The sequence below is a fragment of the Haliotis asinina genome, chromosome 11 (genome assembly GCF_037392515.1).
Source record: "Haliotis asinina isolate JCU_RB_2024 chromosome 11, JCU_Hal_asi_v2, whole genome shotgun sequence".
Taxonomy (NCBI): Eukaryota; Metazoa; Mollusca; class Gastropoda; order Lepetellida; family Haliotidae; genus Haliotis; species Haliotis asinina.
The window spans coordinates 28,384,143-28,528,321 of NC_090290.1; the positions used below are offsets into that span (position 1 = coordinate 28,384,143).

Below are 144,179 nucleotides of genomic sequence, written 5' to 3' on the forward strand. Positions count from 1 at the left end.
ATCTTCGGTTTGTGGAAACGTTACATTGAAAAATTAAGAGATAGAAATGGAGTTATGTCATTCTTGACATCCTGCACACATGTAGTATTCGACCTGTCAGATGGGGAGACAATTCAATGTGAAGCACCTGACAGTTTGTGTTTTTCAGACTAAAAGCGTTTCCTTTGAAATAAAAATGAAAGAGTGGTAAGAAACGAACCCTTGTTCAAATCCTCAAACGCGTCTACAATTTAATTCCTTTGCCGTAAATGTGTGCTAAATATAACTCTGAGGTATATGTATCACATGGTATTTCAGCTGACTAAGGTGTCTTTGAAACCTTACTTCGCCTTTATTAATTCCACCTCTGGTCCAACATTCAATTTCAAACTTTTAGATGATGACATTGTATTATCTTCGGTTTGTGGAAACGTTACATTGAAAAATTAAGAGATAGAAATGGAGTTATGTCATTCTTGACATCCTGCACACATGTAGTATTCGACCTGTCAGAAGGGGAGACAAATCAATGTGAAGAGTCTGACAGTTTGTGTTTTTCAGACTGAAAGCGTTTCCTTTGAAATAAAAATGAAAGAGTGGTAAGAAACGAACCCTTGTTCAAATCCTCAAACGCGTCTACATTGGAATTCCTTTGCCGTAAATGTGTGCCAAATATAACTCTGAGGTATATGTATCACATGGTATTTCAGCTGACTAAGGTGTCTTCCAAACCTTATTTCGCCTTTATTAATTCAACCTCTGGTCCAACATTCAATTTCAAACTTTTAGATGATGACATTGTATTATCTTCGGTTTGTGGAAACGTTACATTGAAAAATTAAGAGATAGAAATGGAGTTATGTCATTCTTGACATCCTGCACACATGTAGTATTCGACCTGTCAGAAGGGGAGACAATTCAATGTGAAGCACCTGATAGTTTGTGTTTTTGAGACTGAAAGCGTTTCCTTTGAAATAAAAATGAAAGAGTGGTAAGAAACGAACCCTTGTTCAAATCCTCAAACGCGTCTACAATTTAATTCCTTTGCCGTAAATGTGTGCTAAATATAACTCTGAGGTATATGTATCACATGGTATTTCAGCTGACTAAGGTGTCTTTGAAACCTTTCTTCGCCTTTATTAATTCAACCTCTGGTCCAACATTCAATTTCAAACTTTTAGATGATGACATTGTATTATCTTCGGTTTGTGGAAACGTTACATTGAAAAATTAAGAGATAGAAATGGAGTTATGTCATTCTTGACATCGTGCACATGTAGTATTCGACCTGTCAGAAGGGGAGACAATTCAATGTGAAGAGTCTGACAGTTTGTGTTTTTCAGACTGAAAGCGTTTCCTTTGAAATAAAAATGAAAGAGTGGTAAGAAACGAACCCTTGTTCAAATCCTCAAACGCATCAACATTGGAATTCCTTTGCCGTAAATGTGTGCTAAATATAACTCTGAGGTATATGTATCACATGGTATTTCAGCTGACTAAGGTGTCTTTGAAACCTTTCTTCGCCTTTATTAATTCAACCTCTGGTCCAACATTCAATTTCAAACTTTTAGATGATGACATTGTATTATCTTCGGTTTGTGGAAACGTTACATTGAAAAATTAAGAGATAGAAATGGAGTTATGTCATTCTTGACATCGTGCACATGTAGTATTCGACCTGTCAGAAGGGGAGACAATTCAATGTGAAGCACCTGACAGTTTGTGTTTTTCAGACTGAAAGCGTTTCCTTTGAAATAAAAATGAAAGAGTGGTAAGAAACGAACCCTTGTTCAAATCCTCAAACGCGTCTATATATAAATATAACTCTGAGGTATATGTATCACATGGTATTTCAGCTGACTTTGGTGTCTTCCAAACCTTACTTCGCCTTTATTAATTCAACCTCTGGTCCAACATTCAATTTCAAACTTTTAGATGATGACATTGTATTATCTTCGGTTTGTGGAGTCGTTACATTGAAAAATTAAGAGATAGAAATGGAGTTATGTCATTCTTGACATCCTGCACACATGTAGTATTCGACCTGTCAGAAGGGGAGACAAATCAATGTGAAGAGTCTGACAGTTTGTGTTTTTCAGACTGAAAGCGTTTCCTTTGAAATAAAAATGAAAGAGTGGTAAGAAACGAACCCTTGTTCAAATCCTCAAACGCGTCTACATTGGAATTCCTTTGCCGTAAATGTGTGCCAAATATAACTCTGAGGTATATGTATCACATGGTATTTCAGCTGACTTTGGTGTCTTCCAAACCTTACTTCGCCTTTATTAATTCAACCTCTGGTCCAACATTCAATTTCAAACTTTTAGATGATGACATTGTATTATCTTCGGTTTGTGGAGTCGTTACATTGAAAAATTAAGAGATAGAAATGGAGTTATGTCATTCTTGACATCCTGCACACATGTAGTATTCGACCTGTCAGAAGGGGAGACAATTCAATGTGAAGCACCTGACAGTTTGTGTTTTTCAGACTGAAAGCGTTTCCTTTGAAATAAAAATGAAAGAGTGGTAAGAAACGAACCCTTGTTCAAATCCTCAAACGCGTCTATATATAAATATAACTCTGAGGTATATGTATCACATGGTATTTCAGCTGACTAAGGTGTCTTTCAAACCTTACTTCGCCTTTATTAATTCAACCTCTGGTCCAACATTCAATTTCAAACTTTTAGATGATGACATTGTATTATCTTCGGTTTGTGGAATCGTTACATTGAAAAATTAAGAGATAGAAATGGAGTTATGTCATTCTTGACATCCTGCACACATGTAGTATTCGACCTGTCAGAAGGGGAGACAATTCAATGTGAAGAGTCTGACAGTTTGTGTTTTTGAGACTAAAAGCGTTTCCTTTGAAATAAAAATGAAAGAGTGGTAAGAAACGAACCCTTGTTCAAATCCTCAAACGCGTCACAATTTAATTCCTTTGCCGTAAATGTGTGCTAAATATAACTCTGAGGTATATGTATCACATGGTATTTCAGCTGACTAAGGTGTCTTCCAAACCTTACTTCGCCTTTATTAATTCAACCTCTGGTCCAACATTCAATTTCAAACTTTTAGATGATGACATTGTATTATCTTCGGTTTGTGGAAACGTTACATTGAAAAATTAAGAGATAGAAATGGAGTTATGTCATTCTTGACATCCTGCACACATGTAGTATTCGACCTGTCAGAAGGGGAGACAATTCAATGTGAAGCACCTGACAGTTTGTGTTTTTGAGACTGAAAGCGTTTCCTTTGAAATAAAAATGAAAGAGTGGTAAGAAACGAACCCTTGTTCAAATCCTCAAACGCGTCTACAATTTAATTCCTTTGCCGTAAATGTGTGCTAAATATAACTCTGAGGTATATGTATCACATGGTATTTCAGCTGACTAAGGTGTCTTTGAAACCTTACTTCGCCTTTATTAATTCAACCTCTGGTCCAACATTCAATTTCAAACTTTTAGATGATGACATTGTATTATCTTCGGTTTGTGGAAACGTTACATTGAAAAATTAAGAGATAGAAATGGAGTTATGTCATTCTTGACATCCTGCACACATGTAGTATTCGACCTGTCAGATGGGGAGACAATTCAATGTGAAGCACCTGACAGTTTGTGTTTTTCAGACTAAAAGCGTTTCCTTTGAAATAAAAATGAAAGAGTGGTAAGAAACGAACCCTTGTTCAAATCCTCAAACGCGTCTACAATTTAATTCCTTTGCCGTAAATGTGTGCTAAATATAACTCTGAGGTATATGTATCACATGGTATTTCAGCTGACTAAGGTGTCTTTGAAACCTTACTTCGCCTTTATTAATTCCACCTCTGGTCCAACATTCAATTTCAAACTTTTAGATGATGACATTGTATTATCTTCGGTTTGTGGAAACGTTACATTGAAAAATTAAGAGATAGAAATGGAGTTATGTCATTCTTGACATCCTGCACACATGTAGTATTCGACCTGTCAGAAGGGGAGACAAATCAATGTGAAGAGTCTGACAGTTTGTGTTTTTCAGACTGAAAGCGTTTCCTTTGAAATAAAAATGAAAGAGTGGTAAGAAACGAACCCTTGTTCAAATCCTCAAACGCGTCTACATTGGAATTCCTTTGCCGTAAATGTGTGCCAAATATAACTCTGAGGTATATGTATCACATGGTATTTCAGCTGACTAAGGTGTCTTTGAAACCTTACTTCGCCTTTATTAATTCAACCTCTGGTCCAACATTCAATTTCAAACTTTTAGATGATGACATTGTATTATCTTCGGTTTGTGGAAACGTTACATTGAAAAATTAAGAGATAGAAATGGAGTTATGTCATTCTTGACATCCTGCACACATGTAGTATTCGACCTGTCAGAAGGGGAGACAAATCAATGTGAAGAGTCTGACAGTTTGTGTTTTTCAGACTGAAAGCGTTTCCTTTGAAATAAAAATGAAAGAGTGGTAAGAAACGAACCCTTGTTCAAATCCTCAAACGCGTCTACATTGGAATTCCTTTGCCGTAAATGTGTGCCAAATATAACTCTGAGGTATATGTATCACATGGTATTTCAGCTGACTAAGGTGTCTTTGAAACCTTACTTCGCCTTTATTAATTCAACCTCTGGTCCAACATTCAATTTCAAACTTTTAGATGATGACATTGTATTATCTTCGGTTTGTGGAAACGTTACATTGAAAAATTAAGAGATAGAAATGGAGTTATGTCATTCTTGACATCCTGCACACATGTAGTATTCGACCTGTCAGAAGGGGAGACAATTCAATGTGAAGAGTCTGACAGTTTGTGTTTTTGAGACTGAAAGCGTTTCCTTTGAAATAAAAATGAAAGAGTGGTAAGAAACGAACCCTTGTTCAAATCCTCAAACGCGTCTACTTTGGAATTCCTTTGCCGTAAATGTGTGCCAAATATAACTCTGAGGTATATGTATCACATGGTATTTCAGATGACTAAGGTGTCTTCCAAATCTTACTTCGCCTTTATTAATTCAACCTCTGGTCCAACATTCAATTTCAAACTTTTACATGATGACATTGTATTATCTTCGGTTTGTGGAAACATTACATTCAAAAACTAAGAGATACAAATGGAGCTATGTCATTCTTGACATCCTACACACATGCAGTATTCGACCTGTCAGAAGGGGAGACAATTCAATGTGAAGCACCTGACAGTTTGTGTTTTTCAGACTGAAAGCGTTTCCTTTGAAATAAAAATGAAAGAGTGGTAAGAAACGAACCCTTGTTCAAATCCTCAAACGCGTCTACAATTTAATTCCTTTGCCGTAAATGTGTGCTAAATATAACTCTGAGGTATATGTATCACATGGTATTTCAGCTGACTAAGGTGTCTTTGAAACCTTACTTCGCCTTTATTAATTCAACCTCTGGTCCAACATTCAATTTCAAACTTTTAGATGATGACATTGTATTATCTTCGGTTTGTGGAAACGTTACATTGAAAAATTAAGAGATAGAAATGGAGTTATGTCATTCTTGACATCCTGCACACATGTAGTATTCGACCTGTCAGAAGGGGAGACAATTCAATGTGAAGAGTCTGACAGTTTGTGTTTTTCAGACTAAAAGCGTTTCCTTTGAAATAAAAATGAAAGAGTGGTAAGAAACGAACCCTTGTTCAAATCCTCAAACGCGTCTACAATTTAATTCCTTTGCCGTAAATGTGTGCTAAATATAACTCTGAGGTATATGTATCACATGGTATTTCAGCTGACTAAGGTGTCTTTGAAACCTTACTTCGCCTTTATTAATTCAACCTCTGGTCCAACATTCAATTTCAAACTTTTAGATGATGACATTGTATTATCTTCGGTTTGTGGAAACGTTACATTGAAAAATTAAGAGATAGAAATGGAGCTATGTCATTCTTGACATCCTGCACACATGTAGTATTCGACCTGTCAGAAGGGGAGACAATTCAATGTGAAGCACCTGACAGTTTATGTTTTTCAGACTGAAAGCGTTTCCTTTGAAATAAAAATGAAAGAGTGGTAAGAAACGAACCCTTGTTCAAATCCTCAAACGCGTCTATATATAAATATAACTCTGAGGTATATGTATCACATGGTATTTCAGCTGACTAAGGTGTCTTTGAAACCTTACTTCGCCTTTATTAATTCAACCTCTGGTCCAACATTCAATTTCAAACTTTTAGATGATGACATTGTATTATCTTCGGTTTGTGGAATCGTTACATTGAAAAATTAAGAGATAGAAATGGAGTTATGTCATTCTTGACATCCTGCACACATGTAGTATTCGACCTGTCAGAAGGGGAGACAATTCAATGTGAAGAGTCTGACAGTTTGTGTTTTTCAGACTAAAAGCGTTTCCTTTGAAATAAAAATGAAAGAGTGGTAAGAAACGAACCCTTGTTCAAATCCTCAAACGCGTCACAATTTAATTCCTTTGCCGTAAATGTGTGCTAAATATAACTCTGAGGTATATGTATCACATGGTATTTCAGCTGACTAAGGTGTCTTTGAAACCTTACTTCGCCTTTATTAATTCAACCTCTGGTCCAACATTCAATTTCAAACTTTTAGATGATGACATTGTATTATCTTCGGTTTGTGGAAACGTTACATTGAAAAATTAAGAGATAGAAATGGAGTTATGTCATTCTTGACATCCTGCACACATGTAGTATTCGACCTGTCAGAAGGGGAGACAATTCAATGTGAAGCACCTGACAGTTTGTGTTTTTGAGACTGAAAGCGTTTCCTTTGAAATAAAAATGAAAGAGTGGTAAGAAACGAACCCTTGTTCAAATCCTCAAACGCGTCTACATTGGAATTCCTTTGCCGTAAATGTGTGCTAAATATAACTCTGAGGTATATGTATCACATGGTATTTCAGCTGACTAAGGTGTCTTTGAAACCTTACTTCGCCTTTATTAATTCAACCTCTGGTCCAACATTCAATTTCAAACTTTTAGATGATGACATTGTATTATCTTCGGTTTGTGGAAACGTTACATTGAAAAATTAAGAGATAGAAATGGAGCTATGTCATTCTTGACATCCTGCACACATGTAGTATTCGACCTGTCAGAAGGGGAGACAATTAAATGTGAAGCACCTGACAGTTTATGTTTTTCAGACTGAAAGCGTTTCCTTTGAAATAAAAATGAAAGAGTGGTAAGAAACGAACCCTTGTTCAAATCCTCAAACGCGTCTATATATAAATATAACTCTGAGGTATATGTATCACATGGTATTTCAGCTGACTAAGGTGTCTTTGAAACCTTACTTCGCCTTTATTAATTCAACCTCTGGTCCAACATTCAATTTCAAACTTTTAGATGATGACATTGTATTATCTTCGGTTTGTGGAATCGTTACATTGAAAAATTAAGAGATAGAAATGGAGTTATGTCATTCTTGACATCCTGCACACATGTAGTATTCGACCTGTCAGAAGGGGAGACAATTCAATGTGAAGAGTCTGACAGTTTGTGTTTTTCAGACTAAAAGCGTTTCCTTTGAAATAAAAATGAAAGAGTGGTAAGAAACGAACCCTTGTTCAAATCCTCAAACGCGTCACAATTTAATTCCTTTGCCGTAAATGTGTGCTAAATATAACTCTGAGGTATATGTATCACATGGTATTTCAGCTGACTAAGGTGTCTTTGAAACCTTACTTCGCCTTTATTAATTCAACCTCTGGTCCAACATTCAATTTCAAACTTTTAGATGATGACATTGTATTATCTTCGGTTTGTGGAAACGTTACATTGAAAAATTAAGAGATAGAAATGGAGTTATGTCATTCTTGACATCCTGCACACATGTAGTATTCGACCTGTCAGAAGGGGAGACAATTCAATGTGAAGCACCTGACAGTTTGTGTTTTTGAGACTGAAAGCGTTTCCTTTGAAATAAAAATGAAAGAGTGGTAAGAAACGAACCCTTGTTCAAATCCTCAAACGCGTCTACATTGGAATTCCTTTGCCGTAAATGTGTGCTAAATATAACTCTGAGGTATATGTATCACATGGTATTTCAGCTGACTAAGGTGTCTTTGAAACCTTACTTCGCCTTTATTAATTCAACCTCTGGTCCAACATTCAATTTCAAACTTTTAGATGATGACATTGTATTATCTTCGGTTTGTGGAAACGTTACATTGAAAAATTAAGAGATAGAAATGGAGTTATGTCATTCTTGACATCCTGCACACATGTAGTATTCGACCTGTCAGAAGGGGAGACAATTCAATGTGAAGCACCTGACAGTTTGTGTTTTTGAGACTAAAAGCGTTTCCTTTGAAATAAAAATGAAAGAGTGGTAAGAAACGAACCCTTGTTCAAATCCTCAAACGCGTCTATATATCAATATAACTCTGAGGTATATGTATCACATGGTATTTCAGCTGACTAAGGTGTCTTCCAAACCTTACTTCGCCTTTATTAATTCAACCTCTGGTCCAACATTCAATTTCAAACTTTTAGATGATGACATTGTATTATCTTCGGTTTGTGGAAACGTTACATTGAAAAATTAAGAGATAGAAATGGAGTTATGTCATTCTTGACATCCTGCACACATGTAGTATTCGACCTGTCAGAAGGGGAGACAATTCAATGTGAAGAGTCTGACAGTTTGTGTTTTTGAGACTGAAAGCGTTTCCTTTGAAATAAAAATGAAAGAGTGGTAAGAAACGAACCCTTGTTCAAATCCTCAAACGCGTCTACAATTTAATTCCTTTGCCGTAAATGTGTGCTAAATATAACTCTGAGGTATATGTATCACATGGTATTTCAGCTGACTAAGGTGTCTTCCAAACCTTATTTCGCCTTTATTAATTCAACCTCTGGTCCAACATTCAATTTCAAACTTTTAGATGATGACATTGTATTATCTTCGGTTTGTGGAAACGTTACATTGAAAAATTAAGAGATAGAAATGGAGTTATGTCATTCTTGACATCCTGCACACATGTAGTATTCGACCTGTCAGAAGGGGAGACAATTCAATGTGAAGAGTCTGACAGTTTGTGTTTTTGAGACTAAAAGCGTTTCCTTTGAAATAAAAATGAAAGAGTGGTAAGAAACGAACCCTTGTTCAAATCCTCAAACGCGTCTACAATTTAATTCCTTTGCCGTAAATGTGTGCTAAATATAACTCTGAGGTATATGTATCACATGGTATTTCAGCTGACTAAGGTGTCTTTGAAACCTTACTTCGCCTTTATTAATTCAACCTCTGGTCCAACATTCAATTTCAAACTTTTAGATGATGACATTGTATTATCTTCGGTTTGTGGAAACGTTACATTGAAAAATTAAGAGACAGAAATGGAGTTATGTCATTCTTGACATCCTGCACACATGTAGTATTCGACCTGTCAGAAGGGGAGACAATTCAATGTGAAGCACCTGACAGTTTATGTTTTTCAGACTGAAAGCGTTTCCTTTGAAATAAAAATGAAAGAGTGGTAAGAAACGAACCCTTGTTCAAATCCTCAAACGCGTCTACAATTTAATTCCTTTGCCGTAAATGTGTGCTAAATATAACTCTGAGGTATATGTATCACATGGTATTTCAGCTGACTAAGGTGTCTTTGAAACCTTACTTCGCCTTTATTAATTCAACCTCTGGTCCAACATTCAATTTCAAACTTTTAGATGATGACATTGTATTATCTTCGGTTTGTGGAAACGTTACATTGAAAAATTAAGAGATAGAAATGGAGTTATGTCATTCTTGACATCCTGCACACATGTAGTATTCGACCTGTCAGAAGGGGAGACAATTCAATGTGAAGAGTCTGACAGTTTGTGTTTTTCAGACTGAAAGCGTTTCCTTTGAAATAAAAATGAAAGAGTGGTAAGAAACGAACCCTTGTTCAAATCCTCAAACGCGTCTACAATTTAATTCCTTTGCCGTAAATGTGTGCTAAATATAACTCTGAGGTATATGTATCACATGGTATTTCAGCTGACTAAGGTGTCTTTGAAACCTTACTTCGCCTTTATTAATTCAACCTCTGGTCCAACATTCAATTTCAAACTTTTAGATGATGACATTGTATTATCTTCGGTTTGTGGAAACGTTACATTGAAAAATTAAGAGATAGAAATGGAGTTATGTCATTCTTGACATCCTGCACACATGTAGTATTCGACCTGTCAGAAGGGGAGACAAATCAATGTGAAGAGTCTGACAGTTTGTGTTTTTGAGACTGAAAGCGTTTCCTTTGAAATAAAAATGAAAGAGTGGTAAGAAACGAACCCTTGTTCAAATCCTCAAACGCGTCTACAATTTAATTCCTTTGCCGTAAATGTGTGCTAAATATAACTCTGAGGTATATGTATCACATGGTATTTCAGCTGACTAAGGTGTCTTCCAAACCTTATTTCGCCTTTATTAATTCAACCTCTGGTCCAACATTCAATTTCAAACTTTTAGATGATGACATTGTATTATCTTCGGTTTGTGGAAACGTTACATTGAAAAATTAAGAGATAGAAATGGAGTTATGTCATTCTTGACATCCTGCACACATGTAGTATTCGACCTGTCAGAAGGGGAGACAATTCAATGTGAAGAGTCTGACAGTTTGTGTTTTTGAGACTAAAAGCGTTTCCTTTGAAATAAAAATGAAAGAGTGGTAAGAAACGAACCCTTGTTCAAATCCTCAAACGCGTCTACAATTTAATTCCTTTGCCGTAAATGTGTGCTAAATATAACTCTGAGGTATATGTATCACATGGTATTTCAGCTGACTAAGGTGTCTTTGAAACCTTACTTCGCCTTTATTAATTCAACCTCTGGTCCAACATTCAATTTCAAACTTTTAGATGATGACATTGTATTATCTTCGGTTTGTGGAAACGTTACATTGAAAAATTAAGAGACAGAAATGGAGTTATGTCATTCTTGACATCCTGCACACATGTAGTATTCGACCTGTCAGAAGGGGAGACAATTCAATGTGAAGCACCTGACAGTTTATGTTTTTCAGACTGAAAGCGTTTCCTTTGAAATAAAAATGAAAGAGTGGTAAGAAACGAACCCTTGTTCAAATCCTCAAACGCGTCTACAATTTAATTCCTTTGCCGTAAATGTGTGCTAAATATAACTCTGAGGTATATGTATCACATGGTATTTCAGCTGACTAAGGTGTCTTTGAAACCTTACTTCGCCTTTATTAATTCAACCTCTGGTCCAACATTCAATTTCAAACTTTTAGATGATGACATTGTATTATCTTCGGTTTGTGGAAACGTTACATTGAAAAATTAAGAGATAGAAATGGAGTTATGTCATTCTTGACATCCTGCACACATGTAGTATTCGACCTGTCAGAAGGGGAGACAATTCAATGTGAAGAGTCTGACAGTTTGTGTTTTTCAGACTGAAAGCGTTTCCTTTGAAATAAAAATGAAAGAGTGGTAAGAAACGAACCCTTGTTCAAATCCTCAAACGCGTCTACAATTTAATTCCTTTGCCGTAAATGTGTGCTAAATATAACTCTGAGGTATATGTATCACATGGTATTTCAGCTGACTAAGGTGTCTTTGAAACCTTACTTCGCCTTTATTAATTCAACCTCTGGTCCAACATTCAATTTCAAACTTTTAGATGATGACATTGTATTATCTTCGGTTTGTGGAAACGTTACATTGAAAAATTAAGAGATAGAAATGGAGTTATGTCATTCTTGACATCCTGCACACATGTAGTATTCGACCTGTCAGAAGGGGAGACAAATCAATGTGAAGAGTCTGACAGTTTGTGTTTTTGAGACTGAAAGCGTTTCCTTTGAAATAAAAATGAAAGAGTGGTAAGAAACGAACCCTTGTTCAAATCCTCAAACGCGTCTATATATAAATATAACTCTGAGGTATATGTATCACATGGTATTTCAGCTGACTAAGGTGTCTTTGAAACCTTACTTCGCCTTTATTAATTCAACCTCTGGTCCAACATTCAATTTCAAACTTTTAGATGATGACATTGTATTATCTTCGGTTTGTGGAATCGTTACATTGAAAAATTAAGAGATAGAAATGGAGTTATGTCATTCTTGACATCCTGCACACATGTAGTATTCGACCTGTCAGAAGGGGAGACAATTCAATGTGAAGAGTCTGACAGTTTGTGTTTTTCAGACTAAAAGCGTTTCCTTTGAAATAAAAATGAAAGAGTGGTAAGAAACGAACCCTTGTTCAAATCCTCAAACGCGTCACAATTTAATTCCTTTGCCGTAAATGTGTGCTAAATATAACTCTGAGGTATATGTATCACATGGTATTTCAGCTGACTAAGGTGTCTTTGAAACCTTACTTCGCCTTTATTAATTCAACCTCTGGTCCAACATTCAATTTCAAACTTTTAGATGATGACATTGTATTATCTTCGGTTTGTGGAAACGTTACATTGAAAAATTAAGAGATAGAAATGGAGTTATGTCATTCTTGACATCCTGCACACATGTAGTATTCGACCTGTCAGAAGGGGAGACAATTCAATGTGAAGCACCTGACAGTTTGTGTTTTTGAGACTGAAAGCGTTTCCTTTGAAATAAAAATGAAAGAGTGGTAAGAAACGAACCCTTGTTCAAATCCTCAAACGCGTCTACATTGGAATTCCTTTGCCGTAAATGTGTGCTAAATATAACTCTGAGGTATATGTATCACATGGTATTTCAGCTGACTAAGGTGTCTTTGAAACCTTACTTCGCCTTTATTAATTCAACCTCTGGTCCAACATTCAATTTCAAACTTTTAGATGATGACATTGTATTATCTTCGGTTTGTGGAAACGTTACATTGAAAAATTAAGAGATAGAAATGGAGTTATGTCATTCTTGACATCCTGCACACATGTAGTATTCGACCTGTCAGAAGGGGAGACAATTCAATGTGAAGCACCTGACAGTTTGTGTTTTTCAGACTAAAAGCGTTTCCTTTGAAATAAAAATGAAAGAGTGGTAAGAAACGAACCCTTGTTCAAATCCTCAAACGCGTCTATATATCAATATAACTCTGAGGTATATGTATCACATGGTATTTCAGCTGACTAAGGTGTCTTCCAAACCTTACTTCGCCTTTATTAATTCAACCTCTGGTCCAACATTCAATTTCAAACTTTTAGATGATGACATTGTATTATCTTCGGTTTGTGGAAACGTTACATTGAAAAATTAAGAGATAGAAATGGAGTTATGTCATTCTTGACATCCTGCACACATGTAGTATTCGACCTGTCAGAAGGGGAGACAATTCAATGTGAAGAGTCTGACAGTTTGTGTTTTTGAGACTGAAAGCGTTTCCTTTGAAATAAAAATGAAAGAGTGGTAAGAAACGAACCCTTGTTCAAATCCTCAAACGCGTCTACAATTTAATTCCTTTGCCGTAAATGTGTGCTAAATATAACTCTGAGGTATATGTATCACATGGTATTTCAGCTGACTAAGGTGTCTTCCAAACCTTATTTCGCCTTTATTAATTCAACCTCTGGTCCAACATTCAATTTCAAACTTTTAGATGATGACATTGTATTATCTTCGGTTTGTGGAAACGTTACATTGAAAAATTAAGAGATAGAAATGGAGTTATGTCATTCTTGACATCCTGCACACATGTAGTATTCGACCTGTCAGAAGGGGAGACAATTCAATGTGAAGAGTCTGACAGTTTGTGTTTTTGAGACTAAAAGCGTTTCCTTTGAAATAAAAATGAAAGAGTGGTAAGAAACGAACCCTTGTTCAAATCCTCAAACGCGTCTACAATTTAATTCCTTTGCCGTAAATGTGTGCTAAATATAACTCTGAGGTATATGTATCACATGGTATTTCAGCTGACTAAGGTGTCTTTGAAACCTTACTTCGCCTTTATTAATTCAACCTCTGGTCCAACATTCAATTTCAAACTTTTAGATGATGACATTGTATTATCTTCGGTTTGTGGAAACGTTACATTGAAAAATTAAGAGACAGAAATGGAGTTATGTCATTCTTGACATCCTGCACACATGTAGTATTCGACCTGTCAGAAGGGGAGACAATTCAATGTGAAGCACCTGACAGTTTATGTTTTTCAGACTGAAAGCGTTTCCTTTGAAATAAAAATGAAAGAGTGGTAAGAAACGAACCCTTGTTCAAATCCTCAAACGCGTCTACAATTTAATTCCTTTGCCGTAAATGTGTGCTAAATATAACTCTGAGGTATATGTATCACATGGTATTTCAGCTGACTAAGGTGTCTTTGAAACCTTACTTCGCCTTTATTAATTCAACCTCTGGTCCAACATTCAATTTCAAACTTTTAGATGATGACATTGTATTATCTTCGGTTTGTGGAAACGTTACATTGAAAAATTAAGAGATAGAAATGGAGTTATGTCATTCTTGACATCCTGCACACATGTAGTATTCGACCTGTCAGAAGGGGAGACAATTCAATGTGAAGAGTCTGACAGTTTGTGTTTTTCAGACTGAAAGCGTTTCCTTTGAAATAAAAATGAAAGAGTGGTAAGAAACGAACCCTTGTTCAAATCCTCAAACGCGTCTACAATTTAATTCCTTTGCCGTAAATGTGTGCTAAATATAACTCTGAGGTATATGTATCACATGGTATTTCAGCTGACTAAGGTGTCTTTGAAACCTTACTTCGCCTTTATTAATTCAACCTCTGGTCCAACATTCAATTTCAAACTTTTAGATGATGACATTGTATTATCTTCGGTTTGTGGAAACGTTACATTGAAAAATTAAGAGATAGAAATGGAGTTATGTCATTCTTGACATCCTGCACACATGTAGTATTCGACCTGTCAGAAGGGGAGACAAATCAATGTGAAGAGTCTGACAGTTTGTGTTTTTGAGACTGAAAGCGTTTCCTTTGAAATAAAAATGAAAGAGTGGTAAGAAACGAACCCTTGTTCAAATCCTCAAACGCGTCTACAATTTAATTCCTTTGCCGTAAATGTGTGCTAAATATAACTCTGAGGTATATGTATCACATGGTATTTCAGCTGACTAAGGTGTCTTCCAAACCTTATTTCGCCTTTATTAATTCAACCTCTGGTCCAACATTCAATTTCAAACTTTTAGATGATGACATTGTATTATCTTCGGTTTGTGGAAACGTTACATTGAAAAATTAAGAGATAGAAATGGAGTTATGTCATTCTTGACATCCTGCACACATGTAGTATTCGACCTGTCAGAAGGGGAGACAATTCAATGTGAAGAGTCTGACAGTTTGTGTTTTTGAGACTAAAAGCGTTTCCTTTGAAATAAAAATGAAAGAGTGGTAAGAAACGAACCCTTGTTCAAATCCTCAAACGCGTCTACAATTTAATTCCTTTGCCGTAAATGTGTGCTAAATATAACTCTGAGGTATATGTATCACATGGTATTTCAGCTGACTAAGGTGTCTTTGAAACCTTACTTCGCCTTTATTAATTCAACCTCTGGTCCAACATTCAATTTCAAACTTTTAGATGATGACATTGTATTATCTTCGGTTTGTGGAAACGTTACATTGAAAAATTAAGAGACAGAAATGGAGTTATGTCATTCTTGACATCCTGCACACATGTAGTATTCGACCTGTCAGAAGGGGAGACAATTCAATGTGAAGCACCTGACAGTTTATGTTTTTCAGACTGAAAGCGTTTCCTTTGAAATAAAAATGAAAGAGTGGTAAGAAACGAACCCTTGTTCAAATCCTCAAACGCGTCTACAATTTAATTCCTTTGCCGTAAATGTGTGCTAAATATAACTCTGAGGTATATGTATCACATGGTATTTCAGCTGACTAAGGTGTCTTTGAAACCTTACTTCGCCTTTATTAATTCAACCTCTGGTCCAACATTCAATTTCAAACTTTTAGATGATGACATTGTATTATCTTCGGTTTGTGGAAACGTTACATTGAAAAATTAAGAGATAGAAATGGAGTTATGTCATTCTTGACATCCTGCACACATGTAGTATTCGACCTGTCAGAAGGGGAGACAATTCAATGTGAAGAGTCTGACAGTTTGTGTTTTTCAGACTGAAAGCGTTTCCTTTGAAATAAAAATGAAAGAGTGGTAAGAAACGAACCCTTGTTCAAATCCTCAAACGCGTCTACAATTTAATTCCTTTGCCGTAAATGTGTGCTAAATATAACTCTGAGGTATATGTATCACATGGTATTTCAGCTGACTAAGGTGTCTTTGAAACCTTACTTCGCCTTTATTAATTCAACCTCTGGTCCAACATTCAATTTCAAACTTTTAGATGATGACATTGTATTATCTTCGGTTTGTGGAAACGTTACATTGAAAAATTAAGAGATAGAAATGGAGTTATGTCATTCTTGACATCCTGCACACATGTAGTATTCGACCTGTCAGAAGGGGAGACAAATCAATGTGAAGAGTCTGACAGTTTGTGTTTTTGAGACTGAAAGCGTTTCCTTTGAAATAAAAATGAAAGAGTGGTAAGAAACGAACCCTTGTTCAAATCCTCAAACGCGTCTACAATTTAATTCCTTTGCCGTAAATGTGTGCTAAATATAACTCTGAGGTATATGTATCACATGGTATTTCAGCTGACTAAGGTGTCTTCCAAACCTTATTTCGCCTTTATTAATTCAACCTCTGGTCCAACATTCAATTTCAAACTTTTAGATGATGACATTGTATTATCTTCGGTTTGTGGAAACGTTACATTGAAAAATTAAGAGATAGAAATGGAGTTATGTCATTCTTGACATCCTGCACACATGTAGTATTCGACCTGTCAGAAGGGGAGACAATTCAATGTGAAGAGTCTGACAGTTTGTGTTTTTGAGACTAAAAGCGTTTCCTTTGAAATAAAAATGAAAGAGTGGTAAGAAACGAACCCTTGTTCAAATCCTCAAACGCGTCTACAATTTAATTCCTTTGCCGTAAATGTGTGCTAAATATAACTCTGAGGTATATGTATCACATGGTATTTCAGCTGACTAAGGTGTCTTTGAAACCTTACTTCGCCTTTATTAATTCAACCTCTGGTCCAACATTCAATTTCAAACTTTTAGATGATGACATTGTATTATCTTCGGTTTGTGGAAACGTTACATTGAAAAATTAAGAGATAGAAATGGAGTTATGTCATTCTTGACATCCTGCACACATGTAGTATTCGACCTGTCAGAAGGGGAGACAAATCAATGTGAAGAGTCTGACAGTTTGTGTTTTTGAGACTGAAAGCGTTTCCTTTGAAATAAAAATGAAAGAGTGGTAAGAAACGAACCCTTGTTCAAATCCTCAAACGCGTCTACAATTTAATTCCTTTGCCGTAAATGTGTGCTAAATATAACTCTGAGGTATATGTATCACATGGTATTTCAGCTGACTAAGGTGTCTTCCAAACCTTATTTCGCCTTTATTAATTCAACCTCTGGTCCAACATTCAATTTCAAACTTTTAGATGATGACATTGTATTATCTTCGGTTTGTGGAAACGTTACATTGAAAAATTAAGAGATAGAAATGGAGTTATGTCATTCTTGACATCCTGCACACATGTAGTATTCGACCTGTCAGAAGGGGAGACAATTCAATGTGAAGAGTCTGACAGTTTGTGTTTTTGAGACTAAAAGCGTTTCCTTTGAAATAAAAATGAAAGAGTGGTAAGAAACGAACCCTTGTTCAAATCCTCAAACGCGTCTACAATTTAATTCCTTTGCCGTAAATGTGTGCTAAATATAACTCTGAGGTATATGTATCACATGGTATTTCAGCTGACTAAGGTGTCTTTGAAACCTTACTTCGCCTTTATTAATTCAACCTCTGGTCCAACATTCAATTTCAAACTTTTAGATGATGACATTGTATTATCTTCGGTTTGTGGAAACGTTACATTGAAAAATTAAGAGATAGAAATGGAGTTATGTCATTCTTGACATCCTGCACACATGTAGTATTCGACCTGTCAGAAGGGGAGACAAATCAATGTGAAGAGTCTGACAGTTTGTGTTTTTGAGACTGAAAGCGTTTCCTTTGAAATAAAAATGAAAGAGTGGTAAGAAACGAACCCTTGTTCAAATCCTCAAACGCGTCTACAATTTAATTCCTTTGCCGTAAATGTGTGCTAAATATAACTCTGAGGTATATGTATCACATGGTATTTCAGCTGACTAAGGTGTCTTCCAAACCTTATTTCGCCTTTATTAATTCAACCTCTGGTCCAACATTCAATTTCAAACTTTTAGATGATGACATTGTATTATCTTCGGTTTGTGGAAACGTTACATTGAAAAATTAAGAGATAGAAATGGAGTTATGTCATTCTTGACATCCTGCACACATGTAGTATTCGACCTGTCAGAAGGGGAGACAATTCAATGTGAAGAGTCTGACAGTTTGTGTTTTTGAGACTAAAAGCGTTTCCTTTGAAATAAAAATGAAAGAGTGGTAAGAAACGAACCCTTGTTCAAATCCTCAAACGCGTCTACAATTTAATTCCTTTGCCGTAAATGTGTGCTAAATATAACTCTGAGGTATATGTATCACATGGTATTTCAGCTGACTAAGGTGTCTTTGAAACCTTACTTCGCCTTTATTAATTCAACCTCTGGTCCAACATTCAATTTCAAACTTTTAGATGATGACATTGTATTATCTTCGGTTTGTGGAAACGTTACATTGAAAAATTAAGAGATAGAAATGGAGTTATGTCATTCTTGACATCCTGCACACATGTAGTATTCGACCTGTCAGAAGGGGAGACAATTCAATGTGAAGCACCTGACAGTTTGTGTTTTTCAGACTGAAAGCGTTTCCTTTGAAATAAAAATGAAAGAGTGGTAAGAAACGAACCCTTGTTCAAATCCTCAAACGCGTCTACAATTTAATTCCTTTGCCGTAAATGTGTGCTAAATATAACTCTGAGGTATATGTATCACATGGTATTTCAGCTGACTAAGGTGTCTTGGAAACCTTACTTCGCCTTTATTAATTCAACCTCTGGTCCAACATTCAATTTCAAACTTTTAGATGATGACATTGTATTATCTTCGGTTTGTGGAAACGTTACATTGAAAAATTAAGAGATAGAAATGGAGTTATGTCATTCTTGACATCCTGCACACATGTAGTATTCGACCTGTCAGAAGGGGAGACAATTCAATGTGAAGCACCTGACAGTTTGTGTTTTTCAGACTGAAAGCGTTTCCTTTGAAATAAAAATGAAAGAGTGGTAAGAAACGAACCCTTGTTCAAATCCTCAAACGCGTCTACAATTTAATTCCTTTGCCGTAAATGTGTGCTAAATATAACTCTGAGGTATATGTATCACATGGTATTTCAGCTGACTAAGGTGTCTTGGAAACCTTACTTCGCCTTTATTAATTCAACCTCTGGTCCAACATTCAATTTCAAACTTTTAGATGATGACATTGTATTATCTTCGGTTTGTGGAAACGTTACATTGAAAAATTAAGAGATAGAAATGGAGTTATGTCATTCTTGACATCCTGCACACATGTAGTATTCGACCTGTCAGAAGGGGAGACAATTCAATGTGAAGCACCTGACAGTTTGTGTTTTTCAGACTAAAAGCGTTTCCTTTGAAATAAAAATGAAAGAGTGGTAAGAAACGAACCCTTGTTCAAATCCTCAAACGCGTCTACAATTTAATTCCTTTGCCGTAAATGTGTGCTAAATATAACTCTGAGGTATATGTATCACATGGTATTTCAGCTGACTAAGGTGTCTTTGAAACCTTACTTCGCCTTTATTAATTCAACCTCTGGTCCAACATTCAATTTCAAACTTTTAGATGATGACATTGTATTATCTTCGGTTTGTGGAAACGTTACATTGAAAAATTAAGAGATAGAAATGGAGTTATGTCATTCTTGACATCCTGCACACATGTAGTATTCGACCTGTCAGAAGGGGAGACAATTCAATGTGAAGAGTCTGACAGTTTGTGTTTTTGAGACTGAAAGCGTTTCCTTTGAAATAAAAATGAAAGAGTGGTAAGAAACGAACCCTTGTTCAAATCCTCAAACGCGTCTACAATTTAATTCCTTTGCCGTAAATGTGTGCCAAATATAACTCTGAGGTATATGTATCACATGGTATTTCAGCTGACTAAGGTGTCTTTGAAACCTTACTTCGCCTTTATTAATTCAACCTCTGGTCCAACATTCAATTTCAAACTTTTAGATGATGACATTGTATTATCTTCGGTTTGTGGAAACGTTACATTGAAAAATTAAGAGATAGAAATGGAGTTATGTCATTCTTGACATCCTGCACACATGTAGTATTCGACCTGTCAGAAGGGGACACAAATCAATGTGAAGAGTCTGACAGTTTGTGTTTTTGAGACTGAAAGCGTTTCCTTTGAAATAAAAATGAAAGAGTGGTAAGAAACGAACCCTTGTTCAAATCCTCAAACGCGTCTACAATTTAATTCCTTTGCCGTAAATGTGTGCTAAATATAACTCTGAGGTATACGTATCACATGGTATTTCAGCTGACTAAGGTGTCTTCCAAACCTTATTTCGCCTTTATTAATTCAACCTCTGGTCCAACATTCAATTTCAAACTTTTAGATGATGACATTGTATTATCTTCAGTTTGTGGAAACGTTACATTGAAAAATTAAGAGATAGAAATGGAGTTATGTCATTCTTGACATCCTGCACACATGTAGTATTCGACCTGTCAGAAGGGGAGACAATTCAATGTGAAGAGTCTGACAGTTTGTGTTTTTGAGACTGAAAGCGTTTCCTTTGAAATAAAAATGAAAGAGTGGTAAGAAACGAACCCTTGTTCAAATCCTCAAACGCGTCTACAATTTAATTCCTTTGCCGTAAATGTGTGCTAAATATAACTCTGAGGTATATGTATCACATGGTATTTCAGCTGACTAAGGTGTCTTTGAAACCTTACTTCGCCTTTATTAATTCAACCTCTGGTCCAACATTCAATTTCAAACTTTTAGATGATGACATTGTATTATCTTCGGTTTGTGGAAACGTTACATTGAAAAATTAAGAGATAGAAATGGAGTTATGTCATTCTTGACATCCTGCACATATGTAGTATTCGACCTGTCAGAAGGGGAGACAATTCAATGTGAAGCACCTGACAGTTTATGTTTTTCAGACTGAAAGCGTTTCCTTTGAAATAAAAATGAAAGAGTGGTAAGAAACGAACCCTTGTTCAAATCCTCAAACGCGTCTACAATTTAATTCCTTTGCCGTAAATGTGTGCTAAATATAACTCTGAGGTATATGTATCACATGGTATTTCAGCTGACTAAGGTGTCTTTGAAACCTTACTTCGCCTTTATTAATTCAACCTCTGGTCCAACATTCAATTTCAAACTTTTAGATGATGACATTGTATTATCTTCGGTTTGTGGAAACGTTACATTGAAAAATTAAGAGATAGAAATGGAGTTATGTCATTCTTGACATCCTGCACACATGTAGTATTCGACCTGTCAGAAGGGGAGACAAATCAATGTGAAGAGTCTGACAGTTTGTGTTTTTCAGACTGAAAGCGTTTCCTTTGAAATAAAAATGAAAGAGTGGTAAGAAACGAACCCTTGTTCAAATCCTCAAACGCGTCTACATTGGAATTCCTTTGCCGTAAATGTGTGCCAAATATAACTCTGAGGTATATGTATCACATGGTATTTCAGATGACTAAGGTGTCTTTGAAACCTTACTTCGCCTTTATTAATTCAACCTCTGGTCCAACATTCAATTTCAAACTTTTAGATGATGACATTGTATTATCTTCGGTTTGTGGAAACGTTACATTGAAAAATTAAGAGATAGAAATGGAGTTATGTCATTCTTGACATCCTGCACACATGTAGTATTCGACCTGTCAGAAGGGGAGACAATTCAATGTGAAGCACCTGACAGTTTGTGTTTTTGAGACTAAAAGCGTTTCCTTTGAAATAAAAATGAAAGAGTGGTAAGAAACGAACCCTTGTTCAAATCCTCAAACGCGTCTACAATTTAATTCCTTTGCCGTAAATGTGTGCTAAATATAACTCTGAGGTATATGTATCACATGGTATTTCAGCTGACTAAGGTGTCTTGGAAACCTTACTTCGCCTTTATTAATTCAACCTCTGGTCCAACATTCAATTTCAAACTTTTAGATGATGACATTGTATTATCTTCGGTTTGTGGAAACGTTACATTGAAAAATTAAGAGATAGAAATGGAGTTATGTCATTCTTGACATCCTGCACACATGTAGTATTCGACCTGTCAGAAGGGGAGACAATTCAATGTGAAGCACCTGACAGTTTGTGTTTTTCAGACTAAAAGCGTTTCCTTTGAAATAAAAATGAAAGAGTGGTAAGAAACGAACCCTTGTTCAAATCCTCAAACGCGTCTACAATTTAATTCCTTTGCCGTAAATGTGTGCTAAATATAACTCTGAGGTATATGTATCACATGGTATTTCAGCTGACTAAGGTGTCTTTGAAACCTTACTTCGCCTTTATTAATTCAACCTCTGGTCCAACATTCAATTTCAAACTTTTAGATGATGACATTGTATTATCTTCGGTTTGTGGAAACGTTACATTGAAAAATTAAGAGATAGAAATGGAGTTATGTCATTCTTGACATCCTGCACACATGTAGTATTCGACCTGTCAGAAGGGGAGACAATTCAATGTGAAGAGTCTGACAGTTTGTGTTTTTGAGACTGAAAGCGTTTCCTTTGAAATAAAAATGAAAGAGTGGTAAGAAACGAACCCTTGTTCAAATCCTCAAACGCGTCTACAATTTAATTCCTTTGCCGTAAATGTGTGCTAAATATAACTCTGAGGTATATGTATCACATGGTATTTCAGCTGACTAAGGTGTCTTCCAAACCTTATTTCGCCTTTATTAATTCAACCTCTGGTCCAACATTCAATTTCAAACTTTTAGATGATGACATTGTATTATCTTCAGTTTGTGGAAACGTTACATTGAAAAATTAAGAGATAGAAATGGAGTTATGTCATTCTTGACATCCTGCACACATGTAGTATTCGACCTGTCAGAAGGGGAGACAATTCAATGTGAAGCACCTGACAGTTTGTGTTTTTGAGACTGAAAGCGTTTCCTTTGAAATAAAAATGAAAGAGTGGTAAGAAACGAACCCTTGTTCAAATCCTCAAACGCGTCTACAATTTAATTCCTTTGCCGTAAATGTGTGCTAAATATAACTCTGAGGTATATGTATCACATGGTATTTCAGCTGACTAAGGTGTCTTTGAAACCTTACTTCGCCTTTATTAATTCAACCTCTGGTCCAACATTCAATTTCAAACTTTTAGATGATGACATTGTATTATCTTCGGTTTGTGGAAACGTTACATTGAAAAATTAAGAGATAGAAATGGAGTTATGTCATTCTTGACATCCTGCACACATGTAGTATTCGACCTGTCAGAAGGGGAGACAATTCAATGTGAAGCACCTGACAGTTTATGTTTTTCAGACTGAAAGCGTTTCCTTTGAAATAAAAATGAAAGAGTGGTAAGAAACAAACCCTTGTTCAAATCCTCAAACGCGTCTACAATTTAATTCCTTTGCCGTAAATGTGTGCTAAATATAACTCTGAGGTATATGTATCACATGGTATTTCAGCTGACTAAGGTGTCTTTGAAACCTTACTTCGCCTTTATTAATTCAACCTCTGGTCCAACATTCAATTTCAAACTTTTAGATGATGACATTGTATTATCTTCGGTTTGTGGAAACGTTACATTGAAAAATTAAGAGATAGAAATGGAGTTATGTCATTCTTGACATCCTGCACACATGTAGTATTCGACCTGTCAGAAGGGGAGACAATTCAATGTGAAGAGTCTGACAGTTTGTGTTTTTCAGACTGAAAGCGTTTCCTTTGAAATAAAAATGAAAGAGTGGTAAGAAACGAACCCTTGTTCAAATCCTCAAACGCGTCTACAATTTAATTCCTTTGCCGTAAATGTGTGCCAAATATAACTCTGAGGTATATGTATCACATGGTATTTCAGCTGGCTAAGGTGTCTTGGAAACCTTACTTCGCCTTTATTAATTCAACCTCTGGTCCAACATTCAATTTCAAACTTTTAGATGATGACATTGTATTATCTTCGGTTTGTGGAAACGTTACATTGAAAAATTAAGAGATAGAAATGGAGTTATGTCATTCTTGACATCCTGCACACATGTAGTATTCGACCTGTCAGAAGGGGAGACAAATCAATGTGAAGCACCTGACAGTTTGTGTTTTTGAGACTGAAAGCGTTTCCTTTGAAATAAAAATGAAAGAGTGGTAAGAAACGAACCCTTGTTCAAATCCTCAAACGCGTCTACATTGGAATTCCTTTGCCGTAAATGTGTGCCAAATATAACTCTGAGGTATATGTATCACATGGTATTTCAGCTGACTAAGGTGTCTTTGAAACCTTACTTCGCCTTTATTAATTCAACCTCTGGTCCAACATTCAATTTCAAACTTTTAGATGATGACATTGTATTATCTTCGGTTTGTGGAAACGTTACATTGAAAAATTAAGAGATAGAAATGGAGTTATGTCATTCTTGACATCCTGCACACATGTAGTATTCGACCTGTCAGAAGGGGAGACAAATCAATGTGAAGAGTCTGACAGTTTGTGTTTTTGAGACTGAAAGCGTTTCCTTTGAAATAAAAATGAAAGAGTGGTAAGAAACGAACCCTTGTTCAAATCCTCAAACGCGTCTACATTGGAATTCCTTTGCCGTAAATGTGTGCCAAATATAACTCTGAGGTATATGTATCACATGGTATTTCAGATGACTAAGGTGTCTTTGAAACCTTACTTCGCCTTTATTAATTCAACCTCTGGTCCAACATTCAATTTCAAACTTTTAGATGATGACATTGTATTATCTTCGGTTTGTGGAAACGTTACATTGAAAAATTAAGAGATAGAAATGGAGTTATGTCATTCTTGACATCCTGCACACATGTAGTATTCGACCTGTCAGAAGGGGAGACAATTCAATGTGAAGCACCTGACAGTTTGTGTTTTTGAGACTAAAAGCGTTTCCTTGAAATAAAAATGAAAGAGTGGTAAGAAACGAACCCTTGTTCAAATCCTCAAACGCGTCTACAATTTAATTCCTTTGCCGTAAATGTGTGCCAAATATAACTCTGAGGTATATGTATCACATGGTATTTCAGCTGACTAAGGTGTCTTGGAAACCTTACTTCGCCTTTATTAATTCAACCTCTGGTCCAACATTCAATTTCAAACTTTTAGATGATGACATTGTATTATCTTCGGTTTGTGGAAACGTTACATTGAAAAATTAAGAGATAGAAATGGAGTTATGTCATTCTTGACATCCTGCACACATGTAGTATTCGACCTGTCAGAAGGGGAGACAATTCAATGTGAAGCACCTGACAGTTTGTGTTTTTGAGACTAAAAGCGTTTCCTTTGAAATAAAAATGTAAGAGTGGTAAGAAACGAACCCTTGTTCAAATCCTCAAACGCGTCTACAATTTAATTCCTTTGCCGTAAATGTGTGCTAAATATAACTCTGAGGTATATGTATCACATGGTATTTCAGCTGACTAAGGTGTCTTTGAAACCTTTCTTCGCCTTTATTAATTCAACCTCTGGTCCAACATTCAATTTCAAACTTTTAGATGATGACATTGTATTATCTTCGGTTTGTGGAAACGTTACATTGAAAAATTAAGAGATAGAAATGGAGTTATGTCATTCTTGACATCCTGCACACATGTAGTATTCGACCTGTCAGAAGGGGAGACAATTCAATGTGAAGAGTCTGACAGTTTGTGTTTTTCAGACTGAAAGCGTTTCCTTTGAAATAAAAATGAAAGAGTGGTAAGAAACGAACCCTTGTTCAAATCCTCAAACGCATCTACATTGGAATTCCTTTGCCGTAAATGTGTGCCAAATATAACTCTGAGGTATATGTATCACATGGTATTTCAGATGACTAAGGTGTCTTTGAAACCTTACTTCGCCTTTATTAATTCAACCTCTGGTCCAACATTCAATTTCAAACTTTTAGATGATGACATTGTATTATCTTCGGTTTGTGGAAACGTTACATTGAAAAATTAAGAGATAGAAATGGAGTTATGTCATTCTTGACATCCTGCACACATGTAGTATTCGACCTGTCAGAAGGGGAGACAATTCAATGTGAAGCACCTGACAGTTTGTGTTTTTGAGACTAAAAGCGTTTCCTTTGAAATAAAAATGAAAGAGTGGTAAGAAACGAACCCTTGTTCAAATCCTCAAACGCGTCTACAATTTAATTCCTTTGCCGTAAATGTGTGCTAAATATAACTCTGAGGTATATGTATCACATGGTATTTCAGCTGACTAAGGTGTCTTTGAAACCTTTCTTCGCCTTTATTAATTCAACCTCTGGTCCAACATTCAATTTCAAACTTTTAGATGATGACATTGTATTATCTTCGGTTTGTGGAAACGTTACATTGAAAAATTAAGAGATAGAAATGGAGTTATGTCATTCTTGACATCCTGCACACATGTAGTATTCCACCTGTCAGAAGGGGAGACAATTCAATGTGAAGCACCTGACAGTTTGTGTTTTTCAGACTGAAAGCGTTTCCTTTGAAATAAAAATGAAAGAGTGGTAAGAAACGAACCCTTGTTCAAATCCTCAAACGCGACTATATATAAATATAACTCTGAGGTATATGTATCACATGGTATTTCAGCTGACTTTGGTGTCTTCCAAACCTTACTTCGCCTTTATTAATTCAACCTCTGGTCCAACATTCAATTTCAAACTTTTAGATGATGACATTGTATTATCTTCGGTTTGTGGAAACGTTACATTGAAAAATTAAGAGATAGAAATGGAGTTATGTCATTCTTGACATCCTGCACACATGTAGTATTCGACCTGTCAGAAGGGGAGACAATTCAATGTGAAGAGTCTGACAGTTTGTGTTTTTCAGACTGAAAGCGTTTCCTTTGAAATAAAAATGAAAGAGTGGTAAGAAACGAACCCTTGTTCAAATCCTCAAACGCATCTACATTGGAATTCCTTTGCCGTAAATGTGTGCCAAATATAACTCTGAGGTATATGTATCACATGGTATTTCAGATGACTAAGGTGTCTTGGAAACCTTTCTTCGCCTTTATTAATTCAACCTCTGGTCCAACATTCAATTTCAAACTTTTAGATGATGACATTGTATTATCTTCGGTTTGTGGAAACGTTACATTGAAAAATTAAGAGATAGAAATGGAGTTATGTCATTCTTGACATCCTGCACACATGTAGTATTCGACCTGTCAGAAGGGGAGACAATTCAATGTGAAGCACCTGACAGTTTGTGTTTTTCAGACTAAAAGCGTTTCCTTTGAAATAAAAATGAAAGAGTGGTAAGAAACGAACCCTTGTTCAAATCCTCAAACGCGTCTACAATTTAATTCCTTTGCCGTAAATGTGTGCTAAATATAACTCTGAGGTATATGTATCACATGGTATTTCAGCTGACTAAGGTGTCTTTGAAACCTTTCTTCGCCTTTATTAATTCAACCTCTGGTCCAACATTCAATTTCAAACTTTTAGATGATGACATTGTATTATCTTCGGTTTGTGGAAACGTTACATTGAAAAATTAAGAGATAGAAATGGAGTTATGTCATTCTTGACATCCTGCACACATGTAGTATTCCACCTGTCAGAAGGGGAGACAATTCAATGTGAAGCACCTGACAGTTTGTGTTTTTCAGACTGAAAGCGTTTCCTTTGAAATAAAAATGAAAGAGTGGTAAGAAACGAACCCTTGTTCAAATCCTCAAACGCGTCTATATATAAATATAACTCTGAGGTATATGTATCACATGGTATTTCAGCTGACTTTGGTGTCTTCCAAACCTTACTTCGCCTTTATTAATTCAACCTCTGGTCCAACATTCAATTTCAAACTTTTAGATGATGACATTGTATTATCTTCGGTTTGTGGAGTCGTTACATTGAAAAATTAAGAGATAGAAATGGAGTTATGTCATTCTTGACATCCTGCACACATGTAGTATTCGACCTGTCAGAAGGGGAGACAATTCAATGTGAAGAGTCTGACAGTTTGTGTTTTTGAGACTAAAAGCGTTTCCTTTGAAATAAAAATGAAAGAGTGGTAAGAAACGAACCCTTGTTCAAATCCTCAAACGCGTCTACAATTTAATTCCTTTGCCGTAAATGTGTGCTAAATATAACTCTGAGGTATATGTATCACATGGTATTTCAGCTGACTAAGGTGTCTTTGAAACCTTACTTCGCCTTTATTAATTCAACCTCTGGTCCAACATTCAATTTCAAACTTTTAGATGATGACATTGTATTATCTTCGGTTTGTGGAAACGTTACATTGAAAAATTAAGAGATAGAAATGGAGTTATGTCATTCTTGACATCCTGCACACATGTAGTATTCGACCTGTCAGAAGGGGAGACAATTCAATGTGAAGCACCTGACAGTTTGTGTTTTTGAGACTAAAAGCGTTTCCTTTGAAATAAAAATGAAAGAGTGGTAAGAAACGAACCCTTGTTCAAATCCTCAAACGCGTCTACAATTTAATTCCTTTGCCGTAAATGTGTGCTAAATATAACTCTGAGGTATATGTATCACATGGTATTTCAGCTGACTAAGGTGTCTTTGAAACCTTTCTTCGCCTTTATTAATTCAACCTCTGGTCCAACATTCAATTTCAAACTTTTAGATGATGACATTGTATTATCTTCGGTTTGTGGAAACGTTACATTGAAAAATTAAGAGATAGAAATGGAGTTATGTCATTCTTGACATCCTGCACACATGTAGTATTCGACCTGTCAGAAGGGGAGACAATTCAATGTGAAGCACCTGACAGTTTGTGTTTTTGAGACTGAAAGCGTTTCCTTTGAAATAAAAATGAAAGAGTGGTAAGAAACGAACCCTTGTTCAAATCCTCAGACGCGTCTACAATTTAATTCCTTTGCCGTAAATGTGTGCTAAATATAACTCTGAGGTATATGTATCACATGGTATTTCAGCTGACTAAGGTGTCTTTGAAACCTTACTTCGCCTTTATTAATTCAACCTCTGGTCCAACATTCAATTTCAAACTTTTAGATGATGACATTGTATTATCTTCGGTTTGTGGAAACGTTACATTGAAAAATTAAGAGATAGAAATGGAGTTATGTCATTCTTGACATCCTGCACACATGTAGTATTCGACCTGTCAGAAGGGGAGACAAATCAATGTGAAGAGTCTGACAGTTTGTGTTTTTCAGACTGAAAGCGTTTCCTTTGAAATAAAAATGAAAGAGTGGTAAGAAACGAACCCTTGTTCAAATCCTCAAACGCGTCTACATTGGAATTCCTTTGCCGTAAATGTGTGCCAAATATAACTCTGAGGTATATGTATCACATGGTATTTCAGCTGACTAAGGTGTCTTTGAAACCTTACTTCGCCTTTATTAATTCAACCTCCGGTCCAACATTCAATTTCAAACTTTTAGATGATGACATTGTATTATCTTCGGTTTGTGGAAACGTTACATTGAAAAAGTAAGAGATAGAAATGGAGTTATGTCATTCTTGACATCCTGCACACATGTAGTATTCGACCTGTCAGAATGGGAGACAATTCAATGTGAAGCACCTGACAGTTTGTGTTTTTGAGACTAAAAGCGTTTCCTTTGAAATAAAAATGAAAGAGTGGTAAGAAACGAACCCTTGTTCAAATCCTCAAACGCGTCTACAATTTAATTCCTTTGCCGTAAATGTGTGCTAAATATAACTCTGAGGTATATGTATCACATGGTATTTCAGCTGACTAAGGTGTCTTTGAAACCTTACTTCGCCTTTATTAATTCAACCTCTGGTCCAACATTCAATTTCAAACTTTTAGATGATGACATTGTATTATCTTCGGTTTGTGGAAACGTTACATTGAAAAATTAAGAGATAGAAATGGAGTTATGTCATTCTTGACATCCTGCACACATGTAGTATTCGACCTGTCAGAAGGGGAGACAATTCAATGTGAAGCACCTGACAGTTTGTGTTTTTCAGACTAAAAGCGTTTCCTTTGAAATAAAAATGAAAGAGTGGTAAGAAACGAACCCTTGTTCAAATCCTCAAACGCGTCTACAATTTAATTCCTTTGCCGTAAATGTGTGCTAAATATAACTCTGAGGTATATGTATCACATGGTATTTCAGCTGACTAAGGTGTCTTTGAAACCTTTCTTCGCCTTTATTAATTCAACCTCTGGTCCAACATTCAATTTCAAACTTTTAGATGATGACATTGTATTATCTTCGGTTTGTGGAAACGTTACATTGAAAAATTAAGAGATAGAAATGGAGTTATGTCATTCTTGACATCCTGCACACATGTAGTATTCGACCTGTCAGAAGGGGAGACAATTCAATGTGAAGAGTCTGACAGTTTGTGTTTTTCAGACTGAAAGCGTTTCCTTTGAAATAAAAATGAAAGAGTGGTAAGAAACGAACCCTTGTTCAAATCCTCAAACGCATCTACATTGGAATTCCTTTGCCGTAAATGTGTGCCAAATATAACTCTGAGGTATATGTATCACATGGTATTTCAGATGACTAAGGTGTCTTTGAAACCTTACTTCGCCTTTATTAATTCAACCTCTGGTCCAACATTCAATTTCAAACTTTTAGATGATGACATTGTATTATCTTCGGTTTGTGGAAACGTTACATTGAAAAATTAAGAGATAGAAATGGAGTTATGTCATTCTTGACATCCTGCACACATGTAGTATTCGACCTGTCAGAAGGGGAGACAATTCAATGTGAAGCACCTGACAGTTTGTGTTTTTGAGACTAAAAGCGTTTCCTTTGAAATAAAAATGAAAGAGTGGTAAGAAACGAACCCTTGTTCAAATCCTCAAACGCGTCTACAATTTAATTCCTTTGCCGTAAATGTGTGCTAAATATAACTCTGAGGTATATGTATCACATGGTATTTCAGCTGACTAAGGTGTCTTTGAAACCTTTCTTCGCCTTTATTAATTCAACCTCTGGTCCAACATTCAATTTCAAACTTTTAGATGATGACATTGTATTATCTTCGGTTTGTGGAAACGTTACATTGAAAAATTAAGAGATAGAAATGGAGTTATGTCATTCTTGACATCCTGCACACATGTAGTATTCCACCTGTCAGAAGGGGAGACAATTCAATGTGAAGCACCTGACAGTTTGTGTTTTTCAGACTGAAAGCGTTTCCTTTGAAATAAAAATGAAAGAGTGGTAAGAAACGAACCCTTGTTCAAATCCTCAAACGCGTCTATATATAAATATAACTCTGAGGTATATGTATCACATGGTATTTCAGCTGACTTTGGTGTCTTCCAAACCTTACTTCGCCTTTATTAATTCAACCTCTGGTCCAACATTCAATTTCAAACTTTTAGATGATGACATTGTATTATCTTCGGTTTGTGGAAACGTTACATTGAAAAATTAAGAGATAGAAATGGAGTTATGTCATTCTTGACATCCTGCACACATGTAGTATTCGACCTGTCAGAAGGGGAGACAATTCAATGTGAAGAGTCTGACAGTTTGTGTTTTTGAGACTAAAAGCGTTTCCTTTGAAATAAAAATGAAAGAGTGGTAAGAAACGAACCCTTGTTCAAATCCTCAAACGCGTCTACAATTTAATTCCTTTGCCGTAAATGTGTGCTAAATATAACTCTGAGGTATATGTATCACATGGTATTTCAGCTGACTAAGGTGTCTTTGAAACCTTACTTCGCCTTTATTAATTCAACCTCTGGTCCAACATTCAATTTCAAACTTTTAGATGATGACATTGTATTATCTTCGGTTTGTGGAAACGTTACATTGAAAAATTAAGAGATAGAAATGGAGTTATGTCATTCTTGACATCCTGCACACATGTAGTATTCGACCTGTCAGAAGGGGAGACAATTCAATGTGAAGCACCTGACAGTTTGTGTTTTTGAGACTAAAAGCGTTTCCTTTGAAATAAAAATGAAAGAGTGGTAAGAAACGAACCCTTGTTCAAATCCTCAAACGCGTCTACAATTTAATTCCTTTGCCGTAAATGTGTGCTAAATATAACTCTGAGGTATATGTATCACATGGTATTTCAGCTGACTAAGGTGTCTTTGAAACCTTACTTCGCCTTTATTAATTCAACCTCTGGTCCAACATTCAATTTCAAACTTTTAGATGATGACATTGTATTATCTTCGGTTTGTGGAAACGTTACATTGAAAAATTAAGAGATAGAAATGGAGTTATGTCATTCTTGACATCCTGCACACATGTAGTATTCGACCTGTCAGAAGGGGAGACAATTCAATGTGAAGCACCTGACAGTTTGTGTTTTTGAGACTAAAAGCGTTTCCTTTGAAATAAAAATGAAAGAGTGGTAAGAAACGAACCCTTGTTCAAATCCTCAAACGCGTCTACAATTTAATTCCTTTGCCGTAAATGTGTGCTAAATATAACTCTGAGGTATATGTATCACATGGTATTTCAGCTGACTAAGGTGTCTTTGAAACCTTTCTTCGCCTTTATTAATTCAACCTCTGGTCCAACATTCAATTTCAAACTTTTAGATGATGACATTGTATTATCTTCGGTTTGTGGAAACGTTACATTGAAAAATTAAGAGATAGAAATGGAGTTATGTCATTCTTGACATCCTGCACACATGTAGTATTCGACCTGTCAGAAGGGGAGACAATTCAATGTGAAGCACCTGACAGTTTGTGTTTTTGAGACTGAAAGCGTTTCCTTTGAAATAAAAATGAAAGAGTGGTAAGAAACGAACCCTTGTTCAAATCCTCAGACGCGGCTACAATTTAATTCCTTTGCCGTAAATGTGTGCTAAATATAACTCTGAGGTATATGTATCACATGGTATTTCAGCTGACTAAGGTGTCTTTGAAACCTTACTTCGCCTTTATTAATTCAACCTCTGGTCCAACATTCAATTTCAAACTTTTAGATGATGACATTGTATTATCTTCGGTTTGTGGAAACGTTACATTGAAAAATTAAGAGATAGAAATGGAGTTATGTCATTCTTGACATCCTGCACACATGTAGTATTCGACCTGTCAGAAGGGGAGACAAATCAATGTGAAGAGTCTGACAGTTTGTGTTTTTCAGACTGAAAGCGTTTCCTTTGAAATAAAAATGAAAGAGTGGTAAGAAACGAACCCTTGTTCAAATCCTCAAACGCGTCTACATTGGAATTCCTTTGCCGTAAATGTGTGCCAAATATAACTCTGAGGTATATGTATCACATGGTATTTCAGCTGACTAAGGTGTCTTTGAAACCTTACTTCGCCTTTATTAATTCAACCTCTGGTCCAACATTCAATTTCAAACTTTTAGATGATGACATTGTATTATCTTCGGTTTGTGGAAACGTTACATTGAAAAATTAAGAGATAGAAATGGAGTTATGTCATTCTTGACATCCTGCACACATGTAGTATTCGACCTGTCAGAAGGGGAGACAATTCAATGTGAAGCACCTGACAGTTTGTGTTTTTGAGACTGAAAGCGTTTCCTTTGAAATAAAAATGAAAGAGTGGTAAGAAACGAACCCTTGTTCAAATCCTCAAACGCGTCTACAATTTAATTCCTTTGCCGTAAATGTGTGCCAAATATAACTCTGAGGTATATGTATCACATGGTATTTCAGCTGACTAAGGTGTCTTGGAAACCTTACTTCGCCTTTATTAATTCAACCTCTGGTCCAACATTCAATTTCAAACTTTTAGATGATGACATTGTATTATCTTCGGTTTGTGGAAACGTTACATTGAAAAATTAAGAGATAGAAATGGAGTTATGTCATTCTTGACATCCTGCACACATGTAGTATTCGACCTGTCAGAAGGGGAGACAATTCAATGTGAAGCACCTGACAGTTTGTGTTTTTCAGACTAAAAGCGTTTCCTTTGAAATAAAAATGAAAGAGTGGTAAGAAACGAACCCTTGTTCAAATCCTCAAACGCGTCTACAATTTAATTCCTTTGCCGTAAATGTGTGCTAAATATAACTCTGAGGTATATGTATCACATGGTATTTCAGCTGACTAAGGTGTCTTTGAAACCTTTCTTCGCCTTTATTAATTCAACCTCTGGTCCAACATTCAATTTCAAACTTTTAGATGATGACATTGTATTATCTTCGGTTTGTGGAAACGTTACATTGAAAAATTAAGAGATAGAAATGGAGTTATGTCATTCTTGACATCCTGCACACATGTAGTATTCGACCTGTCAGAAGGGGAGACAATTCAATGTGAAGAGTCTGACAGTTTGTGTTTTTCAGACTGAAAGCGTTTCCTTTGAAATAAAAATGAAAGAGTGGTAAGAAACGAACCCTTGTTCAAATCCTCAAACGCATCTACATTGGAATTCCTTTGCCGTAAATGTGTGCCAAATATAACTCTGAGGTATATGTATCACATGGTATTTCAGCTGACTAAGGTGTCTTTGAAACCTTACTTCGCCTTTATTAATTCAACCTCTGGTCCAACATTCAATTTCAAACTTTTAGATGATGACATTGTATTATCTTCGGTTTGTGGAAACGTTACATTGAAAAATTAAGAGATAGAAATGGAGTTATGTCATTCTTGACATCCTGCACACATGTAGTATTCGACCTGTCAGAAGGGGAGACAATTCAATGTGAAGCACCTGACAGTTTGTGTTTTTGAGACTAAAAGCGTTTCCTTTGAAATAAAAATGAAAGAGTGGTAAGAAACGAACCCTTGTTCAAATCCTCAAACGCGTCTACAATTTAATTCCTTTGCCGTAAATGTGTGCTAAATATAACTCTGAGGTATATGTATCACATGGTATTTCAGCTGACTAAGGTGTCTTTGAAACCTTTCTTCGCCTTTATTAATTCAACCTCTGGTCCAACATTCAATTTCAAACTTTTAGATGATGACATTGTATTATCTTCGGTTTGTGGAAACGTTACATTGAAAAATTAAGAGATAGAAATGGAGTTATGTCATTCTTGACATCCTGCACACATGTAGTATTCCACCTGTCAGAAGGGGAGACAATTCAATGTGAAGCACCTGACAGTTTGTGTTTTTCAGACTGAAAGCGTTTCCTTTGAAATAAAAATGAAAGAGTGGTAAGAAACGAACCCTTGTTCAAATCCTCAAACGCGTCTATATATAAATATAACTCTGAGGTATATGTATCACATGGCATTTCAGCTGACTTTGGTGTCTTCCAAACCTTACTTCGCCTTTATTAATTCAACCTCTGGTCCAACATTCAATTTCAAACTTTTAGATGATGACATTGTATTATCTTCGGTTTGTGGAAACGTTACATTGAAAAATTAAGAGATAGAAATGGAGTTATGTCATTCTTGACATCCTGCACACATGTAGTATTCGACCTGTCAGAAGGGGAGACAAATCAATGTGAAGAGTCTGACAGTTTGTGTTTTTCAGACTGAAAGCGTTTCCTTTGAAATAAAAATGAAAGAGTGGTAAGAAACGAACCCTTGTTCAAATCCTCAAACGCGTCTACATTGGAATTCCTTTGCCGTAAATGTGTGCCAAATATAACTCTGAGGTATATGTATCACATGGTATTTCAGCTGACTAAGGTGTCTTTGAAACCTTACTTCGCCTTTATTAATTCAACCTCCGGTCCAACATTCAATTTCAAACTTTTAGATGATGACATTGTATTATCTTCGGTTTGTGGAAACGTTACATTGAAAAAGTAAGAGATAGAAATGGAGTTATGTCATTCTTGACATCCTGCACACATGTAGTATTCGACCTGTCAGAATGGGAGACAATTCAATGTGAAGCACCTGACAGTTTGTGTTTTTGAGACTAAAAGCGTTTCCTTTGAAATAAAAATGAAAGAGTGGTAAGAAACGAACCCTTGTTCAAATCCTCAAACGCGTCTACAATTTAATTCCTTTGCCGTAAATGTGTGCTAAATATAACTCTGAGGTATATGTATCACATGGTATTTCAGCTGACTAAGGTGTCTTTGAAACCTTACTTCGCCTTTATTAATTCAACCTCTGGTCCAACATTCAATTTCAAACTTTTAGATGATGACATTGTATTATCTTCGGTTTGTGGAAACGTTACATTGAAAAATTAAGAGATAGAAATGGAGTTATGTCATTCTTGACATCCTGCACACATGTAGTATTCGACCTGTCAGAAGGGGAGACAATTCAATGTGAAGCACCTGACAGTTTGTGTTTTTCAGACTAAAAGCGTTTCCTTTGAAATAAAAATGAAAGAGTGGTAAGAAACGAACCCTTGTTCAAATCCTCAAACGCGTCTACAATTTAATTCCTTTGCCGTAAATGTGTGCTAAATATAACTCTGAGGTATATGTATCACATGGTATTTCAGCTGACTAAGGTGTCTTTGAAACCTTTCTTCGCCTTTATTAATTCAACCTCTGGTCCAACATTCAATTTCAAACTTTTAGATGATGACATTGTATTATCTTCGGTTTGTGGAAACGTTACATTGAAAAATTAAGAGATAGAAATGGAGTTATGTCATTCTTGACATCCTGCACACATGTAGTATTCGACCTGTCAGAAGGGGAGACAATTCAATGTGAAGAGTCTGACAGTTTGTGTTTTTCAGACTGAAAGCGTTTCCTTTGAAATAAAAATGAAAGAGTGGTAAGAAACGAACCCTTGTTCAAATCCTCAAACGCATCTACATTGGAATTCCTTTGCCGTAAATGTGTGCCAAATATAACTCTGAGGTATATGTATCACATGGTATTTCAGATGACTAAGGTGTCTTTGAAACCTTACTTCGCCTTTATTAATTCAACCTCTGGTCCAACATTCAATTTCAAACTTTTAGATGATGACATTGTATTATCTTCGGTTTGTGGAAACGTTACATTGAAAAATTAAGAGATAGAAATGGAGTTATGTCATTCTTGACATCCTGCACACATGTAGTATTCGACCTGTCAGAAGGGGAGACAATTCAATGTGAAGCACCTGACAGTTTGTGTTTTTGAGACTAAAAGCGTTTCCTTTGAAATAAAAATGAAAGAGTGGTAAGAAACGAACCCTTGTTCAAATCCTCAAACGCGTCTACAATTTAATTCCTTTGCCGTAAATGTGTGCTAAATATAACTCTGAGGTATATGTATCACATGGTATTTCAGCTGACTAAGGTGTCTTTGAAACCTTTCTTCGCCTTTATTAATTCAACCTCTGGTCCAACATTCAATTTCAAACTTTTAGATGATGACATTGTATTATCTTCGGTTTGTGGAAACGTTACATTGAAAAATTAAGAGATAGAAATGGAGTTATGTCATTCTTGACATCCTGCACACATGTAGTATTCCACCTGTCAGAAGGGGAGACAATTCAATGTGAAGCACCTGACAGTTTGTGTTTTTCAGACTGAAAGCGTTTCCTTTGAAATAAAAATGAAAGAGTGGTAAGAAACGAACCCTTGTTCAAATCCTCAAACGCGTCTATATATAAATATAACTCTGAGGTATATGTATCACATGGTATTTCAGCTGACTTTGGTGTCTTCCAAACCTTACTTCGCCTTTATTAATTCAACCTCTGGTCCAACATTCAATTTCAAACTTTTAGATGATGACATTGTATTATCTTCGGTTTGTGGAAACGTTACATTGAAAAATTAAGAGATAGAAATGGAGTTATGTCATTCTTGACATCCTGCACACATGTAGTATTCGACCTGTCAGAAGGGGAGACAATTCAATGTGAAGAGTCTGACAGTTTGTGTTTTTGAGACTAAAAGCGTTTCCTTTGAAATAAAAATGAAAGAGTGGTAAGAAACGAACCCTTGTTCAAATCCTCAAACGCGTCTACAATTTAATTCCTTTGCCGTAAATGTGTGCTAAATATAACTCTGAGGTATATGTATCACATGGTATTTCAGCTGACTAAGGTGTCTTTGAAACCTTACTTCGCCTTTATTAATTCAACCTCTGGTCCAACATTCAATTTCAAACTTTTAGATGATGACATTGTATTATCTTCGGTTTGTGGAAACGTTACATTGAAAAATTAAGAGATAGAAATGGAGTTATGTCATTCTTGACATCCTGCACACATGTAGTATTCGACCTGTCAGAAGGGGAGACAATTCAATGTGAAGCACCTGACAGTTTGTGTTTTTGAGACTAAAAGCGTTTCCTTTGAAATAAAAATGAAAGAGTGGTAAGAAACGAACCCTTGTTCAAATCCTCAAACGCGTCTACAATTTAATTCCTTTGCCGTAAATGTGTGCTAAATATAACTCTGAGGTATATGTATCACATGGTATTTCAGCTGACTAAGGTGTCTTTGAAACCTTACTTCGCCTTTATTAATTCAACCTCTGGTCCAACATTCAATTTCAAACTTTTAGATGATGACATTGTATTATCTTCGGTTTGTGGAAACGTTACATTGAAAAATTAAGAGATAGAAATGGAGTTATGTCATTCTTGACATCCTGCACACATGTAGTATTCGACCTGTCAGAAGGGGAGACAATTCAATGTGAAGCACCTGACAGTTTGTGTTTTTGAGACTAAAAGCGTTTCCTTTGAAATAAAAATGAAAGAGTGGTAAGAAACGAACCCTTGTTCAAATCCTCAAACGCGTCTACAATTTAATTCCTTTGCCGTAAATGTGTGCTAAATATAACTCTGAGGTATATGTATCACATGGTATTTCAGCTGACTAAGGTGTCTTTGAAACCTTTCTTCGCCTTTATTAATTCAACCTCTGGTCCAACATTCAATTTCAAACTTTTAGATGATGACATTGTATTATCTTCGGTTTGTGGAAACGTTACATTGAAAAATTAAGAGATAGAAATGGAGTTATGTCATTCTTGACATCCTGCACACATGTAGTATTCGACCTGTCAGAAGGGGAGACAATTCAATGTGAAGCACCTGACAGTTTGTGTTTTTGAGACTGAAAGCGTTTCCTTTGAAATAAAAATGAAAGAGTGGTAAGAAACGAACCCTTGTTCAAATCCTCAGACGCGGCTACAATTTAATTCCTTTGCCGTAAATGTGTGCTAAATATAACTCTGAGGTATATGTATCACATGGTATTTCAGCTGACTAAGGTGTCTTTGAAACCTTACTTCGCCTTTATTAATTCAACCTCTGGTCCAACATTCAATTTCAAACTTTTAGATGATGACATTGTATTATCTTCGGTTTGTGGAAACGTTACATTGAAAAATTAAGAGATAGAAATGGAGTTATGTCATTCTTGACATCCTGCACACATGTAGTATTCGACCTGTCAGAAGGGGAGACAAATCAATGTGAAGAGTCTGACAGTTTGTGTTTTTCAGACTGAAAGCGTTTCCTTTGAAATAAAAATGAAAGAGTGGTAAGAAACGAACCCTTGTTCAAATCCTCAAACGCGTCTACATTGGAATTCCTTTGCCGTAAATGTGTGCCAAATATAACTCTGAGGTATATGTATCACATGGTATTTCAGCTGACTAAGGTGTCTTTGAAACCTTACTTCGCCTTTATTAATTCAACCTCTGGTCCAACATTCAATTTCAAACTTTTAGATGATGACATTGTATTATCTTCGGTTTGTGGAAACGTTACATTGAAAAATTAAGAGATAGAAATGGAGTTATGTCATTCTTGACATCCTGCACACATGTAGTATTCGACCTGTCAGAAGGGGAGACAATTCAATGTGAAGCACCTGACAGTTTGTGTTTTTGAGACTGAAAGCGTTTCCTTTGAAATAAAAATGAAAGAGTGGTAAGAAACGAACCCTTGTTCAAATCCTCAAACGCGTCTACAATTTAATTCCTTTGCCGTAAATGTGTGCCAAATATAACTCTGAGGTATATGTATCACATGGTATTTCAGCTGACTAAGGTGTCTTGGAAACCTTACTTCGCCTTTATTAATTCAACCTCTGGTCCAACATTCAATTTCAAACTTTTAGATGATGACATTGTATTATCTTCGGTTTGTGGAAACGTTACATTGAAAAATTAAGAGATAGAAATGGAGTTATGTCATTCTTGACATCCTGCACACATGTAGTATTCGACCTGTCAGAAGGGGAGACAATTCAATGTGAAGCACCTGACAGTTTGTGTTTTTCAGACTAAAAGCGTTTCCTTTGAAATAAAAATGAAAGAGTGGTAAGAAACGAACCCTTGTTCAAATCCTCAAACGCGTCTACAATTTAATTCCTTTGCCGTAAATGTGTGCTAAATATAACTCTGAGGTATATGTATCACATGGTATTTCAGCTGACTAAGGTGTCTTTGAAACCTTTCTTCGCCTTTATTAATTCAACCTCTGGTCCAACATTCAATTTCAAACTTTTAGATGATGACATTGTATTATCTTCGGTTTGTGGAAACGTTACATTGAAAAATTAAGAGATAGAAATGGAGTTATGTCATTCTTGACATCCTGCACACATGTAGTATTCGACCTGTCAGAAGGGGAGACAATTCAATGTGAAGAGTCTGACAGTTTGTGTTTTTCAGACTGAAAGCGTTTCCTTTGAAATAAAAATGAAAGAGTGGTAAGAAACGAACCCTTGTTCAAATCCTCAAACGCATCTACATTGGAATTCCTTTGCCGTAAATGTGTGCCAAATATAACTCTGAGGTATATGTATCACATGGTATTTCAGCTGACTAAGGTGTCTTTGAAACCTTACTTCGCCTTTATTAATTCAACCTCTGGTCCAACATTCAATTTCAAACTTTTAGATGATGACATTGTATTATCTTCGGTTTGTGGAAACGTTACATTGAAAAATTAAGAGATAGAAATGGAGTTATGTCATTCTTGACATCCTGCACACATGTAGTATTCGACCTGTCAGAAGGGGAGACAATTCAATGTGAAGCACCTGACAGTTTGTGTTTTTGAGACTAAAAGCGTTTCCTTTGAAATAAAAATGAAAGAGTGGTAAGAAACGAACCCTTGTTCAAATCCTCAAACGCGTCTACAATTTAATTCCTTTGCCGTAAATGTGTGCTAAATATAACTCTGAGGTATATGTATCACATGGTATTTCAGCTGACTAAGGTGTCTTTGAAACCTTTCTTCGCCTTTATTAATTCAACCTCTGGTCCAACATTCAATTTCAAACTTTTAGATGATGACATTGTATTATCTTCGGTTTGTGGAAACGTTACATTGAAAAATTAAGAGATAGAAATGGAGTTATGTCATTCTTGACATCCTGCACACATGTAGTATTCCACCTGTCAGAAGGGGAGACAATTCAATGTGAAGCACCTGACAGTTTGTGTTTTTCAGACTGAAAGCGTTTCCTTTGAAATAAAAATGAAAGAGTGGTAAGAAACGAACCCTTGTTCAAATCCTCAAACGCGTCTATATATAAATATAACTCTGAGGTATATGTATCACATGGCATTTCAGCTGACTTTGGTGTCTTCCAAACCTTACTTCGCCTTTATTAATTCAACCTCTGGTCCAACATTCAATTTCAAACTTTTAGATGATGACATTGTATTATCTTCGGTTTGTGGAGTCGTTACATTGAAAAATTAAGAGATAGAAATGGAGTTATGTCATTCTTGACATCCTGCACACATGTAGTATTCGACCTGTCAGAAGGGGAGACAATTCAATGTGAAGAGTCTGACAGTTTGTGTTTTTGAGACTAAAAGCGTTTCCTTTGAAATAAAAATGAAAGAGTGGTAAGAAACGAACCCTTGTTCAAATCCTCAAACGCGTCTACATTGGAATTCCTTTGCCGTAAATGTGTGCTAAATATAACTCTGAGGTATATGTATCACATGGTATTTCAGCTGACTAAGGTGTCTTTGAAACCTTTCTTCGCCTTTATTAATTCAACCTCTGGTCCAACATTCAATTTCAAACTTTTAGATGATGACATTGTATTATCTTCGGTTTGTGGAAACGTTACATTGAAAAATTAAGAGATAGAAATGGAGTTATGTCATTCTTGACATCCTGCACACATGTAGTATTCGACCTGTCAGAAGGGGAGACAATTCAATGTGAAGAGTCTGACAGTTTGTGTTTTTCAGACTGAAAGCGTTTCCTTTGAAATAAAAATGAAAGAGTGGTAAGAAACGAACCCTTGTTCAAATCCTCAAACGCATCTACATTGGAATTCCTTTGCCGTAAATGTGTGCCAAATATAACTCTGAGGTATATGTATCACATGGTATTTCAGCTGACTAAGGTGTCTTTGAAACCTTACTTCGCCTTTATTAATTCAACCTCTGGTCCAACATTCAATTTCAAACTTTTAGATGATGACATTGTATTATCTTCGGTTTGTGGAAACGTTACATTGAAAAATTAAGAGATAGAAATGGAGTTATGTCATTCTTGACATCCTGCACACATGTAGTATTCGACCTGTCAGAAGGGGAGACAATTCAATGTGAAGCACCTGACAGTTTGTGTTTTTGAGACTAAAAGCGTTTCCTTTGAAATAAAAATGAAAGAGTGGTAAGAAACGAACCCTTGTTCAAATCCTCAAACGCGTCTACAATTTAATTCCTTTGCCGTAAATGTGTGCTAAATATAACTCTGAGGTATATGTATCACATGGTATTTCAGCTGACTAAGGTGTCTTTGAAACCTTTCTTCGCCTTTATTAATTCAACCTCTGGTCCAACATTCAATTTCAAACTTTTAGATGATGACATTGTATTATCTTCGGTTTGTGGAAACGTTACATTGAAAAATTAAGAGATAGAAATGGAGTTATGTCATTCTTGACATCCTGCACACATGTAGTATTCCACCTGTCAGAAGGGGAGACAATTCAATGTGAAGCACCTGACAGTTTGTGTTTTTCAGACTGAAAGCGTTTCCTTTGAAATAAAAATGAAAGAGTGGTAAGAAACGAACCCTTGTTCAAATCCTCAAACGCGTCTATATATAAATATAACTCTGAGGTATATGTATCACATGGTATTTCAGCTGACTTTGGTGTCTGCCAAACCTTACTTCGCCTTTATTAATTCAACCTCTGGTCCAACATTAATTTCAAACTTTTAGATGATGACATTGTATTATCTTCGGTTTGTGGAGTCGTTACATTGAAAAATTAAGAGATAGAAATGGAGTTATGTCATTCTTGACATCCTGCACACATGTAGTATTCGACCTGTCAGAAGGGGAGACAATTCAATGTGAAGAGTCTGACAGTTTGTGTTTTTGAGACTAAAAGCGTTTCCTTTGAAATAAAAATGAAAGAGTGGTAAGAAACGAACCCTTGTTCAAATCCTCAAACGCGTCTACATTGGAATTCCTTTGCCGTAAATGTGTGCTAAATATAACTCTGAGGTATATGTATCACATGGTATTTCAGCTGACTAAGGTGTCTTTGAAACCTTACTTCGCCTTTATTAATTCAACCTCTGGTCCAACATTCAATTTCAAACTTTTAGATGATGACATTGTATTATCTTCGGTTTGTGGAAACGTTACATTGAAAAATTAAGAGATAGAAATGGAGTTATGTCATTCTTGACATCCTGCACACATGTAGTATTCGACCTGTCAGAAGGGGAGACAATTCAATGTGAAGCACCTGACAGTTTGTGTTTTTCAGACTAAAAGCGTTTCCTTTGAAATAAAAATGAAAGAGTGGTAAGAAACGAACCCTTGTTCAAATCCTCAAACGCGTCTACAATTTAATTCCTTTGCCGTAAATGTGTGCTAAATATAACTCTGAGGTATATGTATCACATGGTATTTCAGCTGACTAAGGTGTCTTTGAAACCTTTCTTCGCCTTTATTAATTCAACCTCTGGTCCAACATTCAATTTCAAACTTTTAGATGATGACATTGTATTATCTTCGGTTTGTGGAAACGTTACATTGAAAAATTAAGAGATAGAAATGGAGTTATGTCATTCTTGACATCCTGCACACATGTAGTATTCGACCTGTCAGAAGGGGAGACAATTCAATGTGAAGGGTCTGACAGTTTGTGTTTTTGAGACTGAAAGCGTTTCCTTTGAAATAAAAATGAAAGAGTGGTAAGAAACGAACCCTTGTTCAAATCCTCAAACGCGTCTACAATTTAATTCCTTTGCCGTAAATGTGTGCTAAATATAACTCTGAGGTATATGTATCACATGGTATTTCAGCTGACTAAGGTGTCTTTGAAACCTTTCTTCGCCTTTATTAATTCAACCTCTGGTCCAACATTCAATTTCAAACTTTTAGATGATGACATTGTATTATCTTCGGTTTGTGGAAACGTTACATTGAAAAATTAAGAGATAGAAATGGAGTTATGTCATTCTTGACATCCTGCACACATGTAGTATTCGACCTGTCAGAAGGGGAGACAATTCAATGTGAAGAGTCTGACAGTTTGTGTTTTTCAGACTGAAAGCGTTTCCTTTGAAATAAAAATGAAAGAGTGGTAAGAAACGAACCCTTGTTCAAATCCTCAAACGCATCTACATTGGAATTCCTTTGCCGTAAATGTGTGCCAAATATAACTCTGAGGTATATGTATCACATGGTATTTCAGATGACTAAGGTGTCTTTGAAACCTTTCTTCGCCTTTATTAATTCAACCTCTGGTCCAACATTCAATTTCAAACTTTTAGATGATGACATTGTATTATCTTCGGTTTGTGGAAACGTTACATTGAAAAATTAAGAGATAGAAATGGAGTTATGTCATTCTTGACATCCTGCACACATGTAGTATTCGACCTGTCAGAAGGGGAGACAATTCAATGTGAAGCACCTGACAGTTTGTGTTTTTGAGACTAAAAGCGTTTCCTTTGAAATAAAAATGAAAGAGTGGTAAGAAACGAACCCTTGTTCAAATCCTCAAACGCGTCTACAATTTAATTCCTTTGCCGTAAATGTGTGCTAAATATAACTCTGAGGTATATGTATCACATGGTATTTCAGCTGACTAAGGTGTCTTTGAAACCTTTCTTCGCCTTTATTAATTCAACCTCTGGTCCAACATTCAATTTCAAACTTTTAGATGATGACATTGTATTATCTTCGGTTTGTGGAAACGTTACATTGAAAAATTAAGAGATAGAAATGGAGTTATGTCATTCTTGACATCCTGCACACATGTAGTATTCCACCTGTCAGAAGGGGAGACAATTCAATGTGAAGCACCTGACAGTTTGTGTTTTTCAGACTGAAAGCGTTTCCTTTGAAATAAAAATGAAAGAGTGGTAAGAAACGAACCCTTGTTCAAATCCTCAAACGCGTCTATATATAAATATAACTCTGAGGTATATGTATCACATGGTATTTCAGCTGACTAAGGTGTCTTCCAAACCTTACTTCGCCTTTATTAATTCAACCTCTGGTCCAACATTCAATTTCAAACTTTTAGATGATGACATTGTATTATCTTCGGTTTGTGGAGTCGTTACATTGAAAAATTAAGAGATAGAAATGGAGTTATGTCATTCTTGACATCCTGCACACATGTAGTATTCGACCTGTCAGAAGGGGAGACAATTCAATGTGAAGAGTCTGACAGTTTGTGTTTTTGAGACTAAAAGCGTTTCCTTTGAAATAAAAATGAAAGAGTGGTAAGAAACGAACCCTTGTTCAAATCCTCAAACGCGTCTACATTGGAATTCCTTTGCCGTAAATGTGTGCCAAATATAACTCTGAGGTATATGTATCACATGGTATTTCAGATGACTAAGGTGTCTTTGAAACCTTACTTCGCCTTTATTAATTCAACCTCTGGTCCAACATTCAATTTCAAACTTTTAGATGATGACATTGTATTATCTTCGGTTTGTGGAAACGTTACATTGAAAAATTAAGAGATAGAAATGGAGTTATGTCATTCTTGACATCCTGCACACATGTAGTATTCGACCTGTCAGAAGGGGAGACAATTCAATGTGAAGGGTCTGACAGTTTGTGTTTTTGAGACTGAAAGCGTTTCCTTTGAAATAAAAATGAAAGAGTGGTAAGAAACGAACCCTTGTTCAAATCCTCAAACGCGTCTACAATTTAATTCCTTTGCCGTAAATGTGTGCTAAATATAACTCTGAGGTATATGTATCACATGGTATTTCAGCTGACTAAGGTGTCTTTGAAACCTTTCTTCGCCTTTATTAATTCAACCTCTGGTCCAACATTCAATTTCAAACTTTTAGATGATGACATTGTATTATCTTCGGTTTGTGGAGTCGTTACATTGAAAAATTAAGAGATAGAAATGGAGTTATGTCATTCTTGACATCCTGCACACATGTAGTATTCGACCTGTCAGAAGGGGAGACAATTCAATGTGAAGAGTCTGACAGTTTGTGTTTTTGAGACTAAAAGCGTTTCCTTTGAAATAAAAATGAAAGAGTGGTAAGAAACGAACCCTTGTTCAAATCCTCAAACGCGTCTATATATAAATATAACTCTGAGGTATATGTATCACATGGTATTTCAGCTGACTAAGGTGTCTTCCAAACCTTACTTCGCCTTTATTAATTCAACCTCTGGTCCAACATTCAATTTCAAACTTTTAGATGATGACATTGTATTATCTTCGGTTTGTGGAGTCGTTACATTGAAAAATTAAGAGATAGAAATGGAGTTATGTCATTCTTGACATCCTGCACACATGTAGTATTCGACCTGTCAGAAGGGGAGACAATTCAATGTGAAGAGTCTGACAGTTTGTGTTTTTGAGACTAAAAGCGTTTCCTTTGAAATAAAAATGAAAGAGTGGTAAGAAACGAACCCTTGTTCAAATCCTCAAACGCGTCTACATTGGAATTCCTTTGCCGTAAATGTGTGCCAAATATAACTCTGAGGTATATGTATCACATGGTATTTCAGATGACTAAGGTGTCTTTGAAACCTTACTTCGCCTTTATTAATTCAACCTCTGGTCCAACATTCAATTTCAAACTTTTAGATGATGACATTGTATTATCTTCGGTTTGTGGAAACGTTACATTGAAAAATTAAGAGATAGAAATGGAGTTATGTCATTCTTGACATCCTGCACACATGTAGTATTCGACCTGTCAGAAGGGGAGACAATTCAATGTGAAGGGTCTGACAGTTTGTGTTTTTGAGACTGAAAGCGTTTCCTTTGAAATAAAAATGAAAGAGTGGTAAGAAACGAACCCTTGTTCAAATCCTCAAACGCGTCTACAATTTAATTCCTTTGCCGTAAATGTGTGCTAAATATAACTCTGAGGTATATGTATCACATGGTATTTCAGCTGACTAAGGTGTCTTTGAAACCTTTCTTCGCCTTTATTAATTCAACCTCTGGTCCAACATTCAATTTCAAACTTTTAGATGATGACATTGTATTATCTTCGGTTTGTGGAAACGTTACATTGAAAAATTAAGAGATAGAAATGGAGTTATGTCATTCTTGACATCCTGCACACATGTAGTATTCGACCTGTCAGAAGGGGAGACAATTCAATGTGAAGAGTCTGACAGTTTGTGTTTTTCAGACTGAAAGCGTTTCCTTTGAAATAAAAATGAAAGAGTGGTAAGAAACGAACCCTTGTTCAAATCCTCAAACGCATCTACATTGGAATTCCTTTGCCGTAAATGTGTGCCAAATATAACTCTGAGGTATATGTATCACATGGTATTTCAGATGACTAAGGTGTCTTTGAAACCTTACTTCGCCTTTATTAATTGAACCTCTGGTCCAACATTCAATTTCAAACTTTTAGATGATGACATTGTATTATCTTCGGTTTGTGGAAACGTTACATTGAAAAATTAAGAGATAGAAATGGAGTTATGTCATTCTTGACATCCTGCACACATGTAGTATTCGACCTGTCAGAAGGGGAGACAATTCAATATGAAGCACCTGACAGTTTGTGTTTTTGAGACTAAAAGCGTTTCCTTTGAAATAAAAATGAAAGAGTGGTAAGAAACGAACCCTTGTTCAAATCCTCAAACGCATCTACAATTTAATTCCTTTGCCGTAAATATGTGCTAAGTATAACTCTGAGGTATATGTATCACATGGTATTTCAGCTGACTAAGGTGTCTTTGAAACCTTTCTTCGCCTTTATTAATTCAACCTCTGGTCCAACATTCAATTTCAAACTTTTAGATGATGACATTGTATTATCTTCGGTTTGTGGAAACGTTACATTGAAAAATTAAGAGATAGAAATGGAGTTATGTCATTCTTGACATCCTGCACACATGTAGTATTCCACCTGTCAGAAGGGGAGACAATTCAATGTGAAGCACCTGACAGTTTGTGTTTTTCAGACTGAAAGCGTTTCCTTTGAAATAAAAATGAAAGAGTGGTAAGAAACGAACCCTTGTTCAAATCCTCAAACGCGTCTATATATAAATATAACTCTGAGGTATATGTATCACATGGTATTTCAGCTGACTTTGGTGTCTTCCAAACCTTACTTCGCCTTTATTAATTCAACCTCTGGTCCAACATTCAATTTCAAACTTTTAGATGATGACATTGTATTATCTTCGGTTTGTGGAGTCGTTACATTGAAAAAGTAAGAGATAGAAATGGAGTTATGTCATTCTTGACATCCTGCACACATGTAGTATTCGACCTGTCAGAAGGGGAGACAATTCAATGTGAAGAGTCTGACAGTTTGTGTTTTTGAGACTAAAAGCGTTTCCTTTGAAATAAAAATGAAAGAGTGGTAAGAAACGAACCCTTGTTCAAATCCTCAAACGCGTCTACAATTTAATTCCTTTGCCGTAAATGTGTGCTAAATATAACTCTGAGGTATATGTATCACATGGTATTTCAGATGACTAAGGTGTCTTTGAAACCTTACTTCGCCTTTATTAATTCAACCTCTGGTCCAACATTCAATTTCAAACTTTTAGATGATGACATTGTATTATCTTCGGTTTGTGGAAACGTTACATTGAAAAATTAAGAGATAGAAATGGAGTTATGTCATTCTTGACATCCTGCACACATGTAGTATTCGACCTGTCAGAAGGGGAGACAATTCAATGTGAAGGGTCTGACAGTTTGTGTTTTTGAGACTGAAAGCGTTTCCTTTGAAATAAAAATGAAAGAGTGGTAAGAAACGAACCCTTGTTCAAATCCTCAAACGCGTCTACATTGGAATTCCTTTGCCGTAAATGTGTGCTAAATATAACTCTGAGGTATATGTATCACATGGTATTTCAGCTGACTAAGGTGTCTTTGAAACCTTACTTCGCCTTTATTAATTCAACCTCTGGTCCAACATTCAATTTCAAACTTTTAGATGATGACATTGTATTATCTTCGGTTTGTGGAAACGTTACATTGAAAAATTAAGAGATAGAAATGGAGTTATGTCATTCTTGACATCCTGCACACATGTAGTATTCGACCTGTCAGAAGGGGAGACAAATCAATGTGAAGAGTCTGACAGTTTGTGTTTTTCAGACTGAAAGCGTTTCCTTTGAAATAAAAATGAAAGAGTGGTAAGAAACGAACCCTTGTTCAAATCCTCAAACGCGTCTACATTGGAATTCCTTTGCCGTAAATGTGTGCCAAATATAACTCTGAGGTATATGTATCACATGGTATTTCAGATGACTAAGGTGTCTTTGAAACCTTACTTCGCCTTTATTAATTCAACCTCTGGTCCAACATTCAATTTCAAACTTTTAGATGATGACATTGTATTATCTTCGGTTTGTGGAAACGTTACATTGAAAAATTAAGAGATAGAAATGGAGTTATGTCATTCTTGACATCCTGCACACATGTAGTATTCGACCTGTCAGAAGGGGAGACAATTCAATGTGAAGCACCTGACAGTTTGTGTTTTTCAGACTAAAAGCGTTTCCTTTGAAATAAAAATGAAAGAGTGGTAAGAAACGAACCCTTGTTCAAATCCTCAAACGCGTCTACAATTTAATTCCTTTGCCGTAAATGTGTGCTAAATATAACTCTGAGGTATATGTATCACATGGTATTTCAGCTGACTAAGGTGTCTTTGAAACCTTACTTCGCCTTTATTAATTCAACCTCTGGTCCAACATTCAATTTCAAACTTTTAGATGATGACATTGTATTATCTTCGGTTTGTGGAAACGTTACATTGAAAAATTAAGAGATAGAAATGGAGTTATGTCATTCTTGACATCCTGCACACATGTAGTATTCGACCTGTCAGAAGGGGAGACAATTCAATGTGAAGCACCTGACAGTTTGTGTTTTTGAGACTGAAAGCGTTTCCTTTGAAATAAAAATGAAAGAGTGGTAAGAAACGAACCCTTGTTCAAATCCTCAAACGCGTCTACATTGGAATTCCTTTGCCGTAAATGTGTGCTAAATATAACTCTGAGGTATATGTATCACATGGTATTTCAGCTGACTAAGGTGTCTTTGAAACCTTACTTCGCCTTTATTAATTCAACCTCTGGTCCAACATTCAATTTCAAACTTTTAGATGATGACATTGTATTATCTTCGGTTTGTGGAAACGTTACATTGAAAAATTAAGAGATAGAAATGGAGTTATGTCATTCTTGACATCCTGCACACATGTAGTATTCGACCTGTCAGAAGGGGAGACAATTCAATGTGAAGAGTCTGACAGTTTGTGTTTTTCAGACTGAAAGCGTTTCCTTTGAAATAAAAATGAAAGAGTGGTAAGAAACGAACCCTTGTTCAAATCCTCAAACGCGTCTACATTGGAATTCCTTTGCCGTATATGTGTGCCAAATATAACTCTGAGGTATATGTATCACATGGTATTTCAGATGACTAAGGTGTCTTTGAAACCTTACTTCGCCTTTATTAATTCAACCTCTGGTCCAACATTCAATTTCAAACTTTTAGATGATGACATTGTATTATCTTCGGTTTGTGGAAACGTTACATTGAAAAATTAAGAGATAGAAATGGAGTTATGTCATTCTTGACATCCTGCACACATGTAGTATTCGACCTGTCAGAAGGGGAGACAATTCAATGTGAAGCACCTGACAGTTTGTGTTTTTGAGACTAAAAGCGTTTCCTTTGAAATAAAAATGAAAGAGTGGTAAGAAACGAACCCTTGTTCAAATCCTCAAACGCGTCTACAATTTAATTCCTTTGCCGTAAATGTGTGCTAAATATAACTCTGAGGTATATGTATCACATGGTATTTCAGCTGACTAAGGTGTCTTTGAAACCTTACTTCGCCTTTATTAATTCAACCTCTGGTCCAACATTCAATTTCAAACTTTTAGATGATGACATTGTATTATCTTCGGTTTGTGGAAACGTTACATTGAAAAATTAAGAGATAGAAATGGAGTTATGTCATTCTTGACATCCTGCACACATGTAGTATTCGACCTGTCAGAAGGGGAGACAATTCAATGTGAAGCACCTGACAGTTTGTGTTTTTGAGATTGAAAGCGTTTCCTTTGAAATAAAAATGAAAGAGTGGTAAGAAACGAACCCTTGTTCAAATCCTCAAACGCGTCTACATTGGAATTCCTTTGCCGTAAATGTGTGCTAAATATAACTCTGAGGTATATGTATCACATGGTATTTCAGCTGACTAAGGTGTCTTTGAAACCTTACTTCGCCTTTATTAATTCAACCTCTGGTCCAACATTCAATTTCAAACTTTTAGATGATGACATTGTATTATCTTCGGTTTGTGGAAACGTTACATTGAAAAATTAAGAGATAGAAATGGAGTTATGTCATTCTTGACATCCTGCACACATGTAGTATTCGACCTGTCAGAAGGGGAGACAAATCAATGTGAAGAGTCTGACAGTTTGTGTTTTTCAGACTGAAAGCGTTTCCTTTGAAATAAAAATGAAAGAGTGGTAAGAAACGAACCCTTGTTCAAATCCTCAAACGCGTCTACATTGGAATTCCTTTGCCGTAAATGTGTGCCAAATATAACTCTGAGGTATATGTATCACATGGTATTTCAGATGACTAAGGTGTCTTTGAAACCTTACTTCGCCTTTATTAATTCAACCTCTGGTCCAACATTCAATTTCAAACTTTTAGATGATGACATTGTATTATCTTCGGTTTGTGGAAACGTTACATTGAAAAATTAAGAGATAGAAATGGAGTTATGTCATTCTTGACATCCTGCACACATGTAGTATTCGACCTGTCAGAAGGGGAGACAATTCAATGTGAAGCACCTGACAGTTTGTGTTTTTCAGACTAAAAGCGTTTCCTTTGAAATAAAAATGAAAGAGTGGTAAGAAACGAACCCTTGTTCAAATCCTCAAACGCGTCTACAATTTAATTCCTTTGCCGTAAATGTGTGCTAAATATAACTCTGAGGTATATGTATCACATGGTATTTCAGATGACTAAGGTGTCTTTGAAACCTTACTTCGCCTTTATTAATTCAACCTCTGGTCCAACATTCAATTTCAAACTTTTAGATGATGACATTGTATTATCTTCGGTTTGTGGAAACGTTACATTGAAAAATTAAGAGATAGAAATGGAGTTATGTCATTCTTGACATCCTGCACACATGTAGTATTCGACCTGTCAGAAGGGGAGACAATTCAATGTGAAGCACCTGACAGTTTGTGTTTTTGAGACTGAAAGCGTTTCCTTTGAAATAAAAATGAAAGAGTGGTAAGAAACGAACCCTTGTTCAAATCCTCAAACGCGTCTACATTGGAATTCCTTTGCCGTAAATGTGTGCTAAATATAACTCTGAGGTATATGTATCACATGGTATTTCAGCTGACTAAGGTGTCTTTGAAACCTTACTTCGCCTTTATTAATTCAACCTCTGGTCCAACATTCAATTTCAAACTTTTAGATGATGACATTGTATTATCTTCGGTTTGTGGAAACGTTACATTGAAAAATTAAGAGATAGAAATGGAGTTATGTCATTCTTGACATCCTGCACACATGTAGTATTCGACCTGTCAGAAGGGGAGACAAATCAATGTGAAGAGTCTGACAGTTTGTGTTTTTCAGACTGAAAGCGTTTCCTTTGAAATAAAAATGAAAGAGTGGTAAGAAACGAACCCTTGTTCAAATCCTCAAACGCGTCTACATTGGAATTCCTTTGCCGTAAATGTGTGCCAAATATAACTCTGAGGTATATGTATCACATGGTATTTCAGATGACTAAGGTGTCTTTGAAACCTTACTTCGCCTTTATTAATTCAACCTCTGGTCCAACATTCAATTTCAAACTTTTAGATGATGACATTGTATTATCTTCGGTTTGTGGAAACGTTACATTGAAAAATTAAGAGATAGAAATGGAGTTATGTCATTCTTGACATCCTGCACACATGTAGTATTCGACCTGTCAGAAGGGGAGACAATTCAATGTGAAGCACCTGACAGTTTGTGTTTTTGAGATTGAAAGCGTTTCCTTTGAAATAAAAATGAAAGAGTGGTAAGAAACGAACCCTTGTTCAAATCCTCAAACGCGTCTACAATTTAATTCCTTTGCCGTAAATGTGTGCTAAATATAACTCTGAGGTATATGTATCACATGGTATTTCAGCTGACTAAGGTGTCTTTGAAACCTTACTTCGCCTTTATTAATTCAACCTCTGGTCCAACATTCAATTTCAAACTTTTAGATGATGACATTGTATTATCTTCGGTTTGTGGAAACGTTACATTGAAAAATTAAGAGATAGAAATGGAGTTATGTCATTCTTGACATCCTGCACACATGTAGTATTCGACCTGTCAGAAGGGGAGACAATTCAATGTGAAGCACCTGACAGTTTGTGTTTTTGAGATTGAAAGCGTTTCCTTTGAAATAAAAATGAAAGAGTGGTAAGAAACGAACCCTTGTTCAAATCCTCAAACGCGTCTACATTGGAATTCCTTTGCCGTAAATGTGTGCTAAATATAACTCTGAGGTATATGTATCACATGGTATTTCAGCTGACTAAGGTGTCTTTGAAACCTTTCTTCGCCTTTATTAATTCAACCTCTTGTCCAACATTCAATTTCAAACTTTTAGATGATGACATTGTATCATCTTCGGTTTGTGGAAACGTTACATTGAAAAATTAAGAGATAGAAATGGAGTTATGTCATTCTTGACATCCTGCACACATGTAGTATTCGACCTGTCAGAAGGGGAGACAATTCAATGTGAAGCACCTGACAGTTTGTGTTTTTGAGACTAAAAGCGTTTCCTTTGAAATAAAAATGAAAGAGTGGTAAGAAACGAACCCTTGTTCAAATCCTCAAACGCGTCTACAATTTAATTCCTTTGCCGTAAATGTGTGCTAAATATAACTCTGAGGTATATGTATCACATGGTATTTCAGCTGACTAAGGTGTCTTTGAAACCTTACTTCGCCTTTATTAATTCAACCTCTGGTCCAACATTCAATTTCAAACTTTTAGATGATGACATTGTATTATCTTCGGTTTGTGGAAACGTTACATTGAAAAATTAAGAGATAGAAATGGAGTTATGTCATTCTTGACATCCTGCACACATGTAGTATTCGACCTGTCAGAAGGGGAGACAATTCAATGTGAAGCACCTGACAGTTTGTGTTTTTGAGACTAAAAGCGTTTCCTTTGAAATAAAAATGAAAGAGTGGTAAGAAACGAACCCTTGTTCAAATCCTCAAACGCGTCTACAATTTAATTCCTTTGCCGTAAATGTGTGCTAAATATAACTCTGAGGTATATGTATCACATGGTATTTCAGCTGACTAAGGTGTCTTTGAAACCTTACTTCGCCTTTATTAATTCAACCTCTGGTCCAACATTCAATTTCAAACTTTTAGATGATGACATTGTATTATCTTCGGTTTGTGGAATCGTTACATTGAAAAATTAAGAGATAGAAATGGAGTTATGTCATTCTTGACATCCTGCACACATGTAGTATTCGACCTGTCAGAAGGGGAGACAATTCAATGTGAAGAGTCTGACAGTTTGTGTTTTTGAGACTGAAAGCGTTTCCTTTGAAATAAAAATGAAAGAGTGGTAAGAAACGAACCCTTGTTCAAATCCTCAAACGCGTCTACAATTTAATTCCTTTGCCGTAAATGTGTGCTAAATATAACTCTGAGGTATATGTATCACATGGTATTTCAGCTGACTAAGGTGTCTTTGAAACCTTACTTCGCCTTTATTAATTCAACCTCTGGTCCAACATTCAATTTCAAACTTTTAGATGATGACATTGTATTATCTTCGGTTTGTGGAATCGTTACATTGAAAAATTAAGAGATAGAAATGGAGTTATGTCATTCTTGACATCCTGCACACATGTAGTATTCGACCTGTCAGAAGGGGAGACAATTCAATGTGAAGAGTCTGACAGTTTGTGTTTTTGAGACTGAAAGCGTTTCCTTTGAAATAAAAATGAAAGAGTGGTAAGAAACGAACTCTTGTTCAAATCCTCAAACGCGTCACAATTTAATTCCTTTGCCGTAAATGTGTGCTAAATATAACTCTGAGGTATATGTATCACATGGTATTTCAGCTGACTAAGGTGTCTTTGAAACCTTTCTTCGCCTTTATTAATTCAACCTCTTGTCCAACATTCAATTTCAAACTTTTAGATGATGACATTGTATCATCTTCGGTTTGTGGAAACGTTACATTGAAAAATTAAGAGATAGAAATGGAGTTATGTCATTCTTGACATCCTGCACACATGTAGTATTCGACCTGTCAGAAGGGGAGACAATTCAATGTGAAGCACCTGACAGTTTGTGTTTTTGAGACTAAAAGCGTTTCCTTTGAAATAAAAATGAAAGAGTGGTAAGAAACGAACCCTTGTTCAAATCCTCAAACGCGTCTACAATTTAATTCCTTTGCCGTAAATGTGTGCTAAATATAACTCTGAGGTATATGTATCACATGGTATTTCAGCTGACTAAGGTGTCTTTGAAACCTTACTTCGCCTTTATTAATTCAACCTCTGGTCCAACATTCAATTTCAAACTTTTAGATGATGACATTGTATTATCTTCGGTTTGTGGAAACGTTACATTGAAAAATTAAGAGATAGAAATGGAGTTATGTCATTCTTGACATCCTGCACACATGTAGTATTCGACCTGTCAGAAGGGGAGACAATTCAATGTGAAGCACCTGACAGTTTGTGTTTTTGAGACTGAAAGCGTTTCCTTTGAAATAAAAATGAAAGAGTGGTAAGAAACGAACCCTTGTTCAAATCCTCAAACGCGTCTACAATTTAATTCCTTTGCCGTAAATGTGTGCTAAATATAACTCTGAGGTATATGTATCACATGGTATTTCAGCTGACTAAGGTGTCTTTGAAACCTTACTTCGCCTTTATTAATTCAACCTCTGGTCCAACATTCAATTTCAAACTTTTAGATGATGACATTGTATTATCTTCGGTTTGTGGAATCGTTACATTGAAAAATTAAGAGATAGAAATGGAGTTATGTCATTCTTGACATCCTGCACACATGTAGTATTCGACCTGTCAGAAGGGGAGACAATTCAATGTGAAGAGTCTGACAGTTTGTGTTTTTGAGACTGAAAGCGTTTCCTTTGAAATAAAAATGAAAGAGTGGTAAGAAACGAACCCTTGTTCAAATCCTCAAACGCGTCTACAATTTCATTCCTTTGCCGTAAATGTGTGCTAAATATAACTCTGAGGTATATGTATCACATGGTATTTCAGCTGACTAAGGTGTCTTTGAAACCTTACTTCGCCTTTATTAATTCAACCTCTGGTCCAACATTCAATTTCAAACTTTTAGATGATGACATTGTATTATCTTCGGTTTGTGGAATCGTTACATTGAAAAATTAAGAGATAGAAATGGAGTTATGTCATTCTTGACATCCTGCACACATGTAGTATTCGACCTGTCAGAAGGGGAGACAATTCAATGTGAAGAGTCTGACAGTTTGTGTTTTTGAGACTGAAAGCGTTTCCTTTGAAATAAAAATGAAAGAGTGGTAAGAAACGAACTCTTGTTCAAATCCTCAAACGCGTCACAATTTAATTCCTTTGCCGTAAATGTGTGCTAAATATAACTCTGAGGTATATGTATCACATGGTATTTCAGCTGACTAAGGTGTCTTTGAAACCTTACTTCGCCTTTATTAATTCAACCTCTGGTCCAACATTCAATTTCAAACTTTTAGATGATGACATTGTATTATCTTCGGTTTGTGGAAACGTTACATTGAAAAATTAAGAGATAGAAATGGAGTTATGTCATTCTTGACATCCTGCACACATGTAGTATTCGACCTGTCAGAAGGGGAGACAATTCAATGTGAAGCACCTGACAGTTTGTGTTTTTGAGACTGAAAGCGTTTCCTTTGAAATAAAAATGAAAGAGTGGTAAGAAACGAACCCTTGTTCAAATCCTCAAACGCGTCTACAATTTAATTCCTTTGCCGTAAATGTGTGCTAAATATAACTCTGAGGTATATGTATCACATGGTATTTCAGCTGACTAAGGTGTCTTTGAAACCTTACTTCGCCTTTATTAATTCAACCTCTGGTCCAACATTCAATTTCAAACTTTTAGATGATGACATTGTATTATCTTCGGTTTGTGGAAACGTTACATTGAAAAATTAAGAGATAGAAATGGAGTTATGTCATTCTTGACATCCTGCACACATGTAGTATTCGACCTGTCAGAAGGGGAGACAATTCAATGTGAAGCACCTGACAGTTTGTGTTTTTGAGATTGAAAGCGTTTCCTTTGAAATAAAAATGAAAGAGTGGTAAGAAACGAACCCTTGTTCAAATCCTCAAACGCGTCTACATTGGAATTCCTTTGCCGTAAATGTGTGCTAAATATAACTCTGAGGTATATGTATCACATGGTATTTCAGCTGACTAAGGTGTCTTTGAAACCTTTCTTCGCCTTTATTAATTCAACCTCTTGTCCAACATTCAATTTCAAACTTTTAGATGATGACATTGTATCATCTTCGGTTTGTGGAAACGTTACATTGAAAAATTAAGAGATAGAAATGGAGTTATGTCATTCTTGACATCCTGCACACATGTAGTATTCGACCTGTCAGAAGGGGAGACAATTCAATGTGAAGCACCTGACAGTTTGTGTTTTTGAGACTAAAAGCGTTTCCTTTGAAATAAAAATGAAAGAGTGGTAAGAAACGAACCCTTGTTCAAATCCTCAAACGCGTCTACAATTTAATTCCTTTGCCGTAAATGTGTGCTAAATATAACTCTGAGGTATATGTATCACATGGTATTTCAGCTGACTAAGGTGTCTTTGAAACCTTACTTCGCCTTTATTAATTCAACCTCTGGTCCAACATTCAATTTCAAACTTTTAGATGATGACATTGTATTATCTTCGGTTTGTGGAAACGTTACATTGAAAAATTAAGAGATAGAAATGGAGTTATGTCATTCTTGACATCCTGCACACATGTAGTATTCGACCTGTCAGAAGGGGAGACAATTCAATGTGAAGCACCTGACAGTTTGTGTTTTTGAGACTAAAAGCGTTTCCTTTGAAATAAAAATGAAAGAGTGGTAAGAAACGAACCCTTGTTCAAATCCTCAAACGCGTCTACAATTTAATTCCTTTGCCGTAAATGTGTGCTAAATATAACTCTGAGGTATATGTATCACATGGTATTTCAGCTGACTAAGGTGTCTTTGAAACCTTACTTCGCCTTTATTAATTCAACCTCTGGTCCAACATTCAATTTCAAACTTTTAGATGATGACATTGTATTATCTTCGGTTTGTGGAATCGTTACATTGAAAAATTAAGAGATAGAAATGGAGTTATGTCATTCTTGACATCCTGCACACATGTAGTATTCGACCTGTCAGAAGGGGAGACAATTCAATGTGAAGAGTCTGACAGTTTGTGTTTTTGAGACTGAAAGCGTTTCCTTTGAAATAAAAATGAAAGAGTGGTAAGAAACGAACCCTTGTTCAAATCCTCAAACGCGTCTACAATTTAATTCCTTTGCCGTAAATGTGTGCTAAATATAACTCTGAGGTATATGTATCACATGGTATTTCAGCTGACTAAGGTGTCTTTGAAACCTTACTTCGCCTTTATTAATTCAACCTCTGGTCCAACATTCAATTTCAAACTTTTAGATGATGACATTGTATTATCTTCGGTTTGTGGAATCGTTACATTGAAAAATTAAGAGATAGAAATGGAGTTATGTCATTCTTGACATCCTGCACACATGTAGTATTCGACCTGTCAGAAGGGGAGACAATTCAATGTGAAGAGTCTGACAGTTTGTGTTTTTGAGACTGAAAGCGTTTCCTTTGAAATAAAAATGAAAGAGTGGTAAGAAACGAACTCTTGTTCAAATCCTCAAACGCGTCACAATTTAATTCCTTTGCCGTAAATGTGTGCTAAATATAACTCTGAGGTATATGTATCACATGGTATTTCAGCTGACTAAGGTGTCTTTGAAACCTTTCTTCGCCTTTATTAATTCAACCTCTTGTCCAACATTCAATTTCAAACTTTTAGATGATGACATTGTATCATCTTCGGTTTGTGGAAACGTTACATTGAAAAATTAAGAGATAGAAATGGAGTTATGTCATTCTTGACATCCTGCACACATGTAGTATTCGACCTGTCAGAAGGGGAGACAATTCAATGTGAAGCACCTGACAGTTTGTGTTTTTGAGACTAAAAGCGTTTCCTTTGAAATAAAAATGAAAGAGTGGTAAGAAACGAACCCTTGTTCAAATCCTCAAACGCGTCTACAATTTAATTCCTTTGCCGTAAATGTGTGCTAAATATAACTCTGAGGTATATGTATCACATGGTATTTCAGCTGACTAAGGTGTCTTTGAAACCTTACTTCGCCTTTATTAATTCAACCTCTGGTCCAACATTCAATTTCAAACTTTTAGATGATGACATTGTATTATCTTCGGTTTGTGGAAACGTTACATTGAAAAATTAAGAGATAGAAATGGAGTTATGTCATTCTTGACATCCTGCACACATGTAGTATTCGACCTGTCAGAAGGGGAGACAATTCAATGTGAAGCACCTGACAGTTTGTGTTTTTGAGACTAAAAGCGTTTCCTTTGAAATAAAAATGAAAGAGTGGTAAGAAACGAACCCTTGTTCAAATCCTCAAACGCGTCTACAATTTAATTCCTTTGCCGTAAATGTGTGCTAAATATAACTCTGAGGTATATGTATCACATGGTATTTCAGCTGACTAAGGTGTCTTTGAAACCTTACTTCGCCTTTATTAATTCAACCTCTGGTCCAACATTCAATTTCAAACTTTTAGATGATGACATTGTATTATCTTCGGTTTGTGGAATCGTTACATTGAAAAATTAAGAGATAGAAATGGAGTTATGTCATTCTTGACATCCTGCACACATGTAGTATTCGACCTGTCAGAAGGGGAGACAATTCAATGTGAAGAGTCTGACAGTTTGTGTTTTTGAGACTGAAAGCGTTTCCTTTGAAATAAAAATGAAAGAGTGGTAAGAAACGAACCCTTGTTCAAATCCTCAAACGCGTCTACAATTTAATTCCTTTGCCGTAAATGTGTGCTAAATATAACTCTGAGGTATATGTATCACATGGTATTTCAGCTGACTAAGGTGTCTTTGAAACCTTACTTCGCCTTTATTAATTCAACCTCTGGTCCAACATTCAATTTCAAACTTTTAGATGATGACATTGTATTATCTTCGGTTTGTGGAATCGTTACATTGAAAAATTAAGAGATAGAAATGGAGTTATGTCATTCTTGACATCCTGCACACATGTAGTATTCGACCTGTCAGAAGGGGAGACAATTCAATGTGAAGAGTCTGACAGTTTGTGTTTTTGAGACTGAAAGCGTTTCCTTTGAAATAAAAATGAAAGAGTGGTAAGAAACGAACTCTTGTTCAAATCCTCAAACGCGTCACAATTTAATTCCTTTGCCGTAAATGTGTGCTAAATATAACTCTGAGGTATATGTATCACATGGTATTTCAGCTGACTAAGGTGTCTTTGAAACCTTACTTCGCCTTTATTAATTCAACCTCTGGTCCAACATTCAATTTCAAACTTTTAGATGATGACATTGTATTATCTTCGGTTTGTGGAAACGTTACATTGAAAAATTAAGAGATAGAAATGGAGTTATGTCATTCTTGACATCCTGCACACATGTAGTATTCGACCTGTCAGAAGGGGAGACAATTCAATGTGAAGCACCTGACAGTTTGTGTTTTTGAGACTGAAAGCGTTTCCTTTGAAATAAAAATGAAAGAGTGGTAAGAAACGAACCCTTGTTCAAATCCTCAAACGCGTCTACAATTTAATTCCTTTGCCGTAAATGTGTGCTAAATATAACTCTGAGGTATATGTATCACATGGTATTTCAGCTGACTAAGGTGTCTTTGAAACCTTACTTCGCCTTTATTAATTCAACCTCTGGTCCAACATTCAATTTCAAACTTTTAGATGATGACATTGTATTATCTTCGGTTTGTGGAATCGTTACATTGAAAAATTAAGAGATAGAAATGGAGTTATGTCATTCTTGACATCCTGCACACATGTAGTATTCGACCTGTCAGAAGGGGAGACAATTCAATGTGAAGAGTCTGACAGTTTGTGTTTTTGAGACTAAAAGCGTTTCCTTTGAAATAAAAATGAAAGAGTGGTAAGAAACGAACCCTTGTTCAAATCCTCAAACGCGTCTACAATTTAATTCCTTTGCCGTAAATGTGTGCTAAATATAACTCTGAGGTATATGTATCACATGGTATTTCAGCTGACTAAGGTGTCTTTGAAACCTTACTTCGCCTTTATTAATTCAACCTCTGGTCCAACATTCAATTTCAAACTTTTAGATGATGACATTGTATTATCTTCGGTTTGTGGAATCGTTACATTGAAAAATTAAGAGATAGAAATGGAGTTATGTCATTCTTGACATCCTGCACACATGTAGTATTCGACCTGTCAGAAGGGGAGACAATTCAATGTGAAGAGTCTGACAGTTTGTGTTTTTGAGACTGAAAGCGTTTCCTTTGAAATAAAAATGAAAGAGTGGTAAGAAACGAACCCTTGTTCAAATCCTCAAACGCGTCTACAATTTAATTCCTTTGCCGTAAATGTGTGCTAAATATAACTCTGAGGTATATGTATCACATGGTATTTCAGCTGACTAAGGTGTCTTTGAAACCTTACTTCGCCTTTATTAATTCAACCTCTGGTCCAACATTCAATTTCAAACTTTTAGATGATGACATTGTATTATCTTCGGTTTGTGGAATCGTTACATTGAAAAATTAAGAGATAGAAATGGAGTTATGTCATTCTTGACATCCTGCACACATGTAGTATTCGACCTGTCAGAAGGGGAGACAATTCAATGTGAAGAGTCTGACAGTTTGTGTTTTTGAGACTGAAAGCGTTTCCTTTGAAATAAAAATGAAAGAGTGGTAAGAAACGAACTCTTGTTCAAATCCTCAAACGCGTCACAATTTAATTCCTTTGCCGTAAATGTGTGCTAAATATAACTCTGAGGTATATGTATCACATGGTATTTCAGCTGACTAAGGTGTCTTTGAAACCTTTCTTCGCCTTTATTAATTCAACCTCTTGTCCAACATTCAATTTCAAACTTTTAGATGATGACATTGTATCATCTTCGGTTTGTGGAAACGTTACATTGAAAAATTAAGAGATAGAAATGGAGTTATGTCATTCTTGACATCCTGCACACATGTAGTATTCGACCTGTCAGAAGGGGAGACAATTCAATGTGAAGCACCTGACAGTTTGTGTTTTTGAGACTAAAAGCGTTTCCTTTGAAATAAAAATGAAAGAGTGGTAAGAAACGAACCCTTGTTCAAATCCTCAAACGCGTCTACAATTTAATTCCTTTGCCGTAAATGTGTGCTAAATATAACTCTGAGGTATATGTATCACATGGTATTTCAGCTGACTAAGGTGTCTTTGAAACCTTACTTCGCCTTTATTAATTCAACCTCTGGTCCAACATTCAATTTCAAACTTTTAGATGATGACATTGTATTATCTTCGGTTTGTGGAAACGTTACATTGAAAAATTAAGAGATAGAAATGGAGTTATGTCATTCTTGACATCCTGCACACATGTAGTATTCGACCTGTCAGAAGGGGAGACAATTCAATGTGAAGCACCTGACAGTTTGTGTTTTTGAGACTAAAAGCGTTTCCTTTGAAATAAAAATGAAAGAGTGGTAAGAAACGAACCCTTGTTCAAATCCTCAAACGCGTCTACAATTTAATTCCTTTGCCGTAAATGTGTGCTAAATATAACTCTGAGGTATATGTATCACATGGTATTTCAGCTGACTAAGGTGTCTTTGAAACCTTACTTCGCCTTTATTAATTCAACCTCTGGTCCAACATTCAATTTCAAACTTTTAGATGATGACATTGTATTATCTTCGGTTTGTGGAATCGTTACATTGAAAAATTAAGAGATAGAAATGGAGTTATGTCATTCTTGACATCCTGCACACATGTAGTATTCGACCTGTCAGAAGGGGAGACAATTCAATGTGAAGAGTCTGACAGTTTGTGTTTTTGAGACTGAAAGCGTTTCCTTTGAAATAAAAATGAAAGAGTGGTAAGAAACGAACCCTTGTTCAAATCCTCAAACGCGTCTACAATTTAATTCCTTTGCCGTAAATGTGTGCTAAATATAACTCTGAGGTATATGTATCACATGGTATTTCAGCTGACTAAGGTGTCTTTGAAACCTTACTTCGCCTTTATTAATTCAACCTCTGGTCCAACATTCAATTTCAAACTTTTAGATGATGACATTGTATTATCTTCGGTTTGTGGAATCGTTACATTGAAAAATTAAGAGATAGAAATGGAGTTATGTCATTCTTGACATCCTGCACACATGTAGTATTCGACCTGTCAGAAGGGGAGACAATTCAATGTGAAGAGTCTGACAGTTTGTGTTTTTGAGACTGAAAGCGTTTCCTTTGAAATAAAAATGAAAGAGTGGTAAGAAACGAACTCTTGTTCAAATCCTCAAACGCGTCACAATTTAATTCCTTTGCCGTAAATGTGTGCTAAATATAACTCTGAGGTATATGTATCACATGGTATTTCAGCTGACTAAGGTGTCTTTGAAACCTTACTTCGCCTTTATTAATTCAACCTCTGGTCCAACATTCAATTTCAAACTTTTAGATGATGACATTGTATTATCTTCGGTTTGTGGAAACGTTACATTGAAAAATTAAGAGATAGAAATGGAGTTATGTCATTCTTGACATCCTGCACACATGTAGTATTCGACCTGTCAGAAGGGGAGACAATTCAATGTGAAGCACCTGACAGTTTGTGTTTTTGAGACTGAAAGCGTTTCCTTTGAAATAAAAATGAAAGAGTGGTAAGAAACGAACCCTTGTTCAAATCCTCAAACGCGTCTACAATTTAATTCCTTTGCCGTAAATGTGTGCTAAATATAACTCTGAGGTATATGTATCACATGGTATTTCAGCTGACTAAGGTGTCTTTGAAACCTTACTTCGCCTTTATTAATTCAACCTCTGGTCCAACATTCAATTTCAAACTTTTAGATGATGACATTGTATTATCTTCGGTTTGTGGAATCGTTACATTGAAAAATTAAGAGATAGAAATGGAGTTATGTCATTCTTGACATCCTGCACACATGTAGTATTCGACCTGTCAGAAGGGGAGACAATTCAATGTGAAGAGTCTGACAGTTTGTGTTTTTGAGACTAAGAGCGTTTCCTTTGAAATAAAAATGAAAGAGTGGTAAGAAACGAACTCTTGTTCAAATCCTCAAACGCGTCTACAATTTAATTCCTTTGCCGTAAATGTGTGCTAAATATAACTCTGAGGTATATGTATCACATGGTATTTCAGCTGACTAAGGTGTCTTTGAAACCTTACTTCGCCTTTATTAATTCAACCTCTGGTCCAACATTCAATTTCAAACTTTTAGATGATGACATTGTATTATCTTCGGTTTGTGGAAACGTTACATTGAAAAATTAAGAGATAGAAATGGAGTTATGTCATTCTTGACATCCTGCACACATGTAGTATTCGACCTGTCAGAAGGGGAGACAATTCAATGTGAAGCACCTGACAGTTTGTGTTTTTGAGACTGAAAGCGTTTCCTTTGAAATAAAAATGAAAGAGTGGTAAGAAACGAACCCTTGTTCAAATCCTCAAACGCGTCTACAATTTAATTCCTTTACCGTAAATGTGTGCTAAATATAACTCTGAGGTATATGTATCACATGGTATTTCAGCTGACTAAGGTGTCTTCGAAAACTTACTTCGCCTTTATTAATTCAACCTCTGGTCCAACATTCAATTTCAAACTTTTAGATGATGACATTATGTTATCTTCGGTTTGTGGAAACGTTACATTGAAAAATTAAGAGATAGAAATGGAGTTATGTCATTCTTGACATCCTGCACACATGTAGTATTCGACCTGTCAGAAGGGGAGACAATTCAATGTGAAGAGTCTGACAGTTTGTGTTTTTCAGACTGAAAGCGTTTCCTTTGAAATAAAAATGAAAGAGTGGTAAGAAACGAACCCTTGTTCAAATCCTCAAACGCGTCTACATTGGAATTCCTTTGCCGTAAATGTGTGCTAAATATAACTCTGAGGTATATGTATCACATGGTATTTCAGCTGACTAAGGTGTCTTTGAAACATTACTTCGCCTTTATTAATTCAACCTCTGGTCCAACATTCAATTTCAAACTTTTAGATGATGACATTGTATTATCTTCGGTTTGTGGAAACGTTACATTGAAAAATTAAGAGATAGAAATGGAGTTATGTCATTCTTGACATCCTGCACACATGTAGTATTCGACCTGTCAGAAGGGGAGACAATTCAATGTGAAGGGTCTGACAGTTTGTGTTTTTCAGACTGAAAGCGTTTCCTTTGAAATAAAAATGAAAGAGTGGTAAGAAACGAACCCTTGTTCAAATCCTCAAACGCGTCTACAATTTAATTCCTTTACCGTAAATGTGTGCTAAATATAACTCTGAGGTATATGTATCACATGGTATTTCAGCTGACTAAGGTGTCTTCCAAACCTTACTTCGCCTTTATTAATTCATCCTCTGGTCCAACATTCAATTTCAAACTTTTAGATGATGACATTGTATTATCTTCGGTTTGTGGAAACGTTACATTGAAAAATTAAGAGATAGAAATGGAGTTATGTCATTCTTGACATCCTGCACACATGTAGTATTCGACCTGTCAGAAGGGGAGACAATTCAATGTGAAGAGTCTGACAGTTTGTGTTTTTCAGACTGAAAGCGTTTCCTTTGAAATAAAAATGAAAGAGTGGTAAGAAACGAACCCTTGTTCAAATCCTCAAACGCGTCTACAATTTAATTCCTTTGCCGTAAATGTGTGCCAAATATAACTCTGAGGTATATGTATCACATGGTATTTCAGCTGACTAAGGTGTCTTCCAAACCTTACTTCGCCTTTATTAATTCAACCTCTGGTCCAACATTCAATTTCAAACTTTTAGATGATGACATTGTATTATCTTCGGTTTGTGGAAACGTTACATTGAAAAATTAAGAGATAGAAATGGAGTTATGTCATTCTTGACATCCTGCACACATGTAGTATTCGACCTGTCAGAAGGGGAGACAATTCAATGTGAAGCACCTGACAGTTTGTGTTTTTCAGACTAAAAGCGTTTCCTTTGAAATAAAAATGAAAGAGTGGTAAGAAACGAACCCTTGTTCAAATCCTCAAACGCGTCTACAATTTAATTCCTTTGCCGTAAATGTGTGCTAAATATAACTCTGAGGTATATGTATCACATGGTATTTCAGCTGACTAAGGTGTCTTCCAAACGTTACTTCGCCTTTATTAATTCAACCTCTGGTCCAACATTCAATTTCAAACTTTTAGATGATGACATTGTATTATCTTCGGTTTGTGGAAACGTTACATTGAAAAATTAAGAGATAGAAATGGAGTTATGTCATTCTTGACATCCTGCACACATGTAGTATTCGACCTGTCAGAAGGGGAGACAATTCAATGTGAAGCACCTGACAGTTTGTGTTTTTCAGACTAAAAGCGTTTCCTTTGAAATAAAAATGAAAGAGTGGTAAGAAACGAACCCTTGTTCAAATCCTCAAACGCGTCTACAATTTAATTCCTTTACCGTAAATGTGTGCTAAATATAACTCTGAGGTATATGTATCACATGGTATTTCAGCTGACTAACGTGTCTTCGAAAACTTACTTCGCCTTTATTAATTCAACCTCTGGTCCAACATTCAATTTCAAACTTTTAGATGATGACATTATATTATCTTCGGTTTGTGGAAACGTTACATTGAAAAATTAAGAGATAGAAATGGAGTTATGTCATTCTTGACATCCTGCACACATGTAGTATTCGACCTGTCAGAAGGGGAGACAATTCAATGTGAAGAGTCTGACAGTTTGTGTTTTTCAGACTGAAAGCGTTTCCTTTGAAATAAAAATGAAAGAGTGGTAAGAAACGAACCCTTGTTCAAATCCTCAAACGCGTCTACATTGCAATTCCTTTGACGTAAATGTGTGCTAAATATAACTCTGAGGTATATGTATCACATGGTATTTCAGCTGACTAAGGTGTCTTTGAAACATTACTTCGCCTTTATTAATTCAACCTCTGGTCCAACATTCAATTTCAAACTTTTAGATGATGACATTGTATTATCTTCGGTTTGTGGAAACGTTACATTGAAAAATTAAGAGATAGAAATGGAGTTATGTCATTCTTGACATCCTGCACACATGTAGTATTCGACCTGTCAGAAGGGGAGACAATTCAATGTGAAGGGTCTGACAGTTTGTGTTTTTCAGACTGAAAGCGTTTCCTTTGAAATAAAAATGAAAGAGTGGTAAGAAACGAACCCTTGTTCAAATCCTCAAACGCGTCTACAATTTAATTCCTTTACCGTAAATGTGTGCTAAATATAACTCTGAGGTATATGTATCACATGGTATTTCAGCTGACTAAGGTGTCTTCCAAACCTTACTTCGCCTTTATTAATTCATCCTCTGGTCCAACATTCAATTTCAAACTTTTAGATGATGACATTGTATTATCTTCGGTTTGTGGAAACGTTACATTGAAAAATTAAGAGATAGAAATGGAGTTATGTCATTCTTGACATCCTGCACACATGTAGTATTCGACCTGTCAGAAGGGGAGACAATTCAATGTGAAGAGTCTGACAGTTTGTGTTTTTCAGACTGAAAGCGTTTCCTTTGAAATAAAAATGAAAGAGTGGTAAGAAACGAACCCTTGTTCAAATCCTCAAACGCGTCTACAATTTAATTCCTTTGCCGTAAATGTGTGCCAAATATAACTCTGAGGTATATGTATCACATGGTATTTCAGCTGACTAAGGTGTCTTCCAAACCTTACTTCGCCTTTATTAATTCAACCTCTGGTCCAACATTCAATTTCAAACTTTTAGATGATGACATTGTATTATCTTCGGTTTGTGGAAACGTTACATTGAAAAATTAAGAGATAGAAATGGAGTTATGTCATTCTTGACATCCTGCACACATGTAGTATTCGACCTGTCAGAAGGGGAGACAATTCAATGTGAAGCACCTGACAGTTTGTGTTTTTCAGACTAAAAGCGTTTCCTTTGAAATAAAAATGAAAGAGTGGTAAGAAACGAACCCTTGTTCAAATCCTCAAACGCGTCTACAATTTAATTCCTTTGCCGTAAATGTGTGCTAAATATAACTCTGAGGTATATGTATCACATGGTATTTCAGCTGACTAAGGTGTCTTCCAAACGTTACTTCGCCTTTATTAATTCAACCTCTGGTCCAACATTCAATTTCAAACTTTTAGATGATGACATTGTATTATCTTCGGTTTGTGGAAACGTTACATTGAAAAATTAAGAGATAGAAATGGAGTTATGTCATTCTTGACATCCTGCACACATGTAGTATTCGACCTGTCAGAAGGGGAGACAATTCAATGTGAAGCACCTGACAGTTTGTGTTTTTCAGACTAAAAGCGTTTCCTTTGAAATAAAAATGAAAGAGTGGTAAGAAACGAACCCTTGTTCAAATCCTCAAACGCGTCTACAATTTAATTCCTTTACCGTAAATGTGTGCTAAATATAACTCTGAGGTATATGTATCACATGGTATTTCAGCTGACTAACGTGTCTTCGAAAACTTACTTCGCCTTTATTAATTCAACCTCTGGTCCAACATTCAATTTCAAACTTTTAGATGATGACATTATATTATCTTCGGTTTGTGGAAACGTTACATTGAAAAATTAAGAGATAGAAATGGAGTTATGTCATTCTTGACATCCTGCACACATGTAGTATTCGACCTGTCAGAAGGGGAGACAATTCAATGTGAAGAGTCTGACAGTTTGTGTTTTTCAGACTGAAAGCGTTTCCTTTGAAATAAAAATGAAAGAGTGGTAAGAAACGAACCCTTGTTCAAATCCTCAAACGCGTCTACATTGCAATTCCTTTGACGTAAATGTGTGCTAAATATAACTCTGAGGTATATGTATCACATGGTATTTCAGCTGACTAAGGTGTCTTTGAAACCTTACTTCGCCTTTATTAATTCAACCTCTGGTCCAACATTCAATTTCAAACTTTTAGATGATGACATTATATTATCTTCGGTTTGTGGAAACGTTACATTGAAAAATTAAGAGATAGAAATTGAGTTATGTCATTCTTGACATCCTGCACACATGTAGTATTCGACCTGTCAGAAGGGGAGACAATTCAATGTGAAGGGTCTGACAGTTTGTGTTTTTCAGACTGAAAGCGTTTCCTTTGAAATAAAAATGAAAGAGTGGTAAGAAACGAACCCTTGTTCAAATCCTCAAACGCGTCTACAATTTAATTCCTTTACCGTAAATGTGTGCTAAATATAACTCTGAGGTATATGTATCACATGGTATTTCAGCTGACTAAGGTGTCTTCCAAACCTTACTTCGCCTTTATTAATTCATCCTCTGGTCCAACATTCAATTTCAAACTTTTAGATGATGACATTGTATTATCTTCGGTTTGTGGAAACGTTACATTGAAAAATTAAGAGATACAAATGGAGTTATGTCATTCTTGACATCCTGCACACATGTAGTATTCGACCTGTCAGAAGGGGAGACAATTCAATGTGAAGAGTCTGACAGTTTGTGTTTTTCAGACTGAAAGCGTTTCCTTTGAAATAAAAATGAAAGAGTGGTAAGAAACGAACCCTTGTTCAAATCCTCAAACTCGTCTACAATTTAATTCCTTTGCCGTAAATGTGTGCCAAATATAACTCTGAGGTATATGTATCACATGGTATTTCAGCTGACTAAGGTGTCTTTGAAACCTTACTTCGCCTTTATTAATTCAACCTCTGGTCCAACATTCAATTTCAAACTTTTAGATGATGACATTGTATTATCTTCGGTTTGTGGAAACGTTACATTGAAAAATTAAGAGATAGAAATGGAGTTATGTCATTCTTGACATCCTGCACACATGTAGTATTCGACCTGTCAGAAGGGGAGACAATTCAATGTGAAGCACCTGACAGTTTGTGTTTTTGAGACTAAAAGCGTTTCCTTTGAAATAAAAATGAAAGAGTGGTAAGAAACGACCCCTTGTTCAAATCCTCAAACGCGTCTACAATTTAATTCCTTTGCCGTAAATGTGTGCTAAATATAACTCTGAGGTATATGTATCACATGGTATTTCAGCTGACTAAGGTGTCTTTGAAACGTTACTTCGCCTTTATTAATTCAACCTCTGGTCCAACATTCAATTTCAAACTTTTAGATGATGACATTGTATTATCTTCGGTTTGTGGAAACGTTACATTGAAAAATTAAGAGATAGAAATGGAGTTATGTCATTCTTGACATCCTGCACACATGTAGTATTCGACCTGTCAGAAGGGGAGACAATTCAATGTGAAGCACCTGACAGTTTGTGTTTTTGAGACTGAAAGCGTTTCCTTTGAAATAAAAATGAAAGAGTGGTAAGAAACGAACCCTTGTTCAAATCCTCAAACGCGTCTACATTGGAATTCCTTTGCCGTAAATGTGTGCTAAATATAACTCTGAGGTATATGTATCACATGGTATTTCAGCTGACTAAGGTGTCTTTGAAACCTTACTTCGCCTTTATTAATTCAACCTCTGGTCCAACATTCAATTTCAAACTTTTAGATGATGACATTGTATTATCTTCGGTTTGTGGAAACGTTACATTGAAAAATTAAGAGATAGAAATGGAGTTATGTCATTCTTGACATCCTGCACACATGTAGTATTCGACCTGTCAGAAGGGGAGACAATTCAATGTGAAGCACCTGACAGTTTGTGTTTTTGAGACTAAAAGCGTTTCCTTTGAAATAAAAATGAAAGAGTGGTAAGAAACGACCCCTTGTTCAAATCCTCAAACGCGTCTACAATTTAATTCCTTTGCCGTAAATGTGTGCTAAATATAACTCTGAGGTATATGTATCACATGGTATTTCAGCTGACTAAGGTGTCTTTGAAACCTTACTTCGCCTTTATTAATTCAACCTCTGGTCCAACATTCAATTTCAAACTTTTAGATGATGACATTGTATTATCTTCGGTTTGTGGAATCGTTACATTGAAAAATTAAGAGATAGAAATGGAGTTATGTCATTCTTGACATCCTGCACACATGTAGTATTCGACCTGTCAGAAGGGGAGACAATTCAATGTGAAGAGTTTGACAGTTTGTGTTTTTGAGACTAAAAGCGTTTCCTTTGAAATAAAAATGAAAGAGTGGTAAGAAACGAACCCTTGTTCAAATCCTCAAACGCGTCACAATTTAATTCCTTTGCCGTAAATGTGTGCTAAATATAACTCTGAGGTATATGTATCACATGGTATTTCAGCTGACTAAGGTGTCTTTGAAACCTTACTTCGCCTTTATTAATTCAACCTCTGGTCCAACATTCAATTTCAAACTTTTAGATGATGACATTGTATTATCTTCGGTTTGTGGAAACGTTACATTGAAAAATTAAGAGATAGAAATGGAGTTATGTCATTCTTGACATCCTGCACACATGTAGTATTCGACCTGTCAGAAGGGGAGACAATTCAATGTGAAGCACCTGACAGTTTGTGTTTTTGAGACTGAAAGCGTTTCCTTTGAAATAAAAATGAAAGAGTGGTAAGAAACGAACCCTTGTTCAAATCCTCAAACGCGTCTACAATTTAATTCCTTTACCGTAAATGTGTGCTAAATATAACTCTGAGGTATATGTATCACATGGTATTTCAGCTGACTAAGGTGTCTTCGAAAACAAAACTTACTTCGCCTTTATTAATTCAACCTCTGGTCCAACATTCAATTTCAAACTTTTAGATGATGACATTATATTATCTTCGGTTTGTGGAAACGTTACATTGAAAAATTAAGAGATAGAAATGGAGTTATGTCATTCTTGACATCCTGCACACATGTAGTATTCGACCTGTCAGAAGGGGAGACAATTCAATGTGAAGAGTCTGATAGTTTGTGTTTTTCAGACTGAAAGCGTTTCCTTTGAAATAAAAATGAAAGAGTGGTAAGAAACGAACCCTTGTTCAAATCCTCAAACGCGTCTACAATTTAATTCCTTTGCCGTAAATGTGTGCTAAATATAACTCTGAGGTATATGTATCACATGGTATTTCAGCTGACTAAGGTGTCTTTGAAACATTACTTCGCCTTTATTAATTCAACCTCTGGTCCAACATTCAATTTCAAACTTTTAGATGATGACATTGTATTATCTTCGGTTTGTGGAAACGTTACATTGAAAAATTAAGAGATAGAAATGGAGTTATGTCATTCTTGACATCCTGCACACATGTAGTATTCGACCTGTCAGAAGGGGAGACAATTCAATGTGAAGGGTCTGACAGTTTGTGTTTTTCAGACTGAAAGCGTTTCCTTTGAAATAAAAATGAAAGAGTGGTAAGAAACGAACCCTTGTTCAAATCCTCAAACGCGTCTACAATTTAATTCCTTTACCGTAAATGTGTGCTAAATATAACTCTGAGGTATATGTATCACATGGTATTTCAGCTGACTAAGGTGTCTTCCAAACCTTACTTCGCCTTTATTAATTCATCCTCTGGTCCAACATTCAATTTCAAACTTTTAGATGATGACATTGTATTATCTTCGGTTTGTGGAAACGTTACATTGAAAAATTAAGAGATAGAAATGGAGTTATGTCATTCTTGACATCCTGCACACATGTAGTATTCGACCTGTCAGAAGGGGAGACAATTCAGTGTGAAGAGTCTGACAGTTTGTGTTTTTCAGACTGAAAGCGTTTCCTTTGAAATAAAAATGAAAGAGTGGTAAGAAACGAACCCTTGTTCAAATCCTCAAACGCGTCTACAATTTAATTCCTTTGCCGTAAATGTGTGCCAAATATAACTCTGAGGTATATGTATCACATGGTATTTCAGCTGACTAAGGTGTCTTCCAAACCTTACTTCGCCTTTATTAATTCAACCTCTGGTCCAACATTCAATTTCAAACTTTTAGATGATGACATTGTATTATCTTCGGTTTGTGGAAACGTTACATTGAAAAATTAAGAGATAGAAATGGAGTTATGTCATTCTTGACATCCTGCACACATGTAGTATTCGACCTGTCAGAAGGGGAGACAATTCAATGTGAAGCACCTGACAGTTTGTGTTTTTCAGACTGAAAGCGTTTCCTTTGAAATAAAAATGAAAGAGTGGTAAGAAACGAACCCTTGTTCAAATCCTCAAACGCGTCTACAATTTAATTCCTTTGCCGTAAATGTGTGCTAAATATAACTCTGAGGTATATGTATCACATGGTATTTCAGCTGACTAAGGTGTCTTCCAAACGTTACTTCGCCTTTATTAATTCAACCTCTGGTCCAACATTCAATTTCAAACTTTTAGATGATGACATTGTATTATCTTCGGTTTGTGGAAACGTTACATTGAAAAATTAAGAGATAGAAATGGAGTTATGTCATTCTTGACATCCTGCACACATGTAGTATTCGACCTGTCAGAAGGGGAGACAATTCAATGTGAAGCACCTGACAGTTTGTGTTTTTCAGACTAAAAGCGTTTCCTTTGAAATAAAAATGAAAGAGTGGTAAGAAACGAACCCTTGTTCAAATCCTCAAACGCGTCTACAATTTAATTCCTTTACCGTAAATGTGTGCTAAATATAACTCTGAGGTATATGTATCACATGGTATTTCAGCTGACTAACGTGTCTTCGAAAACTTACTTCGCCTTTATTAATTCAACCTCTGGTCCAACATTCAATTTCAAACTTTTAGATGATGACATTATATTATCTTCGGTTTGTGGAAACGTTACATTGAAAAATTAAGAGATAGAAATGGAGTTATGTCATTCTTGACATCCTGCACACATGTAGTATTCGACCTGTCAGAAGGGGAGACAATTCAAAGTGAAGAGTCTGACAGTTTGTGTTTTTCAGACTGAAAGCGTTTCCTTTGAAATAAAAATGAAAGAGTGGTAAGAAACGAACCCTTGTTCAAATCCTCAAACGCGTCTACATTGCAATTCCTTTGACGTAAATGTGTGCTAAATATAACTCTGAGGTATATGTATCACATGGTATTTCAGCTGACTAAGGTGTCTTTGAAACCTTACTTCGCCTTTATTAATTCAACCTCTGGTCCAACATTCAATTTCAAACTTTTAGATGATGACATTGTATTATCTTCGGTTTGTGGAAACGTTACATTGAAAAATTAAGAGATAGAAATGGAGTTATGTCATTCTTGACATCCTGCACACATGTAGTATTCGACCTGTCAGAAGGGGAGACAATTCAATGTGAAGGGTCTGACAGTTTGTGTTTTTCAGACTGAAAGCGTTTCCTTTGAAATAAAAATGAAAGAGTGGTAAGAAACGAACCCTTGTTCAAATCCTCAAACGCGTCTACAATTTAATTCCTTTACCGTAAATGTGTGCTAAATATAACTCTGAGGTATATGTATCACATGGTATTTCAGCTGACTAAGGTGTCTTCCAAACCTTACTTCGCCTTTATTAATTCATCCTCTGGTCCAACATTCAATTTCAAACTTTTAGATGATGACATTGTATTATCTTCGGTTTGTGGAAACGTTACATTGAAAAATTAAGAGATAGAAATGGAGTTATGTCATTCTTGACATCCTGCACACATGTAGTATTCGACCTGTCAGAAGGGGAGACAATTCAATGTGAAGGGTCTGACAGTTTGTGTTTTTCAGACTGAAAGCGTTTCCTTTGAAATAAAAATGAAAGAGTGGTAAGAAACGAACCCTTGTTCAAATCCTCAAACGCGTCTACAATTTAATTCCTTTACCGTAAATGTGTGCTAAATATAACTCTGAGGTATATGTATCACATGGTATTTCAGCTGACTAAGGTGTCTTCCAAACCTTACTTCGCCTTTATTAATTCATCCTCTGGTCCAACATTCAATTTCAAACTTTTAGATGATGACATTGTATTATCTTCGGTTTGTGGAAACGTTACATTGAAAAATTAAGAGATAGAAATGGAGTTATGTCATTCTTGACATCCTGCACACATGTAGTATTCGACCTGTCAGAAGGGGAGACAATTCAGTGTGAAGAGTCTGACAGTTTGTGTTTTTCAGACTGAAAGCGTTTCCTTTGAAATAAAAATGAAAGAGTGGTAAGAAACGAACCCTTGTTCAAATCCTCAAACGCGTCTACAATTTAATTCCTTTGCCGTAAATGTGTGCCAAATATAACTCTGAGGTATATGTATCACATGGTATTTCAGCTGACTAAGGTGTCTTCCAAACCTTTCTTCGCCTTTATTAATTCAACCTCTGGTCCAACATTCAATTTCAAACTTTTAGATGATGACATTGTATTATCTTCGGTTTGTGGAAACGTTACATTGAAAAATTAAGAGATAGAAATGGAGTTATGTCATTCTTGACATCCTGCACACATGTAGTATTCGACCTGTCAGAAGGGGAGACAATTCAATGTGAAGAGCCTGACAGTTTGTGTTTTTCAGACTGAAAGCGTTTCCTTAGAATTAGAAATGAAAGAGTGGTAAGAAACGAACCCTTGTTCAAATCCTCAAACGCGTCTACAATTTAATTCCTTTGCCGTAAATGTGTGCTAAATATAACTCTGAGGTATATGTATCACATGGTATTTCAGCTGACTAAGGTGTCTTTGAAACCTTACTTTGCCTTTATTAATTCAACCTCTGGTCCAACATTCAATTTCAAACTTTTAGATGATGACATTGTATTATCTTCGGTTTGTGGAAACGTTACATTGAAAAATTAAGAGATAGAAATGGAGTTATGTCATTCTTGACATCCTGCACACATGTAGTATTCGACCTGTCAGAAGGGGAGACAATTCAATGTGAAGCACCTGACAGTTTGTGTTTTTCAGACTAAAAGCGTTTCCTTTGAAATAAAAATGAAAGAGTGGTAAGAAACGAACCCTTGTTCAAATCCTCAAACGCGTCTACAATTTAATTCCTTTACCGTAAATGTGTGCTAAATATAACTCTGAGGTATATGTATCACATGGTATTTCAGCTGACTAAGGTGTCTTCCAAACCTTACTTCGCCTTTATTAATTCATCCTCTGGTCCAACATTCAATTTCAAACTTTTAGATGATGACATTGTATTATCTTCGGTTTGTGGAAACGTTACATTGAAAAATTAAGAGATAGAAATGGAGTTATGTCATTCTTGACATCCTGCACACATGTAGTATTCGACCTGTCAGAAGGGGAGACAATTCAATGTGAAGAATCTGACAGTTTGTGTTTTTCAGACTGAAAGCGTTTCCTTTGAAATAAAAATGAAAGAGTGGTAAGAAACGAACCCTTGTTCAAATCCTCAAACGCGTCTACAATTTAATTCCTTTGCCGTAAATGTGTGCCAAATATAACTCTGAGGTATATGTATCACATGGTATTTCAGCTGACTAAGGTGTCTTTGAAACCTTACTTCGCCTTTATTAATTCAACCTCTGGTCCAACATTCAATTTCAAACTTTTAGATGATGACATTGTATTATCTTCGGTTTGTGGAAACGTTACATTGAAAAATTAAGAGATAGAAATGGAGTTATGTCATTCTTGACATCCTGCACACATGTAGTATTCGACCTGTCAGAAGGGGAGACAATTCAATGTGAAGAGTCTGACAGTTTGTGTTTTTCAGACTGAAAGCGTTTCCTTTGAAATAAAAATGAAAGAGTGGTAAGAAACGAACCCTTGTTCAAATCCTCAAACGCGTCTACAATTTAATTCCTTTGCCGTAAATGTGTGCCAAATATAACTCTGAGGTATATGTATCACATGGTATTTCAGCTGACTAAGGTGTCTTCCAAACCTTACTTCGCCTTTATTAATTCAACCTCTGGTCCAACATTCAATTTCAAACTTTTAGATGATGACATTGTATTATCTTCGGTTTGTGGAAACGTTACATTGAAAAATTAAGAGATAGAAATGGAGTTATGTCATTCTTGACATCCTGCACACATGTAGTATTCGACCTGTCAGAAGGGGAGACAATTCAATGTGAAGGGTCTGACAGTTTGTGTTTTTCAGGCTGAAAGCGTTTCCTTTGAAATAAAAATGAAAGAGTGGTAAGAAACGAACCCTTGTTCAAATCCTCAAACGCGTATACATTGGAATTCCTTTACCGTAAATGTGTGCCAAATATAACTCTGAGGTATATGTATCACATGGTATTTCAGCTGACTAAGGTGTCTTTGAAACCTTACTTCGCCTTTATTAATTCAACCTCTGGTCCAACATTCAATTTCAAACTTTTAGATGATGACATTGTATTATCTTCGGTTTGTGGAAACGTTACATTGAAAAATTAAGAGATAGAAATGGAGTTATGTCATTCTTGACATCCTGCACACATGTAGTATTCGACCTGTCAGAAGGGGAGACAATTCAATGTGAAGCACCTGACAGTTTGTGTTTTTGAGACTAAAAGCGTTTCCTTTGAAATAAAAATGAAAGAGTGGTAAGAAACGAACCCTTGTTCAAATCCTCAAACGCGTCTACATTGCAATTCCTTTGACGTAAATGTGTGCTAAATATAACTCTGAGGTATATGTATCACATGGTATTTCAGCTGACTAAGGTGTCTTTGAAACCTTACTTCGCCTTTATTAATTCAACCTCTGGTCCAACATTCAATTTCAAACTTTTAGATGATGACATTGTATTATCTTCGGTTTGTGGAAACGTTACATTGAAAAATTAAGAGATAGAAATGGAGTTATGTCATTCTTGACATCCTGCACACATGTAGCATTCGACCTGTCAGAAGGGGAGACAATTCAATGTGAAGAGCCTGACAGTTTGTGTTTTTCAGACTGAAAGCGTTTCCTTAGAATTAGAAATGAAAGAGTGGTAAGAAACGAACCCTTGTTCAAATCCTCAAACGCGTCTACAATTTAATTCCTTTGCCGTAAATGTGTGCCAAATAAAACTCTGAGGTATATGTATCACATGGTATTTCAGATGACTAAGGTGTCTTCCAAACCTTACTTCGCCTTTATTAATTCAACCTCTGGTCCAACATTCAATTTCAAACTTTTAGATGATGACATTGTATTATCTTCGGTTTCTGGAAACATTACATTCAAAAACTAAGAGATACAAATGGAGCTACGTCATTCTTGACATCCTGCACACATGTAGTATTCGACCTGTCAGAAGGGGAGACAATTTAATGTGAAGCGCCTGACAGTTTGTGTTTTTCAGACTGAAAGCGTTTCCTTTGAAATAAAAATGAAAGAGTGGTAAGAAACGAACCCTTGTTCAAATCCTCAAACGCGTCTACAATTTAATTCCTTTACCGTAAATGTGTGCCAAATATAACTCTGATGCATATGTATCACATGGTATTTCAGCTGACTAAGGTGTCTTCCAAATCTTACTTCGCCTCTATTAATTCCACCTCTGGTCCAACATTCAATTTCAAACTTTTAGATGATGACATTGTATTATCTTCGGTTTGTGGAAACGTTACATTGAAAAATTAAGAGATAGAAATGGAGTTATGTCATTCTTGACATCCTGCACACATGTAGTATTCGACCTGTCAGAAGGGGAGACAATTCAATGTGAAGAGTCTGACAGTTTGTGTTTTTCAGACTGAAAGCGTTTCCTTTGAAATAAAAATGAAAGAGTGGTAAGAAACGAACCCTTGTTCAAATCCTCAAACGCGTCTACAATTTAATTCCTTTGCCGTAAATGTGTGCCAAATATAACTCTGAGGTATATGTATCACATGGTATTTCAGCTGACTAAGGTGTCTTCCAAACCTTACTTCGCCTTTATTAATTCAACCTCTGGTCCAACATTCAATTTCAAACTTTTAGATGATGACATTGTATTATCTTCGGTTTGTGGAAACGTTACATTCAACAATTAAGAGATAGAAATGGAGTTATGTCATTCTTGACATCCTGCACACATGTAGTATTCGACCTGTCAGAAGGGGAGACAATTCAATGTGAAGAGTCTGACAGTTTGTTTTTCAGACTGAAAGCGTTTCCTTTGAAATAAAAATGAAAGAGTGGTAAGAAACGAACCCTTGTTCAAATCCTCAAACGCGTCTACATTGGAATTCCTTTACCGTAAATGTGTGCCAAATATAACTCAGAGGTATATGTATCACATGGTATTTCAGCTGACTAAGGTGTCTTCCAAATCTTACTTCGACTTTATTAATTCCACCTCTGGTCCAACATTCAATTTGAAACTTTTAGATGATGACATTGTATTATCTTCGGTTTGTGGAAACATTACATTCAAAAACTAAGAGATAGAAATGGAGCTATGTCATTCTTGACATCCTGCACACATGTAGCATTCCACCTGTCAGAAGGGGAGACAATTCAATGTGAAGAGTCTGACAGTTTGTGTTTTTGAGACTGAAAGCGTTTCCTTTGAAATAAAAATGAAAGAGTGGTAAGAAACGAACCCTTGTTCAAATCCTCAAACGCGTCTACAATTTAATTCCTTTGCCGTAAATGTGTGCCAAATATAACTCTGAGGTATATGTATCACATGGTATTTCAGCTGACTAAGGTGTCTTCGAAACCTTACTTCGCCTTTATTAATTCAACCTCTGGTCCAACATTCAATTTCAAACTTTTAGATGATGACATTGTATTATCTTCGGTTTGTGGAAACGTTACATTGAAAAATTAAGAGATAGAAATGGAGTTATGTCATTCTTGACATCCTGCACACATGTAGTATTCGACCTGTCAGAAGGGGAGACAATTCAATGTGATGCACCTGACAGTTTGTGTTTTTCAGACTGAAAGCGTTTCCTTTGAAATAAAAATGAAAGAGTGCTAAGAAACGAACTCTTGTTCAAATCCTCAAACGCGTCTACAATTTAACTCCTTTGCCGTAAATGTGTGCTAAATATAACTGTGAGGTATATGTATCACATGGTATTTCAGATGACTAAGGTGTCTTTGAAACCTTACTTCGCCTTTATTAATTCAACCTCTGGTCCAACATTCAATTTCAAACTTTTAGATGATGACATTGTATTATCTTCGGTTTGTGGAAACATTGCATTGAAAAATTAAGAGATAGAAATGGAGTTTTGTCATTCTTGACATCCTGCACACATGTAGTATTCGACCTGTCAGAAGGGGAGACAATTCAATGTGATGCACCTGACAGTTTGTGTTTTTCAGAGTGAAAGCGTTTCCTTTGAAATAAAAATGAAAGAGTGGTAAGAAACGAACCCTTGTTCAAATCCTCAAACGCGTCTACAATTTAATTCCTTTGCCGTAAATGTGTCACAAAAATAACTGTGAGGTATATGTATCACATGGTATTTCAGCTGACTAAGGTGTCTTCCAAACCTTACTTTGCCTTTATTAATTCAACCTCTGGTCCAACATTCAATTTCAAACTTTTAGATGATGACATTGTATTATCTTCGGTTTGTGGAAACGTTACATTCAAAAATTAAGAGATAGAAATGGAGCTATGTCATTCTTGACATCCTGCACACATGTAGTATTCGACCTGTCAGAAGGGGAGACAATTCAATGTGAAGAACCTGACAGTTTGTATTTTTCAGAGTGAAACCGTTTCCTTTGAAATAAAAATGAAAGAGTGGTAAGAAACGAACCCTTGTTCAAATCCTCAAACGCGTCTACATTGGAATTGCTTTGCCGTAAATGTGTGCCAAATATAACTCTGAGGTATATGTATCACATGGTATTTCAGCTGACTAAGGTGTCTTCCAAACCTTTCTTTGCCTTTATTAATTCCACCTCTGGTCCAACATTCAATTTGAAACTTTTAGATGATGACATTGTATTATCTTCGGTTTGTGGAAACATTACATTCAAAAACTAAGAGATACAAATGGAGCTATGTCATTCTTGACATCCTGCACACATGTAGTATTCGACCTGTCAGAAGGGGAGACAATTCAATGTGAAGCACCTGACAGTTTGTGTTTTTGAGACTAAAAGCGTTTCCTTTGAAATAAAAATGAAAGAGTGGTAAGAAACGAACCCTTGTTCAAATCCTCAAACGCGTCTACATTGCAATTCCTTTGACGTAAATGTGTGCTAAATATAACTCTGAGGTATATGTATCACATGGTATTTCAGCTGACTAAGGTGTCTTCCAAACCTTACTTCGCCTTTATTAATTCAACCTCTGGTCCAACATTCAATTTCAAACTTTTAGATGATGACATTGTATTATCTTCGGTTTGTGGAAACGTTACATTCAACAATTAAGAGATAGAAATGGAGTTATGTCATTCTTGACATCCTGCACACATGTAGTATTCGACCTGTCAGAAGGGGAGACAATTCAATGTGAAGAGTCTGACAGTTTGTGTTTTTCAGACTGAAAGCGTTTCCTTTGAAATAAAAATGAAAGAGTGGTAAGAAACGAACCCTTGTTCAAATCCTCAAACGCGTCTACAATTTAATTCCTTTGCCGTAAATGTGTGCCAAATATAACTCTGAGGTATATGTATCACATGGTATTTCAGCTGACTAAGGTGTCTTCCAAACCTTACTTCGCCTTTATTAATTCAACCTCTGGTCCAACATTCAATTTCAAACTTTTAGATGATGACATTGTATTATCTTCGGTTTGTGGAAACGTTACATTCAACAATTAAGAGATAGAAATGGAGCTATGTCATTCTTGACATCCTGCACACATGTAGTATTCGACCTGTCAGAAGGGGAGACAATTCAATGTGAAGAGTCTGACAGTTTGTTTTTCAGACTGAAAGCGTTTCCTTTGAAATAAAAATGAAAGAGTGGTAAGAAACGAACCCTTGTTCAAATCCTCAAACGCGTCTACATTGGAATTCCTTTACCGTAAATGTGTGCCAAATATAACTCAGAGGTATATGTATCACATGGTATTTCAGCTGACTAAGGTGTCTTCCAAATCTTACTTCGCCTTTATTAATTCCACCTCTGGTCCAACATTCAATTTGAAACTTTTAGATGATGACATTGTATTATCTTCGGTTTGTGGAAACATTACATTCAAAAACTAAGAGATAGAAATGGAGCTATGTCATTCTTGACATCCTGCACACATGTAGCATTCCACCTGTCAGAAGGGGAGACAATTCAATGTGAAGAGTCTGACAGTTTGTGTTTTTGAGACTGAAAGCGTTTCCTTTGAAATAAAAATGAAAGAGTGGTAAGAAACGAACCCTTGTTCAAATCCTCAAACGCGTCTACAATTTAATTCCTTTGCCGTAAATGTGTGCCAAATATAACTCTGAGGTATATGTATCACATGGTATTTCAGCTGACTAAGGTGTCTTCGAAACCTTACTTCGCCTTTATTAATTCAACCTCTGGTCCAACATTCAATTTCAAACTTTTAGATGATGACATTGTATTATCTTCGGTTTGTGGAAACGTTACATTGAAAAATTAAGAGATAGAAATGGAGTTATGTCATTCTTGACATCCTGCACACATGTAGTATTCGACCTGTCAGAAGGGGAGACAATTCAATGTGATGCACCTGACAGTTTGTGTTTTTCAGACTGAAAGCGTTTCCTTTGAAATAAAAATGAAAGAGTGCTAAGAAACGAACTCTTGTTCAAATCCTCAAACGCGTCTACAATTTAACTCCTTTGCCGTAAATGTGTGCTAAATATAACTGTGAGGTATATGTATCACATGGTATTTCAGATGACTAAGGTGTCTTTGAAACCTTACTTCGCCTTTATTAATTCAACCTCTGGTCCAACATTCAATTTCAAACTTTTAGATGATGACATTGTATTATCTTCGGTTTGTGGAAACATTGCATTGAAAAATTAAGAGATAGAAATGGAGTTTTGTCATTCTTGACATCCTGCACACATGTAGTATTCGACCTGTCAGAAGGGGAGACAATTCAATGTGATGCACCTGACAGTTTGTGTTTTTCAGAGTGAAAGCGTTTCCTTTGAAATAAAAATGAAAGAGTGGTAAGAAACGAACCCTTGTTCAAATCCTCAAACGCGTCTACAATTTAATTCCTTTGCCGTAAATGTGTCACAAAAATAACTGTGAGGTATATGTATCACATGGTATTTCAGCTGACTAAGGTGTCTTCCAAACCTTACTTTGCCTTTATTAATTCAACCTCTGGTCCAACATTCAATTTCAAACTTTTAGATGATGACATTGTATTATCTTCGGTTTGTGGAAACGTTACATTCAAAAATTAAGAGATAGAAATGGAGCTATGTCATTCTTGACATCCTGCACACATGTAGTATTCGACCTGTCAGAAGGGGAGACAATTCAATGTGAAGAACCTGACAGTTTGTATTTTTCAGAGTGAAACCGTTTCCTTTGAAATAAAAATGAAAGAGTGGTAAGAAACGAACCCTTGTTCAAATCCTCAAACGCGTCTACATTGGAATTGCTTTGCCGTAAATGTGTGCCAAATATAACTCTGAGGTATATGTATCACATGGTATTTCAGCTGACTAAGGTGTCTTCCAAACCTTTCTTTGCCTTTATTAATTCAACCTCTGGTCCAACATTCAATTTCAAACTTTTAGATGATGACATTGTATTATCTTCGGTTTGTGGAAACATTACATTCAAAAACTAAGAGATACAAATGGAGCTATGTCATTCTTGACATCCTGCACACATGTAGTATTCGACCTGTCAGAAGGGGAGACAATTCAATGTGAAGCACCTGACAGTTTGTGTTTTTCAGAGTGAAAGCGTTTCCTTTGAAATAAAAATGAAAGAGTGGTAAGAAACGAACCCTTGTTCAAATCCTCAAACGCGTCTACAATTTAATTCCTTTGCCGTAAATGTGTCACAAAAATAACTGTGAGGTATATGTATCACATGGTATTTCAGCTGACTAAGGTGTCTTCCAAACCTTACTTTGCCTTTATTAATTCAACCTCTGGTCCAACATTCAATTTCAAACTTTTAGATGATGACATTGTGTTATCTTCGGTTTGTGGAAACGTTACATTCAAAAATTAAGAGATAGAAATGGAGTTATGTCATTCTTGACATCCTGCACACATGTAGTATTCGACCTGTCAGAAGGGGAGACAATTCAATGTGAAGAGTCTGACAGTTTGTTTTTCAGAGTGAAAGCGTTTCCTTTGAAATAAAAATGAAAGAGTGGTAAGAAACGAACCCTTGTTCAAATCCTCAAACGCGTCTACATTGGAGTTCCTTTACCGTAAATGTGTGCCAAATATAACTCTGAGGTATATGTATCACATGGTATTTCAGCTGACTAAGGTGTCTTCCAAATCTTACTTCGCCTTTATTAATTCAACCTCTGGTCCAACATTCAATTTCAAACTTTTAGATGATGACATTGTATTATCTTCGGTTTGTGGAAACATTACATTCAAAAACTAAGAGATACAAATGGAGCTATGTCATTCTTGACATCCTGCACACATGTAGTATTCGACCTGTCAGAAGGGGAGGCAATTCAATGTGAAGCACCTGACAGTTTGTGTTTTTCAGACTGAAAGGGTTTCCTTAGAATTAGAAATGAAAGAGTGGTAAGAAACGAACGCTTGTTCTAATGCTCAAACGCGTCTACATTGGAATTCCTTTCCCGTAAATGTGTGCCAAATATAACTCTGAGGTATATGTATCAAATTGTATTTCAGCTGACTAAGGTGTCTTCCAAATCTTACTTCGCCTTTATTAATTCAACCTCTGGTCCAACATTCAATTTGAAACTTTTAGATGATGACATTGCATTATCTTCGGTTTGTGGAAATGTTACATTCAAAAACTAAGAGATAGAAATGGAGTTATGTCATTCTTGACATCCTGCACACATGTAGTATTCGACCTGTCAGAAGGGGAGACAATTCAATGTGATGCACCTGACAGTTTGTGTTTTTCAGACTGAAAGCGCTTCCTTTGAAATAAAAATGAAAGAGTGGTAAGAAACGAACTCTTGTTCAAATCCTCAAACGCGTCTACAATTTAATTCCTTTGCCGTAAATGTGTGCTAAATATAGCTGTGAGGTATATGTATCACATGGTATTTCAGCTGACTAAGGTGTCTTTGAAGCCTTTCTTCGCCTTTATTAATTCAACCTCTGGTCCAACATTCAATTTGAAACTTTTAGATGATGACATTGCATTATCTTCGGTTTGTGGAAATGTTACATTCAAAAACTAAGAGATAGAAATGGAGTTATGTCATTCTTGACATCCTGCACACATGTAGTATTCGACCTGTCAGAAGGGGAGACAATTCAGTGTGAAGCACCTGACAGTTTGTGTTTTTCAGACTGAAAGCGTTTCCGTAGAATTAGAAATGAAAGAGTGGTAAGAATCGAACCCTTGTTCAAATCCTCAAACGCGTCTACATTGGAATTCCTTTACCGTAAATGTGTGCCAAATATAACTCTGAGGTATATGTATCACATGGTATTTCAGCTGACTAAGGTGTCTTCCAAATCTTACTTCGCCTTTATTAATTCAACCTCTGGTCCAACATTCAATTTCAAACTTTTAGATGATGACATTGTATTATCTTCGGTTTGTGGAAACATTACATTGAAAAATTAAGAGATAGAAATGGAGTTTTGTCATTCTTGACATCCTGCACACATGTAGTATTCGACCTGTCAGAAGGGGAGACAATTCAGTGTGAAGGGTCTGACAGTTTGTGTTTTTTTTTTCTTTTTGATAAAATTTAATACATAAAAGAATTTTACAGGCGCGGACAGCGCGGTCGCTGCAGGGCGGCCTAAAAGAATATCACAACAAAGAGTTATGCCCTGCAGCGCTAACATAAAATGAACTAAAGAGGAAAAGAAGTGCCACATCCGGCTACATGCAAACTGAACAGTAATTCTTTATACAATACATAAGGAAAAAAGTAAAAAAAGCAAACATAAATGAAACACACGTAAAATATACAAATAGGTTTGCCTTAGTCTGGCTTCAGAAACAAATAATTAATTCATACATTCAAGACATATGAACAAAACACACAACATGTACAGCTCAACTACTCATCACAAGCACATACATACTATATACAATTTTGACATAATACATATAATACACATACAACATGCATAACATCAATATGTAGAATCACACATATACAAACATAAAAAATGCCAGTCTCTGGCAGCATGCAACATATAAGAACTTACATGTAAAACTAACACAAAAGGTGCCTTACTGGCTACATGCACAAACAAAATGCATAAATATATACAATATAAAACATACTTTATATAAGAGGTTACACCAGAACGTTACATGCTTACAAATGAAGTTATATACATAATTCTAATGAATGATTAGCATTGATTTTGCAAAAGATGGAAGAAAACAGCCAATATTTAGAAAAGATAGATAATGGAAAGCGACAAAAGTCAACCTTGACACGTGTCCTAAGGAAACACAAAAAACGCAACATGATATCATTCCCATTTAATTTTGTGTGCTCAAATTTATTAGAATTCCGAACAAGCCAAATGGTATACTTTGCCAAAGTTAAAAGGTAAATGCACATTGATTTTTGATAAGAATTTGGAATTTTGGGAACCAAATTAAATCGAATGACTTCGTTAGATCGTTTTAATAAACCAAATGACAATTGATCTAACCACTGGAAAACGATATCCCATAAAACATCCACACACGAGCAATAGATGAAGAGATGGTCAGAAGTCTCTATTGCTATACGACAGAGTGGACAGTTCGGAGTGACAGACATTCCCCGAGTATAGAGAGTATACCCCAAGGGGAGAGAATCATAGATGAGACGATAATTGACCGATTTCGAAAGTGGATCCACGAAGGAATTATGCAAATTAAGCCAAACCTGTCGAAAAGGAATACGTGGATACAACGTTTCAACTTTATTTTCCACAACAGTTTGTAATAAGCAAGAATAGAACTGTTTTGAAGTAAACCGAAACATATCTATCAGATAATTTGAATTAACAGCTTCAAACTGTCTTACAGCCAATAAGCACGTCTGATAGAATTGTGGCATCGTCTCAGAGTGTGGAAATAATAGTGAAGCAAAAGTAGAACAATAGTGGCGTAAAGACATTCCTAACCAATATTTTGCAAAAAATGTCCACTTAGCTGAGGAATTAAGTAAAAGATTTTGAATGTGCCTTAGATAAAAAGAATATAATTTTGATTGGATGTGTACTACACCCAAACCCCCATCTAAAGTAGATTTATAGCACACAGACCTCCGAATAGGTTCAGCAGTGGATTGCCAAATAAACCGAAAAGTCTCCCTCTGAAAAAGGTCGACATAATGTTTTGAATATATAGTTACTGCCCCACGGTACCAAACTTTAGATAAGGCCATAATATTGCACACAGTAGATTTACCAAAAATAGAAATTGAACGTCCCTTCGCACCGTTTAAAACTGAACGAAATTTAGATAATATAGGATGTAACTGATCGTCTACATTGACATTCTTGCCTGTTACAATTCCAACTATTTTTGACTGCTCAATCCAAGAGATACCGAAAGGGTGGTCCGATCTTGAACGCCATTTGCCAACAAAAATGCCATGAGTTTTTGCTAGATTCAATTTGGAGCCTGACGCTTTACCATTACAAGAATATGCTGCCAAAAGGTGACCAATTGAAGCGTCAGTTGTACAAAAACCAAGCCCATCATCAGCAAAAGCAGATATTTTTGCTGAATCATCAATGCCTGGTAAAGAAAGCCCTACAACTTTTGAATTTTTTCTTATATAACAGAGTAAAGGCTCCAGTGCTAATACATACAGAGATGGAGACAAGCCACATCCCTGTCGGACAGACCTCGTTACAGGAAATGATTTTGAAATGTGTTGGTTAATTATAAGCGCACTAGATATGTCCTGATATAAAATTTTAACCCATTTTTTAAAATTTGGACCAAAGCCAAAAGCGTCCAGCACTTTAAACAAAAACTCATGAGAGACCCGATCAAATGCCTTCTCTTGGTCTAAACTGATAAAGGCACAAGGCAGATCTTTTTGATCCACATAATCCAACACATTGCGAATTAAATGGCAGTTATCTTGAATAGATCGGCCAGGAACAGCACAAGTTTGATCTAAATGCACGATACTACCTATAACATTGCCTAAACGTGTGCATAATAATTTAGAAATAATTTTGACATCAACATTTAATAAAGAAATGGGACGCCAGTTACGAACATTATCAGCATTATTAATGTCTTTACACAAAAGAGAAATATAAGAAGTTTTAGATGATTCAGGTAAGGAAGTTTCCTGAAAAGACAACTGAATAACACGGAGAAGTACATCACCAAGAACATCAAAATTATAAACATAAAACTCCTTAGTAAGCCCGTCTGGACCCGGAGACTTATTATTCTCCATAGAATTAAGGGTCTTTAGAATTTCATCACGAGTTATCTCCCCTTCCAGTGAAGCCGAATCATCCGAATGAAGCGCCGGTAAATCAGCAAGGAATTGATTGCAAATTTCCTCATCAATGGGCTCATAGCCAAACAATTCGCTATAAAAATCAACAAAAACGCCCATGATTTCACGAGAGGTACTTACTTTATTGCCAAACGAGTCTAAAATTGAAGAAATAGTTTTCTTTTTACCTCTCTGTGCTTCCTTGCGTAAGAAATAACTGGAAGGTTTTTCACCATTTTCAAGGTCCTTAGCCTTGGAACGAACTAGACGACCTTTAAATTCCAACATTTCCAAATCATTGAGTTGTTTCTTTACAGCCGCAATTTGGTCACAATAAAGCCCAGGACGTAGAGATTCAGCTTGACACAAGTTTCTGTATTGTTTAATTAAATCATTATGAAGAGATGCCCTTTGTGACTTACATACTTGAGCATACAATTTAACAAATGAACGAATTTCCAACTTGAAGGCATCCCACCAGTCTATAGTAATAGAATTTAAGGGAGGAATATGATTTAAACAAAACCCCTGAAATAAAACCTTGAATGAGTTATCTAATAATGAATTATTAAATTTGAAATACCCCGGGCCAAAACTTATGCCAGCAAAATCCCTTAGCTTAAATGACACATAGTCATGGTCAGAAAAGGAACAAGGAGATATATCTACAGTCTCAAGTGTACAGTGCAGAGTAGAAGAAATATAGAACCGGTCCAGACGAGATCCAACGCCGGCTGAGTTGCGCCAGGAAACCGCCACAGAACCAGGAAACTTGGAGCGATACACATCAAAAATAGAAAAATCAGAAACCCATTGTTTAATAATATTTGACCCAGCCTGAACCAAAGTCCTACCCCCAACTTTATCCAATTGTATATTTAAAACACAATTAAAATCCCCTCCTAAAATAATATACCTACTAGTAACTAAATACTTAGCAATAGTCCTAAAAAATTCAACTCGATCTGCATCAACATTCGGAGCATAAACATTTATAAATCTGACACCATGCCCATCAACAGATAAATCAACAACAAGTAGCCTTCCCTCCACATCGAAATAAAAGAAATCAACAACGAAATTAACCTTAGAAGACACAATAAACCCTACCCCACGACTGAAATTACTCCCAAAGCTCCAGAATGCTTTCCCCTGAAATTTAGATTCGAACAATTTAGCTAACCTTAGATTGTAAACATGAGTCTCTTGAAGAAATAAAAAATCAATGCTATCATTAACAAAAGAATCAGCAAGTAAATCTAACTTTGAAGAATTATTAAGAAGACCATTACAGTTGATTGAGACAAAATTATACATGATGTGTGATGAGTAGGAAATGACAGAAGCGTACGTAAAATATATTGCAGCTATATACATATTATTTACTAGATTCACATGTAAAAACAAACATCAAAAAGACAAAATGACAACATGAAACATTCCATAAATTAAACCATAAATATTCAAGCAACACAGTGCACTTAATTCTTACCCGTAAAAAGCCCAAAACCTTCAAGAAACAATGAAAACCAAGTAATATGCAAATGAGCTGTGGCCAAGTTTTGTACAAAGCAAATACTTCAAAGACAAAATTTACCCATAATGCATCAGTTACTAATTCCAACCAAGTGAAAGAAACCCTCTTAAAATACACAATAGTATAAACATTAATCGAAAGATCCGAACACTCCCCACACAGGGAGAACCATGCAAACAATGTTAATTTCAGTAGTCTGGCTCGTTTAGTGATGGACATTGCTTGGTCGTTATCTGAAGTTCGCTCACACACTTGCGCACTTTACGGGGGGTCCCGCTTACTGGCTATCACTCGCTCAGCACGATGAGGTCCCGTCGGGGAACGCGTAACTGCAACAGCAGCGGCATTAGCCACACCCAAAGGAATGGACGATAGCCTTTGTTTTTTCCCCGACGAGGACCCACGTGTCACTGATCTCGAACGATGTTTCGATCTATTCACTTCCTGCCATGACTGAGAACTTACACTAGCTAATAGATTATCAGTGTCCTGAGAATCCATCAATTCAAGAGCGGGCACTGAGGCAGCTGCAGCATAGCTTTTAGCAACACCCTGCTTTTCAACGTCTTTATCTGCGTCGCTCTCATCCTGACTCTGGCCCTGACTCTGAATAACCATTACATTCTCAGATTCATCAACCTCATTCTCTCTATTATCCATCACGTGACCTGGCTCACTATGTACAGCAACAACATTATCAGGCGCTTCCTTAGAATGCTCCTCCACACCCTTTTCACTAATGTCTTTTTGCTGATCACGATTAGCATATCTCCTTGGGCATTCAGATCGTGTATGTCCCAAATGATAACAACATAAACAAACAGGCAGCCTACCTGGTGCTGTTATCAGCATACTCATTCTGTCTCCCAGCCTGACGATATAAGGAATGGTGGCAGCCTTGTCACAATCTGTCTGGAGTTGCACAATCCTGACGCCAGTCTGCATGGGTTCCCCTCCCACAATCATGGTCTCGGATGACACTGAAATAACGTTTCCAAAACGGGAAAAGAAATCCCTGAGAAAAGCATCGGACACAATGTCATGCAACCAGTGCACCCGCAAGTCCATAATCTCTTTTTCATAAGGAGTGAAATCCACTTTCACCCCCCTGTAAACCACAGAACCAGCAGTTAATAAGAGTCTCACTCTGTTTTCGTGTTTAAGCGTTACATACCATACACCAGAGGATTCCGTCTTCCAGATGGAGAGTACCTCTTTAGCACGGATTCCTGGGTTTGATACCGACTGAATGATATCTAGTATTGCCTCCCTGTCAAAGTTTCTTATTACCGACTTCACACGTACCGTCAATGCAGCTTTCCTTTTGTCAAGAAACTTGGCCGGCACTGGAGGCAGGACTGTGGCAGCACTGTAAGCCATGGTGACAGTAAGTGGGGGGAGACCAAAGGTCACACAAACACTATGTGTCTGATGCCCGCCCGTAGATCTGGAAAGAAAAAGTCAATCAAACAATGTTCAATATCACCTTGATGATATACCGTGAAGATCGCTTCCACTGGATGCAAACAATAGATCGCAAGCCAAAAGGCCGAGAAGCGAAGAAGAAGAGAAGAAGTTTGTGTTTTTCAGACTGAAAGCGTTTCCTTTGAAATAAAAATGAAAGAGTGGTAAGAAACGAACCCTTGTTCAAATCCTCAAACGGGTCTACAATTTCATTCCTTTGCCGTAAATGTGTGCTAAATATAACTGTGAGGTATATGTATCACATGGTATTTCAGCTGACTAAGGTGTCTTCCAAACCTTACTTTGCCTTTATTAATTCATCCTCTGGTCCAACATTCAATTTCAAACCTTTAGATGATGACATTGTATTATCTTCGGTTTGTGGAAACGTTACATTGAAAAATTAAGAGATAGAAATGGAGTTATGTCATTCTTGACATCCTGCACACATGTAGTGTTCGACCTGTCAGAAGGGGAGACAATTCAGTGTGAAGGGTCTGACAGTTTGTGTTTTTCAGACTGAAAGCGTTTCCTTTGAAATAAAAATGAAAGAGTGGTAAGAAACGAACCCTTGTTCAAATCCTCAAACGCGTCTACATTGGAATTCCTTTGCCGTAAATGTGTGCCAAATATAGCTGTGAGGTATATGTATCACATGGTATTTCAGCTGACTAAGGTGTCTTCTAAACCTTACTTCGCCTTTATTAATTCAACCTCTGGTCCAACATTCAATTTCAAACTTTTAGATGATGACATTGTATTATCTTCGGTTTGTGGAAACATTACATTCAAAAACTAAGAGATACAAATGGAGCTACGTCATTCTTGACATCCTGCACACATGTAGTATTCGACCTGTCAGAAGGGGAGACAATTCAATGTGATGCACCTGACAGTTTGTGTTTTTGAGACTGAAAGCGTTTCCTTTGAAATAAAAATGAAAGAGTGGTAAGAAACGAACCCTTGTTCAAATCCTCAAACGCGTCTACAATTTAATTCCTTTGCCGTAAATGTGTCACAAAAATAACTGTGAGGTATATGTATCACATGGTATTTCAGATGCCTAAGGTGTGTTCCAAACCTTACTTCGCCTTTATTAATTCAACCTCTGGTCCAACATTCAATTTCAAACTTTTAGATGATGACATTGTATTACCTTCGGTTTGTGGAAACACTACATTCAAAAATTAAGAGATAGAAATGGAGTTATGTCATTCTTGACATCCTGCACACATGTAGTATTCGACCTGTCAGAAGGGGAGACAATTCAATGTGAAGCACCTGACAGTTTGTGTTTTTCAGACTGAAAGCGTTTCCGTGGAATTAGAAATGAAAGAGTGGTAAGAATCGAACCCTTGTTCAAATCCTCAAACGCGTCTACATTGGAATTCCTTTACCGTAAATGTGTGCCAAATATAACTCTGAGGTATATGTATCACATGGTATTTCAGCTGACTAAGGTGTCTTCCAAATCTTACTTCGCCTTTATTAATTCAACCTCTGGTCCAACATTCAATTTCAAACTTTTAGATGATGACATTGTATTATCTTCGGTTTGTGGAAACGTTACATTGAAAAATTAAGAGATAGAAATGGAGTTTTGTCATTCTTGACATCCTGCACACATGTAGTATTCGACCTGTCAGAAGGGGAGACAATTCAATGTGAAGCACCTGACAGTTTGTGTTTTTCAGAGTGAAAGCGTTTCCTTTGAAATAAAAATGAAAGAGTGGTAAGAAACGAACCCTTGTTGAAATCCTCAAACGCGTCTACAATTTAATTCCTTTGCCGTAAATGTGTCACAAAAATAACTGTGAGGTATATGTATCACATGGTATTTCAGCTGACTAAGGTGTCTTCCAAACCTTACTTCGCCTTTATTAATTCAACCTCTGGTCCAACATTCAATTTCAAACTTTTAGATGATGACATTGTATTATCTTCGGTTTGTGGAAAGATTACATTCAAAAATTAAGAGATAGAAATGGAGTTTTGTCATTCTTGACATCCTGCACACATGTAGTATTCGACCTGTCAGGAGGGGAGACAATTCAGTGTGAAGCACCTGACAGTTTGTGTTTTTCAGACTGAAAGCGTTTCCGTAGAATTAGAAATGAAAGACTGGTAAGAATCGAACCCTTGTTCAAATCCTCAAACGCGTCTACATTGGAATTCCTTTGCCGTAAATGTGTGCCAAATATAGCTGTGAGGTATATGTATCACATGGTATTTCAGCTGACTAAGGTGTCTTCCAAATCTTACTTCGGCTTTATTAATTCAACCTCTGGTCCAACATTCAATTTCAAACTTTTAGATGATGACATTGTATTATCTTCGGTTTGTGGAAACGTTACATTGAAAAATTAAGAGATAGAAATGGAGTTATGTCATTCTTGACATCCTGCACACATGTAGTATTCGACCTGTCAGAAGGGGAGACAATTCAGTGTGAAGGGTCTGACAGTTTGTGTTTTTCAGACTGAAAGCGTTTCCTTTGAAATAAAAATGAAAGAGTGGTAAGAAACGAACCCTTGTTCAAATCCTCAAACGCGTCTACAATTTAATTCCTTTGCCGTAAATGTGTGCTAAATATAACTCTGAGGTATATGTATCACATGGTATTTCAGCTGACTAAGGTGTCTTTGAAACCTTTCTTCGGCTTTATTAATTCAACCTCTGGTCCAACATTCAATTTCAAACTTTTAGATGATGACATTGTATTATCTTCGGTTTGTGGAAACGTTACATTGAAAAATTAAGAGATAGAAATGGAGTTATGTCATTCTTGACATCCTGCACACATGTAGTATTCCACCTGTCAGAAGGGGAGACAATTCAATGTGATGCACCTGACAGTTTGTGTTTTTCAGACTGAAAGCGTTTCCTTTGAAATAAAAATGAAAGAGTGGTAAGAAACGAACCCTTGTTCAAATCCTCAAACGCGTCTATATATAAATATAACTCTGAGGTATATGTATCACATGGTATTTCAGCTGACTTTGGTGTCTTCCAAACCTTACTTCGCCTTTATTAATTCAACCTCTGGTCCAACATTCAATTTCAAACTTTTAGATGATGACATTGTATTATCTTCGGTTTGTGGAGTCGTTACATTGAAAAATTAAGAGATAGAAATGGAGTTATGTCATTCTTGACATCCTGCACACATGTAGTATTCGACCTGTCAGAAGGGGAGACAATTCAATGTGAAGAGTCTGACAGTTTGTGTTTTTGAGACTAAAAGCGTTTCCTTTGAAATAAAAATGAAAGAGTGGTAAGAAACGAACCCTTGTTCAAATCCTCAAACGCGTCTATATATAAATATAACTCTGAGGTATATGTATCACATGGTATTTCAGCTGACTTTGGTGTCTTCCAAACCTTACTTCGCCTTTATTAATTCAACCTCTGGTCCAACATTCAATTTCAAACTTTTAGATGATGACATTGTATTATCTTCGGTTTGTGGAAACATTATATTCAAAAATTAAGAGATAGAAATGGAGTTTTGTCATTCTTGACATCCTGCACACATGTAGTATTCGACCTGTCAAGAGGGGAGACAATTCAGTGTGAAGCACCTGACAGTTTGTGTTTTTCAGACTGAAAGCGTTTCCGTAGAATTAGAAATGAAAGACTGGTAAGAAACGAACCCTTGTTCAAATCCTCAAACGCGTCTACATTGGAATTCCTTTGCCGTAAATGTGTGCCAAATATAGATCTGAGGTATATGTATCACATGGTATTTCAGCTGACTAAGGTGTGTTCCAAATCTTACTTCGGCTTTATTAATTCAACCTCTGGTCCAACATTCAATTTCAAACTTTTAGATCATGACATTGTATTATCTTCGGTTTGTGGAAACATTACATTCAAAAACTAAGAGATACAAATGGAGCTACGTCATTCTTGACATCCTACACACATGTAGTATTCGACCTGTCAGAAGGGGAGACAATTCAATGTGATGCACCTGACAGTTTGTGTTTTTGAGACTGAAAGCGTTTCCTTTGAAATAAAAATGAAAGAGTGGTAAGAAACGAACCCTTGTTCAAATCCTCAAACGCGTCTACATTGGAATACCTTTACCGTAAATGTGTGCCAAATATAACTCTGAGGTATATGTATCACATGGTATTTCAGCTGACTAAGGTGTCTTTGAAACCTTACTTCGCCTTTATTAATTCAACCTCTGGTCCAACATTCAATTTCAAACTTTTAGATCATGACATTGTATTATCTTCGGTTTGTGGAAACATTACATTCAAAAACTAAGAGATAGAAATGGAGTTATGTCATTCTTGACATCCTGCACACATGTAGTATTCGACCTGTCAGAAGGGGAGACAATTCAATGTGAAGCACCTGACAGTTTGTGTTTTTCAGACTGAAAGCGTTTCCTTTGAAATAAAAATGAAAGAGTGGTAAGAAACGAACCCTTGTTCAAATCCTCAAACGCGTCTACAATTTAATTCCTTTGCCGTAAATGTGTCACAAAAATAACTCTGAGGTATATGTATCACATGGTATTTCAGCTGACTAAGGTGTCTTCCAAACCTTACTTCGCCTTTATTAATTCAACCTCTGGTCCAACATTCAATTTCAAACTTTTAGATGATGACATTGTATTATCTTCGGTTTGTGGAAACATTATATTCAAAAATTAAGAGATAGAAATGGAGTTTTGTCATTCTTGACATCCTGCACACATGTAGTATTCGACCTGTCAAGAGGGGAGACAATTCAGTGTGAAGCACCTGACAGTTTGTGTTTTTCAGACTGAAAGCGTTTCCGTAGAATTAGAAATGAAAGACTGGTAAGAAACGAACCCTTGTTCAAATCCTCAAACGCGTCTACATTGGAATTCCTTTGCCGTAAATGTGTGCCAAATATAGATCTGAGGTATATGTATCACATGGTATTTCAGCTGACTAAGGTGTGTTCCAAATCTTACTTCGGCTTTATTAATTCAACCTCTGGTCCAACATTCAATTTCAAACTTTTAGATGATGACATTGTATTATCTTCGGTTTGTGGAAACATTACATTCAAAAACTAAGAGATACAAATGGAGCTACGTCATTCTTGACATCCTACACACATGTAGTATTCGACCTGTCAGAAGGGGAGACAATTCAATGTGATGCACCTGACAGTTTGTGTTTTTGAGACTGAAAGCGTTTCCTTTGAAATAAAAATGAAAGAGTGGTAAGAAACGAACCCTGTTCAAATCCTCAAACGCGTCTACATTGGAATTCCTTTACCGTAAATGTGTGCCAAATATAACTCTGAGGTATATGTATCACATGGTATTTCAGCTGACTAAGGTGTCTTCCAAATCTTACTTCGCCTTTATTAATTCAACCTCTGGTCCAACATTCAATTTCAAACTTTTAGATGATGACATTGTATTATCTTCGGTTTGTGGAAACATTACATTCAAAAACTAAGAGATACAAATGGAGCTATGTCATTCTTGACATCCTGCACACATGTAGTATTCGACCTGTCAGAAGGGGAGACAATTCAATATGAAGCACCTGACAGTTTGTGTTTTTCAGACTAAAAGCGTTTCCTTTGAAATAAAAATGAAAGAGTGGTAAGAAACGAACCCTTGTTCAAATCCTCAAACGCGTCTACAATTTAATTCCTTTGCCGTAAATGTGTGCCAAATATAACTCTGAGGTATATGTATCACATGGTATTTCAGCTGACTAAGGTGTCTTCCAAACCTTACTTTGCCTTTATTAATTCAACCTCTGGTCCAACATTCAATTTCAAACTTTTAGATGATGACATTGTATTATCTTCGGTTTGTGGAAACGTTACATTGAAAAATTAAGAGATAGAAATGGAGTTATGTCATTCTTGACATCCTGCACACATGTAGCATTCGACCTGTCAGAAAGGGAGACAATTCAATGTGAAGCACCTGACAGTTTGTGTTTTTCAGACTGAAAGCGTTTCCTATGAAATAAAAATGAAAGAGTGGTAAGAAACGAACCCTTGTTCAAATCCTCAAACGCGTCTACAATTTAATTCCTTTACCGTATATGTGTCACAAAAAAAACTGTGAGGTATATGTATCACATGGTATTTCAGCTGACTAAGGTGTCTTCCAAACCTTACTTCGCCTTTATTAATTCAACCTCTGGTCCAACATTCAATTTCAAACTTTTAGATGATGACATTGTATTATCTTCGGTTTGTGGAAACATTATATTCAAAAATTAAGAGATAGAAATGGAGTTTTGTCATTCTTGACATCCTGCACACATGTAGTATTCGAACTGTCAGGAGGGGAGACAATTCAGTGTGAAGCACCTGACAGTTTGTGTTTTTCAGACTGAAAGCGTTTCCGTAGAATTAGAAATGAAAGAGTGGTAAGAAACGAACCCTTGTTCAAATCCTCAAACGCGTCTACATTGGAATTCCTTTGCCGTAAATGTGTGCCAAATATAGCTCTGAGGTATATGTATCACATGGTATTTCAGCTGACTAAGGTGTCTTCCAAATCTTACTTCGGCTTTATTAATTCAACCTCTGGTCCAACATTCAATTTCAAACTTTTAGATCATGACATTGTATTATCTTCGGTTTGTGGAAACGTTACATTGAAAAATTAAGAGATAGAAATGGAGTTATGTCATTCTTGACATCCTGCACACATGTAGTATTCGACCTGTCAGAAGGGGAGACAATTCAGTGTGAAGGGTCTGACAGTTTGTGTTTTTCAGAGTGAAAGCGTTTCCTTTGAAATAAAAGTGAAAGAGTGGTAAGAAACGAACCCTTGTTCAAATCCTCAAACGGGTCTACAATTTAATTCCTTTGCCGTAAATGTGTGCCAAATATAGCTCTGAGGTATATGTATCACATGGTATTTCAGCTGACTAAGGTGTCTTCCAAATCTTACTTCGGCTTTATTAATTCAACGTCTGGTCCAACATTCAATTTCAAACTTTTAGATGATGACATTGTATTATCTTCGGTTTGTGGAAACATTACATTCAAAAACTAAGAGATACAAATGGAGCTACGTCATTCTTGACATCCTACACACATGTAGTATTCGACCTGTCAGAAGGGGAGACAATTCAATGTGATGCACCTGACAGTTTGTGTTTTTGAGACTGAAAGCGTTTCCTTTGAAATAAAAATGAAAGAGTGGTAAGAAACGAACCCTTGTTCAAATCCTCAAACGCGTCTACATTGGAATTCCTTTGCCGTAAATGTGTGCCAAATATAACTCTGAGGTATATGTATCACATGGTATTTCAGCCGACTAAGGTGTCTTTGAAACCTTACTTCGCCTTTATTAATTCATCCTCTGGTCCAACATTCAATTTCAAACTTTTAGATGATGACATTGTATTATCTTCGGTTTGTGGAAACGTTACATTGAAAAATTAAGAGATAGAAATGGAGTTATGTCATTCTTGACATCCTGCACACATGTAGCATTCGACCTGTCAGAAGGGGAGACAATTCAATGTGAAGCACCTGACAGTTTGTGTTTTTCAGACTGAAAGCGTTTCCTTTGAAATAAAAATGAAAGAGTGGTAAGAAACGAACCCTTGTTCAAATCCTCAAATGCGTCTACAATTTAATTCCTTTGCCGTAAATGTGTCACAAAAATAACTGTGAGGTATATGTATCACATGGTATTTCAGCTGACTAAGGTGTCTTCCAAACCTTACTTCGCCTTTATTAATTCAACCTCTGGTCCAACATTCAATTTCAAACTTTTAGATGATGACATTGTATTATCTTCGGTTTGTGGAAACATTATATTCAAAAATTAAGAGATAGAAATGGAGTTTTGTCATTCTTGACATCCTGCACACATGTAGTATTCGACCTGTCAAGAGGGGAGACAATTCAGTGTGAAGCACCTGACAGTTTGTGTTTTTCAGACTGAAAGCGTTTCCGTAGAATTAGAAATGAAAGACTGGTAAGAAACGAACCCTTGTTCAAATCCTCAAACGCGTCTACATTGGAATTCCTTTGCCGTAAATGTGTGCCAAATATAGCTCTGAGGTATATGTATCACATGGTATTTCAGCTGACTAAGGTGTGTTCCAAATCTTACTTCGGCTTTATTAATTCAACCTCTGGTCCAACATTCAATTTCAAACTTTTAGATCATGACATTGTATTATCTTCGGTTTGTGGAAACATTACATTCAAAAACTAAGAGATACAAATGGAGCTACGTCATTCTTGACATCCTACACACATGTAGTATTCGACCTGTCAGAAGGGGAGACAATTCAATGTGATGCACCTGACAGTTTGTGTTTTTGAGACTGAAAGCGTTTCCTTTGAAATAAAAATGAAAGAGTGGTAAGAAACGAACCCTTGTTCAAATCCTCAAACGCGTCTACATTGGAATACCTTTACCGTAAATGTGTGCCAAATATAACTGTGAGGTATATGTATCACATGGTATTTCAGCTGACTAAGGTGTCTTTGAAACCTTACTTCGCCTTTATTAATTCAACCTCTGGTCCAACATTCAATTTCAAACTTTTAGATGATGACATTGTATTATCTTCGGTTTGTGGAAACGTTAGATTGAAAAATTAAGAGATAGAAATGGAGTTATGTCACTCTTGACATCCTGCACACATGTAGTATTCGACCTGTCAGAAGGGGAGACAATTCAATGTGATGCACCTGACAGTTTGTGTTTTTGAGACTGAAAGCGTTTCCTTTGAAATAAAAATGAAAGAGTGGTAAGAAACGAACCCTTGTTCAAATCCTCAAACGCGTCTACATTGGAATTCCTTTGCCGTAAATGTGTGCCAAATATAACTCTGAGGTATATGTATCACATGGTATTTCAGCCGACTAAGGTGTCTTTGAAACCTTACTTCGCCTTTATTAATTCATCCTCTGGTCCAACATTCAATTTCAAACTTTTAGATGATGACATTGTATTATCTTCGGTTTGTGGAAACGTTACATTGAAAAATTAAGAGATAGAAATGGAGTTATGTCATTCTTGACATCCTGCACACATGTAGCATTCGACCTGTCAGAAGGGGAGACAATTCAATGTGAAGCACCTGACAGTTTGTGTTTTTCAGACTGAAAGCGTTTCCTTTGAAATAAAAATGAAAGAGTGGTAAGAAACGAACCCTTGTTCAAATCCTCAAATGCGTCTACAATTTAATTCCTTTGCCGTAAATGTGTCACAAAAATAACTGTGAGGTATATGTATCACATGGTATTTCAGCTGACTAAGGTGTCTTCCAAACCTTACTTCGCCTTTATTAATTCAACCTCTGGTCCAACATTCAATTTCAAACTTTTAGATGATGACATTGTATTATCTTCGGTTTGTGGAAACATTATATTCAAAAATTAAGAGATAGAAATGGAGTTTTGTCATTCTTGACATCCTGCACACATGTAGTATTCGACCTGTCAAGAGGGGAGACAATTCAGTGTGAAGCACCTGACAGTTTGTGTTTTTCAGACTGAAAGCGTTTCCGTAGAATTAGAAATGAAAGAGTGGTAAGAAACGAACCCTTGTTCAAATCCTCAAACGCGTCTACATTGGAATTCCTTTGCCGTAAATGTGTGCCAAATATAGCTCTGAGGTATATGTATCACATGGTATTTCAGCTGACTAAGGTGTGTTCCAAATCTTACTTCGGCTTTATTAATTCAACCTCTGGTCCAACATTCAATTTCAAACTTTTAGATCATGACATTGTATTATCTTCGGTTTGTGGAAACATTACATTCAAAAACTAAGAGATACAAATGGAGCTACGTCATTCTTGACATCCTACACACATGTAGTATTCGACCTGTCAGAAGGGGAGACAATTCAATGTGATGCACCTGACAGTTTGTGTTTTTGAGACTGAAAGCGTTTCCTTTGAAATAAAAATGAAAGAGTGGTAAGAAACGAACCCTTGTTCAAATCCTCAAACGCGTCTACATTGGAATACCTTTACCGTAAATGTGTGCCAAATATAACTGTGAGGTATATGTATCACATGGTATTTCAGCTGACTAAGGTGTCTTTGAAACCTTACTTCGCCTTTATTAATTCAACCTCTGGTCCAACATTCAATTTCAAACTTTTAGATGATGACATTGTATTATCTTCGGTTTGTGGAAACATTACATTCAAAAACTAAGAGATAGAAATGGAGTTTTGTCATTCTTGACATCCTGCACACATGTAGTATTCGACCTGTCAGAAGGGGAGACAATTCAATGTGAAGCACCTGACAGTTTGTGTTTTTCAGACTGAAAGCGTTTCCTTTGAAATAAAAATGAAAGAGTGGTAAGAAACGAACCCTTGTTCAAATCCTCAAACGCGTCTACAATTTAATTCCTTTGCCGTAAATGTGTCACAAAAATAACTGTGAGGTATATGTATCACATGGTATTTCAGCTGACTAAGGTGTCTTCCAAACCTTACTTCGCCTTTATTAATTCAACCTCTGGTCCAACATTCAATTTCAAACTTTTAGATGATGACATTGTATTATCTTCGGTTTGTGGAAACATTATATTCAAAAATTAAGAGATAGAAATGAAGTTTTGTCATTCTTGACATCCTGCACACATGTAGTATTCGACCTGTCAGGAGGGGAGACAATTCAGTGTGAAGCACCTGACAGTTTGTGTTTTTCAGACTGAAAGCGTTTCCGTAGAATTAGAAATGAAAGACTGGTAAGAATCGAACCCTTGTTCAAATCCTCAAACGCGTCTACATTGGAATTCCTTTGCCGTAAATGTGTGCCAAATATAGCTCTGAGGTATATGTATCACATGGTATTTCAGCTGACTAAGGTGTCTTCCAAATCTTACTTCGGCTTTATTAATTCAACCTCTGGTCCAACATTCAATTTCAAACTTTTAGATGATGACATTGTATTATCTTCGGTTTGTGGAAACGTTACATTGAAAAATTAAGAGATAGAAATGGAGTTATGTCATTCTTGACATCCTGCACACATGTAGTATTCGACCTGTCAGAAGGGGAGACAATTCAATGTGATGCACCTGACAGTTTGTGTTTTTCAGACTGAAAGCGCTTCCTTTGAAATAAAAATGAAAGAGTGCTAAGAAACGAACCCTTGTTCAAATCCTCAAACGCGTCTACAATTTAATTCCTTTGCCAAAAATGTGTGCTAAATATAGCTCTGAGGTATATGTATCACATGGTATTTCAGCTGACTAAGGTGTCTTTGAAACCTTACTTCGCCTTTATTAATTCATCCTCTGGTCCAACATTCAATTTCAAACTTTTAGATGATGACATTGTATTATCTTCGGTTTGTGGAAACGTTACATTGAAAAATTAAGAGATAGAAATGGAGTTATGTCATTCTTGACATCCTGCACACATGTAGTATTCGACCTGTCAGAAGGGGAGACAATTCAATGTGAAGAGTCTGACAGTTTGTGTTTTTCAGACTAAAAGCGTTTCCTTTGAAATAAAAATGAAAGAGTGGTAAGAAACGAACTCTTGTTGAAATCCTGAAACGCGTCTACATTGGAATTGCTTTACCGTAAATGTGTGCCAAATATAACTCTGAGGTATATGTATCACATGGTATTTCAGCTGACTAAGGTGTCTTTGAAACCTTACTTCGCCTTTATTAATTCAACCTCTGGTCCAACATTCAATTTCAAACTTTTAGATGATGACATTGTATTATCTTCGGTTTGTGGAAACGTTAGATTGAAAAATTAAGAGATAGAAATGGAGTTATGTCATTCTTGACATCCTGCACACATGTAGTATTCGACCTGTCAGAAGGGGAGACAATTCAATGTGAAGAGTCTGACAGTTTGTGTTTTTCAGACTGAAAGCGTTTCCTTTGAAATAAAAATGAAAGAGTGGTAAGAAACGAACCCTTGTTCAAATCCTCAAACGCGTCTACAATTTAATTCCTTTGCCGTAAATGTGTCACAAAAATAACTGTGAGGTATATGTATCACATGGTATTTCAGCTGACTAAGGTGTCTTCCAAACCTTACTTCGCCTTTATTAATTCAACCTCTGGTCCAACATTCAATTTCAAACTTTTAGATCATGACATTGTATTATCTTCGGTTTGTGGAAACATTGCATTCAAAAATTAAGAGATAGAAATGGAGTTTTGTCATTCTTGACATCCTGCACACATGTAGTATTCGACCTGTCAGAAGGGGAGACAATTCAATGTGAAGAGTCTGACAGTTTGTGTTTTTCAGACTGAAAGCGTTTCCTTTGAAATAAAAATGAAAGAGTGGTAAGAAACGAACCCTTGTTCAAATCCTCAAACGCGTCTACATTGGAATTCCTTTGCCGTAAATGTGTGCCAAATATAACTCTGAGGTATATGTATCACATGGTATTTCAGCTGACTAAGGTGTCTTTGAAACCTTTCTTCGCCTTTATTAATTCAACCTCTGGTCCAACATTCAATTTCAAACTTTTAGATGATGACATTGTATTATCTTCGGTTTGTGGAAACGTTACATTAAAAAATTAAGAGATAGAAATGGAGTTATGTCATTCTTGACATCCTGCACACATGTAGCATTCGACCTGTCAGAAAGGGAGACAATTCAATGTGATGCACCTGACAGTTTGTGTTTTTCAGACTGAAAGCGTTTCCTTTGAAATAAAAATGAAAGAGTGGTAAGAAACGAACCCTTGTTCAAATCCTCAAACGCGTCTACAATTTAATTCCTTTGCCGTAAATGTGTCACAAAAAAAACTGTGAGGTATATGTATCACATGGTATTTCAGCTGACTAAGGTGTCTTCCAAACCTTACTTCGCCTTTATTAATTCAACCTCTGGTCCAACATTCAATTTCAAACTTTTAGATGATGACATTGTATTATCTTCGGTTTGTGGAAACATTATATTCAAAAATTAAGAGATAGAAATGGAGTTTTGTCATTCTTGACATCCTGCACACATGTAGTATTCGACCTGTCAGGAGGGGAGACAATTCAGTGTGAAGCACCTGACAGTTTGTGTTTTTCAGACTGAAAGCGTTTCCGTAGAATTAGAAATGAAAGACTGGTAAGAATCGAACCCTTGTTCAAATCCTCAAACGCGTCTACATTGGAATTCCTTTGCCGTAAATGTGTGCCAAATATAGCTCTGAGGTATATGTATCACATGGTATTTCAGCTGACTAAGGTGTCTTCCAAATCTTTCTTCGGCTTTATTAATTCAACCTCTGGTCCAACATTCAATTTCAAACTTGTAGATCATGACATTGTATTATCTTCGGTTTGTGGAAACTTTACATTGAAAAAATAAGAGATAGAAATGGAGCTATGTCATTCTTGACATCCTGCACACATGTAGTATTCGACCTGTCAGAAGGGGAGACAATTCAGTGTGAAGGGTCTGACAGTTTGTGTTTTTCAGACTGAAAGCGTTTCCTTTGAAATAAAAATGAAAGAGTGGTAAGAAACGAACCCTTGTTCAAATCCTCAAACGCGTCTACATTGGAATTCCTTTACCGTAAATGTGTGCCAAATATCACTCTGAGGTATATGTATCACATGGTATTTCAGCTGACTAAGGTGTCTTCCAAATCTTACTTCGCCTTTATTAATTCTACCTCTGGTCCAACATTCAATTTCAAACTTTTAGATGATGACATTGTATTATCTTCGGTTTGTGGAAACATTACATTCAAGAACTAAGAGATACAAATGGAGCTATGTCATTCTTGACATCCTGCACACATGTAGTATTCGACCTGTCAGAAGGGGAGACAATTCAATGTGAAGCACCTGACAGTTTGTGTTTTTCAGACTGAAAGCGTTTCCTTTGAAATAAAAATGAAAGAGTGGTAAGAAACGAACCCTTGTTCAAATCCTCAAACGCGTCTACATTGGAATTCCTTTGCCGTAAATGTGTGCCAAATATAACTCTGAGGTATATGTATCACATGGTATTTCAGCCGACGAAGGTGTCTTCCAAACCTTACTTTGCCTTTATTAATTCAACCTCTGGTCCAACATTCAATTTCAAACTTTTAGATGATGACATTGTATTATCTTCGGTTTGTGGAAACTTTACATTCAAAAACTAAGAGATACAAATGGAGTTATGTCATTCTTGACATCCTGCACACATGTAGTATTCGACCTGTCAGAAGGGGAAACAATTCAATGTGAAGCACCTGACAGTTTGTGTTTTTGAGACTGAAAGCGTTTCCTTTGAAATAAAAATGAAAGAGTGGTAAGAAACGAACCCTTGTTCAAATCCTCAAACGCGTCTACATTGGAATTCCTTTGCCGTAAATGTGTGCCAAATATAACTCTGAGGTATATGTATCACATGGTATTTCAGCTGACTAAGGTGTCTTCCAAACCTTACTTTGCCTTTATTAATTCAACCTCTGGTCCAACATTCAATTTCAAACTTTTAGATGATGACATTGTATTATCTTCGGTTTGTGGAAACGTTACATTGAAAAATTAAGAGATAGAAATGGAGTTATGTCATTCTTGACATCCTGCACACATGTAGTATTCGACCTGTCAGAAGGGGAGACAATTCAATGTGAAGCACCTGACAGTTTGTGTTTTTCAGAGTGAAAGGGTTTCCTTAGAATTAGAAATGAAAGAGTGGTAAGAAACGAACCCTTGTTCTAATCCTCAAACGCGTCTACATTGGAATTCCTTTGCCGTAAATGTGTGCCAAATATAACTCTGAGGTAAATGTATCAAATTGTATTTCAGCTGACTAAGGTGTCTTCCAAATCTAACTTCGACTTTATTAATTCAACCTCTGGTCCAACATTCAATTTCAAACTTTTAGATGATGACATTGTATTATCTTCGGTTTGTGGAAACATTACATTCAGAAACTTAGAGATACAAATGGAGTTATGTCATTCTTGACATCCTGCACACATGTAGTATTCGACCTGTCAGAAGGGGAGACAATTCAATGTGAAGCACCTGACAGTTTGTGTTTTTCAGACTGAAAGGGTTTCCTTAGAATTAGAAATGAAAGAGTGGTAAGAAACGAACCCTTGTTCTAATCCTCAAACGCGTCTACATTGGAATTCCTTTGCCGTAAATGTGTGCCAAATATAACTCTGAGGTATATGTATCAAATTGTATTTCAGCTGACTAAGGTGTCTTCCAAATCTTACTTCGCCTTTGTTAATTCAACCTCTGGTCCAACATTCAATTTCAAACTTTTAGATGATGACATTGTATTATCTTCGGTTTGTGGAAACATTACATTCAAAAACTAAGAGATAGAAATGGAGTTATGTCATTCTTGACATCCTGCACACATGTAGCATTCGACCTGTCAGAAGGGGAGACAATTCAATGTGAAGAGTCTGACAGTTTGTGTTTTTCAGACTGAAAGCGTTTCCTTTGAAATAAAAATGAAAGAGTGGTAAGAAACGAACCCTTGTTCAAATCCTCAAACGCGTCTACAATTTAATTCCTTTGCCGTAAATGTGCCAAATATAACTCTGAGGTATATGTATCACATGGTATTTCAGCTGACTAAGGTGTCTTCCAAACCATACTTCGCCTTTATTAATTCAACCTCTGGTCCAACATTCAATTTCAAACTTTTAGATGATGACATTGTATTATCTTCGGTTTGTGGAAACGTTACATTGAAAAATTAAGAGATAGAAATGGAGTTATGTCATTCTTGACATCCTGCACACATGTAGTATTCGACCTGTCAGAAGGGGAGACAATTCAATGTGAAGCACCTGACAGTTTGTGTTTTTCAGAGTTAAAGCGTTTCCTTTGAAATAAAAATGAAAGAGTGGTAAGAAACGAACCCTTGTTCTAATCCTCAAACGCGTCTACATTGGAATTCCTTTGCCGTAAATGTGTGCTAAATATAACTCTGAGGTATATGTATCAAATTGTATTTCAGCTGACTAAGGTGTGTTCCAAATCTTACTTCGACTTTATTAATTCATCCTCTGGTCCAACATTCAATTTCAAACTTTTAGATGATGACATTGTATTATCTTCGGTTTGTGGAAACATTACATTCAGAAACTAAGAGATACAAATGGAGCTATGTCATTCTTGACATCCTGCACACATGTAGTATTCGACCTGTCAGAAGGGGAGACAATTCAATGTGAAGGGTCTGACAGTTTGTGTTTTTCAGACTGAAAGCGTTTCCTTTGAAATAAAAATGAAAGAGTGGTAAGAAACGAACCCTTGTTCAAATCCTCAAACGCGTCTACATTGGAATTCCTTTGCCGTAAATGTGTGCCAAATATAACTCTGAGGTATATGTATCACATGGTATTTCAGCTGACTAAGGTGTCTTCCAAACCTTACTTCGCCTTTATTAATTCATCCTCTGGTCCAACATTCAATTTCAAACTTTTAGATGATGACATTGTATTATCTTCGGTTTGTGGAAACATTACATTCAAAAATTAAGAGATAGAAATGGAGTTTTGTCATTCTTGACATCCTGCACACATGTAGTATTCGACCTGTCAGAAGGGGAGACAATTCAATGTGAAGCACCTGACAGTTTGTGTTTTTCAGAGTGAAAGCGTTTCCTTTGAAATAAAAATGAAAAAGTGGTAAGAAACGAACCCTTGTTCTAATCCTCAAACGCGTCTACATTGGAATTCCTTTGCCGTAAATGTGTGCTAAAAATAACTCTGAGGTATATGTATCAAATTGTATTTTAGCTGACTAAGGTGTCTTCCAAATCTTACTTCGACTTTATTAATTCATCCTCTGGTCCAACATTCAATTTCAAACTTTTAGATGATGACATTGTCTTATCTTCGGTTTGTGGAAACATTACATTCAAAAATTAAGAGATAGAAATGGAGCTATGTCATTCTTGACATCCTGCACACATGTAGTATTCGACCTGTCAGAAGGGGAGACAATTCAATGTGAAGAGTCTGACAGTTTGTGTTTTTCAGACTGAAAGCGTTTCCTTTGAAATAAAAATGAAAGAGTGGTAAGAAACGAACCCTTGTTCAAATCCTCAAACGCGTCTACATTGGAATTCCTTTGCCGTAAATGTGTGCCAAATATAACTCTGAGGTATATGTATCACATGGTATTTCAGCTGACTAAGGTGTCTTCCAAACCTTACTTCGCCTTTATTAATTCAACCTCTGGTCCAACATTCAATTTCAAACTTTTAGATGATGACATTGTATTATCTTCGGTTTGTGGAAACATTACATTCAAAAACAAAGAGATACAAATGGAGCCATGTCAATCTTGAAATCAGTCACATATGCAACATTCGATCTGTCAGAAGGGGAGGCAGTTCAATGTGAAGAGTCTGACAGTTTGTGTTTTTCAGACTGAAAGCGTTTCCTTTGAAATAAAAATGAAAGAGTGGTAAGAAACGAACCCTTGTTCAAATCCTCAAACGCGTCTACATTGGAATTCCTTTGCCGTAAATGTGTGCCAAATATAACTCTGAGGTATATGTATCACATGGTATTTCAGCTGACTAAGGTGTCTTCCAAACCGTACTTTGCCTTTATTAATTCAACCTCTGGTCCAACATTCAATTTCAAACTTTTAGATGATGACATTGTATTATCTTCGGTTTGTGGAAACATTACATTCAAAAACTAAGAGATACAAATGGAGCTATGTCATTCTTGACATCCTGCACACATGTAGTATTCGACCTGTCAGAAGGGGAGACAATTCAATGTGAAGCACCTGACAGTGTGTGTTTTTCAGACTGAAAGCGTTTCCTTTGAAATAAAAATAAAAGAGTGGTAAGAAACGAACCCTTGTTGAAATCCTCAAACGCGTCTACATTGGAATTCCTTTGCCGTAAATGTGTGCCAAATATAACTCTGAGGTATATGTATCACATGGTATTTCAGCTGACTAAGGTGTCTTCCAAACCTTACTTCGCCTTTATTAATTCAACCTCTGGTCCAACATTCAATTTCAAACTTTTAGATGATGACATTGTATTATCTTCGGTTTGTGGAAACATTACATTCAAAAACTAAGAGATACAAATGGAGCCATGTCAATCTTGAAATCAGTCACATATGCAACATTCGATCTGTCAGAAGGGGAGGCAGTTCAATGTGATGCACCTGACAGTTTGTGTTTTTCAGACTGAAAGCGTTTCCTTTGAAATAAAAATGAAAGAGTGGTAAGAAACGAACCCTTGTTCAAATCCTCAAACGCGTCTACATTGGAATTCCTTTGCCGTAAATGTGTGCCAAATATAACTGTGAGGTATATGTATCACATGGTATTTCAGCTGACTAAGGTGTCTTCCAAACCTTACTTTGCCTTTATTAATTCAACCTCTGGTCCAACATTCAATTTCAAACTTTTAGATGATGACATTGTATTATCTTCGGTTTGTGGAAACATTACATTCAAAAACTAAGAGATACAAATGGAGCTATGTCATTCTTGACATCCTGCACACATGTAGCATTCGACCTGTCAGAAGGGGAGACAATTCAATGTGAAGAGCCTGACAGTTTGTGTTTTTCAGACTGAAAGCGTTTCCTTAGAATTAGAAATGAAAGAGTGGTAAGAAACGAACCCTTGTTCAAATCCTTAAACGCGTCTACATTGGAATTCCTTTGCCGTAAATGTGTGCCAAATATAACTCTGAGGTATATGTATCACATGGTATTTCAGCTGACTAAGGTGTCTTCCAAACCGTACTTTGTCTTTATTAATTCAACCTCTGGTCCAACATTCAATTTCAAACTTTTAGATGATGACATTGTCTTATCTTCGGTTTGTGGAAACATTACATTCAAAAACTAAGAGATACAAATGGAGCTATGTCATTCTTGACATCCTGCACACATGTAGTATTCGACCTGTCAGAAGGGGAGACAATTCAATGTGAAGAGTCTGACAGTTTGTGTTTTTCAGACTGAAAGCGTTTCCTTTGAAATAAAAATGAAAGAGTGGTAAGAAACGAACCCTTGTTCAAATCCTCAAACGCGTCTACATTGGAATTCCTTTGCCGTAAATGTGTGCCAAATATAACTGTGAGGTATATGTATCACATGGTATTTCAGCTGACTAAGGTGTCTTCCAAACCTTACTTTGCCTTTATTAATTCAACCTCTGGTCCAACATTCAATTTCAAACTTTTAGATGATGACATTGTATTATCTTCGGTTTGTGGAAACATTACATTCAAAAACTAAGAGATACAAATGGAGCTATGTCATTCTTGACATCCTGCACACATGTAGTATTCGACCTGTCAGAAGGGGAGACAATTCAATGTGAAGCACCTGACAGTGTGTGTTTTTCAGACTGAAAGCGTTTCCTTTGAAATAAAAATGAAAGAGTGGTAAGAAACGAACCCTTGTTCAAATCCTCAAACGCGTCTACATTGGAATTCCTTTGCCGTAAATGTGTGCCAAATATAACTCTGAGGTATATGTATCACATGGTATTTCAGCTGACTAAGGTGTCTTCCAAACCTTACTTTGCCTTTATTAATTCAACCTCTGGTCCAACATTCAATTTCAAACTTTTAGATGATGACATTGTCTTATCTTCGGTTTGTGGAAACGTTACATTGAAAAATTAAGAGATACAAATGGAGTTATGTCATTCTTGACATCCTGCACACATGTAGTATTCGACCTGTCAGAAGGGGAGACAATTCAATGTGAAGAGTCTGACAGTTTGTGTTTTTCAGACTGAAAGCGTTTCCTTTGAAATAAAAATGAAAGAGTGGTAAGAAACGAACCCTTGTTCAAATCCTCAAACGCGTCTACATTGGAATTCCTTTGCCGTAAATGTGTGCCAAATATAACTCTGAGGTATATGTATCACATGGTATTTCAGCTGACTAAGGTGTCTTCCAAACCTTACTTCGCCTTTATTAATTCAACCTCTGGTCCAACATTCAATTTCAAACTTTTAGATGATGACATTGTATTATCTTCGGTTTGTGGAAACATTACATTCAAAAACTAAGAGATACAAATGGAGCCATGTCAATCTTGAAATCAGTCACATATGCAACATTCGATCTGTCAGAAGGGGAGGCAGTTCAATGTGATGCACCTGACAGTTTGTGTTTTTCAGACTGAAAGCTTTTCCTTTGAAATAAAAATGAAAGAGTGGTAAGAAACGAACCCTTGTTCAAATCCTCAAACGCGTCTACATTGGAATTCCTTTGCCGTAAATGTGTGCCAAATATAACTGTGAGGTATATGTATCACATGGTATTTCAGCTGACTAAGGTGTCTTCCAAACCTTACTTTGCCTTTATTAATTCAACCTCTGGTCCAACATTCAATTTCAAACTTTTAGATGATGACATTGTATTATCTTCGGTTTGTGGAAACATTACATTCAAAAACTAAGAGATACAAATGGAGCTATGTCATTCTTGACATCCTGCACACATGTAGCATTCGACCTGTCAGAAGGGGAGACAATTCAATGTGAAGAGCCTGACAGTTTGTGTTTTTCAGACTGAAAGCGTTTCCTTAGAATTAGAAATGAAAGAATGGTAAGAAACGAACCCTTGTTCAAATCCTTAAACGCGTCTACATTGGAATTCCTTTGCCGTAAATGTGTGCCAAATATAACTCTGAGGTATATGTATCACATGGTATTTCAGCTGACTAAGGTGTCTTCCAAACCGTACTTTGCCTTTATTAATTCAACCTCTGGTCCAACATTCAATTTCAAACTTTTAGATGATGACATTGTCTTATCTTCGGTTTGTGGAAACATTACATTCAAAAACTAAGAGATACAAATGGAGCTATGTCATTCTTGACATCCTGCACACATGTAGTATTCGACCTGTCAGAAGGGGAGACAATTCAATGTGAAGAGTCTGACAGTTTGTGTTTTTCAGACTGAAAGCGTTTCCTTTGAAAAAAAAATGAAAGAGTGGTAAGAAACGAACCCTTGTTCAAATCCTCAAACGCGTCTACAATTTAATTCCTTTGCCGTAAATGTGTGCCAAATATAACTCTGAGCTATATGTATCACATGGTATTTCAGCTGACTAAGGTGTCTTCCAAACCTTACTTTGCCTTTATTAATTCAACCTCTGGTCCAACATTCAATTTCAAACTTTTAGATGATGACATTGTATTATCTTCGGTTTGTGGAAACATTACATTCAAAAACTAAGAGATACAAATGGAGCTATGTCATTCTTGACATCCTGCACACATGTAGCATTCGACCTGTCAGAAGGGGAGACAATTCAATGTGAAGAGCCTGACAGTTTGTGTTTTTCAGACTGAAGGCGTTTCCTTAGAATTAGAAATGAAAGAGTGGTAAGAAACGAACCCTTGTTCAAATCCTCAAACGCGTCTACATTGGAATTCCTTTGCCGTAAATGTGTGCCAAATATAACTCTGAGGTATATGTATCACATGGTATTTCAGCTGACTAAGGTGTCTTCCAAACCTTACTTTGCCTTTATTAATTCAACCTCTGGTCCAACATTCAATTTCAAACTTTTAGATGATGACATTGTATTATCTTCGGTTTGTGGAAACATTACATTCAAAAACTAAGAGATACAAATGGAGCTATGTCATTCTAGACATCCTGCACACATGTAGTATTCGACCTGTCAGAAGGGGAGACAATTCAATGTGAAGCACCTGACAGTGTGTGTTTTTCAGACTGAAAGCGTTTCCTTTGAAATAAAAATGAAAGAGTGGTAAGAAACGAACCCTTGTTCAAATCCTCAAACGCGTCTACATTGGAATTCCTTTGCCGTAAATGTGTGCCAAATATAACTCTGAGGTATATGTATCACATGGTATTTCAGCTGACTAAGGTGTCTTCCAAACCTTACTTCGCCTTTATTAATTCAACCTCTGGTCCAACATTCAATTTCAAACTTTTAGATGATGACATTGTATTATCTTCGGTTTGTGGAAACATTACATTCAAAAACTAAGAGATACAAATGGAGCCATGTCAATCTTGAAATCAGTCACATATGCAACATTCGATCTGTCAGAAGGGGAGGCAGTTCAACGTGATGCACCTGACAGTTTGTGTTTTTCAGACTGAAAGCGTTTCCTTTGAAATAAAAATGAAAGAGTGGTAAGAAACGAACCCTTGTTCAAATCCTCAAACGCGTCTACATTGGAATTCCTTTGCCGTAAATGTGTGCCAAATATAACTGTGAGGTATATGTATCACATGGTATTTCAGCTGACTAAGGTGTCTTCCAAACCTTACTTTGCCTTTATTAATTCAACCTCTGGTCCAACATTCAATTTCAAACTTTTAGATCATGACATTGTATTATCTTCGGTTTGTGGAAACATTACATTGAAAAATTAAGAGATAGAAATGGAGTTATGTCATTCTTGACATCCTGCACACATGTAGTATTCGACCTGTCAGAAGGGGAGACAATTCAATGTGAAGCACCTGACAGTTTGTGTTTTTCAGAGTGAAAGCGTTTCCTTAGAATTAGAAATGAAAGAGTGGTAAGAATTGAACCCTTGTTCAAATCCTCAAACGCGTCTACATTGGAATTCCTTTGCCGTAAATGTGTGCCAAATATAACTCTGAGGTATATGTATCACATGGTATTTCAGCTGACTAAGGTGTCTTCCAAACCGTACTTTGCCTTCATTAATTCAACCTCTGGTCCAACTTTCAATTTCAAACTTTTAGATGATGACATTGTCTTATCTTCGGTTTGTGGAAACATTACATTCAAAAACTAAGAGATACAAATGGAGCTATGTCATTCTTGACATCCTGCACACATGTAGTATTCGACCTGTCAGAAGGGGAGACAATTCAATGTGAAGAGTCTGACAGTTTGTGTTTTTCAGACTGAAAGCGTTTCCTTTGAAAAAAAAATGAAAGAGTGGTAAGAAACGAACCCTTGTTCAAATCCTCAAACGCGTCTACAATTTAATTCCTTTGCCGTAAATGTGTGCCAAAAATAACTCTGAGCTATATGTATCACATGGTATTTCAGCTGACTAAGGTGTCTTCCAAACCTTACTTTGCCTTTATTAATTCAACCTCTGGTCCAACATTCAATTTCAAACTTTTAGATGATGACATTGTATTATCTTCGGTTTGTGGAAACATTACATTCAAAAACTAAGAGATACAAATGGAGCTATGTCATTCTTGACATCCTGCACACATGTAGTATTCGACCTGTCAGAAGGGGAGACAATTCAATGTGAAGAGCCTGACAGTTTGTGTTTTTCAGACTGAAGGCGTTTCCTTAGAATTAGAAATGAAAGAGTGGTAAGAAACGAACCCTTGTTCAAATCCTCAAACGCGTCTACATTGGAATTCCTTTGCCGTAAATGTGTGCCAAATATAACTCTGAGGTATATGTATCACATGGTATTTCAGCTGACAAAGGTGTCTTCCAAACCTTACTTTGCCTTTATTAATTCAACCTCTGGTCCAACATTCAATTTCAAACTTTTAGATGATGACATTGTATTATCTTCGGTTTGTGGAAACATTACATTCAAAAACTAAGAGATACAAATGGAGCTATGTCATTCTAGACATCCTGCACACATGTAGTATTCGACCTGTCAGAAGGGGAGACAATTCAATGTGAAGCACCTGACAGTGTGTGTTTTTCAGACTGAAAGCGTTTCCTTTGAAATAAAAATGAAAGAGTGGTAAGAAACGAACCCTTGTTGAAATCCTCAAACGCGTCTACATTGGAATTCCTTTGCCGTAAATGTGTGCCAAATATAACTCTGATGTATATGTATCACATGGTATTTCAGCTGACTAAGGTGTCTTCCAAACCTTACTTTGCCTTTATTAATTCAACCTCTGGTCCAACATTCAATTTCAAACTTTTAGATGATGACATTGTATTATCTTCGGTTTGTGGAAACATTACATTCAAAAACTAAGAGATACAAATGGAGCTATGTCAATCTTGACATCCTGCACACATGTAGTATTCGACCTGTCAGAAGGGGAGACAATTCAATGTGAAGCACCTGACAGTTTGTGTTTTTGAGACTGAAAGCGTTTCCTTTGAAATAAAAATGAAAGAGTGGTAAGAAACGAACCCTTGTTCAAATCCTCAAACGCGTCTACATTGGAATTCCTTTGCCGTAAATGTGTGCCAAATATAACTCTGAGGTATATGTATCACATGGTATTTCAGCTGACTAAGGTGTCTTCCAAACCTTACTTTGCCTTTATTAATTCAACCTCTGGTCCAACATTCAATTTCAAACTTTTAGATGATGACATTGTATTATCTTCGGTTTGTGGAAACGTTACATTGAAAAATTAAGAGATAGAAATGGAGTTATGTCATTCTTGACATCCTGCGCACATGTAGTATTCGACCTGTCAGAAGGGGAGACAATTCAATGTGAAGAGTCTGACAGTTTGTGTTTTTCAGACTGAAAGCGTTTCCTTTGAAATAAAAATGAAAGAGTGGTAAGAAACGAACCCTTGTTCAAATCCTCAAACGCGTCTACAATTTAATTCCTTTGCCGTAAATGTGTGCCAAATATAACTCTGAGCTATATGTATCACATGGTATTTCAGCTGACTAAGGTGTCTTCCAAACCTTACTTTGCCTTTATTAATTCAACCTCTGGTCCAACATTCAATTTCAAACTTTTAGATGATGACATTGTATTATCTTCGGTTTGTGGAAACAATACATTCAAAAACTAAGAGATACAAATGGAGCTATGTCATTCTTGACATCCTGCACACATGTAGCATTCGACCTGTCAGAAGGGGAGACAATTCAATGTGAAGAGCCTGACAGTTTGTGTTTTTCAGACTGAAGGCGTTTCCTTAGAATTAGAAATGAAAGAGTGGTAAGAAACGAACCCTTGTTCAAATCCTCAAACGCGTCTACATTGGAATTCCTTTGCCGTAAATGTGTGCCAAATATAACTCTGAGGTATATGTATCACATGGTATTTCAGCTGACTAAGGTGTCTTCCAAACCTTACTTTGCCTTTATTAATTCAACCTCTGGTCCAACATTCAATTTCAAACTTTTAGATGATGACATTGTATTATCTTCGGTTTGTGGAAACATTACATTCAAAAACTAAGAGATACAAATGGAGCTATGTCATTCTAGACATCCTGCACACATGTAGTATTCGACCTGTCAGAAGGGGAGACAATTCAATGTGAAGCACCTGACAGTGTGTGTTTTTGAGACTGAAAGCGTTTCCTTTGAAATAAAAATGAAAGAGTGGTAAGAAACGAACCCTTGTTCAAATCCTCAAACGCGTCTACATTGGAATTCCTTTGCCGTAAATGTGTGCCAAATATAACTCTGATGTATATGTATCACATGGTATTTCAGCTGACTAAGGTGTCTTCCAAACCTTACTTTGCCTTTATTAATTCAACCTCTGGTCCAACATTCAATTTCAAACTTTTAGATGATGACATTGTATTATCTTCGGTTTGTGGAAACGTTACATTGAAAAATTCAGAGATAGAAATGGAGTTATGTCATTCTTGACATCCTGCACACATGTAGTATTCGACCTGTCAGAAGGGGAGACAATTCAATGTGAAGAGTCTGACAGTTTGTGTTTTTCAGACTGAAAGCGTTTCCTTTGAAATAAAAATGAAAGAGTGGTAAGAAACGAACCCTTGTTCAAATCCTCAAACGCGTCTACATTGGAATTCCTTTGCCGTAAATGTGTGCCAAATATAACTCTGAGGTATATGTATCACATGGTATTTCAGCTGACTAAGGTGTCTTCCAAACCGTACTTTGCCTTTATTAATTCAACCTCTGGTCCAACATTCAATTTCAAACTTTTAGATGATGACATTGTCTTATCTTCGGTTTGTGGAAACATTACATTCAAAAATTAAGAGATAGAAATGGAGTTATGTCATTCTTGACATCCTGCACACATGTAGTATTCGACCTGTCAGAAGGGGAGACAATTCAATGTGAAGAGTCTGACAGTTTGTGTTTTTCAGACTGAAGGCGTTTCCTTTGAAATAAAAATGAAAGAGTGGTAAGAAACGAACCCTTGTTCAAATCCTCAAACGCGTCTACATTGGAATTCCTTTGCCGTAAATGTGTGCCAAATATAACTCTGAGGTATATGTATCACATGGTATTTCAGCTGACTAAGGTGTCTTCCAAACCTTACTTTGCCTTTATTAATTAAGAAATACTCATCTTCACAGCATACAAACTCATCATGAGTGAAGTCAACTCAGTCTCCAGGTGGACTGCACTATCAGGCTACTAACTCAGCTCAGATGACTTGAGAATCTAAGTCCTCGAGATTTGATGATCCAGACGGACAACTCAACAGTAGCCTTCTACATAAACAAGGGTCAACAAGATGTTTGATGTTTCTACTCTTTGATGTGGTCTACAGTCTGAATCTTCAAATAAAATTATCTCACATACCAGGAGCCTGCAACATCATGGCAGACGCCTTATCTCGCCCTCTTCGTCCATCACCAACAGAGTATATGCTGCATCGAGAGATGTTTCAACTAATCAGCCGGAGGTTCGGATCACTGCAAATAGACTAATTTGCAAAAAGGTTCAACTAACAGACAGCACGCTTTGTGTCACTTGTACCAGATCCGTTAACTTGGGCATTTGTGTTTCCCCTTCCAGTGCTGCTACCAAGAGTCATCGAGAAAATCAGACAGTTGCCAGGTCTATCAGACAGACAGTTCCGCATACCAGCCTTGTCTTCAATACTTGGACCTAATGACTACTGAGACAGCTGACGGCAACATATCCAGAGGTAGCAGAATATTTATGTCACTTACGACATTTCAGAGGTCTGAAAGGCTCTACATACTTGGCAGCTCTCAGCTCAGTCGTCACCATGGAAACGGAACCAAGCTGATTAAAGTAATCGAGCTACTTGCCTTACTACGCTCATTCAAGTTGGAATATCAACAGCGTAGATTTAGAGCTCCAGCATGGGATCTAAAACATCATACTCCAACATCTCACAAGTGATGCATATGAGCCGCTTGATCAGACCTCATTTGAACTGCTAATTCAGAAGATGCTGTTTTTACTTGCCTTGGCTACAGCTGCACGCATGACAGAAATTCATTATCTAGACTTCAACCGCTTTGATGCAAATCATCAGCAGACAACTCATCTGGGTCTACGATGGGATTTCATTGTGAAAAATCAACTGCCAGGTCCACTGGATAGACAATTCCACATACCGGCATTATCTTCAATCCTTGGACCTCATGATACTCAAGATTTATCATTATGTCTAGTCAGAGCATTGAAGATATACATCATACGTACCAAGTCTAGAAGGCAACGTTTCAAGCACCTGTTTATCCCTATATCTACTGAGACACCCAGAGACACCCACGGAAGTATCCTGCAACACTATCTCAGTGTGGATCAGAGCTGTTCTACTGAGAGCCTATAAAGCAGCAGGATTGGAACCTCCTCCAGCCTCCAACCCACATGAAGTCAGAGCCTTGGCCTCTACACTAGCGCTACATGTTAATTGCTTGCTATCAACTATAATGGCGGCTGCTTTTGCAAGTCAAACACGGTAGTTGCAAACCATTATCTATGAGACATAGCCACGGAGGACGTCTCTGGCATTCATCAGTTTGGGCCTCTTGTGGTTGGTCAGCAACTAACAGTTCCTCGAAAACACTGAGTTCACTCACCCATTTTATCACATGACTTGTGGAAGCCAGACACTCTGCAGAGTATAATGGTGGAAAGTCCATGCGCACGTCTTAAATAGACTAGCATAAGTGATTATGACCTTGTACTCATAACGAAGATACTTGTACATGAAGAGGGGTTGCAACTAGTCTTGATGGCAGTATCTTGACATTTAGTTGCATCAGAAACTAGCAGGACGCTAGTTACATATAGTGTCACCACATTCCAGTCAATGAAGCCTTCTGCTGAAGACAAGTTCGACTGGATGTGATCCCTCCAGAATCTACAATGAATATTAGAAGAGCAGGATTGAATTAATGCCGTTACAAGTTCCCGTAGGGGGGAAAATTATTGGACATAATTTTGACAGCCAGCATGTCTTGACTCACCACCGTTGCCGTCGGATTCTGTAAGCAATAAGCATGAGTCAGGATAAGGAAAAATATGTAATTTTCAAAAAAAAATTATGTTTTATACTTATCCTGACTTATTACGAAAACAATCCCAGGCGCCCCTCACAGGCAAGCTGAATTCCTATAATTCTTGTGTCGGGCGATTTACAAGGAGAGACACTGGAAAAAAAGTTCACCTTTACAAGCTTGCAAATCTTTTGTAAAGATGATGTTTACAAGACATTTACAATTTTGTAAAGATGATGTTTACAAATTGTAAAGATCCACAAGGGGAGATAACTGGTGGGTGATGGTAAAATGGTCTGCAAGGCCTCCGCTAGGCTGCTACCCGCTAGTCCGCGACGGGTAAATGACGTAATTCAGTACCGCACATGACCACTTAACTCCTTTTACATAAGCTTTTATTGACGTTTCAATCTCATCTTCGGTACACACTGTCCATCATGTGTCCAATAGCACCCAAGTACGAAGCCAGGCTACGCTCACATAGCATGTACTCAAGTCCTAATCTTTCAAGGCGATTGTCAATGTCATCATAACGTCGGCGACGTCTAGGAGCAGACTGTCCTGACTCCAACTGCAGGACTTGCACATTGGATGAGGCCTCCTCATGAATGAAGAGCTGGACAACTTCAAATAGATTGGGATGCGACTTCCCAGCTTTCTTCATGAGACGAGTATGAAATCCTTCAACGTGGTTGTTGGTACGTGGTCCATCATATTTGAAGTAGTTCCACAGGATAAGGGGGTAACTCTTCAATACATTGGGCATTGGGAGTATCACTCTTAATGAACATGAACGCATCCTTAACTTGTGTCACCGGCACAAATGGAAGGGCTAACAACATCCTAAACCATTTCCTAACACCTGAATCTGACTGGTAGTGAATGGAAAGTCCAATGTTCTGCAGTTTGCGCCATAGACTCTGTGCATAGTGAAAATAACATCCCTTAATCCCTTAAAGCTGAAGCTGTCTCTGACGGCGTTGCTTCATCTGACCCCCCTTGCTGCAGAAGCTTGATCTTCTCCTCTTCGTAGATTACTTGCATGGGCAATGTCTCCTCACGGGCACGTTTTCTCATTCCACTCTTCAACTTTCTAGCTGCGACATCTCCATGATCGGGTGGATGTGTGTGACTACTGTCTTCTTTCACCACTACTTCATCTTTGAGAATAAGATAAGCTCCACATTTAGTAGACCTCCGTTTGCCACAACACCACCTCAACCCATCTTTCTGAATTTTCGATTTGTAGAAAATGTAGTTGTCCAAAACTGCAACCTGGTTTCCTCTAGCACCCGTCACAAATTCAACCTGTCTTTCCATTATTTCGGATTTCTGACAATATCCGAACATTGCAGCTTTTTAAACCCTCTCCATGATTTCTAACAAAACATTGCAGAGTAATGAAATGTACGTAACAAAACATACTCATCTTTACCGGAAATCATAAAAATAACATACCACCCGCCGTAAATTCCATGATAGGGTATCTATTATAACATTGCTGAGACTGATCTGTACGTAGCAAAACATACTCATCTTTACCGGAAATCATAAAAATAACATACCACCCGCCGTAAATTCCATGATAGGGTATCTATTATAACATTGCTGAGACTGATCTTACCTAAGAAAACACACTCTACTTACCGTCTATCAAAGCATTGCAGAGTAATGAGATTAGAGTAGGGAGGGAGTAATGAGACTGGAACAGCCACATCGCGGACTACCGGCACACATAATCAATCGCGGTCTAGCCAAGCAACAATCCACCATTAAATCTCATAAAATTATTGAGGCATGAAGTCCCATAAGCCAAATGAACTGTACCTAACTGAATAATTTTAGGCTTCGTTGGGCTACACCTGTTGTACACTGGCTAGTTGCAGTTAAGACATACTGCTATATTTAACATAACTAAACAATAACCTTCAGGAAGGGAACCCCATGACAGCGATGTGCCCTGGACAAATAACAGGTTGGAGGTTGGCATGGAAGGTTAAAGTAACTTGTTGGAAAAGCCCATCCCAACGTTTTCGAGATGATAAATTTCATGTTGGACTGGAGACGCAAATTAATAAACTTAACATGGTGCAACATAGTGCTGGCCAGACACTGCTCGCAAAGAAAAAGAAACATCAAGACCTCCAGAGAGAACTGCCCACCCTGGAACATAGGGCATTATTGATATGTTGTATTTATTTTGATTTTAGATTCTGGTACCTTTCGGTATGCAGTTACTGAAACAAATCATAAAAAATGCCAATTCAACCTATAAAGAAAAAAACCCAATGGAAAAAAACCTGAGAATTCGGAGTTCAAGCGATTCACTAAATTTCCCCCAGCACTGGGGGAAGAAGTTGTTTCAACAGTTGTGCTGCGGTGCGCCCATAATGCATGCACAGCGAATAGGTTGGCGGATCCTGAAACAGTATGCATGCACAGAGTATAAGGTCGTGAGTAGTAGTCTAATCTTGGTTGTGTAAATACAACAAATACACAAACAAGTAAATAATCTACTCGTTACATAAAAAAACATGTTGATTGTAAGAAGCAGCCTCTATCACAGAGACAGCTTAATGTCTGGTTTATTGACACCTATATGTATGGCTGCCTGTCTGCTAAAGACAATATGCAATACACAGCTTCAATCATTGACCACATGCCATTTAAACTTAACACCCATCAGGCTATACGCCATAAACAAAATAAATTGATTGATGACTCATGCACCTGAGTCCTGTCTCAGCCACATTATGTAATTAAGCAGGTGTGATACTTGTACATATGACATGTTTTTATGTCTATGGGTTGCAACGAAACTACATCTGTTTTTCTCGGATGACTGGATCTCACAGAAACTGGTGCAAACGCTTGTCAGTTTCAAGTCTTGCTTTGTACTTGGACGAATGACAGTTTCCAGTAGTTCACCATCTCAACTGAGATGATTTTTGATTGGATCGAACGCAAATTCAGAGATGAATTTACAAAACCCAACATCTCTACATACATTCTTTATGGATAACAAAATAGTGTGTATGATTTTGTTTGACAACAGTATATCAATCCATACTGAAACGACACATCATATACAATACAAAAAGTTGTTATCCATAAAGAATCTTACTTTCTTGTGACTCGCCATACTTCTAAAATGCCCATCAAACACATCATCTTTCTGAACACACTATGGGCCCCACCTTATGAGCCCTCAGCGTATCACCAAATGAAGCAGACAATTGGTAGTCTTGCACTTGAGTGCACATCCACCAGCTATGACTGGGTTTGATCTCCCACGGCTTCGTTACGAGGGACGAAAGTCCAAGTACAACCAGGGATACTCTACAATACTCTATATAGGCTCCCAGGTACAACATATTGCACTTCTGAATCGTGATTGTACGCTTGCAATTTTATTCATTTTCTTACAAACAGCAGAACTGATATAATGGAATATATGTTACTAGTACTTATGGTGGTGGAATATTTGACATGTTGATATTTCATGTTTTGAGGGGTTTTTTTATCTCGTGATCAATAGTGGCAACACCAAATACTAGTAAGTTCTTATCCACCTTGTGCCTGTAAAAACACAGAATGGCCTTCGTTCGACTTTGTGCATTGTTATTTTATTCACATGGCATAGGAACCATATTTGAGGTGTGGCGAGTCACACTACTTCCATTTCCCTCGCTACTCTGCTGCATCTTTATTGGATAAATAATTGGATAAAAAGCATTTTGAAATTGTTTCAGATGAGTTGTAGGCTGGTTTGACATCTTGCAGTGTCATCATCGCGATAATGTGCCGAGGAGTGGGTTGTTTAGGTGGTGAAAGTTGTAATGTGCTGAATTTGGTTTATGACGTGTGAACAAGGAATATTATAACATTGAAATAAATTTGATGTTCGCTTGATAGTGCTCCATGGTCAACAGTGCACTGTTGATGGAAATGGTATTCTATAATGCGGAATTTGTTTCACTTTATAATACTCCCGTCTTTCATGTGAATTAAATTACCCCAAAATAAATAGACAGGGTCAAAGCTTACACTAGATGTTTATTTACAGATTACAACAAGAAAGAGGAAGATTAAATTTCATACAAAAACATTCCATGTACAAATTTACGGAAAATATGTTACACATTATTATCAAATATACAATCAAAAACAATGGGGTAGCATTGTAGTCGTGAATTCTTTAATACTTGTTCATATTTTGCTTTCTTATGGCTGGGGAGGTCTGCCTGTCGCATCCCTTCGACTCGATTTCTGAAGAAAACAGTCAATATGATTATACTTGCATTAAGTGAATGGTACACCAATGTGAAAATAGAATCAATGGTTATTCTCATAATCTCATAGCAAGTATTATTGATACTTATGTATTTAGTGCATTAGAACACAGATGTTGTATGGTACAACCTTTCTCCTCCTTTGACAGATCACACGGATTAATCCTGTGGGGTGATTTTTACTGTATCTCAAAGCCTCAACACATAACAAGGCCTAATCCCTTGTTCATTGATATCATCTCAGTTGAGATTCATCAATTAACATGCCTTCTTCCTTGTTAATTAATACTGATGGTAAGCCAAGTTACGTAGTGCATCCTCTTAAAACAGTTTCATCTAATTCTTGATTCCCGAAAGCTAGTTAAATTGGTTTTCATGTTTTCTTACTGTAGTTTTTCTGGAACATTTTCTCATGACATCATTGTGTTTGTTTTGGTTGTTTTTCTTTCTTGAGACGGTTTCCTTTTTTTGTCTGCAAACATCTTGTCATAGCCACTGCAACAAACAAATTACAATACCCTGACAGAAACTTTATGTTTCAATAAAACTGACGTATATTATAGAGTGATTACAGAATTATAACAAGAAGTCGTCACCCGATTCAAACGGTTGAACAAAATCGCCCATGAACATCACATTTTGTTGCATATTTTTACGGTGCAACAAAAGTCACGTTTGGAGCTCAAGAAATGAGCATTCTTATTTATATCACAGTGAGTTGTGCTCATTTTTTGTTGTGCACTAATGCATATAGGACAGAGCATTAAGCAGAACTGCAATACCTTGAAACTCAGCGTGCGGAATTACAGGGAGAGCTGCATTAGCGTCCTTATTCTGTCCTGTTTCCAACCTGAAAAAATACAATTCTAAATTTATTGTCAGTGACAATGAAGATAAATTCATATCGAGGTTATTGTAGAAACACCTGAAGTTTTACTTGTTGAATGGTTTAATGCATTGAAACTCTTGCAGTTACTGTATCTAAATGATATTAAAGTACATTCTTATGTCTGTTGTGGATTTAAGGTAATTTCTCTTACAGACTCAGCATTCCGTAGAGCCTGCCTCACAGTTTTCTGTGAAAGTGAATTCATGGGAAAAATGCAGTTAGCATTTTGAAAAAACTAACAAAATGACTAGCAGGTATTACAACTAAAGTCTTAAATAAAGTCGAAATACTGCTATTACAACATCGAATAAGAATATCTTGTCTGAAAACATTACAAACATTTACACAGAAATTAACAATCAATTTAGTTTTTATAATATATTTGTGTTAAAATTTGATTTTGTAATGTCTTAGCGATTTTGAAAAGGATATATCTATTAAAGTCACTGTTCCATCCATATAATGATGTGTGATATGGGAACCCAAAATACGTATATGCATGAATACTGGGATTAGTCTGTATTGCTCCGTCATTGTTGTTTTGATGAAACCTATCTCTTAAAACATAAAACAGAACGTTTTACGTCTGTAAGAATGCGTCCACCCACATAGCCTGATTAAGTCCCAGGAGAGATATTTATGACTTGTAATAAACCTTTGATCAGCCAATTAGTCGGGCTGTTGTTCTCATATCGTGATTCAATATACTAAACACTTACTGAATGGCAGGGATACTCTACTCTACTCTATTGAGCTCCCTGCTAAATGATATGGTAGTCTTGAGTGTAAGATTTCTCAACAACCGTGTTGCTGAAGGAACACATGGCGTCATCAGGATTCCCTTACTGATTTTACAAATAATATACTTGCGTCATCTGCAAAAAACTCACCTGAGCTGAATGTGCCCTCTGAAGAAATATCGCTGACAGACATTCTGAACGGCTTTGTAGATGTAAAGTCTCAAATTCACGATAGCAAAAATGTCCATATGTTGGTGTGCAATGATCAACTGCATTTTCCCATCGAGTGTTCATATATGTATTTAGATCTCAAAAGGTCATCAAATTACTTTGAGTACTCTTCCTCTATGTAACTTCTCCACCAAGAAATACAATGTACAGTGCACGTGTACACAACGGTTTGTGAAACATGTAAATAAAGGTATGTCACTATAATATGAAGTTTACCAATTGACCATGTTGTTGATATAGACTATTGTTCATCAAGACTAAGCGTTATTAAAAGAACTAACTCAAATCAGCCAAATAATCCCACTAGTGGTATCCTCTTTGGACTGAAGTTGTTTATTTTAAGAGTAAGAGGATTATAAGGCATGCTCAGCTGGGCTTGGTCGTTTAATTAATCCCACACAGCCATCACCAGCAGAGGGAATGATTTACACATCTCATTTTTTGTGCTTAATTGTTCTGTTTGTTTTTTATTGAAAAAAAATGATATGGGATTGTGAACAGCTTTACAGTTTATATCAACATCGGTACCATACAGCATACAATACAAAATTTATATGCAGCATCTGTTGTCGCATATGTATATAAATTTGAATTACAAACATGGGTAAAGCTCGAAGACAATCTTATATGGAAATAGTGAATTATCTGATCTTAATAATCTGTCCATTTTAAGATCTGCCTACCTCTTCGTCACTGCTTCTTTTAGATTTGATACTAAATATGATTGAAGAATTAACCTCGTGGTTTGTCATATGATAATCTTGTATTAGAACTTTGGTTTATTTACCTTTGTAAAGTGCATTCCACACATACAAACTAATTGTATCAATATAGAGCATTTATGAGAATGTTATTGGTAAGGTAATTATTTTTGGTGTCTTGATGGTAAAATTGTGGATGCTCACCGAAGTAACCATAGACTTAAGACAAAAAACATCTTCAATCAGAAAGGAAGACCATGACAGAGGATGGAAAAGTTTTTTCCCATCTTGTTGAGTCAGTTGTGTATGAAGTGAACTATCACTGTTGACACTGATGATGTATGATTGTGTAGCACTTTAAGAATTTCTTATATTTACGAAAGTTACCAAATGCAAAGCACAGTGTACAGTTATGTAAGTTATGTTTTATGTATGAATGATAAATTAAAAATTTATGTATGCCGAACATAAACAAACAAATGATAGACCGGCACGCACCATTTAAATATCCTGTAACATACTTCTTGTAAATGATTATATAAATCTTGTTACACAATGATTTGTATTAATTCATTTGAGTATTTGCTCCAATCCACAAGTACTGACATCACAACCAATTATCTATTGACATGTTTATGAGATTTCTTGAATACGCCAGTTGCATAACACCGTTAAAGAGCACCAACATAAAAGGTCTAGTGACAGGTGTTATTTAGAGAATGCATATAGTTCCAACGGAGTAGAGTTGTAAAATCACGGGAATGAGCTTGGGATGATGATCTCGAACAAAGGCAAGACATCTGTTTTAACAGGCACAAGTATTTGGTATATAGATCAATGCTGGCCATACACATCAACTTTCATGTTTTCACGCACCAGACGCAGTTGCATTGATATAAGGCACAAATGGACTATACAAAATATGGCTTATTCCTTCAGTTTTCATGAATAAATACGTCACATGCAAGATCCATTATGCATATCAACAGTAAGAACTCTAATAGAACAAAAGAAATAATAAATTAGTAAGTTTACAGAGTCATGGGGATTCTTGAGAAATGGCAAAATTGAAAGAAGTAGTGATAAAATCCTTCCTATATTTACAAAAATGTACAAGCCTTGTAAACATCACCTTTACAATCATTCTAAATGTTTGTAAATATGACATTTAAATTTTGTAAATTTTTGTAAATCACCATTTTTTTCTTGTGAGAGTAACAAGCATGGTCAGTCAGCAGACTGCGGGTAAAGGGGAGGCTACACGTGCATGAGTGTAGTTTACGTTCACTTCTTTTAGAAGGGAACTTCAAGGGATTCCAGGTATTTCACTACCTTCGCCAGGGAGGTGGAGTTGCAATATGCATGATTCAGGATAAGTATAAAATATCAATTCTATTCAGAAAATTACATTATTCTTTTTACAGACTGCCCAAGTTGCAAGATGCGATACTCACTTGCGAAGGGAGGATGCATGCATTTCAAATGCCCAGAATGTGCTCATGAGTTTTGTAGTGGCTGCTCCCAACCCTTCTACAAACAAGGAGTAAGTAGTTTAAGATTACAGACAGTGTGAGAAACCCCAAAGCTTTTCCACATAACACATGCACAAGAGCAGGACACAACTGTCTGCACAATCAATTATGGATAGTTGATAACTGAAGGAATTTGGTTGAAAATCTGAAAACCTTTTGTGTGGGAGTTAGGGGGTGGAGGGATATAATCTACACCTGGTCCATCTATCCATCCATCAATCCATCCATAATTGTTTTGTTTACGGAGCATAACTGAACTTTGCAGACATATATATGAGACACGTTCCTTTTGCTATTTGCAGATTTTTGTCATTTTATTTTTCTCGGTTTCCATTGAAACAATTCAAACTTAGTCTCAAAAGTGAGGGGTGGGCTTCGTTTCCAGAGTACAGCTCGTAAACATGTCAATATCTTTCAAAAGAACTTGATATGTAATATATGATACAGATCTTGATGTGGAGCCTTTTGCTTTGAATAGATTTATGTCATTTATATTTTTTTCAGTTTCTGTGGAAATGATATCGACTTGCATATATGATGAAGTCCACTTGAGAATGAGAACAATGAAAAAAGTTGTTTAAGAAACCATCGTATAATATTGTGCTGTTTTAACGCTTCACACCAGTGGGTGCCAAATGGCTGAATGAACAGCTAGGTGAGATGATCCCAGCTTGGAAATCACTGTTCCATCAGCTGTTTGTCACCCAGCAGTGTGAAGCATGAAAATAGCACGTGATGATTTCTTAAACAACTTTTTCCCCGATTTGTTGTCCACATACAATAAAAATGGTTGAATCTGGGTTAAGCCATCATCACGAAACTGATGTTGAAAATCAGTGGTAACCTCTGGCTGTTGGGTATAGAGGTTTCAGGACCATGTTTCTTATTTATATATTTGATCATTTGTCATTCTCATGGGAACCCAAACAGACTATATATATCATTCCATTAACATCACATGATATTCATTTATATTTATATGTCTGTCATCATCTCTTCTTTGTTTTGAGTTTGTTTTGATGTTCTATGTGAGAATCGAATTTTACTGAAAGTTAAAAAACTTCTTAGTTTTTTATCCCCCTGGCATTTAATGTGGGGGGATATAGTCGATGCCTTGTCTGTCTCTCTGTCCGTCCATCCATCTGTACATCCGTAATTATTTTGTTTCCGGAACATAACTCAGGAACTGTTCAATATTTTTAGACCAAACTTGATATGATAATCTCAACCTATAGTTGTGACTTTTGCTATTTACACGGTTTTGGCATTTTTATTTTTTTTGTTTTTCCATGGAACATTTTGGTGTTAGTCTTTAGTGTAATGGTGGGGTGGGCTTCATTTCCGGAGCAGAACAAAAACGTTTAATATTTTTCTGCAAAATTTGGAAGATATATCAATCAGAACTTAAAGTGATGCCTTTTGCTATTTACAGGTTTTTGAAATATACATATGGAAATTAATTAAGCAACACCAAATTCAAAGACACATAAAAACTTAACAAAGTATAACGAAGTAATTTTGATGATTGATTATTCAATTTTGATGTATTGACATACAGCATGAGCTTTTCATGGGTTGATATGACGCGCGTGAAGCTTGCACAGCGCACGTGCATTGCTTTAACCTCAACTTTCGAAAAATGCACTTTTTCCCTGGGGTGTTTACAAGCGCAGGTTGTCGATTGCATTCGGTTTTTCATTCATTTCAATGTCATGGCACGTAGGAAATTATCAGAGGCCACTCGTTGGCAAATAATCGGCATGAGGAATGCTGGTATGTCTCTAAGACAAATCGGGACTCAAATCGGACGACATCATTCCATAATTTCAAAACTTTTGAAAAAATACCGGGCCACTAATGAAGTTAAAGACCTGCCTAGACCAGGAAGACCCAGGAAGACCACAGTCCGGGAGGACAGAGCTTTACTGAGACTTGTACGGCGCAGGTCCTTCGACTCGAGCTCTCGGTTGAGACAGGAGTGGCTTCCAGGGAGACCCATCTCGAACAGGACTGTTCGGAATCGTCTGAAAGCTGCAGGATACCGGGCAAGGAGGCCAATCAAGCGACCCAGACTGTCTCCAGCCCATAAGGCAGCCCGACTGGCCTGGTGTAATGACCGTTTGCACTGGAACATTGCCTCTTGGAGGAAGGTCCATTTCTCAGATGAGAGCCGGTTCTTGCTGCACATGGTGGACGGTCGTACTCGGGTCTGGAGGCAGAGGAACACAGCAATGGCTCCACGGAACATCCAGGAGACTGTGGCCTTTGGGGGAGGTTCCGTTATGGTATGGGGGTGCATTTCCATGAACTGCAAGTTGGATATCATTACCATCCGTGGCAACCTTAACGGTGTTCGTTACCAACAGGAGGTTCTTGACAGGGCTGTGGTACCTCATTTTGAGAACCATCCTCTGGCAACGAGACCCATATTTATGGACGACAATGCTAGACCTCACAGGGCGCATGCTGTAAATGATTTTTTGCGGCAAAATGCAATTGACAGAATTCCATGGCCTGCCATGAGCCCTGACCTCAACCCCATTGAACATTTGTGGGACTTTATTGGCCGTCGTGTGAGGCAGAGAGACCCACCAGTCCATAATCTCAACGAATTGACGGCTGCCCTGCATGAGGAGTGGAACAGGATCCCCCAGAATCAGATCCGGAGACTCATCCAAGGAATGAGGAGGCGTCTGGAATCGGTGGTGCGTGCGCAGGGAGGACACACTAGATATTGATGAAAGTCGGTGTGCAGACTCTCAGATGACTGTTCTTTCTTTCCATGTGACATTTGTGTTAATACACCTGACAACAACGTCTGTGGATGAATAGTAAATTGTGTCCATTTTTTCATGAATTTAAGACAGTTTTAAGAATTTGGATTTCGTTGCAATAAAGCAAAGTCTTGATACTTTTTCCCTTTAAGTTGTTTGTCAGAGATCGTCTGTTGAATAAAAAAGTGTCAAACTATATCAACCCGGCATATTTTGATTGTCAGAACACTTCAAAGTTGCTCCAATAGAAAAAATTGGGGTGTTGCTTGATTAATTTCCAGGTGTATATATCATTTTCTCTATTTCCATGGAAACGTTTTGGACTTTGTCTCTAAAGTGAAAGGTGTGTTTCGTTTCTGGAGCAGAACTCAAAACTTCTTAATATCTGACAGTAAAACTTGATAGATATGTGTGGCAGACCCCAAAGTGGTGCCTTTTGCTATTTGCAGGTTTTTGTGATTTATTATGTTCTCGGTTCCATGGACACGTTTTGGACTTCAAAATGGAGGGATGGGCTTCTTTTCTGGAGCACAACTTGAAAACCATTTCATATCTTTCAACAGATCTTGGCAGATATATGAGACAGATCATGAAATGGTGACTTTTGCTGATTACAGATATATGGTATTTATAGTTTTCATGACTTCCATGGAAACAATTCAGACTTAGTCTAAAAAAACATGAAGTAACTGTCAGATGATTTGTCCTCTCAAAGATGTGGGGGCCGGGGGGATATGTCCTCTTCTGATGACTCTTGTCTACTAAGCTGAAACCTTTATTAATATAGGTACCATAAGAAAATCCATATTTGTTCAAAGCATCACTATTTGCACTCAAGTTTGACATTTACAGTGGCAGATAGAAGTTGGTATGATTAACAAGGTAGGTAGGAAATATACAAGCCACATAAAAAAAACTGTGCATTGCCAAAATATTATCCCAGTTGATAAGTATGATAACAATGTCAAAGGTACAAATAAACAATAATGGAAGGATCATGAGACCAGAACAAGTTGGGGAAAATTTCAATTGAAAAGTCAACCACAATGACGTCATGAGTCCACAAGCGGGACAGAGGTCAAATGACCATGTCACAAGCTGAATAACGTCTATGTCCATCATTGGCATTGAGAACAGCAGTGCATTGACGATGCATAGAGCCTATCAAACGTGCAAGGAAGGCTTGTGGGATGTCACGCCAGATTCTCTCAAGTTCTGTTGCAAAGTCAAGGATGATATATGGGGAATGAGGAAGATGGCGAAGACGTAGATCCATTTCATCCCAAACATGATCTATTGGGGACAGATCCGGTGTATTTGCAGGCCAAGACAGTGAGTCAACATTGTGGTATTGCAAGAAATCCAAAATAACCATTGCCATATGAGGGTGGGCATTGTCCTGTTGGAATACAATGGTGTACAATGGAGACTTCCTCTTGTCATTCTCTGGATATCCATCAATCACCTGACTTCATCTGGATTTACCCCTGGAATGTGCATGCAAGGAAGACCAACATTGCACGAGACGCAAAAGGGCTAAGAAAGGAGGAGTATGCACTCGTGTACGTGCCCGTAAGTCTCGACCACCTCTCCCTAGTATATTGCTGTCAAACGTACGTTCTGTGAGGAACAAGTTGGATGAACTTACAGCACACGCTCGTTATCAATACGAATACAGGGACAGACCTGGTTAACACCCGATGTGGATTATGATGTTCTTCACATTGATGGATTCATATCGCCATTACATCTAGATAGAGAGAAGGACAAGACTGGAAAATCTCAAGGCGGAGGTGTGTGTATATATGTGAATGAGAACTGCTGCAACAACTGGACTGTGAGAAAGACTGTAATGACAAACGATGTGGAATTACTATCTGAGTCATTTCGTCCATACTATCTTCCCAGGGAGTTTGGTCAAGTCTTTATTGTGTTGGTTTATAATCTCCCTTCTGCCTGCTATGACAATGCCACTAAACAAATCTATGATCATATTCAAGAAATTGAGAACTTATCTGCAGATGCTCCAAAATTTATATCGGGAGACTTTAATGGATGCAGTAATAAGTCTGTGCTATGCCACTACCAGCAATATGTGTCATGTGCTACAAGGAAAATTAAAATCTTGGACAAGTGTTTTTGAACAGTAAAACAAGCCTACAAATCAGTGACTAGGCCACCGATCGGATCATCTGACCACAACAATGTTTTGCTACTGCCAGCTTACAGACAGAAGCTTAAAACAGGGAGAATTGAAAAGAAAATCATCAAACAGTGGGACAGAAACTCACTGGAGACGTGCAAGCTTTGATTGTACAAGCTGGGACAGCCTATTTGATCACGACGCTTCCCTGGACTACAATGTGGATGTGATTACCAGTTACATAACCTTCTGTGTGGACAATACTGTGCCTGTGAAAGAAATCAAAGTCTACCCCAACAACAAGCTGTGGATTTCTAAAGACCTGAAACACTTGCTTAACATGAAAAGGATTGCCTTTAGAGACAATGATACAGCCAAATTACGTGACCTACAGAAAGACTTGAAGATTCAGATTAGACGGAGTAAGAACAATTTTAAATCAAAACTGGAAAACAAGCTACATCAAGGTGACATGCGCAGTGCATGGCAACACATTCACACGATAACCGTATATGGAAAACGTAAAACACCTATTGAAGTTGTCGATGAAGCTCAATATGCTGAAGAACTGAAACACAGTCTATTCTCGGTTTGACAACGCTGACTTCTCACAAGACCTGAGCGACTTCATGGATACTATCCCTACACCAGAGGAATATACTTCAATATCGAAAGAAGAAGTGCGTGATGTCTTCCAGAGTATAAATACACGGAAGTCTCAAGGACCAGATAACATCAGTGGTAAGATCCTCAAGGAATGCTGTTCAGAACTCTCATACATGTTTTCCAGACTTTTCGAACATTCATTTAATACTCACGAAATTCCCACCATGTGGAAACTGTCCAAGATCACCCCGGTTCCAAAATTTTACAAACCACTGGAACTCAAAGATTATTGCCCAGTTGCTCTCATATGCATCATCATGAAATGTTTTGAAAGAATCGTGCTCTCTCGTTTACTACAAGATGTCAGGGACATTCTATACATATGGAAATTAATTAAGCAACACCAAATTCAAAGACACATAAAAACTTAACAAAGTTTAACGAAGTAATTTTGATGATTGATTATTCAATTTTGATGTATTGACATACAGCATGAGCTTTTCATGGGTTGATATGACGCGCGTGAAGCTTGCACAGCGCACGTGCATTGCTTTAACCTCAACTTTCGAAAAATGCACTTTTTCCCTGGGGTGTTTACAAGCGCAGGTTGTCGATTGCATTCGGTTTTTCATTCATTTCAATGTCATGGCACGTAGGAAATTATCAGAGGCCACTCGTTGGCAAATAATCGGCATGAGGAATGCTGGTATGTCTCTAAGACAAATCGGGACTCAAATCGGACGACATCATTCCATAATTTCAAAACTTTTGAAAAAATACCGGGCCACTAATGAAGTTAAAGACCTGCCTAGACCAGGAAGACCCAGGAAGACCACAGTCCGGGAGGACAGAGCTTTACTGAGACTTGTACGGCGCAGGTCCTTCGACTCGAGCTCTCGGTTGAGACAGGAGTGGCTTCCAGGGAGACCCATCTCGAACAGGACTGTTCGGAATCGTCTGAAAGCTGCAGGATACCGGGCAAGGAGGCCAATCAAGCGACCCAGACTGTCTCCAGCCCATAAGGCAGCCCGACTGGCCTGGTGTAATGACCGTTTGCACTGGAACATTGCCTCTTGGAGGAAGGTCCATTTCTCAGATGAGAGCCGGTTCTTGCTGCACATGGTGGACGGTCGTACTCGGGTCTGGAGGCAGAGGAACACAGCAATGGCTCCACGGAACATCCAGGAGACTGTGGCCTTTGGGGGAGGTTCCGTTATGGTATGGGGGTGCATTTCCATGAACTGCAAGTTGGATATCATTACCATCCGTGGCAACCTTAACAGTGTTCGTTACCAACAGGAGGTTCTTGACAGGGCTGTGGTACCTCATTTTGAGAACCATCCTCTGGCAACGAGACCCATATTTATGGACGACAATGCTAGACCTCACAGGGCGCATGCTGTAAATGATTTTTTGCGGCAAAATGCAATTGACAGAATTCCATGGCCTGCCATGAGCCCTGACCTCAACCCCATTGAACATTTGTGGGACTTTATTGGCCGTCGTGTGAGGCAGAGAGACCCACCAGTCCATAATCTCAACGAATTGACGGCTGCCCTGCATGAGGAGTGGAACAGGATCCCCCAGAATCAGATCCGGAGACTCATCCAAGGAATGAGGAGGCGTCTGGAATCGGTGGTGCGTGCGCAGGGAGGACACACTAGATATTGATGAAAGTCGGTGTGCAGACTCTCAGATGACTGTTCTTTCTTTCCATGTGACATTTGTGTTAATACACCTGACAACAACGTCTGTGGATGAATAGTAAATTGTGTCCATTTTTTCATGAATTTAAGACAGTTTTAAGAATTTGGATTTCGTTGCAATAAAGCAAAGTCTTGATACTTTTTCCCTTTAAGTTGTTTGTCAGAGATCGTCTGTTGAATAAAAAAGTGTCAAACTATATCAACCCGGCATATTTTGATTGTCAGAACACTTCAAAGTTGCTCCAATAGAAAAAATTGGGGTGTTGCTTGATTAATTTCCAGGTGTATAGATATCAAGCCTCTGATAGCTGATAAGGTCAACCAGGAACTAAATAATCTAGGAAGTATCAAGTTTCAGATCACAGTGAAAATGTCGCTCGATAAGCAGGTACCACTGAGTATGTTCAGCCTTACTTCCGAGGTCAACAAGAGGTCGTCACACATGCAGAGACCATTGACGCATCAATCGATACAAGTTTTCAGCAGATACGAGAATACCTAGAACGCTATACACACTTGGGGTCCGGGTGGGCTGTAGATAAAATCGATAATGTCTATCTAGACATAGCTAAATACGTGCCGTTCAGAGGCGGGTCATACCTAGCCTTGCCTCCCTACTATAGAAACAAACATGCCATAGTAAATGTTAAGAATAGAGGAAACGATTGCCTGAGGTTAGCTATCAGGTCAGCCTTATTTCCAGCTGGCAAGAATTCAGATAGGCTTTCTAGTTATCCCCAAGACGATGGGCTCAACTGGGATGGTATAGATGAACCCACCCCCATATCCCAGATCACTAAAGTAGAAAAACAGAATAATCTGGCTATAAATGTCTTTGGGCACGAAGGTAACACAACAATAGTACACAGGGTCAGCCCGGTGAAGGATCGCCAAGTTATCAATATATTCATGATCCAACTAGGTGAAAAGTATCACTACACGTGGATAAAACATCTCAGCCGGTTGTTGCACGACCAGTCGAAACACGATGGGGAAAAACACTTTTGTGTACGATGCCTACACGGTTTCAGTCGAGCTGATTTATTAGAATCCCACCGGGATGATTGCCAAGGTATGGGGCAGACGGCCATACGGGTCGACATGCCTAAGGAAGGTGAAAATATCCTAAAATTCAGTAACCACAAGAACCAAATGTCTGTACCTTATATTATATACGCCGACTTCGAAGCCTTAGTTGTGGGTGGGGATTCCCCCACACCCCCTAGTGGGGGTAGCTTCACCCACAAGACACAAGAGCATAAAGCCTGTTCGTTTGGATACATTGTCGTCCGTTGTGACGGGGAAACGAAAGCTCCGGTAGTGTATAGGGGTCCTGACGCGGCTGAAAGGTTTCTAAAGTGTTTGCAGGAGGAAGAAAAAATTATTAGGAATACATTGTATAGAATCGCTCCCATGCGTATGACCCTAGCCGACAGGCTAGCTCACGCTAGTAGCACTCACTGTCACGTGTGCGACTCACCACTTAACGGTGATTCGGTGAGAGATCACTGCCACATAACTGGTAAGTATAGAGGCGCCGCTCACAACGCGTGCAACCTCAAGCTTAAAATCAACCCTAAGACAATAGACATCCCCGTTGTCTTTCACAACTTGAGAGGGTACGACTCACACTTGATCATGCAGGCCATCGCGAAAATCGATGGTAATATAACGTGCATCCCCAACAACATGGAGAGATACATCTCCTTCAGCTTAAACGGACTTAGGTTCATTGACTCGTTTCAGTTCCTCCTGTCGTCACTCGACAGTCTGGTCAAGGCCAACAATACCTTCCCTATCACCGATCGATACACAGACGCTGAGACTAGACCCCTGCTTATGAGGAAGGGTGTGTACCCCTATGAGTACATGGATAGTTGGGCCAAGTTCACCGAGACCAGACTACCCCCTATTGACTGCTTTTATAGCAAGCTGAATGAGGCGTCCGTCTCACGAGATGATTACTCGCACGCGACTAACGTATGGAATAAACTGGGCTGTAAGAACCTGGGTGATTATCACGACCTGTACTTGTGGACAGATGTACTGCTGTTAGCCGACGTGTTTGAAACGTTCAGGCGGACCTGTTTAAAGCAGTATAAACTCGACCCCGCATGGTATTACACCAGCCCAGGTCTGTCGTGGGACGCCTTGCTTAAAAAGACCGGAGTTAATTTGGAATTGCTAACAGATTACGACATGCACCTATTCATTGAGAAAGGCTTGCGAGGTGGTATTTCCATGGCATCCAAACGATACGCGAAAGCAAATAATCAATACGTGAAAGGTTACGATCCTAACAAACCAACCAATCACATTCTATACCTCGACGCAAACAACCTGTACGGCTGGGCCATGAGCCAGTATCTACCTACAGGGGGATTCGAATGGGTACCCCACGTTGATGTTATGGAGGTTGCACCAGATTCGAACAAAGGGTATATCCTCGAAGTTGACTTAGAGTATCCCAAGGAATTACACACATCACACAACAGCTACCCCCTGGCCCCCGAACGTATGAGGGTTAACCCAGACTGGATGTCTGAGTACCAACATAACTTGTCAGGTGGGCGTGTGACAGACGTTGAAAAACTCGTGCCTAACTTAATAAATAGACCAAGTACATCGTTCACTATCGCAACCTACAGCTGTACCTGTCGTTGGGTATGAGGCTGACCAAAATACACAGGGTGCTCATGTTCGACCAGAGCCCATGGATGGAGCCCTACATCAGAATGAACACAGACCTACGAAAAAAAGCAACCAGTGATTTTGAGAAAAATCTCTACAAGCTCATGAATAACTCGGTGTTTGGTAAGACTATGGAGAACCTGAGGAAACGCGTGACCGTGAAGCTGGTTAGATCTAGTGAGGAAGACAAACTCAGGAAATTGATAGCCAGTCCGGCATTCAACCGTAGTAAGATATTCACAGACAACCTGGTTGCCCTACACATAAAGAAAAGCCACATAAAATTCAACCGGCCTGTTTACGTGGGGATGAGCATCCTCGATTTATCCAAACACCTGATGTACGACTTTTACTACAACGAGCTCAAGAAACAGTACGGCGACAGGTGTGAAGTACTGTACACTGACACAGATTCCCTGCTGATGGAGATTCAAACCGAGGACGTGTACGAGGACATGAAAAAACACCTCGATTTATACGACACCAGCGATTATCCTAAGACCCATACCCTACACAGTACGGTAAATAAAAAGGTCCTAGGTAAGATGAAGGACGAGTGTGCTGGCACGCCCATAGCCGAGTACATAGGTTTGAGACCTAAGATGTACTCCATACTGAAAGCCGACAATAGTGAGATCCGGAAGGCTAAGGGGGTTAAGAAGTATGTGGTGAAACAACACATCAAACACGCCAGATTCAAGGAAGCCCTGTTCAAGACCCGTACCTTTAGACATAAAATGAACACACTTAGAAGTGATGGACATAAGATATACGGACTGACTATAAACAAGACGTCCCTGTCGCCTATGGACACGAAACGTTGGATAGCTATTGATGGGATAAACACATACGCGTATGGACATGAAAAAATTTGAGGCTATTTACTACAGCCCGCGTGGGTACTGGAAAGGAGCTAGCGCAGTAGATAAGCTAGCTAAAATAGCGCGAGTACCCCCGGAGGAAGCCAAAGCGTGGCTTGAAAAACAAGCCCTGTGGCAGATCTATTTGCCGGCACCACGCTACGTGCCTAGAAGGAGGTTCGGTATTAACATACCTAATAGCATTCACCAGGCAGACCTACTGTTCCTACCCCACGATAAGAGGTACAAGTATGCCTTAACCGTAGTGGATGTAGCCAGTCGTTACAAGGAAGCCGAACCCTTGACCACGAAAGATTCGGCCCAGGTAGCCAGAGGATTTGAACGTATATACAAACGCAGCCCACTGACGTGGCCAACAGAGCTGCAAGTTGACCCCGGACGGGAGTTCATGGGTGCCGTGTCACAACTGCTAGCCAAACACGATACAAAGGTCAGGCGTGGCACGGCCGGAGCCCATCGCAGCCAAGCCATAGTTGAGAGATTTAATAGGACTTTGGCTGAGCGCTTGTTCGGCTATCAGTATGCTAGGGAGATGACCACCCCTGGAAAACGATCGACTGAATGGGTCACGAGGTTACCCAAGGTGGTGTCGGCAATCAACCATGAAGTCACCCGTCTCACCGGTAAGAAACCGGCAGACGCTATCAAACTAAAATCAATAGTTGCAGAGTCGGCCGCTCCATTGCGTGGGAAGGAGAAACAGATACCAGATAGGGCCCTAGTGTGGTATCTATACCAGCCGGGGGAACACGAGGGCGATAGCCGTAAGCGAGCCACCGATCCTATATGGTCAGTCAAAACTTACAACATAGATAAAGTGGATATGAAAGCCGACGAACCTAACTTGTACTACTTGAGGGATGGGCCGGGTAGGGGATTTGTAAGAGAAGAATTATTGATCGTACCGTACGGCACAGTGTTACCTCCTACCAAGGCACAGTAATTACCGCCAACTTTTTTATAGTAGGGGTAATAGTAGCAAGAGCTAATGACCCAACCAAAGCCTTATTTAGTAAATAAGGCTTTGTAGAGACATTTCTTGAAAGTGAGCCAGAACTGTCATTCCCTATACTACTACACAAACTGTCAGACTCTTCACATTGAATTGTCTCCCCTTCTGACAGGTCGAATACTACATGTGTGCAGGATGTCAAGAATGACATAACTCCATTTCTATCTCTTAATTTTTCAATGTAACGTTTCCACAAACCGAAGATAATACAATGTCATCATCTAAAAGTTTGAAATTGAATGTTGGACCAGAGGTTGAATTAATAAAGGCGAAGTAAGGTTTCAAAGACACCTTAGTCAGCTGAAATACCATGTGATACATATACCTCAGAGTTATATTTGGTACACATTTACGGCAAAGGAATTAAATTGTAGACGCGTTTGAGGATTTGAACAAGGGTTCGTTTCTTACCGCTCTTTCATTTTTATTTCAAAGGAAACGCTTTCAGTCTGGAAAACACAAACTGTCAGGCGCTTCACATTGAATTGTATCCCCTCCTGACAGGTCGAATACTACATGTGTGCAGGATGTCAAGAATGACATAACTCCATTTCTATCTCTTAATTTTTCAATGTAACGTTTCCACAAACCGAAGATAATACAATGTCATCATCTAAAAGTTTGAAATTGAATGTTGGACCAGAGGTTGAATTAATAAAGGCGAAGAAAGGTTTCAAAGACACCTTAGTCAGCTGAAATATCATGTGATACATATACCTCACAGTTATATTTAGCACACATTTACGGCAAAGGAATTAAATTGTAGACGCGTTTGAGGATTTGAACAAGAGTTCGTTTCTTACCACTCTTTCATTTTTATTTCAAAGGAAACGCTTTCAGTCTCAAAAACACAAACTGTCAGGTGCATCACATTGAACTGTCTCCCCTTCTGACAGGTCGAATACTACATGTGTGCAGGATGTCAAGAATGACATAGGTCCATTTGTATCTCATAGTTTTTGAATGTAATGATTCCACAAACCGAAGATAATACAATGTCATCATCTAAAAGTTTGAAATTGAATGTTGGACCAGAGGTTGAATTAATAAAGGCGAAGTAAGGTTTGGAAGACACCTTAGTCATCTGAAATACCATGTGATACATATACCTCAGAGTTATATTTGGCACACATTTACGGTAAAGGTATTCCAATGTAGACGCGTTTGAGGATTTGAACAAGGGTTCGTTTCTTACCACTCTTTCATTTTTATTTCAAAGGAAACGCTTTCAGTCTGAAAAAGACAAACTGTCAGACTCTTCACATTGAATTGTCTCCCCTTCTGACAGGTCGAATACTACATGTGTGCAGGATGTCAAGAATGACATAACTCCATTTCTATCTCTTAATTTTTCAATGTAACGTTTCCACAAACCGAAGATAATACAATGTCATCATCTAAAAGTTTGAAATTGAATGTTGGACCAGAGGTTGAATTAATAAAGGCGAAGAAAGGTTTCAAAGACACCTTAGTCAGCTGAAATATCATGTGATACATATACCTCAGAGTTATATTTAGCACACATTTACGGCAAAGGAATTAAATTGTAGACGCGTTTGAGGATTTGAACAAGGGTTCGTTTCTTACCACTCTTTCATTTTTATTTCAAAGGAAACGCTTTTAGTCTGAAAAACACAAACTGTCAGACTCTTCACATTGAATTGTCTCCCCTTCTGACAGGTCGAATACTACATGTGTGCAGGATGTCAAGAGTGACATAACTCCATTTCTATCTCTTAATTTTTCAATCTAACGTTTCCACAAACCGAAGATAATACAATGTCATCATCTAAAAGTTTGAAATTGAATGTTGGACCAGAGGTTGAATTAATAAAGGCGAAGTAAGGTTTCAAAGACACCTTAGTCAGCTGAAATACCATGTGATACATATACCTCACAGCTATATTTAGCACACATTTATGGCAAAGGAATTAAATTGTAGACGCGTTTGAGGATTTGAACAAGGGTTCGTTTCTTAGCACTCTTTCATTTTTATTTCAAAGGAAGCGCTTTCAGTCTGAAAAACACAAACTGTCAGGTGCATCACATTGAATTGTCTCCCCTTCTGACAGGTCGAATCCTACATGTGTGCAGGATGTCAAGAATGACATAACTCCATTTGTATCTCTTAATTTTTCAATGTAACGTCTCCACAAACCGAAGATAACACAATATCATGATCTAAAAGTTTGAAATTGAATGTTGGACCAGAGGATGAATTAATAAAGGCGAAGTAAGGTTTGGAAGACACCTTAGTCAGCTGAAATACCATGTGATACATATACCTCAGAGTTATATTTAGCACACATTTACGGCAAAGGAATTAAATTGTAGACGCGTTTGAGGATTTGAACAAGGGTTCGTTTCTTACCACTCTTTCATTTTTATTTCAAAGGAAATGCTTTCAGTCTGAAAAACACAAACTGTCAGACCCTTCACACTGAATTGTCTCCCCTTCTGACAGGTCGAATACTACATGTGTGCAGGATGTCAAGAATGACATAACTCCATTTCTATCTCTTAATTTTTCAATGTAACGTTTCCACAAACCGAAGATAATACAATGTCATCATCTAAAAGTTTGAAATTGAATGTTGGACCAGAGGTTGAATTAATAAAGCCGAAGTAAGATTTGGAAGACACCTTAGTCAGCTGAAATACCATGTGATACATATACCTCAGAGCTATATTTGGCACACATTTACGGCAAAGGAATTCCAATGTAGACGCGTTTGAGGATTTGAACAAGGGTTCGATTCTTACCAGTCTTTCATTTCTAATTCTACGGAAACGCTTTCAGTCTGAAAAACACAAACTGTCAGGTGCTTCACACTGAATTGTCTCCCCTCCTGACAGGTCGAATACTACATGTGTGCAGGATGTCAAGAATGACGAAACACCATTTCTATCTCTTTATTTTTGAATATAATGTTTCCACAAACCGAAGATAATACAATGTCATCATCTAAAAGTTTGAAATTGAATGTTAGACCAGAGGTTGAATTAATAAAGGCGAAGTAAGGTTTGGAAGACACCTTAGTCAGCTGAAATACCATGTGATACATATACCTCACAGTTATTTTTGTGACACATTTACGGCAAAGGAATTAAATTGCAGACGCGTTTGAGGATTTGAACAAGGGTTCGTTTCTTACCACTCTTTCATTTTTATTTCAAAGGAAACGCTTTCAGTCTGAAAAAAACAAACTGTCAGACTCTTCACATTGAATTGTTTCCCCTTCTGACAGGTCGAATACTACATGTGTGCAGGATGTCAAGAATGACATAACTCCATTTGTATCTCTTAGTTTTTGAATGTAAAGTTTCCACAAACCGAAGATAATACAATGTCATCATCTAAAAGTTTGAAATTGAATGTTGGACCAGAGGTTGAATTAATAAAGGCAAAGTAAGGTTTGGAAGACACCTTCGTCGGCTGAAATACCATGTGATACATATACCTCAGAGTTACATTTGGCACACATTTACGGCAAAGGAATTCCAATGTAGACGCGTTTGAGGATTTGAACAAGGGTTCGTTTCTTACCACTCTTTCATTTTTATTTCAAAGGAAACGCTTTCAGTCTGAAAAACACAAACTGTCAGGTGCTTCACATTGAATTGTCTCCCCTTCTGACAGGTCGAATACTACATGTGTGCAGGATGTCAAGAATGACATAGCTCCATTTGTATCTCTTAGTTTTTGAATGTAATGTTTCCACAAACCGAAGATAATACAATGTCATCATCTAAAAGTTTGAAATTGAATGTTGGACCAGAGGTTGAATTAATAAAGGCGAAATAAGGTTTGGAAGACACCTTAGTCAGCTGAAATACCATGTGATACATATAC

At 37.0% G+C, this 144,179-nt stretch overlaps 1 protein-coding gene across 1 annotated transcript; it reads right to left on the bottom strand.

Moving 5' to 3' along the window:
- Window positions 1-120,540: 120,540 nt before the first annotated feature.
- LOC137255361 (uncharacterized) lies at window positions 120,541-120,894 on the bottom strand. The gene has a single exon (XM_067792804.1). It carries the CDS (start codon window positions 120,892-120,894, stop codon window positions 120,541-120,543), a length of 354 nt encoding a protein of 117 aa, XP_067648905.1.
- Window positions 120,895-144,179: the final 23,285 nt, after the last annotated feature.

What these genes read in the sequence shown, in the direction of transcription:
- LOC137255361 (XM_067792804.1), bottom strand. Translation starts at nt 120,894, where the DNA reads ATGCCCAATGTATTGAAGAGTTACCCCCTTATCCTGTGGAACTACTTC.